General features: G+C 44.3%; 2 protein-coding genes, 3 long non-coding RNA genes and 1 pseudogene across 29 annotated transcripts; 3 read left to right on the forward strand and 3 right to left on the reverse strand.

The window, feature by feature from the left end:
• Positions 1–6,205: 6,205 nt before the first annotated feature.
• On the forward strand, positions 6,206–21,057 carry LOC127488499 (zinc finger protein 266). 20 transcript variants are annotated; one of them, XM_070059182.1, is made up of 8 exons: positions 6,207–6,301; positions 6,496–6,847; positions 11,998–12,150; positions 12,607–12,695; positions 13,909–14,035; positions 15,413–15,499; positions 17,609–17,691; positions 18,762–21,057. In XM_070059182.1, the coding sequence occupies exons 3-8, from the start codon at positions 12,126–12,128 to the stop codon at positions 20,193–20,195; spliced, it is 1,845 nt and encodes a 614-aa protein (XP_069915283.1). In that variant the 5' UTR covers positions 6,207–6,301; positions 6,496–6,847; positions 11,998–12,125; the 3' UTR covers positions 20,196–21,057. The 20 variants fall into 20 exon arrangements, with proteins under 20 accessions (XP_051694012.1, XP_069915283.1, XP_069915289.1 ...); XM_070059188.1 differs by having other exon boundaries at positions 6,496–6,569; positions 13,854–14,035; XM_051838056.2 differs by having other exon boundaries at positions 6,496–6,569.
• Positions 21,058–24,055: 2,998 nt separating this feature from the next.
• LOC127488503 (uncharacterized) lies at positions 24,056–62,367 on the forward strand. The gene is made up of 3 exons (XR_011382903.1): positions 24,056–24,193; positions 54,600–54,718; positions 62,241–62,367. It is a non-coding gene; the product is annotated as an uncharacterized lncRNA (long non-coding RNA).
• On the reverse strand, positions 37,484–37,892 carry LOC100349457 (complex III assembly factor LYRM7 pseudogene; annotated as a pseudogene).
• Positions 57,118–58,843, reverse strand: LOC138845723 (uncharacterized). Its single transcript, XR_011382905.1, has 3 exons — positions 58,714–58,843; positions 57,732–57,808; positions 57,118–57,248 (listed from the first exon to the last, which is right to left on the reverse strand). It is a non-coding gene; the product is annotated as an uncharacterized lncRNA (long non-coding RNA).
• Positions 62,368–65,577: 3,210 nt separating the features above from the next.
• Positions 65,578–91,201, reverse strand: LOC138845721 (uncharacterized). The gene is made up of 4 exons (XR_011382904.1): positions 91,106–91,201; positions 80,661–80,733; positions 68,587–68,690; positions 65,578–65,712 (listed from the first exon to the last, which is right to left on the reverse strand). It is a non-coding gene; the product is annotated as an uncharacterized lncRNA (long non-coding RNA).
• A 7,124-nt stretch (positions 91,202–98,325) lies between these two features.
• On the forward strand, positions 98,326–117,908 carry ZNF699 (zinc finger protein 699). 6 transcript variants are annotated; one of them, XM_008250765.4, is made up of 6 exons: positions 98,326–98,405; positions 102,557–102,616; positions 105,279–105,405; positions 110,071–110,178; positions 110,916–111,099; positions 111,422–117,908. In XM_008250765.4, exons 2-6 carry the CDS (start codon positions 102,569–102,571, stop codon positions 112,866–112,868), a joined length of 1,914 nt encoding a protein of 637 aa, XP_008248987.2. In that variant the 5' UTR covers positions 98,326–98,405; positions 102,557–102,568; the 3' UTR covers positions 112,869–117,908. The 6 variants fall into 6 exon arrangements, with proteins under 6 accessions (XP_008248987.2, XP_051694008.2, XP_017194267.2 ...); XM_051838048.2 differs by having other exon boundaries at positions 98,335–98,405; positions 105,321–105,405; positions 111,422–115,472; XM_017338778.3 differs by having other exon boundaries at positions 98,345–100,036.
• Positions 117,909–131,245: the final 13,337 nt, after the last annotated feature.

Consider the following 131,245-nt stretch of genomic DNA (forward strand, 5'->3'; position numbering starts at 1 on the left):
ATCTGCGAAGAATGTCTTTGGTATCTTGATTGGGATTGCATTGAATCTATAAATTGCTTTTGGGAGAATGGACATTTTGATGATATTGATTCTTCCAATCCATGAGCATGGAAGATTTTTCCATTTTTTGGTATCCTCTTCTATTTCTTTCTTTAAGGTTTTGTAATTTTCATCGTAGAGATCTTTAACGTCCTTGGTTAAGTTTATTCCAAGGTATTTGATTGTTTTTGTAGCTATTGTGAACGGGATTGATCTTAGCAGTTCTTTCTCAGTCATGGCATTGCTTGTATATACAAAGGCTGTTGATTTTTGTGCATTGATTTTATATCCTGCCACTTTGCCAAACTCCTCTATGAGTTCCAATAGTGTCTTAGTAGAGTTCTTTGGATCCTCTAAGTACAGAATCATATCGTCTGCAAAGAGGGATAGTTTGACTTCTTCCTTCTTGATTTGTATTCCTTTGATTTCTTTTTCTTGTCTGATGGCTCTGGCTAAAACTTCCAGAACTATGTTAAATAGCAGTGGTGAGAGTGGGCATCCCTGCCTGGTGCCAGATTTCAGTGGAAATGCTTCCAACTTTTCCCCATTCAATAGGATGCTGGCTGTGGGTTTTTTATTTTTTTTTTATTTTTTATTTTTTTGGACAGGCAGAGTGGACAGTGAGAGAGAGAGACAGAGAGAAAGGTCTTCCTTTTGCCGTTGGTTCACCCTCCAATGGCCGCCGCGGTCGGCGCGCTGCGGCCGGCGCACCGCGCTGATCCGATGGCAGGAGCCAGGAGCCAGGTGCTTTTCCTGGTCTCCCATGGGGTGCAGGGCCCAAGCACCTGGGCCATCCTCCACTGCACTCCCTGGCCACAGCAGAGGGCTGGCCTGGAAGAGGGGCAACCGGGACAGAATCCGGCGCCCCGACCGGGACTAGAACCCGGTGTGCCGGCGCCGCTAGGCGGAGGATTAGCCTAGTGAGCCGCGGCGCCGGCCGTGTGGGTTTTTTATAAATTGCTTTGATTATATTGAGGAATGTTCCTTCTATACCCAATTTGCTTAGAGTTTTCATCATGAATGGGTGTTGAATTTTATCAAATGCTTTCTCTGCATCAATTGAGATAATCATATGGTTTTTCTTCTGCAGTCTGTTAATGTGGTGAATCACATTGATTGATTTGCGAATGTTGAACCATCCCTGCATACCAGGGATGAATCCCACTTGGTCTGGGTGGATGATTTTCCTGATGTGTTGTTGTACTCTATTGGCCAGAATTTTATTGAGGATTGAATCCAAAAAAACATTACAAAAAATCAGCCAAGCGAGAAGCTGGTTTTTTGAAAAAATAAACAAAATTGACACCCCATTGGCCCAACTAACTAAAAAAAGAAGAGAAAAGACCCAAATCAATAAAATCAGAGATGTAAAAGGAAACGTAACAACAGACACCACAGAAATAAAAAGAATCATCAGAAATTACTACAAGGACCTGTATGCCAGCAAACAGGAAAACCTATCAGAAATGGATAGATTCCTGGACACATGCAATCTACCAAAATTGAACCATGAAGAGATCGAAAACCTAAATAGACCCATAACTGAAACAGAAATTGAAACAGTAATAAAGGCCCTCCCAACAAAGAAAAGCCCAGGACCAGATGGATTCACTGCTGAATTCTACCAGACATTTAAAGAAGAACTAATCCCATTTCTTCTCAAACTATTCAGAACAATCGAAAAAGAGGGAATCCTGACTGTTTCTTTTGCAGTACAGAAACTTCTCAATTGGATGTAATCCCAATTGTTAATTCTGGCTTTGACTGCCTGTGCCTCTGGGGTCTTTTCCAAGAAGTCTTTCCTTTGCCTATATCTTGCAGGGTTTCTCCGATGTTCTCTAATAATTTGATGGTATCAGGTCATAGATTTAAATCTTTAATCCATGTTGAGTGGATTTTTGTGTAAGGTGTAAGGTAGGGGTCTTGCTTCATGCTTCTGCATGTGGAAATCCAGTTTTCCCAGCACCATTTATTGAGTAGACTGTCCTTGCTCCAGGAATTTGTTTTAGCTCCTTGATCAAAGTTGGCTGTAGATGTTTGGATTGATTTCTGGTGTTTCTATTCTGTTCCACTGGTCTATCCATCTGTTTCTGTACCAGTACCATGCTGTTTTGATTATAACTTCCCTGTAGTATATTCTGAAATCTGGTACTGTGATGCCTCCGGCTTTGTTTTTGTTGTACAAGATTGCTTTAGCTATTCAAGGTCTCCTGTGCCTCCATATGAATTTCAGCATCATTTTTTCCAGATCTGAGAACAATGTCTTTGGTATTTTTTTAAAGTAATTTTTCCACTTCCTCTTTTTTAAAATTTTTATTTATTTATTTTTATTTGAAAGGTAGAGTTAGAAAATGAGAGAGAAGACAGAAAGAAAGACCTTCCTTCTGTTGGTTCACCCCCTAAATGGCTGCCATGGCTGGCGCTGGGCTGATCTGAAGCCAGGAGCCAGGTGATCCTGGTCTCCCATGCAGGTGCAGGGCTCAAGCACTTGGGCCATCCTCCACTGCTCTCCTGGTCCACAGCAGAGAGCTGGACTGGAAGAGGAGTAACTGGGACCAGAACCCGGTGCCCAAATGGGATGCCATCTCCGCAGGTGGAGGATTAGCCAAGTGAGCCACGGTGCCAGCCCCGTATTTTGATTGGTATTGCATTGAATCTATAAATTGCTTCTGGGAGAATGGACATTTTGATGATATTGATTCTTCCAATCCATGAGCATGGATTTTTCCATTTTTGGTATCCTCTTCTATTTCTTTAAGATTTGTAATTCTCATTGTAGAGATCTTTGACATCCTTGGTTAAGTTTATTCCAAGGTATTTGATTGTTTTTGTAGCTATTGTGAATGGGATTGATCTTAGCAGTTCTTTCTCAGCCATGGCATTGCCTGTGTATACAAAGGCTGTTGATTTTTGTGTATTGATTTTATATCCTGCTACTTTGCCAAATTCTTCTATGAGTTCCAATAGTCTCTTAGTAGAATTCTTTGGATCCCCTAATTAAAGAATCATGTCGTCTACAAAGAGGGATACTTTGACTTCTTCCTTCCCAATTTGGATCGGAAGTGGAGCAGCCAGGACTTGAACTGGCTCCCGAGTGGGATGTGGGCACTGCAGGCACCAGCTCCACACTCCACATCACTACTCTGCCCCCCAAGAGGTTCTTTTGGGGTGATGAATAGCTTCAAAAATCATGATGGCTGCTCAACATTGCGAAATGTACCAAAATAGATTGAATTGTAAATTATTAATTTTTTTTTTTGGACAGGCAGAGTGAACAGTGTGAGAGAGAGACAGAGGAAAAGGTCTTCCTTTGCCATTGGTTCACTCTCCAATGGCCGCCGCGGCTGGCGCACTGCGGCCGGCGCACCGGGCTGATCTGAAGCCAGGAGCCAGGTACTTATCCTGGTCTCCCATGGGGTGCAGGGCCCAAGCACTTGGGCCATCCTCCACTGCACTCCCTGGCCACAGCAGAGAGCTGGCCTGGAAGAGGGGCAACCGGGACAGAATCTGGCACCCTGACTGGGACTAGAACCCGGGGTGCCGGTGCCGCTAGGCAGAGGATTAGCCTATTGAACCGCGGTGCCGGGGAATTGTATAGTTTTTAATGGGTGAATTGTGTAGTATGTGAGTTATATCTCAAAGCTGGTTAAAAAAACGCAAAAATCTTGGTAGTTGCTACATTATTGGGAGCATGAACATTTAACATCTATTTTTTTTAGCATTTTTTTTTTTGACAGGCAGAGTGGACAGTGAGAGAGAGAGAGACAGAGAGAAAGGTCTTCCTTTTTCTATTGGTTCACCCTCCAATGGCTGCTGTGGCTGGCGCACCACGCTGATCCAAAGCCAGGAGCCAGGTGCTTTCCCTGGTCTCCCATGCGGGTGCAGTGCCCAAGGACTTGGGCCATCCTCCACTGCACTCCTGGGCCATAGCTGAGAGCTGGACTGGAAGAGGAGCAACCGGGACAGAATCCAGCGCCCCGACTGGGACTAGAACCTGGTGTGCCGGCGCCACAGGCAGAGGATTAGCCTAGTGAGCCGTGGCGCCAGCCTAACATCTATTATATGTAGTAATATACAACAAACAGCTACCATCATATTTTTAATACTATGTATTAACAGCTGATATGAAACCACTGGAGTGGAAAGATTTTGATATTTGTGCTGGTATAAATATTATATATAGAGAAAACAGGTTTATAAATAGGAACTCATTTAATAAACATGAAATTCTGGTAAGTTACATACTATAAATAAAGAAATGGTAATTACTGCAATAACTAGCAATCTTTCTGGAGGAAAAAAACTGGGGGTGGGCACTTGACCCAGTGGATAAGAGTCCACTTGGAATGCCCACATCCCATATCACAGTATCTGTGTTCAAGTACTGCCTCTGCTCCTGATTCCAGCTTTGCACTAATGCACACCCTGGGAGGCAGTGGAAATTGTTCAACTGGTTGGGTCCCTGCTAACAAAATGGGAAACCTGGAATGAATTCCTGGTTTCCACCTTTGGGCTGGCCCAGCCCCGGCTATTTCCGGCTTTTGAGGAGTAAAGTAGTGGATCGGAACTCTCTCTGTCTAGCTCTCTGCCTGCCTCTCAAATAAATTAAAAAAAAAATTGAATCCAGTACCCAATGCCACATGCGAAAATGCATTTCAGAAGTGTGAAAGATTTAAATGTTTTTAAAAGTAATGATATACAGCAGAGAAAAATTAAGCAATCTGTTTGTAATCTATAGTCTATGAAGACTTTAGCCAAGACACTCAAAAATTATTTTTGACAAAATTCATTTGGCTACATAAAAAATATTTCGTGCAGCAAGACGAATACCAAAATAGTTAACAACAGATTCATAAAATCCATATGATATTGTACATGAACAAATCTTGACATAGTATTTTGATAAATAGTGTTAATAACTTCATTAACTCCACAAAGATCCCCCCGACCAAAAAAACCACAGCAGAAATCATTACTGGAAATCTTCAGCCTCATTCTTCTGTAGGTGAAGAGAGCTGAAGTGTAAAGTATTATTTACAACATAATCTGTGTTATATATTAATGTTAGCTGTCGCAAAGCACACCGGACACCGGAATAAGGGAAAGGGTTTACTGGGGAACACCCTATACACCGGAGTGAAGGGGCAGCGAAGGAAAAAGAGAGAAGGAGACTGTAAGAGAGACAGAGGAGGGAGAAGAGAGATGAGAGAAGCCAAGAGAGGCCAAGAGAGCTCAGGAGAGAAGGACCGAGAGAGCACCTGTGCAGGAACAGGCCCTTTTAAAACTTTGCCTGAGGGCGGGCAGGGAAGCAGGAGCAGTGAATCCAATTAGGATGGGGGGGTGGAGCCTGGCTCAGGTAGCTGGGCCATGCGGCCACCTGGCTACAACTGTGCCAGTTTCCTAACAGTCTGGAGTCCCTGGAAGGTATGGTAAGATTTGAGAAACAAAAACCCATAGGGGCCAGTGCTGTGGCGCAGCGGGCTAACGCCCTGGCCTGAAGCGCGGGTTTCCCACTTGGGAGTCGGTTCGAGACCCGGCTGCTCCACTTCCAATCCAGCTCTCTGCTGTGGCCTGGGAAAGCAGTAGAAGATGGCCCAAGTCCTTGGGCCCTGCACCTACGTGGGAGACCGGGCGGAAGCTCCAGGCTCCTGGCTTCGGATCAGCACAACTCCAGCAGTTGCAGTCAATTGGAGGGTGAACCATCGGATGGAAGACCTCTCTCTCTGCCTCTCCTCTGTGTAACTCTTTCAAATAAATATTTTTTAAAAAACTATGTATTCGAAGAAAAAATCTGAAGATTTACAAACAGTAGTACATTGAGAATAAAAGTCATCAAGTACTAAGAGTGTGCCACGGCATCCAGATAAATAAAAGCAAAGAAGAGGCAGTGACGGGGTAGAGGTTGGGTTGACAGACTGGCAGGTTCTCCAGCACCCAGACCGCAGGGGCTCCGGGAAGGTGGGCGTCCGCTTAGTCCAGCAAGGTCACCGCCCGCGGGCTCACGGCCGTCCTGGTCACCCGGGCCTCCCCAGCCCCCCAGCTCCCCAGCCCGGTTCACGTCGGAAGAAACTAGAACCTCCGCGCCCGCAGGTGCCCGGCCAGGGAGCCGCGGGAGCCCCGCAGCCGCGCTCTTCCGGGCTGGAGGCCGCGAGCGGAAGTGACGTCACGGGCCGCCGCCGTCTCTTCCGGAGCCGGCGGTGCGCGGCCAAGTTCAGTTGTTGCTTGGTGGTCTTCCGTCTGAACCTGGCCGTGGCGAGCCTGGGTGAGGGAGGAGCCGGTGACCGAGCAGTGGGGAGGCAGCAATGCGGCCGGGGCCCGCGGGGCGGCTCGGGCCGGCGGCGCTCGCGCGTGCGGCGCCCTCAGGAGCCAGGTCGGGATGTGCCCTGAGGAACACGGCCCCTTGCTCCTTCAGAAACCTCTATTTTCTGTGTGACTTTTTTATTTTTTTTCCCCCAGAAGGGAAGGGATTTGCCTCATTTCCGTCGCGCTGGCTGCGGTCGTCGGAGCGGGCGGTGCCGGCGGGAAAGTAGGTGCGGGGCTGGGCGGGGGCGGCTGCCTTGCGCTTGTGCGAACACCACTTCCCTGGGAATCATTGCTTGTCTCTGCGCGGCCTGCGTTCCGTTCTGCTAGCAAGACCAAGCCACCTCTTTTCTTATGGCGCCTGTGGCGCCTGCACGTTTCTGTGAGCAGAAAGCAAACGTGTGGAGACCGCACGGCGTCCTACATAAAACAAGAATTTTCCTGCACTCTCCAGGCCCGCGTCTCCCCGCAGAGCTGCAGGACAGGGGCCCCGGGAAGAAGCGATGAGGTTTTGTTGCACCGCTACTATTGTATTTGCATGTATCCTTGGCTCTGGCCCAGAAAAATGAAATGCATTTTTTTGTGTGAACTGTTTGAAAGAAAATAGGAAATTTGATGCCTGACACTTGAACTTTAAAAGCTTGGCAGTACATCTGCTATAGATCAAGACATTGTCCTGTTAAAACCACAATACTGTTATTTGAACCAAGAAAAAAGTTAAATATTATTAATAGCTGCTATGTGTTAAAAGGCAAAATCCGCCGGCGCCGTGGCTCACCAGGCTAATCCTCCGCCTAGCGGCGCCTGCACACCGGGTTCTAGTCCCAGTCGGGGCGCCAGATTCTGTCCTGGTTGCCCCTCTTCCAGGCCAGCCCTCTGCTGTGGCCAGGGAGTGCAGTGGAGGATGGCCCAAGTGCTTGGGCCCTGCACCCCATGGGAGACCAGGAGAAGCACCTGGCTCCTGGCTCCTGGCTCCTGCCATCGGATCAGCGCGGTGCGCCGGCCGCGGCGGCCATTGGAGGGTGAACCAACGGCAAAGGAAGACCTTTCTCTCTCTCTCTCTCTCTCACTGTCCACTCTGCCTGTCAAAAAAAAAAAAAAAAAAAAAAAAAAAAAAAAAAAAAAAAAAAAAAGGCAAAATCCTCCACATTGTTTTCCAAGATGTGATTTTGGTTGTTTTAGATCTAACGTGTTTTATACATTGTCCTGTGTCTTTCAGTCTCTTGTTTCTTTTTCCTGTTGTCTTTCTGGAGACTCTCATGTTTGTTCAGAAGGTCACACATTTTAATACTTCTAATTGCATTCTTTTGATGTGTTTAAATGTTTTCTCCATTTCTTATAGTTCCTGTAAACTGATGCAGACCTGAATGGTTGATTAAGGCACAGAGCAAAAAAATTCACTCTAGGGCTATTCTTTTTTTTTTTTTTTTTTTAAGGGAAATGTTTATTGTTGGGTGGGGGAAGCCCGATGGGCACCAGGGAGAGGGCAAGAGAGAGATAAATCAGTAGAGAGTCTTTAGGGCTTTTCTTAGGGTGCTTATAAACTAATGGAGCAGGCTGGCATGTAATTAAGCAAATAAATGCATTATCACAAATAGGTGAGAGTCTGGAAGTAAACTGCAGTGTTGTTTTCTCTTTGAGAGTAGGATCAGGTGTATTCTTACAAAGTATAAGTTGTATTTTTTAGCCATGTTGAAAAGGAAATTGAGTAGGAAAAGCATTTTTGTTTCTTAACTGCTTAGGAAAGTGAGTATGAAATGGAGAAAGTGTTTGTTTGGTTTTGGTTTTTAAAAGATTTACTTATTTGAGAAGCAGAGTTACAGACTGAGAGAGGGAGAGACAGGGGGAGAAATCTTCCATCTGCTGATTCACTCCCCAAATGGCCGCAAAGGCTGGAGCTGGGCCAATCTAAAGCCAGGGGCCAGGAGCTTCTTCCCGGTCTCTCAGTGGGTGCAGGGGTCCAAGCACTTGGGCCATCCTCCCTCTGCTTTCCCAGGTGCATTAGCAGGGAGCTGGATCAGAAGAGAAGCAGCCAGGAGACAATCCAGGGCCCCTATGGGATGCCCGCTATGTCACTGCGGTGGCCCCCTGTTTTGTGTCTTAACCTCTATGCAAAACACCTGCTCTGGAGGTATTTTTTTTTTCCGAGTGAGTATCCACTGAAGGTGATATGGCCCTCCAGGTTGTACTCCAACAAAGCACTCGGACCACTAGGAGTAGTAGAAAGACTGGTAGTTAATAGAGTGATGTGTTCCTGTACCTGATGGGATTTTGTGTGTGTACATTGGGTGTTCTGTTGCTAGATGTTTAGGTTCATATTGATCCCATTTGAGGTGAGGAGCAACTTGGCCTGTGGGACAGATCTATGGTTAGTGAGTTCCAGGGGAGTATGCTCCCTGCATTGGGCCTTATGGGAGCAGGGCAAGATTGAAAAGTTAGGAACAAAACCAAAAGATAGCTCAAGGCCTGTGTCATGATAGAGATTTATTTGTTGGATTAGAAATTGAAAAATAGTTGTTTGAGGACATCATTATGTCTTTCAGTAAAACCAGTTATGTGGGACCTGTTAGGGAAATCGTTCCTTTCCTAGGGTTTGGCATTGTATATTTTAAGAAGTGAAATAAGTGTGTTGGCTACTACAAGTTGAGAATTCACGAATCAGAAATCCAGAATCTAAAATGGTCTGAATCTTTTTTTTTTTTTTTTTTAATTTGAAAGGGAGAGAGAGACAGACACAGACAGACAACACTTCTACCCGTTGGTTTACTTCCTAAATGCCTGTGACAGCCACAGGCTGAAGTGAGGAGCTGAAAACTGAATTCCTGACTCCTACATGAGTGGCAGGGACCCCAGGACTTGAGCCATCACCTGCTGCCTCCCAGGGTGTAATTATTAAGAAGTTGGAGTCAGGAGCAGAGCCTGCCAGGCACACCGCATTTGAGATGTTGGCATCATAAGTGGCATCTTCCTGTGCCAGATGCCTGCCTCTGAAATCAGAAACTTTTTTTTATTTGTTTTTCTTTGGAAATCAAACTTTTTGAGCACTGACATGACACTCAAAAACATTCAGATTTGGAAGCGTTTGAGATTTCAGGTTAGGGGTGGTCAACCAGTAAAGTCTATACTAATAATCCAAGGTTCCCCCACACCCACCCCCAAATTGAGAAAATGGGAACGTTTATGGTCCCAAGTATTCTGGATACAGGATACTCAACTTGTACTAATAATGTCTAATTGACGGGAATACGGAATGTTGTAGGAAGGCTTTGTTTTGTGGAGCTGTGTGATTCTGTTTTATATTTTGGGCATTGTTCAGGCAAGAGATTCCCCAGGTTTTTATTTTCACCTTGACAGAGAAAATTTTTAGGTAATGGGCCATTAAGTCTAGAATAGTCATGGAGATGGGGCAGTGTATTGAGCAGGGCATCCAGTGCTAATGTGAGTGCCTGAAGGTTGGCCATGTGTGGCCGTGGTGGCCATTCTTTCTGGCTGAGGGATGGAGAGCCGCAGCTCTCCTCTGAGCTCTATCATGTATGATGGTAAATACTACCCCTTACTTGTGGTGTGAACGCCTATTCCTGTTCCTGCTGTTAGCCCCAAGGGGTTTGGGGTAGACATCTGCTGGCACCCTGGCATCTGGCAAGGGACTGAGGATGGGGTGAGCTACCACCTCTTGAAGGTGAAATACACCAGGCTGCCCATGTTTGCTGAGGCCCTAGTAGTCCTGTGATGCTTGTGGGATGCTGTTAGGATGCCCTAAAGCACAGTGGGAGCTAGATTTGGAGGGTCACAGGCCCTGGGTCTGTGGGACCCTGTCTAGGAGAGTCCGATATGTGGCCATTTTTTAAAAAATTAATTTATTTGAAAGGCAGAGTTACAGAGAGGCAGAGACAGAGTGTGAGAGACGTTGAAATTCCATCCGTTGGTTCATTCCCCAAATGGCCGCAATGGCTGGAGCTGTGCTGATCCAAAGCCAGGAGCCAGGAGCTTCTTCCAGGTCTCCCACGTGGGTGCAGGGATCCAAGGACTTGGGTTATCCTTCACTGCTTTCCCAGGCCATTAGTAGGGAGCTAGATTGGAAGTGGAGCAGCCAGGACCTGAACTGGCACCCGGCCCCTCTAAATGTTTGTGAAATAGGTAATCAGCCCCTTTATTCCCCTTTTGTTCTCTTTTAAGTAAAGTATTTGGAATGGCTTGGATCTCTAGGTGCCTAAAGTATTTTTTCCTTTACCTTTGGACGTTCACCTCACAAGCTCCTGGTGGTTCTGAGTGGCGTCCATTTGTGATTCTTATGGGGTAGTGTCGTAGGGCAGCACACGCAAGGGGAGGCAGCAACACAGTGACAGTAGATTCTGGCCACATTGCTGTCAGTAAGATGACTGTCATCCTCCCGGTGAAGGCTGGGAACTCTGGTGACCTCCGTAGGTACTCTCCCCAGCTCCGTGGACCATCAGAATGCAGGCTCGTCCTCATCTATGCCTTTGACCCTTAGTGAAGGCTTCACAGTGTGATCTGTGTCCCTGTGACCAGCGTGGGAAGTGGTAGCAGCTTGGCTGTCGCCCTTCTTGCCCTGTTCAGGCTGGCAGTTGGCGGGCCCTGAGAGCGCTTGGGTTTCCCGAGTTAGGGAGGGGCGTTTCGTAACACTGGACAGTTACACCAGGCTGCAGTGCCCAGCAGTGTGGAAGGACTCGGCAGCCATCGATCCTTCCCCAGTGGTGTCGACCGCAGGGGCGGGCCAAGTGGTAAACCCAGAGCACTCCAGAGGGGTTTTATTGGTCCTTGTGGCTATAACCACACAACTGCTTGCTGTGCCAATTCTGTGACCCTGTTTCAGTCTGGATTTTCCATCTTGTAGTTCACTCCCCAAATGGCTGTAATGGCCAGGGCTGGGCCAGGCTGAAGCCAGAGGCCAGGAACTTCTTCTGTGTCTCCCAAGTGGGTGGCAGGGACTCGAAAACTTAGGCCATCTTTTACTGCTTGCCCGGGCACAATAGCAGGAAGCTGCTTTGGAAGTAAAGCAGCTGTATCTTGAACTGGCGCTCATACGGGAGGCTAGGACTGCAGGCAGTGGCTTAACCCTCTGTGCCACAGTGCCAGCCCCTAGATTGAACTTTGATCATGTTGAGAGGTACAGGTTAAGTATTCCTAATCTGAAAATCTGAAAATTTTTGAGCACTGACATCAAGCTTAAAAAAGTTTTAGATTTCTGAGCATTCCAAATTTTGGAGTTTTAGATTAGGGGTGCTGAAGTGGTAAAGTCTGTGCCAATATTCCAAAATCAAGAAAACTCCAAAATCTGAAACATTTCTAGGCGCAAACCTTTTGGAGAAGGGTTCTTCAACCTGTGACAACAAGCTGTGAGGCGTTAGAGACAAACTTCACTGCATTCAAGACCTCATTCCCACTCCCTAAACTGAATAATGTTGGGCTAATTATGAGTGTTCTCTTAATCTAGTTGTTTTTTCAGTGTTAAATAGAAATAATGGAATCTACTGTGAAGGGTTGTTATAATTAAATGAGCTTATGTACTATCTCTTAAACCTGACATACACTGGTTGTCAGTAAATAGCAGTTGGCGTTGCTAATACTGTTACAGAGAGTACAGTTTTCAGTGTCTTTTACATAGATTATTGATAAGTAATACTTGTTGATTGATAGAAACAGGTCTCCATTAACCCTGAACAAAGAGGAATGGAGGTTGCCACTTCCTTTGTGGATTCCTAAGCTGTCCGGAGATCTTGTAATCAAGGAAGAGACTGGGCACGTTGCACCATCACCCTCACAGGATGGCGGCTGTTGATTTGACTCATGGTAAGTCCTGCTGATGCCCCCTTTCAGAGACTCTGCTTTAGGTTTTCTGTGTACAGTAAGGGGCCCAGTGGGTGACCCTGCGCAGCCACGCTGCCCTTTCACTTAGCAGGCCAGGGAAGGCCATGGTCTCATTCACCCCCCTGGCATCTGTGCTTTGGGAAGAGGTGCTGCCTAATCTTTGTGAGTTTTATCCTCATAGGCAAATAGTTACATTTCCTTACCTGTATGATGAAACTGATCTTTTTCTTGATGGGCAGCATGACTCAAAACCCCTTTCCCGGCTGTAGGTGAGCTAGAATGGCTCTGGCAGCATATGGCAGTGTGTGTGTGTGAGAGTTTTCATGAGTGTGCAGGATTCTGTGGGAATTTCAAACATGGATGGAATGATTACTAGGCATGTGCATGTAGAATTTATGGGCAGCTCTGGATTCTCATGCCTGCTTTCTTTTCCATGAGGTCTTCTTTACAGGGACCCAGTGAGCCTTCTTGAACAAGAGAGAGCAGCAGAACGGATGTTGGCTGACTGCTTCACAGATTGTTACCAGGTATGCAGAAACTGTCATTCTACAAAATGACCTACTTGCATCCAGCAGGAAGACACATTTCCATCTAGGCAGATTTGTTTCCAGAGCTGCTCCTTCCTTTTAAAATAATTAGTATTGTCTATATATGTGAGAGGCAGACACAGACCAACAGAGCTCGCATAGACTGGTTCACTCTCCAAATACCTGAGATAGCTGTAGCTGAAGCCCAGAGCTGGGATTGCAATCCAGGTCCCCAAATGAGTGGTAGGAACCCAATTACCTGAGTCATCACTGATGCCTGCCAGGGTCTGTATTAGCAGGAAGCTGGAGCCAGAGACTAGAGCTGGGACGCAGACCTCTGACACTGATGTGAAACACAGATATCTCAACTGCTAGGCCAAATACCTGCTCTGACAGCAAAAACGCCTCATGCAGGGACTGAATCCCCAGTTGAATTTCCCTAGAGAATGGGACCCCTCATACTGTTGGGGCATTACCTTGAAATCATCCAAGGTTTTCATGTTTACTAATTACTCTTCCCTTATGGTGCTGACTGTATGTTTCTATGTTTTTTTTTTAAAGATTTATTTATTAATTTGAAAGGTAGAGTTATGGAGAGGCAGAAGCAGAGAGAGAGAGAGAGAGAGAGAGAGAGGTCTTCCATCCACTAGTTCACTCCAAAGATGGCCACAACAGCCGCAGCTGTGCTGATCTGAAGTCAGGAGCCAGGAGCTTCTTCCAGGTCTCCCATGTGGGTGCAGGGACCCAGGGACTTGGTCCATCTTCTACTGTTTTTCCAGGCCACAGAGTGCTGGATCAGAAGTGGAGCAGCCGGGACCTGAACCGGCGCCCATATGGATTGCTGGCACTGTAGGTGGCGGCTTTACTTGCTGTGCCACAGTGCCAGCCCCCGACTGTATATTTCTTATTTTGCTGGGTGCCCTGGCAGATGGTAGGGCAAATAAACTGTCTTTTGTTTCATGAACTTACTCATCAGCATTTATCAAGCATTTGTGGTGTGCTCACGAGTGTCCTGTGATGGAAGGAAGTAAGATGAGAGATGCCCAGTGAGTGGGTGTGGATAGAAAAAGGGATACACAGGACTTTTAAACCCTGGGATAGACAATGGGAGGCCCCAGTACCCTGTAGAGGCAACAGTCTCCCTTCCTCATTCTCCAGTGAACACTGGTGGAGATATTACTTGGCTCAAACCAGCATGTGTGTGATGGTTTAGGAGTCAGTGACCTTTGATGATGTGGCTGTGGACTTCACCCAGGAAGAGTGGACTTTACTGGACCCAGTTCAGAGAAATCTGTACAAAGATGTGATGCTGGAAAATTATGAGAATCTGGCCACTGTAGGTAAGATCAACATCATTCCATGTAGCCTGTTAGGAACAAATTATATTATAAATAAGGTATCTGCAGAAAGTTCCTGGAAAATGCATGTTATGAAAAGATTATTCACAGATTTCAAAATTTTTGTTTACCAAAATAAACTTTTTTTTTTATTTGACAGAGTTAGACAGTGAGAGAGAGACAGAGAGAAAGGTCTTCCTTCCATTGGTTCACCCCCCAAATGGCTGCTACGGCTGGTGCTGTGCCGATCCGAGGCCAGGAGCCAGGTGCTTTTTCCTGGTCTCCCATGCGGGTGCAGGCACCCAAGCACCTGGGCCATCTTCCACTGCCCTCCGTGGCCACAGCAGAGAGCTGGACTGGAGGAGGAGCAACCGGGACTAGAACCTGGCGCCCATATAGGATGCCGGCACCACAGGCGGAGGATTGACCAAGTGAGCCACGGCGCCGGCCCCAAATTAAGCTTATCTTTTAATTCCACTTTTGCTGTGAAGATGTTTTTTTAAAGATTTATGTTATTTATTTAAAAGGCAGAGTGAGAGGGAGAGAAAAAAAAGAAATCTTCCATTTGCTGGTTTACTCTGCAAGTGGCTGGAATGGCCAGAGCTGGGCCAGGCCAAAGCCAGGAGCCTGGAACTCCATCTGGGTCTCCTATCGGGGTGACAGAGGCCCATTCACTTGGACCATCTTCCACTGCTTTCCCAGGTGCATTGGCAGGTACCTGGATCAGAAGTAGATCAGCCTGGATTTGAACCAGCGCCCTGATATGGGATGCTGGTGTCACAAGTCATAGCTTAACCCGCTGCACCACAGTGTCATCCCCTCCACAAAGTTTTTGAAGTTCCCTCTTACTGTGTTGCAGAATTGGTGGTGTCACCTCCAGAAACAGTGCAAGATAACAGACGTAGCCCTTCCCTAATAGCGTTTAATCATCATGACGTTTCCCAGAACGTGGTCTGAAGTCAAGAGCATCACTCTCACTGTCTCCATCTTTGACAGACTCGGTCAGAATGTCTGTGACTGGGGCCCTGTCATCTGCATTTGACGAGCTCTCCAGATGATATGATGCACTGTAATGTTTAGGAGTCAGAGATGCAGTTACTTCTCCTATGAGAATGAAGATCTCTTCATTTCACTTTCTTTATTTTCTACTCGATTAAAAGCTTTAGTGCTTTGAAAAATGTGAATGTAAACCTAAATTTGGGTCTTGGGGGCTTGGAGATAACCAGCTGTTTAGGAGCACAGACAGAGATGAGAATTTCACTTTTAGCCCTTTTGAAATAATTTCATCACTTTCATTGGAACTGTAGTTCTTGAGCCGTTGGGAGGTGTGCCATATCTTGAATGAGCCTCTTCCGTAAGTGTACCTTTCCCTGCACACAGGATGTCAGCTCATGAAACCCAGGCTGATTTCTTGGTTGGAACAAGAAGAGTCAAAGACAGTGCAAAGAGGTCAAAGAGGTCTCCAAGGTCAGTGCTTCTGAAGACTGATCCTGATTAATAAGTTCAGTATGTTTGTAAGTATAATGAGGAAACGTACAATGTTTATTTTTCACTTACTTGAAGCGCAGAGTGACAGAGAGAAAGTTCTTGTATTGTTTACTGCAGGAACAGCCAGGACGAGGCCAAGCCAGAGTCAGGAACTTGTAACCCTCTGGGTCTTCAGTGGCAGAGGCAGAAGTACTTGAGCCAGCACCTGCTGCTCCTGGGGAAGCTTCAGAAGGAAGCTGTATTGGAAGCAGAGTAGCTTGAGCTCAAACTGGTACTTCAGTATGGGATATGGGCATCCCAGATGGCAACTTAACCTACTGTGCCACAACACCTGTATTTTATCAGACGTATTTCTATCTCAGATGATTGAGATAAGTTTTCTCAGAAGTTAATGTTCCCGGGGCTGGTGCTGTGCTATAGTGGGCTAAGGCCCTGCCTGTGGCTCCGGCTTCCCATATGGGCACTGGTTTGTGTCCCAGCTGCTCCTCTTCTAATATGGCTCTCTGCTATGGCCTGGGAAAGCAGTAGAAGATGGCCCAAGTGCTTGGGTCCTTGCACCTGTGTGGGAGACCTGGAAGAAGTTCCTGGCTCCTGGTTTCAGATTAGCTCTGCTCTGGCTGTTGTGGCCATTTGGGGAGTGAACTAATAGGTGGAAGACCTTTCTCTGTCTTTCCCTCTCTTTCTCTAGCTCTACTTCTCAAATAAATAAGTAAAAATCTTTAGAAAAAAATGAAACTTTAAAAAAAGGAAAAAAAAGTTAATGTTACCCCAAATTAAGAAAAAGGAAAAAAATAGGCCAATGTTGTGGGGCAGCGGATTATTGGAGCACCAGTTTGAGTCCTAGCTGCTCCATTTCCAGTCAGCTTCCTGCTAATGTACTTGGGAAGACAATTGAGCCTGGCCTGTTACAGCCATTTGGGGAATAAGCCAGCCAATGGACGATCTCTTTGTCTCTGTCTCTTTTCTCTGTCACTCTGCCTTTCAAATAAAATAAACCTTTTTAAAAAAAGAGCAATCAGAGGGATATTCTCTAAGATATTCTCTAATGTCCCTGATGATATTCCTTTGGGACTAGCAAGGCATTGCAGTGAGCTACATGTATTATGGTAAAATGTGTGTTCAAAGACATTGAGGCAAGGGGAAGAATGTAAAGGCAAAAATAGGAGGACTACATCAGATATTTTGAAATACTAGTATTTGGCCACAATAATTAATAACCAGGGTGACATCAGTTAAGGTGACAGACAGTTGCTAGGCATATGTCCTTGTAGAAGTTCTTTAAAGTATTTGTTTATTGGAAATACAGTGTTGTGGAGGAGAAGATGACGAGATTTTATCCCCAAATGCCTGTAGCAGCCACAGATGAACCAACCTGAGCCAGGAGTAAGAAACTCCATCTGGGTGTCCCATATGGGTGGCAGGAACCAAAATACTTGAGCTGTCATCTGTTGCCTCCCAGGCATGTTGGCAGGAAAGTGAGGTGTGAAGTATCTAGGATATAGCCAGACACTACAATATGGGATGTGGGGTTCGCAAACTGTGGCTTAACCCCATGTAGCACAGCCCCCACCCCTGAAGTACTTTTTGTGTAAGGTTATGGTGGCTTCTTTGTAATGTGGTTCTTGCAGTCTTTTATGATAGTTATTCCCAAGCAATCATGTGTGAGAATCTTCCTTATTTTTTCACAAGTGACTCCTTTCTGCTTCTGACAACTTTGTATTAGGATATCTTCAGCTTCCCTTTGTCCATCTACTCAGGCTTTCCTCTGATCTCACAGTATAACCTGTTAGGCTTAAGTTCATTGTTTTGATGTGTTCTGCTTGCCTTGTACTTTCTACGTTCCTTCTGTGCCAATAGTTGAATTCATCTTCAGTTTTAGATTTCATAGAATCAAGCTGTAATAAACTACCTAAAATTTTGACATCCATATCCTTAACTTTGCCAAATTGTCAACATAATCAATATTGTCAAAGCTGTCTTTTCTGGGCCATATTTAATTTGAAAACAATTAAAAATCATCCTGTGATTTTCAGCTCCTTCTGCCTTCCATTTTGGTTTCTAAGCCCTTGTATTTCTTTTCAACTTCAGAATGGAAAGTGCAGCTTAATGCTGGAGGGTTGGCACACCAGGAGGCTACACTGAAGGGACACACCCCCAGTGGGATGCAAGTGGTAAGATTACCTAGCAGTATTTCTTATTTTCCATTTTTATGAAAGATTTTGAATTCCATTATATAAAATGAGTGGAATGAGAGATAATTGAGAGAAGTAGCATTGACCCAGGAGAGCTGTGTCTCTGGAGAGGTACTTTGAATATGATGGATTTGGGGATGCCTCAAACCTATAGTGATAGTTATTGCTTCAGAGTTCCCACAGGTATGCATTTTCATAATATAACTAGATAGTAGAGATTTTCCATCTGCTGGTTCATTCCTAGTTAGCCACAGTGACTGGGGCTGGGCTAGGCCAAAGCTAGAGCCTGAAAATTTGTCCAGATTTCCCACATTGGTGGCAGGGGACAAAGCAGTTGGGCTATCTTCTACTTTTCCAGGTACATTACAGTGAACTGGACTGGAAGTGAAGCAGCTGGGACTCGAACCAGCAATGCATATAGGATGCTGGCATCACAATTGGCAGCTTAGCCTCTGTGCCACATTGCTAGCTCTGATAGTAAATCTTAAAACAGTTTAATGAAACTATAGAATTTTTAAAAAGATTTTTTTTTTTATTTGATAGATTGAGAGAAGGATAGAGAATGAGCAAGCTAGCACACGAGATAGAGATAGATACCTTCCATATGCTGGTTCACTCCCCAGATGGCTGCAACAACCAGGACTGGGCCAGGCCAAAGCCAGGAGCCTGGAACTCCGTATGGGTCTCCAACGTGGGTGGCAGGGGTCCAAGTACCTGGGCCATCTTCTGCTGTCTTCACAGGAACACTAGCAGGAAGCTGACTTGGAAGTGGATATGGACTGCTGGCATCACATGTGGTGGCTTAACCTGCTGCACCACAATGCTAACCTTGAGAAGTATTTTTAAGATTAGAGTAGTTGGCAGAGCATTCCATTAGAAGCCCCTTACCATTTTACTTTAAAGAAATCAACAAGGTAGGAGCTGTGTGCATGTGATTAGAAGGGCAGAATGGAGGTGATCATCATATTAATGTTTCTATATTCAGATGCATGTAGTCTATTAATGAGTCTGGATTATGCTTTAATCATCAATCCTCCCTTTATCAACAGACAAGAAACCACAGTGGAGGAGAACTCTGTGACCCTAAGCAGTGTGGGAAATTCTGCAATGAACACTCTGGACTTGAGACACACATGAGAATGCAGTGTACAGGGAACACTTCTGAATGTGATCAGTGTGGAATAGACTTCCTTCCTCTACACAGGAAAACCTCTTCTCAAGAGGTTTTGAATCCATGTGGAGAAACCCTCAGCCTAACCCCAAATCTCACATACCAGAAAATATGTACTCAGGACAAACCCTTCGAGTGCAACGACTGTGGGAAAGCCTTTGTGAGCCTGTCACACCTTCAGGCACACAGCAGAACTCACAGTGGAGAAAACCTCTATGAATGGAAGCACTGTGGAAAAGATTTCATTCACTCCACAGCCCTTGCTGCGCGTTTACAAACTCCCAATGCCGAAAAGCCCTTCCAGTGTAAGGAATGTGGGAAAGGCTTCAGATACTCTGCATACCTTAACATCCACCTGGGAAGCCACACTGGAGGCAACCCCTATGAGTGTGAGGAGTGTGGGCAAACCTTCACTAGGTCTTGTCAGCTGACTCAGCATAGAAAATCTCATACTGGAGAGAAACCTTACAAATGTAAGGAATGTGGCAAAGCTTTCACTGTGTCCTCATGCTTGAGCCAACATTTGAAAGCTCACACTGGAGATAAGCCCTGTGAATGCAAAGAATGTGGCACAGGCTTCCCTAGATCTCAACTTACTGAACACCTACAAACTCACACCACAGAGAAGCCTTTTGAATGTGAAGTCTGTGGAAAATCCTTTAGAAATTCCTCTTGCCTGAATGATCACTTTCGAATTCACACTGGAATAAAACCCTACAAATGTAAGGACTGTGGGAAAGCCTTCATTCAGAACTCAGACTTGACAAAGCATGTACGAATCCACAGTGGAGAGAAGCCATATGAGTGTAAGGATTGTGGGAAAGCCTTTGCGAGGTCCTCTCGCCTTAGTGAACATGTGAGAACTCACACTGGAGAAAAGCCCTTTGAATGTGTCAAGTGTGGGAAAGCCTTTGCAATTTCCTCAAATCTGAGTGGACATTTGAGAATTCACACTGGAGAGAAGCCCTTTGAGTGCAAGGAATGTGGGAAGGCATTCACACATTCCTCCAGTCTGAATAATCACATGCGGACTCACAGTGCCAAAAAGCCATACACATGTTTGGAATGTGGGAAGGCCTTCAAGTTTCCCACGTGTGTTAACCTTCACATGCGAATTCACACAGGGGAAAAACCCTATGAATGTAAACAATGTGGGAAAGCCTTTAGATATTCTAATTCATTTCAGTTGCATGAAAGAACTCACACTGGGGAGAAACCTTATGAATGTAAAGAGTGCGGTAAAGCATTCAGTTCTCCAAGTTCCTTTCAAAATCACGAAAGAAGGCATGCAGAAGAGAAACTGTCAATATAAGGAAAAGCCTAAAGGTGTTGTGTCCTCATTCACTTTGGAAGATATGAAATAAGTCAGTGGGGGAGAAATCTGATCAATGTTAAGGAATGTGTAACCATCTTCATCACTAATCTCAGGGCTTAATGAGCACGTAAGAGTTTACTGTGAAGATGATCATATATCAGTAGAGAATGTGAAAAGATTTCACAAAATCCTCAATACTTACATGTCAGAAATCTCACTGTAGAGAAGTCCTATGAATGTAGAGAAAGTGGGAAATCTTGAATCAGACATTAATGTGCATATCAGGATACTTCAGAAGTTCATGGAAAAAATGAAATTAAAAGATAAGTATATTTTGGTGCAGATTATTTTGGAAATCTATGCAGAGTTTTTTCGTAATATGTGTTTCCCATGAACTTTTGAAGATACCTTGTATGTGAATTCCCTTTGGAGAGAAAATCTTATAATTTGAAAGACCTTCCCCTGCCTTCTTCACCAGCATTAATTTTTTGAAACCTTAATGTCTAGGTCCTCACAATATAACTGCATTTGGAATAAGATATTTAAAAATGTGATCAGCTTTAAGTGAGGAGATTAGGGTCAATCCCTAAGTCAACACCATTTGTGTCTCTGATAGACACATGGAAAAAAACCTGTAAGGTCACTGGAAGATGACCATCTGCAAACCAAGGACAGAGGCCTGTAGTAGATCCGTCTATGAGGGTAGTTCAGAAAGTTCATGGAAAATGGAATTAGAAGGTAAGATGATTCCATGCATACCCATGTTATGGCCTCCAGGGAAACCAGCCCTAACCACACCTTGATAATGGGCTTTCAGCGTTCAAAATTTTGAGACAATAAATTTTTCTTGCTTAAGCCATTCAGTCTGGTATTTTGTTATGATGATACTAGGAAACTAATAAGGCATGTGGGAATAACTTTAGATATTTCACAAGCCATACTCTTTATTTATGAACCCAGTATACAGGGAAACCTTATGAATAGCGTGTGAGAAAGCCTCCATTAAGTTTTCAAAACTTTTTTCTTAAAGAAGACTTACTGGAAAGGCGTCATCTGCTGGTTCGCTCCGCAAATGGTCATACCCAGGATGCAGGAACTCCCAGCTGGGTCTCGCACTTGGGTAGCAGGGGCCCAGATACTTGACCATCTTCTCTCCCAGGTACATTAGCAGGGAGCTGGATTAGAAGTGGAATAGCCAGGACTGGAATGGACACCTATGTGGGACACTGGTGTCATGGGTCTGACTTAATTCCCTGAGCTGTCATCCCAGCCCCAGTTTTCAACCTTTTTGGAACATTTTTTATAAACCATGCAGGGGAGTGGTTCCCTGAAGGTAAGACATGTGAAAAATTGTTTTAATTTAATGTTCATTGCAACTCTTGTGGGTGATAGGCCCTGTGAAAATAGAGAAAGACTGTAAAGAAGGATTTCTAACGTGAAACTAAGAAATGTGATCTGTACCTTTAGGAACTTACACTGAAGCCCCATTATGAAGAATCTGAAAGGGCTGTCATTAAATTTTTGTACTTTACAAAAGCTATGTAAACTCACATTGTGGGGAGGCATCATGGCATAGAGGGTTGAGCTGCTGCCAGCGATGCCAGCATCCCATCTGGGTGCTAGTTTGGGTCCAGGCAGCTATGCTTCCAATCCAGCTCCCCCTGCTAATGCACCAGAAAAAGCAGTGGAAGATGACCCAAGTGCTTGGGCCCTGCACTCACGTGGGAGAACTAGAAGAAGTTCCTGGCTCCTGGCTTTGGCCTTTGCTCTTATAAAATTCCACTTCATGTTTCAGAGCAGGTTTAGGTTTACAGCAAGATTGTGTGGAAGGTACGAAGACTTCCCTATACTTGCATGTCTGCTGCCACTACAAGCAGGCTGTTGTCACCACTGTGGTGTGGAGTGGCTCATTTGATAGAATTGATGTGTATGCTGACACATGATTATCACTGAGTCTTAGAGTTTATATTAGGGTTCACTCCTGCCCTAAAAAATCATCCATGCTCTCTACCTAGTTGATTGTCCCCTTTAACCTCTGGCTGCCACCGGTCTGTCTTTGTATCTTGGTAGTTCATAGTGTTTTTTTTTTTTTTTTTTTTTTTAATTTTATTTATGAGGCCTGTGCTGTGGCTAAGCCTCCACCTGCAATGTCAGCATCCCATGTGGGCACAGGTTCGAATCCTGGCTGCTCTTATTTATTTATTATTTTTTGACAGGCAGAGTGGACAGTGAGAGAGAGCGAGCGAGAGACAGACAGAAAGGTCTTCCTTTGCCGTTGGTTCACCCTCCAATGGCCGCCGTGGCGCCGCACTGCGCTGATCCGATGGCAGGAGCCAGGTACTTCTCCTGGTCTCCCATGGGGTGCAGGGCCCAAGCACCTGGGCCATCCTCCACTGCACTCCCTGGCCACAGCAGAGAGCTGGCCTGGAAGAGGGGCAACCGGGACAGAATCCGGAGCCCTGACCAGGAATAGAACCCGGTGTGCCGGCGCCGCAAGGGGGAGGATTAGCCTAGTGAGCTGCGGCACCGGCCTGCTCTTCTTTCAATCTGGCTCTCTGCTATGGCCTGGGAAAGCAGTGAAAGATGGCCCAAAAGAAGCTCTTAGCTCCTGGCTTCAGACCGGCCCAGCTCTGGCCGTTGTGGCCATTTAGGGGAGTGAACACCTTTCTGTCTGTCTCTCTCTAACTCTATCTCGCAAATAAATAAAATCTTAAAAAAAAAGTATTAAGATTTGTTATTTGAAGGGGAGGGGAGGGAGGGAGAGAACAAGCTTCCATCCGCTGGTTCACTCCTCAAATGGTCGCAATGGCTGGAGCTGCGCTAATCCGAAGCCAGGACAGGTGCCTCCTCCGGGTCTCCCACAATATCCAGGACTGAGCCAGGCTAAAGCCAGGAGCCAGGAAGTCTCTTCTAGTTGCCTACATGGGGGGCAGGGACTGAGGTACCTGGGCCATCACCCACTGCCTTTTCAGGCGCATTTTCAGGAAGCGGGAGCAGAGGCAGAGCAGCCGGGACCTGAACCGGCTCATCCCGGATGCGATGCCAGCATCGGGGGCAGCAGCAGAAGTCGCTGCCAAGAGAGGAACCAGCGTCTGCAGGAGCCGTAGCTGACCTACCGAGTCCTTTGCAGCTCCACGGTGCCGCCCAGCACACGTGCACATCCACGGCTCACTCCTGAGATGAGCACATGCTGCTATACACCCAGAGACCAGCCCAGCCAGGTCAGGAGGGAGACCCGAGATGGAAGGGGCCTTGTTTGGATGTCAAAGCTCAGTACACACAGCCCCGGAGAACAGTGATTCCGTGCCCTTCTGCTCCCGGGTCGGTGGTCATCCCAGCCCCTGCAGGAGCGCGGAGGACGTCAAGCGGCCCTGTGGTCAGAGCCCCCTTCTTACTTCACTCTTATAATCTGGCCGCTACAACGTCAGCTACGCGTCTGTTCCCCACCCACAGGGTGGGCAAAATACAGGCGCCATTTCCATGAGGCAGAGGCAGCGCCCTGCGGGGCCTTCCCCTGGGCGTCTCCCTCGTCCCCCGTGTGCTCCCTGACACCGGCCATTTCCCCGCCGGCTTCCGTCTCCCCTGGCTTCCAGCCTCGCACTCTTGCCCGCCTGCAGCCGGAAGCGGAAGTGCCGGCCGGAGTCCGCGTGCGCCGGGTCTTCCGGCCTGCGCAGGCGCGCGTCGCGCTCTGGAGGAGGGGCGGGGTCCGAGGGCGGCCGCGGCGCCGCCTCAGGCTGGGGATGTGGCGCCGCCGCCCGGTTTCTGGGTTCTCCCGGGACCCGCGCCTGGGCGCCCCGAGACGAGGGCGGGCGGGCAGGGCGCTCGGCGGGGCCTCTGCCGTCTGCTGGGCTCCCGCAGCCTCGTGAACCTGCGTCTTCCTCAGGACGGAGAGCTCCCCTCGTGTGCGGTCCTGGCCACGCTGTCCCGCTGGGGTCGCCGTGGGAGTCCCGCGATGCTGTCCCGCTGGGGTCGCCGTGGGAGTCCCGCCAGGTTGGGTGAGCGCTGGCTGAGTTTGTCCCTGTTTGGGGTGCGAGTGGCCCAGGTTCGGCACATGATATTCGGGGGAAAGATGGGTCGCCTGCTCAGGGAGGGCGCAGGTGCATCTGGTACCGCTAAGTGCAGGTGGGAGTGCGGACAAATGCGGAATTCACAGGTAGGCAAGAGCTCTGCGCGCATCGGCCCTGCCTCACCGCCTGCAGGGCCTAAAGATACTCAGAGCTGGACAGTGGGAGTGGCTCCAGGGAGAAGGAGAATAAGGTGGTGAACCCAGAATTCTTCATCAGCGTTAACTTACAATGGAGATGAGAACTAAATAATCCTCGAGCAGACAGAGCCATTAGGCCTGGAAAAAAACCTTAATTCCGTTAAATTGCAAATAAGAACAAAGCTTGGGTAATTTCTTGTCAGTGCTTGTATTAGAGAAAATCAGAGTTCAACCAGTCAGCAGCAGCCAACCAGCGTAGAACTAAGCATTTTCCCATGGGATGGACCAAATAAGATCACTTTGTGACCAATACAATGTTTTCTCTGTATAACTCTCGGCCTTCACTGGGTAGAAGCCTGTCCGTTGCTCGTTCAGTGGAGTCTCCAACTTCTAATTTGTGAATTTTGTTTGTTCAAAAAAAGTCTTGAAAAAAGCTTTTTGTGCCACAATTTACATTATCATCATTAAAGTTTCATTTTTCCTTTGTAGTCAGTAAGTAGAAGATTGAGGTTTTAGCAACTAGGAAATATATTAGTTAACATCTTAAAATTTTTCCTGAGTTATTTCCTTTTGTAAAAAACATTTTATTGGCCAGCGCCGCGGCTCAATAGGCAGCGCCAGCACACCAGGTTCTAGTCCCTGTCGGGGCGCTGGATTCTGTCCCGGTTGCTCCTCTTCCAGTCCAGCTGTGTGCTGTGGCCTGGGAAGGCAGTGGAGGATGGCCCAAGTGCTTGGGCCCTGCACCCGCGTGGGAGACCAGGAGGAAGCACCTGGCTCCTGCCTTCGGATCAGCGCGGTGCGCCGGCGGCAGTGGCCATTGGGGGGTGAACGAGCGGAAAAAAGGAAGACCTTTCTCTGTTTCTCTCTCTCACTGTCCACTCTGCCTGTCGAAAACAAAAACAAAAACATTTTATTGAAATACAGTATACATATGCCAAGAAATATACTTAAGTGTACAGATAAATTGTCATCTAATCAGATTCATAACACCCAAATTAAGAACAAAGCATTACTAGATCCCGAGATTCCCCACTGTTCCCTCCCTACTTAATTTTTTTAACATGTGAAATGAATATATTTTCATTTACATAGCATAATATAGTTAAGCATTATTTATGACTATATGATATGCCACCCACAGAGTTTTTATTCTCTTTGTAAATTAACTAGCACAAATAAGAACACATGTGGTATCTGTCTTTTTAGGGCTGGCTTATTTCACTTATAATAATGATCTCCAGTTGCATCCATTTTGTTGCAAATGTCAGGATTTCATTCTTTTTATGGCTAAGTAATATTCCATGTATATATATGTCCCATTTTCTTTATTGAATCATCAGCTGATGGATGTCTAGGTTGGTTCCCTGTCTTATCTATTACATGTGAGCTGCTATGCTATAGGAGTGCTGATAACTCTTTCATATACTGACTTCATTTCTTTCAGATATATAACCAGGAGTGGATGGCTGAGTCATACCTGCCTCACCACAATGCTGGCCCCAGTTTTTTAGTTTTCTGAGGAATCTCCATATTCTCTTCTCTAATGGTTATATCACTATGTATTTCCACCAACAATGTATTGAGGTACCCTTTTCTCTACATTCTCACTAGCATTTGTTGTATTTTTATTTTTAGATGATAGCTACTCTTGGTGATATCTCACTTTGCCAAACTCTGCTATGAGTTATAATAGTCTCTTATCAGAGTCTTTTGAAATCATGTCATCTGCTAATGAGGATACTTTGACTTCTTCCTTCTCAATTTGTATCCCTTTGATTTCTTTTTTTTTCCCTGATGGCTCTGGCTAAAACTTCCTGGACTGTATTGAATAGCACTGGTGAAAGTGGACATCTTTGTCTGGTTCCAGATCTCAGTGGGAATGCTTCCAACTTTTCCCAGTTTGATAGTACACTGGTCGTGGGTTTGTTGTAAATTGCCTTGATTTTATTGAGGAATGATCCTTCTATATCCAGTTTGCTTAGAGTTTTCATCATGAAAGTGTATTGTATTTTATCAAATGCTTTCTCTGCATCTATTGAGATAATCATGGTTTTTGTTTTTTCAGTTTATTAATGTGATATATCACACTGATTGACTTGGAAATGTTGAACCATCCCTGCATATCAGGGATAAATGTCACTTAGTCTGAGTGAATGATCTTTCTGATGTGTTGTTGGATTTGATTGACTAGAATTTTGTTGAGAATTTTTGCATCTATGTTCATCAGGGAAATTGGTCTATAGTTCTCTTTCTCTGTTGTATCTTATTCAGGTTTAGTAATTATGGTGATATTGGCTTCATAGAATTTGGGAGGATTCTCTCCCTTTCAATTGTTTTGAATAGCTTGAGAAGAATTGGAGTTAGTTCTTTAAATGTCTGGTAGAATTCAGCAGTGAAGCCATCTGGTTCTGGGCTTTTATTTGCTGGGAGGGTATTTGTTACTAATTCAGTTTCCATCCTGGTTATGGGTCTGTTTAGGTTTACTATGTCTTCATGGCTCAATTTAGGTACGTTGTATGTGTCCAGGAATCTATCCATTTCTTCTAGGTTTCCCAGTTTGTTGGCATAGAGATCTTTGTAGTAATTTCTGATGATTCTTTTTATTTCTGTGGTGTCTGTTATATTTTCATTTTCATCTCTAATTTTATTAATTTGGGCCTTCTCCCTCCTTTTTTGGTTAGTTGAACCAGGGTGTATTAATTTTTTATATTTATTTAAAAAACAGCTCTTCATTTTGTTAATCTTTTGTATATTCTGCTTCAATTTTGTTTCTTTTCTAAGTTTAATTATTTCTCTTTTCCTACTAATTTTGGGTTTGGTTTGCTGTAGTTTTTCTAGATCCTTGAAATGCATTGATAGTTAACTTATTTGGTGCCTTTCCAATTTCTTGATGTAGGCACCAATTGTTACAAAATTTACTCTTAACACTGTTTTTGCTATATCCCAGAAGTTTTGATTTATTTTATTGTCTTAATTTGTTTCCAGAAATTTTTTGACTTCTTTTGATTTCTTCAATGACCCACTGTTTATTCAGGTGCATGTTGTTCAGTCTCCATGTGTTTGCATATGTTCTAGAGATTCCTGAGTTGCTGATTCCCAGCTTTATTCCATTGTGGTCTGAGAAGATACATGGTATGATTTTATTTATTTTTTTTGATTTTGCTGAGACTTGCTTCATCTCCTAGCATGTGGTCAATCCTAGAGAAAGTTCCATGCACTGATGAGAAAAATGTGTATTCTGCAACTATAGGATAGAAAGCTCTATAGATATCTGTTAGGTCCATTTGGTCTATAGTGTTGATTAACTCTGTTGTGTCCTTGCTGATTTTCTGTCTGGTTGATTTGTCCATTGCTGAAAGTGGGATGTTGAAGTCCCCCATTATTATTGTATTATTGTATTGGTGGCTGTGTCTCCCTTTAAATCCCTTAACATTTCCTTTAAATTTCAGATGGCCAAATATATATATCTATTTTAAAGCTTTTATTTAATGAACGCATTTTTCATAGGTACAACTTTAGGAAAATAGTGGTTCTTTCCCCCATACCCGCCCTCCCACCCTGACTTCTGTCCCACCTCCTACTCCTTCTCCCATCCCCTTCTTCAATTTCATTAATTTTTGGTTTAACTTTATATACAGTTTATGCTATATACAGATTTCAACAGTTTGTAGGTATATATACATTTATAATGGTCACATCTTCCTGTTGAATTGATCCCTTAATCATTACATAGTGCCTTTTTTTGTCTCTTTGAACAGTTTTTGTGTTAAAGTCTATTTTGTCTGATATTAAGATGGCTACACCAGCTCTTTTTTGGTTTCTGACAGCATGGGGTATCTTTTTCCATCCTTTCACTTTCAGTCTGTATGTATCATTGTTGATGAGATGTGTTTCTTGTAGGCAGCATATAGATGGGTTTTGTTTTTTAATCCATTCAGCTAGTCTATATCTTTTAACTGGAGAGTAGAGGTCATTTACATTGAAAGTGACTATTGATAAGTAAGACTTTGCCCTCCCAACAACGTTCCTGTTGTTTACTTTGTATTTTTGTACTTTTACTGGGAGATTTTCTGCCTTCACCTCTTTTTGTACTAATTACCATGTTTGTGTGTTTCTGTGTGTAGCACATCCTTAAGCTGCTTTTGTATGGCTGGACTGGTGGTGACAAATTCTTTCACTTTTTAAAAAAATTTCTTAGATTGCTCACAGAATTTTTTTTAAAAAGATTTATTTATTTATTTGAAAATCAGAGTTAATGGGCCATCAAAGAAGGAGGTATTTTTCTCTGAAGGGAGGAGAGAACTTCCATTTTGATTAAGGCCTTGTCTAAATAATGACAGAGTTTGTGAACTCAAGAGGCTTCCATGGCCTTGGCAGCTCATGACAAGAGCCTCATGTGATCACTGATGTCATAAATAAGAATGTCAATTGTTAAATCAACAACAGGAGTCACTGTGCACTTACTACCCATGTAGGATCTCTGTCCTTAATGTGTTGTACTATGAGAATTAATGGTAAAAATAGTCTTCAAACAGTTCTTTATACTTTGTGTGTCTGTGAGTACAAACTGTTGAAATCTTTACTTAGTATATACTGCGTTGATCTTCTGTATATAAAGATAAGTAAAAATGAATCTTAATGAAGAATGGGATGGGAGAGGGAGTAGGAGATGGGATGGTTTGTGGGTGGGAGGGTAGTTATGGTGGGGGGGAACCGCTATAATCCAAAAGTTGTACTTTGGAAATTTATACTTATTAAATAAAAGTTTTCTAAAAAAGAAAAAGAAATTCATAGTTATACAGAGAGAGGAGAGGCAGAGAGAGAGAGAGGTCTTCCATCCAATGGTTTACTCGCCAATTGGCTGCAGTGGCCAGAGCCGCACCGATCTGAAGCCAGGGCCAGGAGCTTCTTCTGGGTCTCCCATACTGGTGCAGGGGCCCAAGGACTTGGGCCATCCTCTGCCGCTTTCCCAGGGCATAGCATAACACTGGATTGGAAGAGGAACAGCCGGGACTAGAACCAGCGTCCATATGGGATGCCAGTGCCACAGGTGGAGGATTAACCTACTGCGCCACAGTGATGCCCCCCCCTTACTTTTTTAAAAAATTTGTATCTTTTTCTAAATCTTGAGTCCTACTATTTCTAATTACCTGTATCCTACAATATACGCATACAGTGAGTTTTACGGTTTTAACATTACTTGATTCCACATTTATTTTCAGTTCTTTTGTACTTGAGAATGTGAAGGTATTTGAGAGAAACAGAATTAAAGTGTAAGTTTGTTTTGTTGCTGGAAATCTTGAAATTACTTTTTAGATGTGTTTCCATGAAGTTGTTGAGGTCCTTTGTATATTCCATTGTGTATGTAAAGTGTAAAGTACTTTGCTCAAAAAATACTGATTCATTCTTCTGTGTGGGTGTGGTACCAATTTGATTAACAGTTAAACGTGTTGATTTTGTGTTCAATTTTAGAATTTGTGAGATTCTTCTCCCTTTTTGAGCTAGTTTAATTTTGAAATTATAAAATGTTCATGTGGTTCAGAAGTCAAAACTATAAAAAGGCATCCTGAGGTGTTTGCAGCATTCACATCTCTTGCGCTGCATTGACATCTGCTGTGGTGTGGAAGCTTTGTATCCCTTCCAGAATTGACGTGGAAGGCTGGAAGAACTGCAGCCTTGTGGAAGTGGTTATTGCCGGAGACCAGCTCCAGCCAGTTCAGGGGCCCCAAGGTGTGAGAGGTGTCGGTGCTTGAAGAAATGAGACACTCACAGCAAGGCTGATGGCATGGCTCTGGCTTTTGAGCACCAGACTTCAATCACAGACAGGTGTAAGATAACAGGCTGCCCACACAAGCCAAGGCCTCGAGTGCTGCTGAACTATGCAGAAATTGGCTACATAGGCTAGAATAATACCTTCCTAATCTAATCTTTACTAGAAGCCCCACGTTCAAAGCAGATCCTTTTAAAAATGTATCCCCTCTTTGCAATTTTTTCTGTAATTCTTTAATTTCTTTATTGCACTTATTTAAAGGTTTACTTAGATCTATTCTACAGTTTTGACATCCTAACCATTGTAGTATTTGTAGCATATAGTGAATTAAAGCTTTATTAACATCTATCTTTATTCTAGTGGGAAGTATATACCAGAGAGCCTGTTGCCTTTTAATTCTTTTCTACAAGCAGCTCAACCTTGCATAAGGCATTAACCCTTTCTTCTACACTAACATTCTGCTTGATTAAAATTCTACAAGGCAATGGACATTTTGGAGATTTATGAGACTAAGTGCTCTTCCGTAAAATTCGGAATACAGCAGTCATTAGCAGGACCACCAGGAAGCTCTAGCTTGTAGTGTAGTTCCCATCAAACCTAAAACCACCAAGAGGACCGCAGCTGTCCTTCTCATGCCTTGCTGAGACAGACCTTCTGCTGTGACCTTGTCAGCCAGCTGAAGTTGCCTTGGCCTCGTCAGGTTATATTGTGGGGCAGAGACCTCACAAGTGGTGGGTTAGTTACCCTCCCACATTCTGCCACTGTGTGGACACAGCCCTGTCATCCTCCAGATGTGGTGTGTGTGGCATCATCTTGGAGGCAAACACCGATCCCTAACCTGACACTGACCTTCCTGCAGCTTGATCTTGGCCCCCCCCCCCAGCCTCCAGAATGGTGAGAAGTAAATTTCTGTTTATAAATTACCTAGTCCTTAGTATTTTGGTATAGCAGTAGAGATAAACACAGTACATTTGTTTTTTTAATGAAAGATTTAGTTTTATTATATGAAAGGTAGAGTTAGAGTGACAGACAAATGGGTATATTTTATCCAGTGGTTCACACTCCCTGTAGTGGAATGAGGTGAAAAGTTCATGCCAAGATGGCCACTGAGGTGAACAGGTCATGCCAAGATGGCCGCTGACAACAGAAACTGCCTGGCAACTGGCCGTGATTGGATGGCTTAGAAAACCACATGACAACAGAAGAAACCACATGACAACAGAACCTGACTGATGGCAGGCCGTGATTGGATGGTTTCAGAAACTGCCTGGCGACAAGAGCCTGACTGGCAACAGGCTGTGATTGGATGGCTTTGGAAACTGCCTGGCAACAGGCTGTGATTGGTTGGGGCATAGACCGCCCCTTGACTGGATTGGCTGGTCTTGGCTATATAAGCTGTTGTACTAACTCACATAAACGAGTCTGCGGGCTGCTAGCCTCTGGCCTGCTTTCACCCGACTCCCGGGGTCTGTGTGGTGACTCTGCGCCTCTTGCCCCCACCATGCTCCTCCTCTCAGAAAGGAATCCACTGCAACATTGTTGAGAAATCAACTGCAACATCTACTGCAACAACTCCCCAGATGGATGCAGTAGCTGAAGCCAGGAGCCTGGAATTCCGTCTGGGTCTCCCACATGTGTTGCAGGAGTCTTGAGTACTTGGGGCAATTTTCCACTGCTTTCCCAGGTGCTCTAGTAGAGACCTATAACAGAAGTAGAGCAGCCAGTGGAACTGGCATTTGTATGGGATGCTGGCATTACAGGTGGTGGCTTAATCTGCTATACCACAATTCTGGCCCCAACAATGTCTTGGAAGTGTTTTCTTCTGTGTCTTTGAAAGGGACTGAGAGATTGAGAGAGAGAGATGGAGTGATTTCCTTCCACTGGTTCACTCCCCAAATGCCTGCAACAATGGGGCTTGGCCAGGCCAGGAACTGGGAACTGAAACTGGTTCTCCCCCCTGGAAGACCGGGAACCGACTTCTGTGCCATCATGTCTCCCTCCCAGGATGTGCATTAACAGGAAGTCGGGAATGGAAGCAGCAACAGAACTTGAACCTAGTAATTCTAACATGGGTTGCGGATGTCCCAAGCGGTATCTTTTTTTTTTTTTTTAAATTTTTGACAGGCAGAGTGGACAGTGAGAGAGAGAGACAGAGAGAGAAAGGTCTTCCTTTTGCCGTTGGTTCACCCTCCAATGGCCGCCGCTGCAGCCGGCGCACCGCGCTGATCCGATGGCAGGAGCCAGGATCCAGGTGCTTTTCCTGGTCTCCCATGGGGTGCAGGGCCCAAGCACCTGGGCCATCCTCCACTGCACTCCCTGGCCATAGCAGAGAGCTGGCCTGGAAGAGGGGCAACCGGGACAGAATCCGGCGCCCCGACCGGGACTAGAACCCGGTGTGCCGGCGCCGCAAGGTGGAGGATTAGCCTATTGAGCCACGGCGCCGGCCCAAGCGGTATCTTAACTGCTGCCCCAAATGCTTACACCACTAGGCTTTTTTTTTTTTTTAATGAGAACAAGGCATTGTGTGTTCTGATACACATTTTTATGTATTATTCCAGCCCTAGAATCATTATACACTTGTATCAAGGAGGATGGAAAATGCCCTTTCCATTTGGTCTCATAAGCTGCTCTGTGTTGGCCTTGGCATCAGTGAAAGAAGTGTTCAGGCAAATTTCACCATCAGTGTCTCTCATATCTTGGAGTAACCTTACAATCATTCTTTTTAATTAATTCTCAGGCATTTCATCAGCCTCCCTTTCTTCACAGTCCAATATTCATTTATTATTGTTTTCCTTTTGGAGAGTCATATTGCTTTGCTTTTCCTATTTTTTTTTTGTGTTGCTATATGAGTTTTGAACATCTGGGGGAATCATTTGTTTCTGTCACTTTTAGAGGATGGGTTTTCTTGATTGAAGGCTTTTTATTTCTGGAGCTGTGCCTCTGGGTGCTGGTTTGGTAAAGTGCTTTAGCTTTAGTTCTGGTTAGATTTGCAGTAGAGTCTTCCTGTGCCTTTATTTGCTATCGTTGATGGTAGTTGTAGTGGGGATCTGGGCTGTTCCCACGGCTCAGTGTGCTCACTGAGATTCCTGTTACACAGGTCTCCAGCCATCTCCCAAGGCAGGGGCTGGTGTGATGAGATTTTCAGGTGTTCCTGGGAAGGGAAAGAGTCTAGAGGGACAGCTGATATGGGGGTGGTGTAGCACCTCTGGCTACCTGGCTGCTTTCATTGGGGGTCCAAGGATGCTGGAGTAAGCTGGTGAGTTTGGCCTCACAGGGCTTCACTGTGCCAGAGAGAGTGCACAATGCACTTCACTCACCCAGAAGTGTGCACTACTCAGAGCACCAGCACACTTGTATTGTGCCCTTCGACCCTACTGTGAGATGTGTCCCTAGTGTGCATGGAACTCTGAGCCTCCATCAGCAGATGGGCCAGTGCATGGGACCTCAGCTGGAACCTGCAAGTTTTCAAGTGGCTGGGGAGAGGTGACGGTGGAGGAGAGGATGGACCCTAATACTGTTGGGGCTGGCCCTCTTATTTCCAGAGTCCGAGGGGCTGTCGATGCCAGCTGCCGTGCTCCCACTGCTGCTGTACAGAGCGGTGTGTGGATTAGGGCTCTGGGGTTGCCACTACCCTGCCAGGCGCATTGGACTGTGGGGCTCAGTCTGCCTTGCTAGAATGCAGGAATGTATTTGGGGTCCCTGGGAAGGAGATAGGCAAATGCACAGTCTGGATTCTGACAGCAACTCCCCCCTCAAGATGGCAGCCCCCCACCACAGTCCCTGCTCTGAGGGGTGGGGAAGGGAACTGGGCTTGACTTCTCCAAAGTTGAGGAGCGGTGAGTTTCCAGGGAGTGCTGCTGAGCTGCTCTGTGGCGGCTGCATTCCTCTCTGAGGAGGATCACACAGGTGAGCGGTTTGTGCAGAGGGGCACCACTTACACCTTTCTGCTCGCCCTGTCCCCTGAGCACGGGGCCGGGGCTTCAGACACGCCGCTTTGACTTTCTGTGTCCTCCTCTCTCTGTGTGCTATGCCTGTCTGACCGTGTTCCCATCATCCTCTGCTGCATCAAGTGCTCTTCCTCAGGCACTTACCTCTAGAGGTAGCTGTTTGGGTTTCCTCAATGGAGGACGCAAATGCTGGACTTCTCTATGGCCATCTTGAAACTCTGCCACGTGCACCTTTTGTTATATCCTCTAAACAACTGCTAAATGGAAGAGTGTTACCCTGAGTTCTGTGAGCTGCTTTAGCAAGCTAATTGAACCAGAAGTAGTCTTGGGAACCGCAATTTATAGACGATGGGTCAGATGTATAGGTGACAGCCTATTACTTTTTTAGCATTGATAGTTGGTAGGGCCATCTGTGGGACTGAGCCCTCACTCTGTGGAATCTGATACTAACTCATGGTAGAGTAGATAGCATCAGAATTGTGTGAAGTTGTAAGTAACCATTCAGTGTCCTCTTGGTGGTGGAAAGGTCCTTACACATCTGGTATCAGAAATGTTGGAGCTGGTGTTGTGATGCCGTGGGTTAAGCCTCCAGTATTATGTATGAACACTGGTTTGAGTCTCGACTGCTCTCCTGATCCAGCTCTCTACTAATATACCTGGGAAAGCAGTCAAAGATAGAAAGATGGCCCAAGTGCTTGGCCCCCTGCCACCCACGTGCAAGGCTTGGATGTAGCTGCAGGCTCCTGGCTTCAGCCTGTAACAGACCTGATAGTCTGGGGGAGTGAACCAACAGGTGGAAGATCTGTCCCTCTTTCTCTCTCTGTAATTTTGCCTCTCAAAAAAAATAAAATTAAAGTTCTTTTATTAATATGAAGAGAACAGATTTTATGTATTCCATAGGGACAGTTCCAAGAAGACAGCCACACTTTCCTCACTCTCCTGCTCTCCCATCACACTCCCTCCCTCCCCTCTCATCATCAGTTTTCATACGGACATAATTTTAATCCACTCTATATTCACAGGCTTAATTCACCACTAATTACAGTATTCAACAAGTAAAAAGTAGTAAGACCACAGTTCTACAGGAAAATAAACAAGGGCAAAAAATGACAATTATCCCAAAGTGACAATTTTGAATAAAATATAGTTTTTGGTTTTCTATATTAACTGTCACATATGAAAGAAAACATGATATTTGTCTTTTCCAGACTGGTCTATTTCAGTAAGCATAATGGTTTCAGTTGCATCTATTTAGTTGCAAAAGATAGGACTTCATTCTTTTTTGTGGCTGAGAAGTATTCCATAGTGTGTATATACCACATTTTCTTTTTCTTCTTTGTTTTTATACAACATTTTATTTATCCAGTCATATGTTGGACATCTGGGTTGAGTCCACATCTTAGCTATTGTGAACTGAGCTGCAATAAACAATGGGGTACAAATAACTTTCATATGCTGATTTCATTTTGTTTAGGTAAAGTACCAAGAATGGGATGGTTGGGTCATACAGTAGATATATTTTCAAATCTCTGAGGAATCTCCATACTGTCTTCCATAATGGTTGTACTAGTTCATGTTCCCATCAACAGTGGATTAGGGTACCTTTCCCCCCACATTCTAACCAGCATTTATTGTTTCTGACTTTTGGATGATATCTATTTTAACTGGGATGAAGTGATATTTCATTGTGGGTTTTTTTTTAAAGATTTATTTATTTGAGAGGCAGAGTTACAGAGAGAGGGAGAGACACAGAGGGAGGTTTTCCAGTGGCTGGAGTGAGGCCTATCTGGAGCCAGGAGCTGTTTCTGGGTATCCTGTGCACTTGGGCCTTGCTCTGCTGCTTTGCCAGGCCATTAGCAGAGAGCTGGATTGGAAGTGGAGCAGCTGAGACTTGAACTTATGCCCATATGGGATGTCAGCATTGCAAGTGGAGGCTTAACCTACAAAGCCACAGCACCGGCCCCAGTCAAGTCTCATTGTGGTTTTGATTTGCATTTTCCTGACAGCTAGTGATCCTGAACATTTCTGCATCTGTCTGTTTCAATTTGTATTTCATCCTTTGAAAATTGAATGTCCTTTGTCCATTTCTTTTTTTTTTTTGGTGCATAACACAATTTATTTACATTTTAAAACTTCAAAAATATAATTAAAAGTATATATACATTTGATAAAAGTATTAAGAATGGAATATCAAGGAATTATCCTTGGAGAGGAGAGAGAAAGTAGGGGTGAAAGGAAGGTAGGACTTTAGATTTTGTGACTTAACAGACCTGACACAAAATGGAACATCTGTCAAGTGTGGGAAATTGGTTCATGAGCGTATGTTATATAGTTAGTAATATTTGGAATAGTTCACAATTAATTTTAAACTAAAGAACACTAGTAGTGGGGCTGGCACTGTGGCGTAGCAGGCTGGGCCCCTGCTGGTAGCACCAGCATCCCATATGGATTTCAGTTCCAGTCCTGGTGACTCCTCTTCTGATCCACCTCTCTGCTATGGCCTGGGAAAGCAGTAGAAGATAGCCCAAGTTCCCAGGCCCCACACCCACGCTGGAGACATGGAAGACTTTGCTCCTGACTCTTGGCTCTGGATTGGCCCAGCTCCAGCCATTGTGGCCATCTGGGGAGTGATCCAGCAGACGGAAGAGCTCTCTCTGTCTATAACTCTACCTCTCAAATAAATAAATAAAATCTTAAATAAAGAGATTTTGTTACAAAAAGCTTTGAAATCCATGAAATAGTCTCTTCATAATATGTATTTCCCATAAACTTTATGAAAACCCCTGATATGCATGGATTTAAAAATTTTTTCATCAAAATAATTTTTAAATTTTGTTTCCAGAACTTTTTGAAGTACCTTGTATGTGATTTGCAAATACTTTCTCCAGTTTTTCAAAGTCAAGTCATATTAATTTACATCTACCCATTTTTTCCTTAGAAAATACAGGATATTTTCTAAAGATTTATTTATTTATTTGAAAGTCAGAGCTACACACAGAAAAGGAGAGGCAGAGAGAGAGAGAGAGAGAGAGAGACTGAGAGACTGACTGACTTCCATCTGCTGGTTCACTCCCCAGTTGACCGCAATGGCTGGAGCTGTGCCGATCTGAAGCCAGGAGCCAGCAGCTTCTTCTGGGTCTCCCATGTGGGTGCAGAGGCTCAGACTTGGGCCATCTTCGACTGCTTTCCCAGGCCACAGCAGAGAGCTGGATCGGAAGTGGGGCAGCCGGGTCTCAAACCGGCACCCATATGGGATGCCTGCACTGCTGGTGGTGGCTTTACCCTCTATGCCACAGCTCTGGCCCCAGCAATGTCCTTTTAATGTGAAATTTAATTATGAAGCTGTTCTTTAATGCATCGGTTTTCAATATGTCAGTTGAGAGAAGAATGTACATCTAGCACTTTTGCCAGAGTTATATATCTTAAAAGGTACAAAGATTTGGTCTACCCTAGAAAATTCATTGCTTCTGAGTTGGTGCATTGCAATATGGCACATTTTCTAAAATAAGGTCTGTCCTAGGACCAATTTCAGTGTATTGCGGTCTGTGTGAGTACCTTGTATAATGGATGTTCTGAGCAACAGTTCTACATCGGAACCTATTTTCCTTAGCTCTTCTATTTTCTTGGAAGAGGTCTCCCTTTTATGACTTTTGAATTCTTCATTTAGCTTTATTCTGGCTGCTTCTAATGCTCTGGCATCATTTTAAAAAACTTGTTGTCTGGTCCTGTGCAATGTTTTAAAAAAGCTGCAAAACCTTTGCTACCTATCCCATGGCTCTTCTCACTGCTGTGCCACCTCTAGCGGTTCCCTTTGTCCATTTCTTTCGTTTTTTTTTTAAAAAAGATTTATTCATTCACTTGAAAGTCAGAGTTACACAGAGAGAAGAGAGGCAGACAGAGAGAGAGGTCTCCCCTCCGATGGTTCACTCCTCAGATGGCTGCAATGGCCGGAACTATGCCGATCTGAAGCCAGGAGCTTCCTCCAGGTCTGTGTGGGTGCCGTAGGGGCCCAAGGACCTGGGCCATCCTCCACTGCAGAGAGAAAGACTGGAAATGGAGCAGCCAGGATCCGAACTGGCGCCCACATGGGATGCTGGCACCACAGGTGGCAGCCTCACCCACTATGCCACAGTGCTGGCCCAACCCTTTGTCGATTTCTTAACTGGATTGTTTGTTTTGTTGTTGTTGAGTTTATTGAGCTCTTTATAGATCTTAGATATTAATCCTTTATCAGTTGCACAGTTTGAAAATATTTTCTCCCATTCTGTTGGTTGCCTGTTTGTTGGGTGTTTCCTTTGTAGTGTAGAAGCTTCTTAGCTTGATGTAATTCCATTTGTCTATTTTATCTTTATTGCCTGTGCTTCTGAGGCCTTTTCTGAGAAGTCTTTGCCTATGCCAGTGTCTTGCAGAGTTTCCCCAGTGTTTTTCCCTAGTAATTTGATGGTATCAGGTTGTAAATTTAGATCCTTGATCCACTGTGAGTTGATTTTTGTATAAGGTGTTAGGTAGGGGTCTTGTTTCATTCTTCTGTAAGTGTAGATCCAATTTTCCCTGTACCATTTGTTGAAGAGACTGTCCTTTCCCCAGGGATTGATTTCAGCTCATTTGTCAAAGATTAGTTGGTTGTAGATGTGTGATTACTTTTCGGGGTTTCTATTCCATTCCATTGGTCTACATTTCTATTTTTGTGCCAGGACCAGGCTGTTTTGATTATAACTGCCTTGTAGTATGTCTTGAAGTCTTACGTGATGCCTCTGGCTTTGTTTTTGTTGTTTAACATAGCTTTAGCTATCTGGAGTCTCTTGTGCTTCTATATGAATTCTAGCATCATTTTTCCCCCAAAGAAACCTTTTATTTAAGGAATACAAACTTCATGCATTTCATAAGTACAACTTTAGGAATATAGGATTCTTCCCACCATACCCACCCTCCCACACTTTCAACCCACCTCCTCCTCCCTCTCCCATTCCCAGTCCCATTCTCCACCAAGATCCACTGTGATTAACTTTATACACAGAAGACCAACTTGTATATTAAGTGAGGGGTTCAACAGTTTACATGGAAAAAAAACCTGTTCCTCAACAGTTGAGAAAAGGGCTGTTCAAAGTCACTGCATCTTGAAGTTAATTTCACTTTTTTTAAGAAACTTAATTAACTGTAAAGACGCACACAAGAATGATACATCTTTTGTGAGCACTTAGACATAATTATAATACAACTCTCTGAGGACAGAGGTTCTGCCTGGGAAGTTAGTGCACAGTGACTCCTGTTGTTAAATTAAAAAAAAAAAAGATTTATTTTATTTGACAGGCAGAGTTACAGAGAGAGGTAGAGACAGAGAGGTCTTCCATCCTCTGGTTCACTCCCCAGATGGCCACAACGGCCGGAGCTGTGCCAATCTGAAGCCAGGAGCCAGGAGCTTCTTCCGGGTCTCCCACGTGGGTGCAGGGGTCCAAGGACTTGGGCCATGCTCTACTGCTTTCCCAGGCCACAGCAGAGAGCTGGATCGGAAGAGGAGCAGCTGGGACTAGAAACGGTGCCCATATGGGATAAGGGCACTTTAGGGCTGGGGTGTTAACCTGCTGCGCCACAGCTCAGGTCCCTCCTGTTGTTAATTTAACAATTAACACTCTTATGTATGATGTCAGTGATCTACCAAGGCTCTTGGCATGAGCTTCCCAGGCTGTGGAAGCCTTTTGAATCCACATACTCTCGTCAGTATTTAGATAGGGCCATAAGCAAAGTGGAAGTTCTCTCTTCCCTTCAGAGAAAAGTACCTCTTTCTTTAATGACCACCTCTTTGCACTGGGGTCTCACCCACTGAGGTCCTTCATGTAGGACATTTTTTTTTGCCATAGTTTCTTGGCTTTCCATGCCTGAAATTCTCACATCATTTTTTCTAGATCTGAGAAGAATTCCCTTGGTATTTTTATTGGGATCACATTGCATCTGTAAATTTCTTTCAGTAGTATGGACATTTTGATGATAACAATTCTTCCAATCTACATTTTTTGGTCTTCTATTCTTTCTTTAATGTTTTGTAATTTTCATTGTAGAGATCTTTCCTGTCCTTGGTTAAATTTATTACAAGGTATTTAAGCTTTTTTTGGTAGTTATTGTGAATGGGACTGATCTTCCAAGTTCTCTCTTAGTTATGACATTGTGCACACAAAGGCTGTTTATTTTTGTGTGTTGCTTTTTAAAAAAGATTTATTTTATTTATTTGAAAGAGTTACAGAGAGAGGTAGAGACAGAGAGAGAGGTCTTCCATCCACTGGTTCACTCCCCAATTGGACGCAGTGGCTGGAGCTGTGCTGATCCGAAGCCAGGAGCCAGGAGCTTCTTCCAGGCCCGCCATGTGGGTGCAGGGGCCCAAGGACTTGAGCCATCTTCTGCTTTTCCAGGCCATAGATGAGAGCTGGATTGGAAAAGGAGCAGCCTGGACTAGAACCGGCACCCACATGGGATGATGGTGCTTTAGGCCAGGGCTTCAACCCACTGTGCCACAACACCGGCCCCTGTGTATTGCTTTTATTTCCTGCAACTTTGTTGAATTCTCTTGTGAGTTCCAGTAGTCTCTCGGTGGAATCTTTTGGTTCCTCTATATTGAGAATTATGTCATCTGCAAACAGGGATAATTTGTCTTCCTGCTTTCCTATTTGTATCCCCTTGATTTTCTATTTCTTGCCTAAAGGCTCTGGCTAAAACTCCCAGAATTATACTGAATAGCAATGGAGAAAGTGGGCTTCTGTGTCTGGTTCTGGATCTCAGTGGAAATGCTTTCAACTTTTCCCCATTCAATATGATGCGGACAGTGGGTTTGTCATATATTGCTTTGATTGTGTTAAGGAATGTTCTTTCTGTACCCAATTAGTTTAAGCTTTTTTTTTAATCATGAAAGAATGTTGCATTTTATCAAGTGCTTTCTCTGCATCTATTGAGATAATCACATGGTTTTTATTCTTTAGTTAATATATCACATTTATATATTTGCATATGTTGAGCTGCCCCTCCATACCAGGGATAAATCTCAGTTGGTCTAGGTGAATGATCTTTCTGATGTGTTATTGCATTTGATTGACTAGTATTTTGTTGAGGATTATTGTGTCTATGTTCATCAGGGAAATTGGTCTGTAGTTCTTTCTCTGTTGTATCTTTTTCAGAAAGAGTTTGGTAGGATTCCCTTCCTTTTAATTGTTTTGAGTAGTTTGAGTAGAATTGAAATTAGTTCTTCTTTAAAAGTCTGGTAGAACTCAGCAGTGAAGCCTCCCAGTCCTAGGCTTTTTCTTTGTTGGAGGGTCTTTATTGCTGATTCAATCTGTGTCTTGGTTATTGGTATGTTAGGTTTTTTATGTCTTCATGACTTAATTTTGGTAGATTGTGACCAGGAATCTATCCATTTCTTCTAGATTTTTCCAATTTGTTGGCAAATAGTAATTGTCATGTAGTAGTTGTCATGTAGTAATTCCTAGTGATTCTTTCTAGTTCTGTGCTTTTTTTAAAAAAGATTTATTTTATTTGGAAGGAAGAATTATAGAGAGGCAGAGGAGGTGGAAAAGAGAGAGGAGAGGGAGAGAGATGTCTTCCGTGGCCAGAAAGGCCAGAGCTGAGCTGATCCAGAGCAAGGAGCTTCTCCTGGTTCTCTCACGTGGGTGCAGGGGCCCAAGGACTTGGGCCATCTTCCACTTCTTTCTCAGGCCATAGCAGAGAGCTGGATCTTAAGTGGAGCAGCTGGGACTTGAACTGGCACCCACATGGATGCTGGCACTGCAGGCAGCGGATTTACTCACTGTGCCACAGTGCCAGCCCCCTGTGGTATGTTTTTACATCTCCTTTTTCATTTCTGATTTTGGGACTTCGCCATTTTTTTTTTGTTAGTTGGGTCAATGGTGTATCAATTTTTTGTTTACTTTTTTTCAAAAAAACAACTCTTCATTCACTCATCTTTTGTATCTTTTTTTGGCTTCAATTTTGTTCATTTCTTCTCTAATTTTAATTGTTTCTTTCCTCCTGCTAATTTTGAGTTTGGTTTTTCTTGTTTTTTTTGTATGACCTTGATATACACTGAAAGATAATTTAGTTGATGCCTTTCCAGTTTCTTGATTGTAGGCACTGGTTGCTATAAACTTCACACTTAACACTGCTTTTGCTATATCCCTTAAGTTTTGATATGTTGTATTTTGTTTCTTCATTTATTTCCAGGAATATTTTTTGATTTCTCTTTTGATTTTTCCTATGACCCATTGTTCATTCAGGGGTTTGTTGTTCAGTCTCCATGTGCTTGCATATTTTCTAAAGATTCTTAAGTGGTTAATTTCCAGTTTTGTTCCATTGTGGTCAGAAAAGATATGCTATGATTTCAGTTTTTTTGAATGTGCTGATACTTGATTTATGGCTTAGCAGATTGTCTATGCTAGAGAAAGTTCCATGCACTGATGAAAAGAATGTGTATTCTTCTGTAGGATGAAATGTTCTATAGATATTAGTCCATTTGGTCCATAGTGTAGATTATCTCTGTTGATTCTTTGTTGATTTTCTGTTTAGTTGATCTGTCCATTAATGAAAGTGGGGTATTGCAGTCCCCTATTATTAATGTATTGGGGTCTATGTCACCTTTAGATTCATTAACATGTATTTTTTTTAACTTTTATTTAATGAATATAAATTTCCAAAGTATGGCTTATGGATTACAATGGCTCCCCCCCCCATATCGTCTCTCCCACCCGCATCCCTCCCCTTTCCCACTCCCTCTCCCCTTCCATTCACATGAGGATTCATTTTCGATTCTCTTTATATACAGAAGATCAGTTTAGCATACATTCAGTAGAGATTTCAACAGTTTGCTCCCACACAAACATAAAGTGAAAAATAATAGATGATTTTTTAAATGATGATGAAATCAGATCAGACCTATTGTCATGTTTAATCCCAGTGAGAGTCAAGTTGGGAATTGATAATTTCTTCTTTTTTTTTTTTTTTACAGATCAGTTTAGTATACATTAAGTAAAGATTTCAACAGTTTGCACCCCCATAGAAACACAAAGCGAAATATACTGTTTGAGTACTCATTATAGCATTAAGTCTCAATGTACAGCACATTAAGGACAGAGATCCTACATGAGGAGTAAGTGCACAGTGACTCCTGTTGTTGACTTTACAAATTGACACTCCTGTTTATGGCATCAGTAATCTCCCTATGCACCAGTCATGATTTCCAAGGCTATGGAAGCCTTTTGAGTTCATCGACTCTTATCTTGTTAGACAAGGTCATATTCAAAGTGGAGGTTCTCTCCTCCCTTCAGAGAAAGGTACCTCCTTCTTTGAAGACCTGTTCTTTCCACTGGGATCTCACTCACAGAGATCTTTCATTTAGGGTGGTGTGTTTTTTTTTTTTTTTTTTTTTTTTTTTTTTTTTTTTTTTTTTGCCAGAGTGTCTTGGCTTTCCATGCCTGAAATACTCTCATGGGCTTTTCAGCCAGATCCGAATGCCTTTAGGGCTGATTCTGAGGCCAGAGTGCTGTTTAGGACATCCACCATTCTATGAGTCTGCTGAGTATCTCGCTTCCCATGTTGGATCACTCTCCCCTTTATTTATTCTATCAGTTAGTATTAGCAGGTACTAGACTTGTTTATGTGCTTCCTTTGTCTCTTAGTCCTTTCATTATGATCAATTGTGAACTGAAATTGATCACTTGGACTGGTGAGATGGCATTGGTACATGCCACCTTGATGGGATTAAATTGGAGTCCCCTGGTATGTTTCTAACTCTACCATTTGGGGCAAGTCAGCTTGAGCATGTCCAAAATTGTACATCTCTTCCCTCTCTTATTCCTACTCTTATGTTTAACAGGGATCACATTTCAGTTAATTTTCAACACTTAAGAATAACTGTGTGATAATTACAGAATTAAACCAGTCATATTAAGTAGAACAGACAAAAATACTACTAAGAGGGATAATGTATTAAGTTGTTCATTAACAGGGCTATGTTGATCAAGTCACCGTTTCTCATAGTGTCCATTTCACTTCAGGAGGTTTCCTTTTTGGTGTTCAGTCAGTTGTCACTGATCAGGGAGAACATATGGTATTTGTCCCTTTGGGACTGGCTTATTTCACTCAGCATAATGTGTTCCAGATTCCTCCATTTTGTTGCAAATGACTGGATTTCGTTGTTTCTTACTGCGGTATAGTATTCTAAAGAGTACATATCCCATAATTTCTTTATCCAGTCTACCGGTGATGGGCATTTAGGTTGGTTCCAGGTCTTAGCTATTGTGAATTGAGCTGCAATAAACATTAGGGTGCAGACCGCTTTTTTGTTTGCAAATTTAAATTCCTTTGGGTAAATTCCAAGGAGTGAGATGGCTGGGTCAAACGGTAGGGTTATCTTCAGGTTTCTGAGGAATCTCCAGACTGACTTCCATAGTGGCTTGACCAGTTTGCATTCCCACCAACAGTGGGTTAGTGTCCCTTTTTCCCCACATCCTCACCAGCATCTGTTGTTGGTAGATTTCTGCATGTGAGCCATTCTAACCGTGGTGAGGTGAAACCTCATTGTGCTTTTGATTTGCATTTCCCTGATTGCTGGTGATCTTGAACATTTTTTCATGTGCCTGTTGGCCATTTGGATTTCCTCTTTTGAAAAATGTCTATTGAGGTCCTTGGCCCATCTCTTAAGTGGGTTGTTTGTTTTGTTGTTGTGGAGTTTCTTGATCTCTTTGTAGATTCTGGTTATTAACCCTTTATCTGTTGCATAGTTTGCAAATATTTTTTCCCATTCTGTCGGTTGTCTCTTCACTCTCCTGACTGTTTCTTTTGCAGTACAGAAACTTCTCAATTTGATGCAATCCCAATAGTTGATTTTGGCTTTGACTGCCTGTGCCTCCCGGGTCTTTTCCAGAAATTCTTTGCCTGTGCCAATATCTTGAAGGGTTTCTCCAATGTTCTCTAGTAACTTGATGGTGTCAGGATGTAGATTTAGGTCTTTAATCCATGTTGAGTGGATTTTTGTGTAAGGTGTAAGGTAGGGGTCTTGCTTCATGATTCTGCATGTGGAAATCCAGTTTTCCCAGCACCATTTATTGAATAGACTGTCCTTGCTCCAGGAATTAGTTTTAGATTCTTGATCAAATATAAGTTGGCTGTAGATGTTTGGGTTGATTTCTGGTGTTTCAATTCTGTTCCATTGGTCTATCCACCTGTTTCTGTACCAGTACCATGCTGTTTTGATTACAACTGCCCTATAGTATGTCCTGAAATCTGGTATTGTGATGCCTCCAGCTTTGTTTTTGTTGTACAAGATTGCTTTAGCTATTCGAGGTCTCTTGTGCCTCCATATAAATTTCAGCACCATTTTTTCCAGATCTGAGAAGAAGGTCTTCGGTATCTTGATTGGTATTGCATTGAATCTATAAATTGCTTTTGGGAGAATGGACATTTTGATGATATTGATTCTTCCAATCCATGAGCATGGAAGATTTTTCCATTTCTTGGTATCCTCCTCTATTTCTTTCTTTAAGGTTTTGTAATTCTCATCGTAGAGATCTTTAACGTCCTTGGTTAAGTTTATTCCAAGGTATTTGATTGTTTTTGTAGCTATTGTGAATGGGATTGATCTTAGAAGTTCTTCCTCAGCCATGGCATTGTCTGTGTATACAAAGGCTGTTGATTTTTGTGCATTGATTTTATACCCTGCTACTTTGCCAAAATCTTCTATGAGTTCCAATAGTCTCTTAGTAGAGTTCTTTGGGTCCCCTAAATAAAGAATCATGTCATCTGCAAAGTGGGATAGTTTGAGTTCTTCCTTCCCAATTTGTATCCCTTTAATTTCTTTTTCTTGCCTAATAGCTCTGGCTAGAACCTCCAGAACTATATTGAATAGCATTGGTGAGAGTGGGCATCCCTGTCTGGTCCCAGATCTCAGTGGAAATGCTTCCAACTTTTCCCCATTCAATAGGATGTTGGCTGTGGGTTTTTCATAGATTGCTTTGATTGTATTGAGGAATGTTCCTTCCAAACCCAGTTTGCTTAGAGTTTTCATCATGAACGGGTGTTGTATTTTATCAAATGCTTTCTCGGCATCTATTGAGATAATCATATGGTTTTTCTTCTGCAGTCTGTTAATGTGGTGTATCACATTGATTGTCTTGCGCACATTAAACCATCCCTGCATACCAGGGATAAATCCCACTTGGTCTGGGTGGATGATCTTTCTGATGTGTTGTTGCATTCTATTGGCGAGAATTTTATTGAGGATTTTTGCATCTATGTTCATCAGGGATATTGGTCTGTAATTCTCTTTCAGTGCTGCATCTTTTTCCAGCTTAGGAATTAAGGTGATGCTGGCTTCATAGAAAGAATTTGGGAGGATTCCCTCTTCTTCGATTGTTCTGAATAGTTTGAGAAGAATTGGAGTTAGTTCTTCTTTAAATGTCTGGTAGAATTCAGCAGTGAATCCATCTGGTCCTGGGCTTTTCTTTGTTGGGAGGGCCTTTATTACTGTTTCAATTTCTGTCTCAGTTATGGGTCTGTTTAGGTTTTCGATGTCTTCCTGGTTCAATTTAGGTAGGTTGCATGTGTCCAGGAATCTATCCATTTCTGATAGGTTTCCCTGTTTGCTGGCATACAAGTCCTTGTAGTAATTTCTGATGATTCTTTTTATTTCTGTGGTGTCTGTTGTTACATTTCCTTTTTCATCTCTGATTTTATTGATTTGGGTCTTTTCTCTTCTTTTTTTAGTTAGTTGGGCCAATGGGGTGTCAATTTTGTTTATTTTTTCAAAAAACCAGCTCCTCGTTTCGCTGATTTTTTGTAATGTTTTTCTTGATTCAATCCTGTTGATTTCTTCTCTGATTTTAATTATTTCTCTTCTCCTACTAGATTTGGGTCTGGTTTGCTGTAGGTTTTCTAGATCGTTGAGGTGAATTGAAAGCTCATCTATTTGGTGCCTTTCCAATTTCTTGGAAATTTATTTATTTATTTATTTATTTGAAAGGCAGAATTAGAGATAAAGTGGTGGGGTGGGGGTTGGGTCTTTTATCCACCAGTCACTCCCCAGATGGTTGCAATGGCCAGAGCTGTGCTGATCTGAAGCCAGAAGCTTTTTTTCTTTTTCCAAATCATATCTTATTTATATAAAAAGGGCGTATTTAGCAAAAGACACACTGAGAAAAAGAGTGGCTATGGCCTATGAGACCAGGAGGAGATGCCAGGCCTTCAGGGGAGGTGGCAGCCGGGGGCAAGGAGAAAAGCTGAGAGAATCGGCAGTGGGGTCCTTGCTGGTGGCCGGTCATGTTGGGAGAGCTCTCAGTGACTCTGCTGTTCCCGCAGGGAAAGGGGGCCCAGGGCAGTGCTGCCGGCTGCAGTGAGAGCTGCCCCCTGGCCCCTGGTGGGCACCCACCGGGTCTTCCATGTGGGTGCAGGGGCCCAAGGACTTGGTCCATCTTCTCCTGCTTTCCTAGGCCACAGCAGAGAGCTGGATCAGAAGTGGAGCAGCCAGGACTTGAACCTGCTCCCATATGGGAAGCTGGTGCCACAGGTGGAGGCTTAGCCCAGTATGCCACAGCACCATCCCCTTCATTTTCACATTCTAATATTGAAGTGCTGTTGTGTTCCTTTCGGGGAGTCATATTATCTTCCTTGTTCTTATTTCTGTTTGTATTTTTTAGGCATTTGTGGAAACACTTCAAGGTTCTCTACTTGGATGGCTTTTATCTTTGAACCATACCTCTGTGGCTTAGTGCAGTGTCTGTTCCTTCAGTGGATATCCAGAAGCATGTTCTTGGAGGGGCCTTGGAGCTCTGATCAGTGCTCACATGTGGGGTGAGAGTCCAGGGTAACACCCAATTGGGTGTGGTAAATCTCTCCTGTCAGCAGGGGGAAGGTATGATCAAATCTGTTGGCATGATCACAGCCTCACCTCCTCTCTTCTGAGGTGATCAGTGCCCAGGGTTAGCCGTCGGTGGCTCGCTCTTTCTCATGTACATGTATCACACAGAAGATCTGTGCCATCCTCAGTGTGGGCATAGCACCCTCTGCAGTGACCCACCCCAGGCTATCAGGGAGCTCTGAGCCAGACACAATGATTGCCCAGAGACTCAGCCACACCCCACTCCCTATTGTGCAGTCACAGAATTCCCACAGTCACAGTGTTCAGGGGACCCACTCTGCCCCATGTTCCTTCCCCATCCATGGAGAGAGCAGAGGCATTCCTAGAGCCAGTTGCCTGTGGGTGCTGTACCTCGGCAGTTTGAGCCTTGGAGCCTGTGATAAGGTGGGAGGGATGGGAGAGCCTCACAGTCCTAAGTGGGTGCCCAACCCCCTGCCAGTCCTCCAGGCCAGACTCAAAGTCAGCAGGAAATGTGGATTTTCCCCTCTGATAACATCCCCTAGTTGCACAGGTGAGAGCCGCTGCAGCCTCTAGTGGTGTTAAGATGGCACTTTCTCCCCTGCTGGTCACTGGGCACCCTTGTGGGGGGATGGGGAGAAACCAATATGCTTTTCTTTCACGGTGCTCTGCTAGGACTCCAGACCAGACTTAAAGCCAGGTTCTCCCTCAGGCAATATCACCAGATACCACCAGATCACGAATCTGCCGTAGTCTGCCCTCACCTCACTCTCCAAAGCTGGTGTTTCCTCCAGCCCCCCGCTGCGTGAGTCGCAGGTGGTGTAGTTGCTTGCTGCCATTTGTACTGTCCACGCTGCTCCATGGTGTCTGTTCTTATGCATAATTTCCACTGCAAAGCTCTCTGCAACTCTCCCCTTGGAATGTACTTCTTCCATTTTTCTTTGGTTATCTTTCAAAATCGGCACATCTTTCCCCAATCAGCCTTCTTGGAATCCTCCCAATAATTTTTTTTTCTTTTTTTTTTGACAGGCAGAGTTAGAAAGGTCTTCCTTCTGTTGGTTTACCCCCCAAAATGGCCACTACAGCCAGCGTGCTGTGGCTGGCGCACTGCGCCGATTTGAAGCCAGGAGCCAGGTGCTTCTTCCTGGTCTCCCATGCGGGTGCAGGACCCAAGCACTTGGGCCATCCTCCACTGCTTTCCCAGGCCACAGCAGAGAGCTGGACTGGAAGAGGAGCAACCAGGACAGAATCTGGTGCCCCAACTGGGACTAGAACCCAGGGTGCCGGCGCCTGCAGGCGGAGGATTAGCCAAGTTTTTTTTTTTTTTTTTTTCTGACAGGCAGAGTGGACAGTGAGAGATAGAGACAGAGAGAAAGGTCTTCCTTTGCCGTTGGTTCACCCTCCAATGACCGCCATGGCCGGTGCACTGCGGCCGGCGCACTGCGCTGATCCGATGGCATGGCAGGAGCCAGGTACTTCTCCTTGTCTCCTATGGGGTGCAGGGCCCAAGGACTCGGGCCATCCTCCACTGCACTCCCGGGCCACAGCAGAGAGCTGGCCTGGAAGAGGGGCAACCGGGACAGAATCCCGTGCCCTGACCGGGACTAGAACCTGGTGTGCTGGTGCTGCTAGGTGGAGGATTAGCCTAGTGAGCCGCGGCGCCGGCTGGATTAGCCATGTTGAGCTGCGGCACTGGCCCCAATAAATTTCTTTCTAAAAGCGTGTTGAATAATATGGGAGGGTAGGAAACTCAAAAATGTTCTTAAACTTTGAGATGTGAGAATGAGAGCATGAGTGTGAGCTCCTGTGTGCTAATTCCCTCCCCAAATGTCCACAAATGCCAGGGCTGGACTGGGGCTACAGAATGAACAAAGAGGCAGAATCACAACCCAGGTCTCCCATGTGGGTGGCAGGAACCCAACTACTTGAGCCATCACTGCTGCCTCCCAGGGTCTGCATTAATAGGGAGCTGGAGTCAGGAGCAGAGCTAGGCATTTGTATGTGGAATGTGAGCATCTTCACTGCTAGGCTAAATGCCTGCTTTAAGAAAATTCTTTTTTCTTCAGATGGGGAAAAATATTTTGAAATAAAATTTCAGGAATTTTATTTCAAATTTTCTTCTGCCCCCTTTTCTCTTTCCAGATTGCTGTTGTGTGTATACTAGTATGCTTGATGGTATCTGACAAATCAAACTTCTGGTCACTTTTTTCTGCTTCCCAGAAAAGGTAATCTCAATGACCTATCTTTTTTTTTTTTTTGGTAGAGTTACAGACAGTGAAAGAGAGACAGACACACAGACAAAGGTCTTCCTTCCGTTGGTTCACTCCCCAAATGGCCGCTATGGCCAGCGCTGCACTGATCCGAAGCCAGGAGCCAGATGCTTCCTCCTGGTCTCAAATGCGGGTGCAGGGGCCCAAGCACTTGGGACATCCTCCACTGCCTTCCCGGGCCACAGCAGAGAGCTGGACTGGAAGAGGAGCAACCTAGACTAGAACCCGGCACTCATATGGGATGTTGGCACCACAGGTGGAGGATTAACCAAGTGAGCTATGGCGCCGGCCCCTCAATGACTTTTTTTTTTGACAGGCAGAGTGGACAGTGAGAGAGAGAGAGAAAGGTCTTCCTTTGCTGTTGGTTCACCCTCCAATGGCCACCGCGGCCAGCACATTGTGCTGATCTGAAGCCAGGAGCCAGGTGCTTCTCCTGGTCTCCCATGTGGGTGCAGGGCCCAAGGACTCGGGCCATCCTCCACTGCACTCCCGGGCCACAGCAGAGAGCTGGCCTGGAAGAGGGGCAACCGGGACAGAATCCGGCGCCCCGACCGGGACTAGAACCCGGTGTGCTGGTGCCACAGGCGAAGGATTAGCCTAGTGAGCCACGGTGCTGGCCTCAATGACCTATCTTTAAAAAATTTATTTGAAAGGCAGACAGACAAGGGGATCTCCCATCTGCTCATTCACTCTCCAACTACCTGCAACAGCTAGGTCGGGGCCAGGTCAAACCCAGGAGCCATGAACTCAGGCTGAATCTCCCATGTGGGTGGCAGGGACCCAACTACTTGAGCCATCACTGCTGCCTCCCAGGGTGCATTAGCAGGAACCTGGAATTGGGAGTGGAGAGTGGACTCAAACCCTGACACACCAATAGGGTGCAGGCTTCTCAAGCACCATTTTATTTTTATTTATTTTTTGACAGGCAGAGTGGACAGTGAGAGAGAGAGACAGAGAGAAAGGTCTTCCTTTGCCGTTGGTTTACCCTCCAATGGCCGCCGCGGTTGGCGCACTGCGGCTGGTGCACCGCGCTGATCCGATGGCAGGAGCCAGGTGCTTCTCCTGGTCTCCCATGGGGTGCAGGGCCCAAGGACTTGGGCCATCCTCCACTGCACTCCCTGGCCACAGCAGAGAGCTGGCCTGGAAGAGGGGCAACCAGGACAGAATCCGGCGCCCCGACCGGGACTAGAACCCGGTGTGCCGGCGCCGCAAGGTGGAGGATTAGCCTAGTAAGCCGCGGCGCCGGCTTCATTTTATTTTTCTTTTTAAAAATATTTATTTATTTATTTGAAAGAGTTACAAAGAGAGCTAGAGACAGAGTGAGAGAGGCCTTCCATCTGTTGGTTCACTCCCCAAGTGGCCGCAACAGCCAGAGCTGAGCTGATCCAAAGCCAGGAGCCAGGAGCTTCTTCCAGGTTTCCCATGCGGTGCAGGGGCCCAAGCACTTGGGCCATCTTCCACTGCTTTCCCAGGCCATAGCAGAGAGCTGGATCAGAATTAGAGCATCCGGGGGCCGGTGCTGCGGCTCACTAGGTTAATCCTCCGCCTGTGGCACCAGCACCCCAGGTTCTCTGCTGTGCCCCGGGAGTACAGTGGAGGATGGCCCAGGTCCTTGGGCCCTGTACCTGCATGGGAGACCAGGAGGAAGCACCTGGCTTCTGGCTTTGGATCGGCACAGCATGCTGGCTGCAGCGGCCACTTGGGGGATGGACCAACGGCAAGAGGAAGACCTTTCTAACTCTGCCTGTCAAAAAAAAAAAAAAATAGAGCATCTGGGACTCGAACCGGTGCCCATATGGGATGCCCATGGAGCAGGCCAGGGTTTTAACCCGCTGTGCCACAGCACCAGCCCCTCAAGCACCATTTTATTTTTTTTAATGGTTTTTATTTAATGAATACAAATTTTCATATGTACAGCTTTTAGGGATATAGTGTTTCTTCCCCCCATACTGCCCTCCCACCTGCACTCCCATCCCACCTCCCACTCCCTCTTCCATTCCATTAAGATTCATTTTTAATTGACTTTATATACAGAAGACCAATTCTTTACTAAATAGAGATTTCAACTATTTGCACCCACACAGACAAAGTATAAAGTACAATTTGAAAACAGGTCTTACCATTAATTATCATAGTTCAACCCATTAAGGATGGAGGTCAAGCTTGGGGAGCAAGTGCACAGTGACTCCTGTTGATTTAAAAATTGACACTCTTATTTATGACGTCAGTGATCACATAGCCTTGACATGAGCTGCTAAGGCTATGGAAGCCTTTTGCGTTCACAAACTCCACCAGTTTTTAGACAAGGCCATATGCAAAGTGGAAGTTCTCTCCTCCCTTCAGTGTAAAGTACATCCTTCTTTGATGGCCACTTCTTTCCACTGGGGTCTCATTCAGATTCTTCATGCAGAGCCATTTTTGCCACTATGTCTTGGCTTTCCATGCCTGAAATTCTCTCATGGTGTTTTCAGTCAGGCTTTAGAGGCGGATTCTGAGGTCAGAGTGCTGTTTAGGGTGTTTGTCATTCTATGAATCTGCTGTGTGGACTGCTTCCCATGTTGGAACATTCTCTCTTTTGTAATTCCATCTTTTGTTATTACCAGCACTTGGTCTTATTTATGTGATCCCTTTGACTGATGGTCCTATGTATATGATCAATTCCATACTTAATATGATCACTTTATCATATAAGATGGGATTAGTGCCACCCAGCTAAATGGGATTTGGAGTCCTATGGCAAGTTTTTAGCTTCACCCTTTGGGGGTAGGTCTGTGGGAATGTGTGCTCATCTGTACAGTTCCTCCCTCTCTCATTCCCACTGGGATCTATTTTCGATTGACTTAACATAGAATTAATCATAGATGTATTAAGTAAGGAGTTCAGCCAATGGTATTAAGTAGAGAGAAAAAAAATAAAAAAATAAAGTGAACTAAGAAAGTGTTCCTTAACAGTCAAGACAAGGGTCAAACACCATTTTAAATGTTGTACCAAATGCCTCCCCTGGACGAGTGTAGAATACTTGTTGATGAAATCTAGTCCTCTAAAGTGGATAGAGAAAATGGTCTAAAAAGAAACAGGACAGTTTCAGGATTGAACTATTCTGTGGGTCAACAGTCATCCAAGATCCAGACTCTCTGGTTTTCTACTTTATTCCAGGATATCTGTAGTTGCAAGATGGCTACAATAGCTACTGGCATCATGTTTGTCTCATTATGAAATGTTCCACTTTGTCTTAAAGTCCATTTATCAGATATTAATATACTTATACCAGCTTCCTTAAGAAGTGCATGGCAATTTTTTTTTATCATTTTAAGTGCCTCTGGAAACAACATTTTACACAATGATCTGTTGATTATCCAAGTCTTTCATTTGGGATTCTTTGCTCATTGATAATTTAATTATAGGTATGTTTGGGTTTAAAGCCACCATTTTGGTAATTGTTTATAGTTTCCTCCATCCATCTTGTTTTCTTTTGGATTAATCAAGTACTTTTTATTATTCGGTTTTCAAATTCTGGAGGTTTTTTCTTAATTTTTATTTATTTGACAGATTTAGACAGTGAGAGAGAGACAGAGAGAAAGGTCTTCCTTCCATTGGTTCACACCCCAAATGGCCGCCACGGCTAGTGTGTTGCGCACCGATCCGAAGCCAGGAGCTCCCTCCTGGTCTCCCATGCGGGTGCAGGTGCCCAAGCACTTGGGCCATTTCTGCTGCTTTCCCAGGCCATGAGCAGCCAGAACATGGACTGGTACCCATTTGGCATGCTGATGCCAAAGGCATAGGCTTAATTAACCTACTATGCCACAGCGTCAGCCCCTCTTTTTAAAAAATATGTATTTATTTATTTGAAAGTCAGATTTGGAGAGACAAAGATCTTCCATTCACTGGGCCAGGCCAAAGGCAGGAGCTTCATCCAGGTCTCCCACATGGGTGGCAGGGGTCCAAATACTTGGGCCATCAGCAGGGAGCTGGGTCAGAAGTGGAGCGGGGACGTGCTGGCATTGCAGGTGACAGCTTTTCCTGCTGTGCCATAAGGTTGGCCCCTGTGGGTCTATTTCTGTTGGCTCTTTTTTCCTCTTGATGGTCGGCAACATTGTTCTGCTGCTTCACAGTCATGTAATATAAACAACTTACGTGGCTATTATGTATAAAAGAATCATCAAAGTGGAAAGGTATTTTCACCTGGATGTGTGCTCCTTTTCCTTCCTCTGTCAAACAGTGCAGATGAGAGGTTCACAACTTTGATGCAATCAGGGGTTGAGATGAGACAATTAGGTTTTTTTTTTTGGGGGGGGTGGGGGGATTCTTTTTAATTCACCTCTGGTTTCAGACATCTTGAGAGATCTTTCCTATGTCTATTCCAGGAAGCAGTCTGGCAAGACACTGGAATCAAAACACTCCAAGACCACAGGAACTCTCCAGTTTTTCCAGCTTAGTGCCCAGCTTCCCCTGCTGCTGCACACTAAGCAAAACCACTGCCAGGGTAAGTAGCACTGGCGAGGGAGACCAGTGGTTAACAAGCTTTCAGATTCCAAGGTCACCAGCCCTCAGGGCCAGTTACTGCCTCACTGGTGCCTCTGCACTTCAGTCAGGTTCCTCTGCCCGCAGCAGACCTTGTTCTCCACCAACCTAGGAATGCTCCAGGGCCAAGAGGCCGCGCCCTGCACTCATATTTAATTCCTGTACCCTCTCCACAGATGTCCACTATCTGTGAAGATGTTACACTCTTCAGTTTGTGTTTTTCTAGTTGCTGCAGTGGATTCTGGAGTCTCCCTGTAGTCACTGCCTTTTTTTTTTTTAATCTGTTAAGATTTACTTATTTACAGAGAGGGAGAGAGCGTGTCCATCCTCTGGTCCTTTCCCCAGATGGCTACAGTGGCCAAGGTTGAGCCAAGAGCTTCATCCAGGTCTCCCATGAGGGTGGCAGAAGCCTGAGTACTTGGGCCATCTTCTGTTGCCTTTCCCAGGCCATTAGCAGAGATCTGGATCAGAAGTGGAGCAGCCAAGACATGAACCGGCACCCAGATTGGATGGCTGTATCGCAGGTGGCAGCTAAGTTGTACTTCAAAAAGGGGGAAATGAAATCAATGCTACATTTTGGTGGGAAAAAAAAGCATTTCCTATGAACTTTTTCAAGACCCCATGTACAACTTGGATTGGAACTTTTTGAATCTAAATCTTTCAACTAATGTCTACAGTTCTTTAAAATTTACCAAGACAGACAATATTGAAAACCTTTTAAAGTCTTATATAAGTTGATTTGTAGCTATTATAAATGATAGTGACATAAAATTATTTCTATTCATGATAAATTACAGATTGACCTTTATTAAGATAAAAAATTTGTATCTAGCAATTTTACTAAGTGTTTCCATTAATTGTAATAATTTCTATATAGGTCCTTTCAAATTTTCCATTTAGGTAATCATGTCACAAACAGTAACAGAGTTAGGTCTTAAGTGAATACTTATTATTTTAATGTAAAACCAACTTTGCATTGCTGGGTAAACTTAAGTTGGACAGAATGGATTCTAAAGAAGTTGGTTATTTTTTCTAAAATATTTATTTATGTGAAAGAGACAGATAGAAATCTCCCCCACCTGCTGGTTCACTTCCCCAGTGGCCACAACAGTCAGGTCTGGGCTAGGCTGAAGCCAGGAACTCCATCCTGCTCTCCCACATGTGTGGCAGGATCTTAAGAACTTGGACCATCTTCTGCATTCCCAGGTGCACTAGCAGGAAGCTGAATCAGAAGTGGCCATGACCGGCGCTGTGGTGTAGTGGGTTAAGCCACTACTTGCAGTGCTGGCATCCCATATGGGCACTGGTTCGAGGATCAGCTGCTCTACTTCCAATCCAGCTCTCTGCTATGGCCTGGGAAAGCAGAAGGTGGCCCAAGTCCTTGGGCTCCTGCACTGGTGTGGGAGACCTGGAGGAATCTCCAGCTGTTGCAGCTACTTTGCCACCTTAAACAAAACTAAGTTTTCTAAGTTTAAGGAATGAAGGGAGGGATATTGGAGGAGCTATCTGCCAGTTTCTAGCAATTTTCTGTTTGAATCTGTTGTACAGAATCTATATCTAGATTGCATTCTTTCCATAATGCAATGAAAGACAGCTAACATACATATAGGATCTGCATTAATAAAGAATCGTACAATATTTCATACCAAGTTATAGTACAGGAGTATGTCAAAAAGATCATGGCAAAGTAGAAACAAATGTACATTTTCCATGGACTTCTTGACATACCAAAACGTTTTGTGATGTAAGCCTAGTGGAGTTTAGTGGTATACAATACTTAGATTGCTCTTTAAAGTTTGTCCCAGTGTAATGTGAGTGAAGAGTTGTATCTCAATGGTTTTTCTCCAGTGTGGGTTGAGGAATGAGACAACAGATGTTTTCTTGCATTTGATTCAGGGTTTCTGCCCAGGATGTATGTGCTTGTGCTGAAGGCTTTTCCACACTGAGTACATGCATAGGGCTTCTCTCCAGTGTGAGACCTCGTGTGTTTCTTAAGGGAGGACTGACAAATGGAGGCTTTCCCACAGGCACTGTATCCATAGGGATCTTCTCACGTGTTAGTTCTGACACTTTTTGGAAGGGACGGAGGGGCAGTGAAAGCTTTCTTATGTTCATTACACTTCACGTTCTGCTCCACAGCGTGTATTTTTTGTGGGTGGCACTAAGGGAGGGCCTTTTTCTGTAGTCACTGCATTTACAGAGCTTCTTTCCAGCAGGTAACCTGCATTCTTCCTTCTCAGGATATGAGCAGATAAAGGATATACCATATTGATTGTACTCAAGTACTCTCAAAGGAGAAGTTTTCTAAGGGACGATTCTTGATTGAAACCTTTTTCAAGAGTTTTCTCTCTAGTGTGAGTACTCACATGATTCCTAAGAGTTGAGGGAAGGCTGGAGAATCTGCCATGTTCTGTGTATTTGTAGCATTTCTCGCCATTGCAATATCTTGTACAAGTAAGGGAAGAGTTCTTGCCGGGGTGGGGGTTTGGTACCTGTTGAATAAGAGTAAGTGGTGACTAAAGACTTTCTTACTTTCACCATTGACATGTTTGCCATTTTCAATATTATGTACAACGTTTCAAGCTGAATAAGCTCAATATCCTGCTAAGGCTCCACTGTATTAATAGTTACTCAAGCAAGTGAAGAATGAAGTAATCTAAGTAAATGCTTACCTATGGGTATTTTCTGCGAGGCAACAAATGTTGGGTTTACAGATTTCCCCAATTTCGTGAGAAACATAAACTCTCCTGAGACAGCATTCTGCACAGAAATTGCATCTTTTGACTTGAGTTTCAAATTAGCATAGGGAAAATTTTTATGATTACTGAAGAAAAGGTTGAGATGAAAGAAAAGTAGGTCCCATTCGTAAATAATACTGGAGGGAGAAAAGCTCATAAAGGACCTCAGCATGCTTTTCCATTCCAAATTACCAACCCTCACCAGCCAAGGCTGCTGCCCATAGTGCCCAGGCTCACCTGTACAGGCACTGTGGAGAATTCCTTTGTTCTCTCATCTCCCTTGGAGATCAGATTACGTTTACAGAGCTGATGCCCTGCGTGTGAGGAAGCATACGTGAAGGGGGAGACTGAGGGTGACAAGAAATCTTTCCACAAAACTGATTTCAACACTTTGTTTCGCTGCTCCTAAAGTTGCACTTGACAATCAGAACAGAGCTGTTCAACAAGGACCAAAAAGCAAATGCTCCATCCCCATATGGAATTGACTCTTAGTTAATTTGCAGTCTGATCTTTGGCAAGCATTCTAAGATTTTAGTGACACAGAAGATGAAACCAGTGCATTTTCAGAGGAAGCCATCAGACTGCCCCACAATGGGAGGAGTCATCTGTTTGGGGCTTTACCTAGTCCTCCCATTCTCTTTTTGGAACAGAGTATGTGCTTAAGAACTACTGTCTGGGGCAAGTATTTGGCCCAAGAGTTTACATGCATGTGTCTTAGACATCAGAGTACCTGGGTTTGCTACTCAGCTCGACTCTTGAGTCTAGCTAGCTTCCTGCTAATGCAGACCCTGGGAGGCAGCACTGCCTCAAATGACTGGGTTCCTGCCACTCATGTGGGAGACCTGGATTAAATTTAGACATTAGGGGATTGAACCAGCAGATGGGAGCTCTATCCAATTAAAAATAAATCTGTGGGGCCAGCACTGTGGTGTAGCAGGTAAAGCTGCTGCCTGCAGTGCCGGCATCCCATGTGGGCACCGTTTCAAGTCCTGGCTGCTCCACTTCTGATACAGCTCTCTGCTGTGGCCTGGGAAAGCAATAGAAGATGTCCCAGGATGTACCCGTGTGGGAGACCCAGAGGAGGCTTTTGATCAGCACAGCTCCAGGCAGCAGAGAAGACCTCTCTCCTTCTCTGTGTGTAACTCTTTCAAATAAATAAATCTTAAAAAAAAAAATCTACTTGCTGCAAGAGTAAATGAAGGAGTGAGGCCTGCCTTACCCTCTGAGGCCAGGTTCCTAAAGTTCTCCAGCATCACATCTCTGTAGAGATTTCTCTGAGCAGGGGTCCAGCAATGCCCACTCCTCCTGGGAAAAGTCCACTGCCACTTCCTGGAAGGTCACCGAGTTCTAGAACGTCACAGACATATTCTGGCTCAGTCAATGAATGTCTTCAACAATGCATCAGAAGGGTGGCAGGTGCCAACCGGACTGGGAAAGGAGACCCCAGGCAAAAGCAGCTCAGACCAGCATCAGAGGCCTCGTATTTGCCCCAGTGCTCAGTTCTTAGAATTCGCCCCTTTCAACTTTATTTCCTGGGCCATTGTACTCAGGCGTTACCAGCTTTCCTAAGATATGGTTGTCCTCATTCAGATCCCGTGTTGACAGGGCATACTGCAGCAATGAGCGCGATGCATGGAAAATGACCTCCCTAGTGACAATCTCTCTTCCTAGTACCCAGCAGAGTGTAGAATTCATACTGCATCTGGAGGAGTATCCCAACAAGATTAACAAATATAACAGCAGCTTTTCCTAGGCCTTTCCTGTCATGAAGCCAGAGACCTGGGGAAAACTGAGGCTCATCACTTGGGCTGAAGCTACAGATCAAGGGCAAGAGAACTGCTCTTTGGGAACTTTTTTTTTTTTTTTTTTTTTTTTGGTATAAAATGATTTCCTGGGCTAGTGGATTAAGCTACAGTCTGTACCCCTTACGGGTGCCATCTGTTCAACTCCCAGCTGCTCCACTTCTGATCCAGCTCCCTCTAATGTACTTGGGAAAGCAGCGGAGGATGGCCCAAGTGCTTGGGTCCCTGCACCCACAGTAGGAGACTGCATGAAGCTCCTGGCTTCAGCCTGGCTATTGCAGGCATCTGAGAAGTGAAGCAGCAGAAGGAAGATCTCTGCCTCTCCCCTCCCCCCTCTCTGAAAACAAACCATGTCCTACATACCTGTGACCAGGGTGTCCCCACTTTTGCAGCCATTCTTACCCTGGGTGTTCCTTTCTGACTGGGCAGGACCTTGAGCAGACAGAGCTAGAAGATGAAGTTGTGAAGAGTCTAGACTAGCCAGGTATTCAACATCAGCAAGTCCGGAAGACTCCTCATAATAAAGAACAATCATACATGCATACAAACAAACAGGGTTTGTCTCTTAGTATATCCCTTAATTAGGACTAAAGTACTTTGTTGTTGTTGTTGTTAAACTTTTTCCTACACTAAACCACTGTAAAAAGACTTACAGCCAAACACAGCTCAGCAGCAAGGAGCTTCTGTAAGTGGCAAACTACCTTAAATGCCAGGTACCCATGACAGAAACCAGGACTTACTGGGCAAAGAGCCAAGTCCTGTATAGAATAGAAGCTTCAAGATGAGTCTGGAACATATTAAAGCCACACCCCTTGGGGCCGATACTGTGGCACAATAGGTTAAGTATCTGCCTGTGGTGCTGGCATCCCGTATCTTTGTAATTCTGCCTCTCAAGTAAATAAAATCAATCTTTTTCTTAAAAATTTATATTGTGTATCATTTCTTTATTTGCATGCATTTAATAAATACAACTTTGGGAATATAGTAATTCGTCCCACTGTACCTGGCTTCCCACCACTCTCCCTCTTCTCTGTCTTAGTAAAAAACCAAGATCTATTTTCATTTAACTTTCCACACAGAAGATTAACTCTAGGTAAAGAGTTTAACACTTTGTGAGAAAGAAAAGGAAAAAAACTCAACTGTTCAACAGTTTCCTCATCTTTTAAATGGGACCTCTTAGGGTTGGATTGAGAGTGAAATAATCTGCGTAAATTACTTAATAACTTCCAGTTCATAAGGACTTTATAAATCCTTATATTTTATATATTAGAAATTATCATTTGCCTATATTTCCATGCAGATGGCATATTTTTACTTTATACTAAAAGGACTATATTCCATGATAATATTTATTTATTTGAAAGGCAGAATTACAGAGAGAGGGGGAGGCAGAGATATCTTCCATTGGCTGATTCACTCCCCAAATGGACTCAACAGCCAGGGCTCCAGGAGTTCATTTGGGTTTCCCACATGGGTGCAGAGGCCTAAGCACTTGGGCCATCTTCAGCTGCTTTCCCAGGCACTTTAGCAGAGAACTGGATCAGAAATGCAGCAATCAAGACTTGAACAGGTGCCCATATGGGATGTCAGCGCCACAGGTGGTGGCTTAACCAGCTGTGCCACAGCACTGGCCCCATTGTCAAAAAAAATCTTTCAGTCAGTTTATTTGAAAGGCGGAGACAGAGAAGTGCTTTCTTGCACTGGTTTACTCACCAAGAACGAACCAAGCCTAGTGGTTAAGATGCTCACATCTCAAATCGGAGTGCCTGGCTTCGATTCTAGGCTTGAGCTCCTGACTCCAGGAGCTTTTTGCCAGTGCAGACCCTAGGAGGCAGCAATGACGACTCAAGTAGTTGGGTTCAGGGCACCCATATGGGAGAGCTGGACTGCGTTCCTGAATTCAGCCCTGGCCACTGGACATTTGGGGGGAATGAATCAGCAGATTGGAGCTGTTTTTTTTTTTTTTTTTCTCAAATAGGCAATAAGCAAGATGGACTATATCAAACTAAAAAGTTCTTGTGCTGCAAAGAATTGACAAGTAACCTTATGGAATGGGAAAACATATTTGCAAACCAAATATTCAATAAAGTTAATGTGAAAGGAACTCAATACAAGTCAAAACCTTTTAATGAGAAAAAAAAAAAGCCAAGGACCTGAATATATTTTTTCAAAAGAAAAAATAAAATGAGTAACAGTAAAAGTGTTCATCATCACTAATTATCAAGAAAATGCTATTCAACACTAGGTAGCTACTCACACACTAGTTATAATGGCTATTATCAAAAACTCAAAAGGTTACAAGTGTTGGCCAGGATATGGAAAAAAGGGAACCCTGATACACTACTGGTGGGAATGTAAATTAGTATAGCTGTTGTGAAGACACTATGGAGGTTCCTCAATATAACAAAAATAGACTACCGTATGATCCAGCAACTGAAGAACTCTGCACTCCTGTTTCCACTGTAGCATTATTCACAACAGCCACATACACAAAACCATAGCAGACATGAAATGGAAATAACCTCAGTGTGTGAATGAATAAAGATATGAGGGGGGATCTTCAAAAGTTCATGGACAGTGTATATTTTTAAAATTTTTACTTATTTGAGAGGCCAGCGCTGTGGCATAGCAGGTAAAGCCACTGCCTGTAGTGCCGGCATCCCATATGGGTGCCGGTTCAAATCCCGGCTGCTCCACTTCCAATTCAGGTCTCTGCTATGGCCTGGGAAAGTAGTACAAGATGGCCCAAGTCCTTGGGCCCCTGCACCCGCATGGGAGACCCAGAAACTTCTGGCTCCTGGCTTCAGCTCCGGCTGTTGCGGATGGGGGGGGGGGTGAGCCTTATCCTCAGGAAACAACATGAAAAGCTGTAACAAAGATCCACTTCTGCAATAAGAGAAGGAATTAGCTTCTAGTCTTAACAGAAACTCTTTTTTTTCCCCAGAGAGGAAATGAATAGAGAAATCTCTGAGGAAGAATTAAGCAAGCACTGGATGAGTGATAAATTATAACAAAGGAAAAACAAGTTGGAAGCTGGTCAAGCAACTGGAAGAGGAAATAAAATCTACAGCTGAAGAACTAAAACTCACAGAAGAAAAGTTGAAATGGAAAGAAGCTGAACTGGAGAATAATGATGCTCACACTTAGGTCGTCCTGCTTTGACATGGAAGAAGTAATGACACAGTGCAAAACCATGGAGATGTAACTGCTTAATTTGGAAGGTTTATAAAGCAATTAACACCTGGTGAGGTAGAAGATCTCAAGGCAAAGAACTTAATCACTACTGAAAAAAGTGGCTAAGGCCAAAAAATTGCTGAGGATGTTCAACACCAGATACTGGCAACTGAGACTGCAAATTATGAATATGCAAGGGGGCCGGTGCTGTGGCGTAGTAGGTTAATCCTCTGCCTGCGGTGCCAGCATCCCATATTGGCACTGGTTCTAGTCCTGGCTGTTCCTCTTCCAATCCAGCTCTCTGCTGTGGCCTGGGAAGGCAGTAAAAGATGGCCCAAGTCCTTGGGCTCCTGATTGGTGCAGCTCCGGCCATTGCGGCCATTTGAGGAGTGAACCATCGGAAGGGAGACCTTTCTCTTTGTCTCTCCCTCTTACTGTCTGTAACTCTACCTCTCCAATAAATAAATAAATAAAATCTTAAAAAAAAAGAATATGCAAGGTGGGGGCTGGTGCTGGAGAAGTCTCTGCCTGGGGTATTGGCATCCCATATGGGCACCAGTTCGAGTCCCAGCTGCTCCACTTCCCATCCTGCTCCCTGCTTATGTGCTTGGGAAAGCAGAAGATGGCCCAAGTCCTTGGGCCCCTGCTCTCACATGGGAGACCCAGAAGCTCTTGGCTCCTGGTTTTGGATTGGCCTAGCCCCAGTTACTGTGGCTATTTGGGGAGTGAACCAGTGGATGGAAGATTATCTCTGTCTCTCCTTCTCTCTGTGTGACTCTGCCTTTCAAATAAATAAACAAATAAATAAAATCTTAAAAGAAAAACCTCTGTGGTCAGCTTGCTAAAAACAAACAAAAAACAGACAAACAAAAAACAAAAATAAAACCCAAAACAACGTGAGACAAAGTTCAGGAGGAATTGAATAAAATTCTGGGTGTTAAACACTTTGATCCTTCAGATTTTTTTCATCATAGAAGTAAAAAGGCAATGCAAACTGCTACTGAGCTGGAATGCAGTGTCAAGACTCATGCAGGTAAATGTCTGAAAAGCTGGTTGAAGGTGATGATTGTTACCATTGTTGATGGTGTTATGTTCAGTGTTGTATTCACCTGCCTATCCTTAGATGTGTGAAAGGAAGCTCAACAGTTTTCCCAAAATTTCTGATATTTTCTGTTACAAGTACCTCCTCCTTAAGCCTCCCTTTCATCATCTCATTCTAATCTTCTACCTAGCTTTCCAGCTTACAAAGCATCTCATCAAATTGATTCCTTTAAAAATCACTATATTATTATTATTATTATTATTATTATTTTAAAGGTTTATTTATTTATTCAAAAGTCAGAGTTATACAGAGAGAGGTCTTCCATCTGCTGGTTCATTCCCCAATTGGATGCAACGGCCAGAGCTGCACCGATCTGAAGCCAGGAACTGCTTCTGGGTCTCCCATGCTGGTGCAGGGGCCCAAGGACTTGGGCCATCTTCTACTGCTTTCCCAGGCCATAGCAGAGAGCTGGATCAGAAGTGGAGCAGCTGAAACTCAAAACAGCGCCCATATGGGATGCTGGCACTGCAGGCTGTGGTCTTACCTGCTACGCCACAGTGCTGGCCCCATCTTATTATTATTCCCTTATTCTGTAGCCTTAGTTTCAAGATTCTAATGCCCCAACTGTTTCTAGCTTTATCCTGGGAGTTTTTTCTAATCTAAATCTTTTTAGCTAGGCTAAAACACCTTGGGGCTTGTTTTTGCCTCTACTTAGATTCTATTAATAGTAATTATTCTGTCCTACCCATGAATCATCCCTTGTCCAGTTCAAATAAGGCAAAAAGCTGGCATTGTAGTGTAGTACGCTAAGCTTCTGCCTTTGGTGCCGGCATTTCTTATGGGTGCTGGTTCGAGTCCCAGTGTTCCAATTCCAAACCAGCTCTCTGCTGATGGCCTGGGAAAGCAGTGAAAGATGGCCCTAGTGCTTGAGACCCTGCACTTACATGGAATACCCAGAGGACACTCCTGCCTCTGGCTTCCGATCAGCCCAGCCCTGATCATTGCAGCCATTTGGGGAGTACACCTGCAGATGGAAGACCTTTCTCTCTGTCTCTCCCTCTGTCTGTAACTCTTCCTCTCAAACAAATAACAATAAAATCTTAAAAAAAAATAAAGAACAAGCTTGACTCCATGGTAATTTTTTTATCAAAGTCAATGACTTGTTTTGCAATGTTTGATTGCTAGACTCTACCTCACTTCTACTAAATTAAAAATCTGTGGGTTGACCTATAAACCACATTTTAAACAAACTCTTTAGTTAATTCTTAGATACACTAAAATCTGAAAAACTCTACTCAGAAGCTTACTCTGTAAGCTATTTAGAGAATTTGTCATGGAGCCCGATTTGTGGCATTCCATATACATGCTGGTTCAAGCTCTAGCTGCTCTACTTCCTATCTAGCACCCGAGAGGAGATCAGCAGCAGATGGCCCAAGGTACCATGGTTGAGAAGTAGCCACAGCATGGGCAGCAGAGAAACAAAACAATCGCATTTGAGATACCATACTTTTAAAAACTTAACATTTGACAAGTTTAAAGAAACTATAAGAAACTTGGATAAATACAGAATGACATAAAAATGATCAAGCAGTTTTTAAAAAATTTTTTTTAGAAATGTGAAACCCATAGAAATGAAAAACTCAGTGCAAGGATTATTCGTCAGATTAGAACTTTTTGGCACCATTAAATGAGACACTAACTAAAACTTTTCCAGAACTAATAGCAGACACTAACCTTTGGGTCCAGGAAGAACAGTGTATTACAAGCCGAATAAATAAAATTCACATCTAGATTCATTGCTGGTTTTTTTCTTCCTTGGTGTTTGATTTCTTCTCACAACCTTAAAAAGCACACTGGAGAAAACGTAAGTCACTTAAAAAGGAAAACAGATGCCACTTCTCAATAGCGCTAATGGATGTTAGAAGCAAGCAGGACAGGGACTGCAGTTCTTAAATGGCATGCAGTCAAGCCACTGGTGGGGCTGCCTGCATCTCATAGAAAGAGTACCTGGGCTCAAGTCTGGCTCCAGCTCCAGCTTCCTACTAACGTGCACCCTGGGTGACAGCAGGTGATGGCTCCAGTGCTTGGGTCTCCACCACTCATGTGTCGCAGCTGGACTGAGTTTCCAGGTCCTGGCTTTGGCCTGGCCCAGGCAGGCCTTTGGGTAGTGAGCCAGCAAATGGAATATTTCTATCTCTGTCTTTCAAATAAAATGAAAATAAACAAAGTATTGTAACTTTATGTCAACCAGATTCAAAATTCTCAGGAATTCTTACAGAACCATAACTTATTCAAGCTATGTAAATAAACAGAAAAGTTGTGATTTTAAAAATTAACTACATGGGGGCCGGCACTGTGGCTCACTTGGTTAATCCTCCACCTGCGGTGCCGGCATCTCATATGAGCACTGGGTTCTAGCCCTGGTTGCTCCTCTTCCAGTCCAGCTCTCTGCTGTGGCCCGGGAAGGCAGTGGAGGATGGCCCAAGTGCTTGGGCCCTGCACCCGCATGGGAGACCAGGAGGAAGCACCTGGCTCCTGGCTTAGGATTGGCGCAGTGCCGGCTGTAGCGGCCATTTGGGGGGTGAACCAACGGAAGGAAGACCTTTCTCTCTGTCTTTCTCACTAACTCTATCTTTCAAATAAAAAAAAAAAGAACTACATGGTGATGATTGTGTGACACGGTAAATACAATTAATGCCACTGAACTGTACATTTAAAAATAATTAAAATAGCATATTTTGTTTTATGCATTTTACTACAAAAATATGTAAAAAAAAATTAGAATCTGGGCTACTGCTGATTTCTAGAGAAGCTCTGGTTCTTCCCAGCTCCAATAACTCATTACCCAAATTCCTTAAAAAGCAACAACAAAATCACCCAAATTAGAAGTTTAACTTTGCACAGAAAATCCCACAGATTCTGTGGTTTTGTGGTTCAGGTATGCCATTCAAAGATAACAAAATCCCAGCCTGACCCCTTCCGGAGATCAGACTCACTCAGGAAGATTCTGATTATATGATCAATGTAATTGGATACCAATGTTTGCATTATAATTTAAAATTTAGGTTATAATAACTTATCCAATCTGTAAGACAGGCTATTCAGAAAGTTTTAATTTGGCCTTTATGCAAAACCCCAGAATGATTCAAAATGTTGTATTTGCATAATGACTATGCCTTTATAGTAGCTTTCATACTATTACCACAGAGAATAAACATGATCACTTTTAAAATTTCACAAGACAATTTGACTAACAAGATTTTTTTTTTAAATATTTATTCAAAAGAAAGTGAGGGAGAGACAGAGATCTTTTATCTGCTAGTTCACTTCCCAAATGGCCTGGACTGGGCCAGCCCAAAGCCGGGGGCCAGGAACTTCCTCTGCGTCTCCCACATGGCTACAGGGGTCCCAAGGACTTCAGCCATGCTGGGCTGCTTTTCCAGACACACCAGCAGGGAGCTGGAAGAAGTGGAGCAGCAGGGATTTGAACTGGAACCCATATAGCATGTTGGCATTGCTGGTAGCTGCTTTACCTGCCATGCCACACTGCCAGCCCCCAGAAACATTTTAATTAAGAATAAATGGGGGAGGGGCAGTGTTGTGCCATAGTGAGTAAAGCCACCTCCTGTGGAGCTGATATTTCATACGGGTACCAGTTCATGTCCTGGTCACTTTGCTTCCAGTCCAGCTCCCTGCAATGACCTTGGAAAGAAGATGATGGAAGTACTTGGGTCCCTGCACCCGCCTGGGAGACTCCGATGAAGCTCCTGGCTCCTAGCTTCAGCCTGGCCCAGCCAGCCCCACTGTTACAACCATCTAGGGAGCAAATCAGTGGATGGAAGATCTCTCTCTGTCTCTCCCTCTCCCTAACACTGACTTTCAAATAATTTTTAAAAAGGATTTTATTTATTTGAGAGGTAGAGTTAGAGAGAGAGGGAGTGACAGAGAGACAGGTCCTCCATCCACTGGTGCACTCCCCAAATGGCCACTACAGCCAGAGCTTGGCTGCTGCGAAGCCAGGAGCCAGAAGCTTCCTCCATGTCTCCACCATGTGGTGCAGGGACCAAAGGACCATCTCCCGTTGCCTTTCCAAGTGCATTAGCAGGGAGCTGGATGGAAGTGGAACAGCCAGGACATGAACCAGTATCCACATGGGATGCCGGTGCTGCAGGTGGAGGCCTAGTTCACTATATCACAGTGCTGGCCCCAATGATTTTTTTTTTTTAGGGTATAATGGGAACAAGTGGGCAGGCATTTGGCACAGCAGTTAAGACATCAGCATCCCATATCAGAGTGCTAGGTTTAAGTCCTGGCTCCTCTGTGATCCAGCTTCCTGCTAATACACTCTGGAAGGCAGCAGGTGGTAGCTCAGGTATTTGGACCCTGTCACCTACTTGAGAGATCTGGATTGAGTTCCAGGCTCTCGGCTTCCACCTGACCCAGCCAGAGCTGTTACAGGCATTTGGGGTGTAAACTAACAGGTGGAAGATCTTTGTCTCTTTGCCTTTCAAACAAATAATATTTTACAAGAGAAGAATAATATTGTTTCAAACATGAAAAAAAAGCCATTATAAAAAAGCAAAATTACAGGCGAATTCCAATAAATGTAGATGCAAATATTCTAAGGAAAGTAAGTCTACAAAAATACACTAATAAGAAATACAACAGAATCAAGCTGGTTTACCACAATAATGCAACAGAAGTTTACTATTAAAAAGTCAGTATGTTTCACTAATAGATCAAAGTAAGAAAATCTGACCATCTCAATGATAAGAGGAAAGATGATAAAATCCAACATTGTGTCACAATGTAAAAAGCAGTTTTATTTCAATGGTCTGAAGTTCTTCCAGGCTGAATTTGATTCAGTCAACTGAATTTTGAAATGACAACTCATAAAATGGGCAAATGATCTGAATGAATAAAGAAAATACAAAAAGGGCAACAGCATATGAGAAGATGCACCAGGGAAATGCAAATGAAACCCATAGTAACGGATCATTTTATACCCACCAAGATGGCCATAATTAAAAGATAACAAGTGTTGTCGAAAGTACAGAAAAATTGGAAACCTTACTTTTAGTTGATGAGGAAGTTGAAAATCGTACAGCCACTTAGGAAAACATCCTGGCATTTCACCAAAAGGTTAAACAGGTATCTTGTGAACCAGCCATTCCTCTCCTAGGTATAGACCAAACAGAAATGAAAAATACACATCCGCACAAAAAACTGTAAATAAAAATTAAGAGACCTCAAAAAGTTCATGGAAAATGGAAAGTATAAGTTTATTTTGGTGCAAAATAATTTTGAAATCTATGGATAGCTTTTTTTTTTTTTTTGACAGAGTTAGACAGTGAGAGAGAGACAGAGAGAAAGGTCTTCCTTTGCCGTTGGTTCACCCCGACAAATGGCCGCTATGGCTGGCACGCTGCGCCCATCCAAAGCCAGGAGCCAGGTGCTTCCTCCTGGTCTCCCATGCGGGTGCAGGGCCCAAGCACTTGGGACATCCTCCACTGTCTTCCCGGGCCACAGCAGAGAGCTGGACTGGAAGAGGAGCAACCGGGACAGAATCCGGCGCCCTGACCAGGACTAGAACTGGGGTTGCTGGCACTTCAGGCAGAGGATTGGCCAAGTGAGCTGCGGCGCCGGCCTGGATAGCTCTTTCATAGCATGAATTTTCCATGAGCACTCTGAAGACCCTTTATATACATTGATTTAAAAATTTGCATTAAAATAAGCTTATTTTTAAATTCTGTTGTCCTTGAGCTTTTTGAATATTTTATATTTGTAGCGGTACTCATAATTGCCAATAAATAACATATAGTATGACAATAAAAAAATAAAGTACTGATGTAGGAACAAAATTTGAATCAGTTAAGCTAAGCAAAAGACGCCAGCAAAGGACTACGTATTTATGAATCTAGCTACATGAAATAGCACAGGCACATCCAGACACCAGTCTCTTGGTGGCTGCTGAAGCACAGAATGGAGTGGAATGGGGGAGTGACTGCTAATGAGTAGAGATTTGTTTCTGGGGTGATGGTTGCCCAACCCTGCATACACTAAAAACCATGAACTGATATTCTTGAAATGGATGAACAGGGGCTTGTGTTGTGGTATACCAAGTTAAACTGCCCCCTGCAATGCCAGCATCCCATATGGGCGCCAGTTCAAGTCCCAGCTGCTCTACTTCTGATCCAGCTCCCTGCTAATGCACCTGAGAAAGCAGCAGAAGATGGCCCAAGTGCTTGAGCTCCTGTACCCATGTAGGACACCTGGAAGAAGCTCCTGGCTTTGGCCTGGCCCAGTCCAGGCCATTGTGGTCATTTGTGGAGTGAAGCAGCAAATGGAAGATCTATTTTTCCCCCTCTCTCTTTTTAATAAAGAGAAATATTTTAAACAATGGATGAATGTATCTTTATTATATGTCAATAAAATTATTATAAAAACAATCTGTGGCTGGCGCTGTGGCATAGCAGGTAAAGCTGCCATCTGCAGTGCCGGCATCCCATGTGGGTGCTAGTTTGAGTCTCAGCTGCTCCACTTCTGATCCAGCTCTCTGCTATGGCCTGGGAAAGCAGTGGAGGATGGCCCAATTCCTTGGGCCCCTGCCCCCATGTGGGAGACCTGGAAGAAGCTCCTGGCTCCAGGCTTTGGATCAACTTGGTTCCAGCTGTTGTGGCCATCTGGGAAGTGAACCAGGGGATGGAAGACCTCTCTCTCTCTATCTGTAACTCTGACTTTCAAATAAATAAATAAATCTTAAAAAAAAAACTGCGGATGAGCAAAGGGAAGCAAGGAATAACAGGAAACATCCTTAGGCTCAAATTCTATCAAAAAATACACAGCAAAGATGTCAGGAAATGACAGTCTCACAGACCTCATTCCGAGACCCTGAGGAAGACCAGAACTGCTCATTCTAACGTTCTTAAGGTTGCAGGCAGTGCAGTGAATTTGTGGAATAGTGCAGACAGAATAGGTAGGATTATATTGGAAAACTAGACCTGTTATAATTTATAAATAATGACTGCATACAAACATCCAGAAAAATCCACAGGTAAACTGAAAACTAAGAGGTCTGCAGCTTGTTAGATACAAACTATACACCCAGTGGCACAAGTCCCATGGAGCGGGGACATGTGCTACTATCTAGGAATGAATGTTACAGTGCATTTATGCTTTGACCCAGCAACTTTACCTCTAAAAATCGACTTTGAAGAAAACACGCAGGAGCCCACTCAGTCGGGAAGAACTTGGGAGACAATCAGTCAACATAACAGGGGTCAGGGTCAGGGTGTGTGTGTGGGGGTCCCTGTGAATTGACACCGAGAATCCTGAGATGGGCCATCAGTGGAGGAACGTGAGGTGAGGTGTAGGCAGAGGGCACGTTCTTGAAGAAAAACTCTGACTTGGGGAACGATTTTTGAACGCAGCAGAGGCTACGAAAGAGGCCCTGTCTACGCACCCTGAACACAGAAGAGGCTAGGAAAGAGGCCCTGCCATGCACCCTGACCTCACTGACCCACCGTCTCCTCTTGGGTACCCACTCCTGGATAGTTGCCCAGATCCCAGCAGTGTTGGGCAGAACAAGCTGGGAAGAAAGGCGGGGACGGCCAGAAGCTGTAGGCATGGGGGCTGTGAACTTGGTCCTTAACCCTTTCCCTTCCCTACTGTGCCCACCTAGCGGGGCACACCTGGACCCGGCCCCGCGGGACATCCACAGATGCAAACACCCATCCCCAGCTGTGGGAGACAGCTCTGGAAGAGAAGGCGCAGTGGCACATGGGCGCTTCCGCTTCCAGCTGGGCCTGCTCCACCCTCGGCTCAGGGACCCCTGGTGCAGTGGTGCAGCCCGGTGGGGGTGGCAGGGAAGGGGCCGAAGGAGGAGGAAGGCAAGGCCCAAGGCGGGTCTGAGGACGTGGGAGGCTGCCTGTGCTGAGTTAGGATTTTGATTCATTTAAGGAAACAGCAAGACAAGTAACTTGCTCTTGGTTGCTTAATGGGTCCCCAGGTCCGGAGGCCCAGTCTTGGATTCCAGGCCGTCACCTCAAGGGAGGCAGCTAGGGTCTCCAGACCAGACAAAGAGGGTACAAGCCTCATATCAGGAGGAAGACCTACAGAACTCAGGGATTCCTTTGTCTGGACTCCAGTTTAAATGATTAAACCCAGGTTATTTTAAAAAAAGCCACGGCTGGCGCCACGGCTCACTAGGCTAATCCTCCGCCTTGCGGCGCCGGCACACCGGGTTCTAGTCCCGGTCGGGGCTCCGGATTCTGTCCCGGTTGCCTCTCTTCCAGGCTAGCTCTCTGCTGTGGCTAGGGAGTGCAGTGGAGGATGGCCCAAGTGCTTGGGCCCTGCACTCCATGGGAGACCAGGAGAAGTACCTGGCTCCTGCCATCAGATCAGTGCAGTGCGCCGGCCGCAGCGTGCTGGCCGCGGTGGCCATTGGAGGGTGAACCAACCGCAAAAAGGAAGACCTTTCTCTCTGTCTCTCTCTCACTGTCCACTCTGCCTGTCAAAAAAAAAAAAATAATAAAAATAAAAAAAATAAAAAAAGCCACAACTGTAGCTTTAAATTACCTGCAGAGACCAGATCCATAAAATACCTCCCCATTACTCATGTTATTTAAACATCAGGCGTGTGTGTTTAAAACAAAGATTTCACTCTCCAGCCAAAAGGAACGTTCAAGGCCTGAGGTTATTTCTGTTACCACCTAATGATTACAGCAAGGTACTGGTACTAGGTGAAGTGGGGAGTATCATACTTACTAAGGCTGCAAACTGCACTGGGTACAAAATGTACAGTTATGAGGCAGAAGTAAAATGATTAGCCCTCCTGCTCTCTACTGCACGGACATGCAAGCTACGCCACTACCTCTGCCTTCACCACGTGGATCCAATGCCCAGGCTAGACCCAGTGGTTCTTTCTTCTACAGGTGATGACAAGGCTGTACAAGGCTTTCTGTTCACTACAACACAGTTAGATCACAGATAAAAATGATCCCATTAAAACCAACCAACCTTTAGGTGTGCGGATGTGCAAAAGTACACCACACGTGGATTCAGATCTGACATCTTTGAATATAAAAGACCAGTAAGACTCAATCTGAGGGTTTTCAGGGTTCAAAATAAAAACCTTTAGCTTCATTAAATGCTTATGCATACCTTTAAAAATATTTATTATCTCTTGGCTCTTGCAATTGACAAGGAATAAAGGTTCCTCTTATCTGGACAATACCAATACTCTTTCATTTTCTTATAAGTCCTAAAAATCACCTTATACAACTGGGATAACTTGAAACTAAATAAACTGCTATTTATGAGTGTCAAAATGGTGGGGAAAAAATAAGCAACCATCCTCTGTATTTTTCCCTGAGTGTTTATGGTTCTGGATTTCAAGAATGATTACTAAGTGACAAAATGATTATAAAAAAGTTACTAAAATTCAGGTGCTTTAACCCAGACTTAATGGGTCTCTGGAGTCAGCAATAGGGCAGCTTTTGGGTTCAAAACAGGAACTTAGAGTAAGAGGCTTATCAACAAAACCCTGTGCTTTACTAATGCCTTATGTACATTCTGAAATACTTGATGGCTAATAAGAGTGCATATGATGTATGTGTCAAATCAGAAGGATACAGCTTTGTGTATAAATTCTAAAATCAGAGGGGTAAAGAAACAGGAAACATAAATTATTCATTTTAGGACCACAGTTGCAGAAGATGTGGATTTTCAGTCCTGGAAGAGCCCAGTCATGCAGCCAACTGGGGAGTCAACCAGCAGATGGAAGACCTCTCTCTCTCTGCCTCTCTTCTCTCTGTGTAACTCTGACTTTCAAGTAAATAAATACATCTTTAATAATAAAAAAAAGAGATCTTGGGCCCCTGCACCCGTAAGGGAGACCTGGAAGAAACTTCTGGCTCTTGGCTTCGTTCTGGTGCAGCTCCGGCCATTGCAGCCATCTGGGGAGTGAACCAGCGGATGGAAGATCTCTCTCTCTTTCTGCCTCTGCCTCTCTGTAACTCTGCCTTTCAAATAAATAAATGCATCTTTTAAAAAAACAAAAACAAAGTGAAACACGTGTGCCAGAATCCATCCAAGATGATGATGGATAACGCATGTCACATAAATTACAGAAGAGAACAGGAGCTCCCTCAGAAAGCTGTACAAAGGGCTGGTGCTGTGGTGTAGTGGGCAAAGCTGCTGCCTGAGATGTCAGCATCCCATATGGGCACCTGTTCGAGTCCTGGTTGCTCTACTTCCAAACCAGATCCCTGCTAATGTGTCTGGGAAAGCAGCAGAGGATGGCCCAGGTGCTTCGGCCCCTGCCCCCATGTGGGAGACCTAGAAGAAGCTCCTGGCTCCTGACCAGCTCAGCTCCGGCAGTTGTGGCCATTTTGGGAGTAAACCAGCAGATGGAAGATCTGTCTCTCCCTAACTCCAAGTTTCAAAAAAAAAATCTAAAAAGAAAGTTGTACAAGCTCCCTGGAAAGCTTGTAAGGCACTTTATGCCAGGTACATACAAAATCCCCTGGGAGCTCTCGCCAGCCCGTAGGACAGCTAGGACTATTACAAAATTTCCACAGGGGCCGGCGCTGTGGCTCAGCAGGTTAAAGCCCTGGCCTGCAGTGCTGGCATCCCATGTGGGCGCTGGTTCGAGTCCTGGCTGCTCCACTTCTGGTCCAGCTCTCTGTTATGGCCTAAGAAAGCACTAGAAGATGGCCCAAAGCTTTGGGCCCCTGCACCCGTGTGGGAAACCCTGAAGAAGCTCCTGGCTTTGGATCAGCTCAGCTCTGGCTGTTGCAGCCATTTGAGGAGTGACCAAGTGGATAGAAGATTCTCTCTCTCCCTGGCTCTACCTCTCTAATTCTTTAAAATAAATAAAATAAATCTTTTTTTTTTTAAAGAAAGTTTCCACTGACATTTAGTCACAAAACCACCAACATACTAATGATGTCATTTAACCAATGGGGAATGAGGCTTAGGAAATGCCCTGGACATTGAGCCCTGAAGCCAGGCCCGAGGAGCCGTATTGGGCTCCACCATCTGAGCCTCCAAGGCTGGAGCTCTGCTGGGGAAACGGCATCTCTAAAGGCTCTGCCTCTCTGGAGCACGCTGGGCCCCTGCAATCTTCCCAGCCAGACATTTAGACTTGAAGCAACTAATAACGAAAAAGAGGAAAAAGGGTGGCTCTGTTCATGTTAATTCTGCTAACCAACCACCCAGTTTCAGTGATCCAGAACGGCAATTCTCAAAAGCTGAGGGACCCAAGACACTTTCAGGGATCTGAGGTTAAAACTTTTTTTTTTTTTTTTACCATATTCATGTTTATTTTGATGGCACAGAAACAATGGTAAGAGAAAGCACTCGAGTCTTGGCAGAAATTAATACAGTGGCACCAAACTGCACAAATAGTCATTAAAGTCTTCACTGCCACACATCTCTAATGGAGAGGGCCTACGAGGCACCTCAAGATTCAAGACTTATGTGTACTCATAAGGTTCTATAAGACACCAAATTAAAGTTCCTTGAAGACTTAAGAAATGGCTCTAGGGTAAAAGGTATTCATAATAAAGTCTCCCAGTGAAGTAGGAATGAAAACTATTTTTTAAATTTAATGCAGGGGGCCAGTGCTGTGGTGCTGTGGGTTAACACCCTGGCCTGAAGCGCCGGCATCCCATATGGGTGCCAGTTCGACACCTGGCTGCTCCACTTCTGTTCCAGCTCTCTGCTATGGCCTGGGAAAGCAGTACAAGATGGCCCAAGTCCTTGGGCCCCTGCACCCACGTGGGAGACCTGGAAGAAGCTCCTGGCTTCGGATCAGCACAGCTATGGCCATTGCAGCTAATTGGGGAATGAACAATTGGATGGAAGACCTCTCTCTTTCTGCCTTTCCGCTCCCTGTGTAACTGACTTTCAAATAAATGAATCAATCTTTAAAAAAAAAAAAAAAACTTAATGCGGTCATCTTCAAAAATTCTACAGGTAACACTATATGTGATACTTCAAAGACTGAATGCTTTCTGCCTAACGTTGGGAATGAGGCAAGGATGTCTGTTTTCACCACTCTACTGAAGGTCCTGGGCCAGTGTAATGAGAAAATATGAAGAAGTAAAAGGCATGGTTATCAGAAAGAAAGCAAAACTGCCTTCATATCCAGAGGATATGCAAAGAAACGTTGGAAGTCCTCAAGTCAAGGGAGGTAGTATCAACATAAACATGGACAGACTTCGATGCATAAAGTGATTTTCAAGAATGGTACAAAGGGAATTAAGTGGAGAAGAAGCAGTCTTTTCAACAAATGGTACTTCAGTAACTAGAAACCAATGTGTGTGCACCTTGGGGTGATGACACTGATACCCCCCCCCCACCAAAACCCTTTTAAAAACCCCAAACCTTACCAAGCTTCATCCAAACCTGTGAAATAGACTTAACTGACAGTACATCATGTATTTGTACCCAAAGTACAGCATATTAATTATACATTAACATATCAAAACAAAATGCAAAAGGTAGTTTATAATCTGTTATACTACTATGCCACCTGTTAGATATGACAATAAACACTAATATATCTAACAGACATTTAGAATGTTAAAATGAAAACTCAAAATTAAGAAAAATTTTAAAATCAATATAAAAACACATAAAAGATTTAGACATTACTCCAAAAAATTATGAAAAGCCAGTAAGCATTTGAAAATATGTTAAACATCACTAGGTATTGGTTAATACAAATTAAAGCCATAGGCTACTACTATACACTAATAAGAATGGCCAAAATAATAGACCAGGGGCAGGTGTTTGGCACACCAACTCTTAATGGAGTGCCCAAAAAGGTCTGGCTCCTTTATTTACTTATTTGAGAGGCGGAGTTACCAAGAGAGTGAGGTCTTCCATTCACTAGTTCATTCCCTAAATGACCTCAATTGCTGGAGCTGGCCCGACCAAAGCCAAGAGCTTCTTCCAGGTCTCCTACCTGGGTTCAGGGGCCCAAGCACTTGAGCCATCCTCCACGGCTTTCCCAGGCTATCAGCAGGGAGCTAGAATGAAAGTGGAGCAGCCGGACCACGAACCAGCACCCATATGGGATGCCAGTGCTGCAGGCAGAGGCTTAGCTCCAGCCCCTCTTCTGCTTCCGATCCAGGTTTCTGCTAATGTGCATCCTGGGAGGCAGATGATGGCTCAAGTACTTGGCTGCCTATCACATATGTGGGAAACATACGTTTCAAGCCCTTGGCTTTGGCCTGGCCCAGCCCTGGCTGTTATAGTCATTTGGGGAGATGATCAAGCAGATGGAAGATCTCTGCCTTTAAAATCAAATGAAAGTAAAATGAAGAATAAAAAGACTGACTAATTGCTGACAAGGGTGTTGAGGAGCTGCAATTCTGATATACCACTAATGGGAATGGCAAATATTTCAACCACTTGTGAAAGTTCAGCAATATCTTTAAAAAAGTTAAATGTATACCAACATAGGATCTGATCATTCCACTTTTATTTTTCTAAAGAAATGAAAGCATATGTTAAAAGAACAATTTTAAAGATTTATTTATTTATTTGAAAGGAAGAGTTACAGAAAAGCAGAGGCAGAGAGAGGTTGGTCTTCCATCCACTAGTTCACTCCCCAGGTGGCCTCAATGGCCGGAGCTATGCCGATCTGAAGCCAGGAGCTAGGAGCTTCCTCCAGGTCTCCCACATGGGTCCAGGGGCCCAAGGACCTGGGCCATCTTCTACTGCTTTCCCAGACCACAGCAGAAAGCTGGATTGGAAGTAGAGCAACCAGGACTTGAACCAGCGCCCATATGGGATGCTGGCATTGTAGGCGGTGGCTTTATCTGCTATGCTACAGTGCTGTCCCCTAAAAGAACAATTTTTAAATGGCTAGTCACAGTACTTTTAATTGCTAAAACTCAAAAGTGGAACTAACGTCAATGGGTAAAGAAAATTTGTGACATAAGTAGAAAGAATTCTACAACATGGATGGAAGGCAACATAATTATCCTGAGTGGAGGATGCCACACTCTGTGATTCCATTTATGCAAATCTCTACATAATGCAAAGTATTTTACAGAAAGCAGACGAATGGAGCAGGGGAGTTAGGACCAAATAAAGGAGACAGACTGGAATGACAAAATGGCAGGAGCAAAACTGGGTTGATGGACCTGTTACTTTGAGTGTGGTTACGGTTTTATGGATGTTGTGTGTATGTGTGTTTCAAAAAAATGATACACTTAAGGGGCTAGCACTGTGGCACAGCAGATTAAGCTGCTGCTTGCGACACTGACCTTCCTAAATTGGAGTGCTATTAGCTCAAGTCCTGGCTACTTTGCTTCTGATCCAGCTTCCTGCTAATGTGCCTGGGAAGGCAGTAGAGGAGGTCCACATATTTGAGCCCTGCCATCCATGTGGGAGACCTGCATAGAGTTCCTGGCTCCTGGCTTCCGCCTGGCCCAGCATGGCTGCTGGGCCTTTTAGGGAATGAACCAGCAGACGGAAGATCTCTCTACACCTCATTTTCTGATGCCCTGCCTTTCAAATACATACATAATCTTTTAAACATTTTTACACTTGAAGCCAGCGCTGTGGCACAGGGGGTAAGACCGCTGCCTGCAGCCCCAGCATCCCATATGGGCGCAGTTTCAAGTCCTGGCTGCTCTACTTTTGATCCAGCTCTCTGCTATGGCCTGGGAAAGCAGTAGAAGATTGCTCAAGTCATTGGGCCCTTGCACCCAAGTGAGAGACCTAGAAGAGGCTCCTAGCTTCGGATTGGCCCAGTTCCAGCCGTTGTGGCCATTTATGGAGTGAACCAGTGGATGGAAGACCTTTCTCTCTCTGCCTCTCTGTAATTCTGGAAATAAATAATAAATAAATAAATTGCAAGTAAATAATAAATAAATCTTTAAAATATTTCAAATAAATCTTTAAAAAATTTTATACTTAAAAATATGTAGAATTTATGACCATATCAAAATCTTATTAAAAAACTTCAATATTCAAACCAGACTTTAATAGCAAAACAAAACCCCACACTTTTCCAAAAATATAGGAATGGCACATAAGCATATGAAAATACACCTCTTATTAGTCTTCAAAGACAGACGTATTTAAATAAACATTTATTTGATTTTCTCTGCCAGTATCAATTTTCTTAAATGCAATAAGTAAAAAGTGTATCCTAACACTCTCCTAAATTCCTGACTATTTCATCAGCCTGTAGGGTGCACTGAGAACTCACACTGGGGAACAGCCTCAAACGTCAGCAGTGTGGAAAAGCCTTTCCTTGATCTATGTATCTTATTAGGCATTTAAGAACTCTGTAACAGTGTGGAGGAGTCATATGGCCTCTCTCCAGTATGTGTTCTTTATGTTGATTAAGATGTGAAGAATATCTGAAGGTTTTCCCACATTCCTTACATCCAAAAGGTATTTCTATACTGTGACTTGCTAAATGTTGAAAACTGAGGACCAGATAAAGGATTTCCCACACTGCTTGCAGTCATAGGATCTGACACCAGTGTGAGTCTGCATGTGACTTTTTTTTTTTTGACAGGCAGAGTTAGACAGTGAGAGAGAGAGAGACAGAGAGAAAGTTCTTCCTTTTGTTGGTTCACCTGGCTGGCGTGCTGTGCCGATCTGAAGCAAGGAACCAGGTGCTTCCTCCTGGTCTCCCATGCAGGTGCAGGGCCCAAGCACTTGGGCCATCCTCCACTGCCCTCCTGAGCCACAGCAGAACTGGATTGGAAGAGGAGCAACCGGGACAGAACTGGTACACAACCTGGACTAGAACCTGGTGTGCCGGTGCCGCAGGCGGAGGATTAGCCTAGTACATGTGACTTTTAAACCAAGAAGAAGACTAAAGCTTCTTCACATTCCTTACACTGCTAGGGCTTCTCACCAGTGTGAGTTCTCATATGTACAGTAACATGTGAGGGGCTGGCAGCTGCTGTCCCACATTCCTTACACTCAGGTTTTTCTCCAGTGTGAGCTCTTCCGTGTTTTATCAGACCTGAAGAGTTAGCGAAGGTTTTCCCATATTACTAAACTCAGACGGTTTTTCTCCACTATGAACTTGCATGCTAATGTTAAGTTTTGAAAAACAAGTAAACTTTTTGCCATGTTCCTTATAAACAACATTCCTAGTAGAAAGTCCTCTATGTTTAGTGAGATCTGGGAAATAAGTAAAGGTTTTCCCAAATTTCTTACACTCCACAGGTATCAGTCTACCATGATTCCTTAAATGTCCAGTGAGGACTGTTAGGGAACCATTCACGGAGAAAGTAACTGTAGCGCAGTTTGAAAGAAAGTAACTATGCAGTAGAAAGGTAACCACGCTAGCTCCTAAGATTTGAAAAGAGACTGCCTACCTAGATGGCCTAACCACAAACCACAAACTGTCGTTGCCATGACTACGGGACCCTGGGAGGTCAGCGTGTGGGTGGGGCTAGCCTCTAGAAACTATATAAGAGGATCCTCAGATACTGTAAGCCAGAGGTTGCTCAGCCTCTCTCCCTGGTCCCTAGTGCCTAGTGCCTGCGGGGAGAAGCTCCTGGTCCGTAGTGCCTAGTGCCCGCAGGAGTTGGCTTGAGCGATCTCTTCTCCTAGTTGCCTAGAGTACCAATAAAGTGTGTTTAGCTTGACCTTCCTCAGTCTCCTTGACTCTTCCTTCGTGGCAACCTGGCCAGTTCCCGAAGGGGAGATCCTGACAAGGACCAAGTGAAGGCTTTCTCACACACTTTCCATTCATAGAGTTCTTCTCTACTCTGAGTTTGCATTGGTATAAGGTGGCCTATAAAATGAGACAGGGCTTTCCCATACCTTTTAAAAGCATAAGTAGAATGAAGGGACTATTCAGTCACAAAGTTCTGTTGTATTTTTAACTTTCAGAGGGGTTTAATAAAATTTAACCAATATTTGCCAAAGAGTGAATTATTTTTCAAAAACTTATTCTGAGCACTGGGAATGTTTGGTTGTGGGAACTCTGCAGATATTTAGAGTGTTTGCCAAATTCTCGATACTGAGTATCTGAGAGATAGTTTATTTTTTGGGTGAACAAACTAGTCTCAAGCATCATTCACAGTTATTGTGCTGTTTTTCTATTTTATGGCATTTCCATAGATAACAAATAAGACATTTAAACATTATCAAACTTACCCTTTCCATCGCATTATCTTCTCTTGCAATGTCCCCTGCAGAGGTTTTGATCATTTAGTATAATTCTCCCCATCTGAAATAAGATAAAAAATTAAATTCTTTGAGAAATAAAAGACAGAAGGAAGGTGTTAGAAACACAAGGTCAATAGTTATACACTTTCAGGGCCAGCACTGTGGTACAGCACATAAAGCCGCTGCCTGCAGTGCCCACATCCCATATGGGCACTGATTCGAGTCCTGGCTCCTCCACTTCTGATCCAGCTCCCTGTTATGGCCTGGAAAAGCAGTGCAAGATGGCCCAAATGCTTGGGCCCCTGCACCAGTGTGGGAGACCCAGAAGTTGTTCCTGGGTCCTGGCTTTGGATTGGTAGAGCTCCAGCTGGGGAGTGAACCAGCAGATGGAAGACCTCTCTCTTTCTCTTCTGCCTCTCTGTAACTCTGCCTTTCAAATAAATAAATAAAAATATTTTAAAAAATGTATATATTTTCAAACACTAACTTGAAATAGGTTTTTTTTAAAGATTTTGAAAGTCAAGAGTTACAGAAAGAGAGGGAGACACAGAGACAGAGAACCTTCCATCTGTTCATTCACTCTCCAGATGGCTGAAGTGGCCAGTGCTGGGCCAGTCTGCAGCCAAGAGCCAGGAGCTTCATCCAGGTCTCCCACCGTGGATGGCAGGGGCCCAAACACTTGGGCCATCTTCTGCTGCTTTTCCTAGGCCATTAGTGGGGAGCTGGATTGGAAGTGGAGCAGCTGGAACATCTACCAGTACTTATATGGGATGCGAACGTTGCAAGTGGCAGCTTTATCAGCTATAACACAATGTCAGCTCCGGTTTTTTTTTTAATAAAAAAATAAGTTTGGTTGTTTTAAGAGTGTAGCAATAATAAGGTCTTGTGGTCAAATTCATAAGTGATTTAGTAAAACATGATTCTGTTAAGTGTAATGTTAAGGTAGCTAGGTAGGTATTAGCTCATGTGTGTAAGAGGGGCTAAAGAAAAAAGGAAGAAAAGAATTTTTAAAGAAAATGAAATTTTGTGCAGTGTAAGGAGGAAACAAACCCTGAAGGCAGGCAGCAATTATACTTACAGTAATTGCTCTTGTTCTATAAACTTAGTATAGCAGGGCAGGCTATTAAGCCCAGTAATAACACTGTGCTGATAAGGTCTGGGAGGATTCTGGGAACTCCACATTCAGAAATCTCCCACCCACAATTTCCCAGAAGAAACTCTTGTCCATAAACCTCCTGTCTGACTGGGCTCTCAGCTTTACCCTGAGATGCCTGCCTGGCCTGTCAGGTGTATTTCAGCGCTGGGCTCTCAGTCCTTTCCTGAGATGTCTGCCTGGTCTATGTGGTGTACTTTTCTTTATTGTTTTCCTTCATCAAATTTTGCTACCTCACTTACCACTACTCTGTGTCTCACGACTGAATTCTCTCTTGCATGAAGACAAGAAACCCTGAGAAGCATCTTCTGAGAATGGCCACAACATTCTCAGAAACTGCATCTCCAAAAGCTTCCTACTTGACATTTCTGAATGGACTACATATTTGTCATAGTGTTTCATAAAAAAATCACATCTGCCTTTTCCTCACTTTGGAGCACTTTCTCCAGTGCCCTGAGCTCTTCTTTTTTATTCTACCTGAAAAGTCAGACCAGGTCTGCATGGCTGGTGCCCTAATTTCAGGGAAAGGATAATGATGTAAGAACAATGTGTGAGAGATAACAAACACTTCCATAAATGAGGGACCAAGATTCTGCTTGTAGGCACTCTGAACATTCTCAGATATAACTTGAGAATAAAAGGTTCAGACTAAAACCAAATGCAAAATGCAAACACTGTATCTTTTACTGGGCAAGAGGATTGGCCATATTTCCCCCCCAAATGCAGGCTTAGCCTTGTACACATACTTATGAAGCCCTAACTCTTTTATTCATAGAAAAAACAGTGATTACAAGGGACAGATCTATATTTTCACAAGGAAGTCATCTAAAAGTCTATAAGAGGGAGACAAAATTTGGCCTGCTTTCCATTGCATTGCCTTTATTTACTTAAAATTAATTTTTTAATAAATGCTTATTTACTTACTTTTCATCTACCCAAAAGACAGAGAGAAGAGAAAGAGACAGAGACAGGGACAGAGATCTTCCATGGTTTATTCTCCCAATGCTTACAAAAGCCAGGGCTGGGGTAGGTCGAAGCCTGCAAGACCATCCAGGTCTCCCACATGAGTGAAAGGAGCCCATCTGCTGCCTCCCAGGATACATCAGCAGGAAGCTAGATTACAAGTAGAGTACCTGGGACTCAAATTGACACTCTGAGATGCAAGTGTTCAAAGTGGTAGCTTAACCTGCAATGCCACAATGCCCATCCCATTGCTCTGTCTTTAACAAGTCCAGAGTCTAGTACAGTAAGAAATATTTGTTCGATGGCAGATGTCCTAAACAGCACTCTGGCCTCAGAATCAGCCCTTAAGGCATTCAGATCTGGCTGAAGAGCCCATGAAAGTATTTTAGGCATGGAAAGCCAAGACACTCTGGCAAAACAAACAACAAACAAACAAAATGTAAATGAAAGATCTATGCGAGTGAAATCCCAGTAGAAAGAACGGGCCATCAAAGAAAGAGGTACCTTTCTCTGAAGGGAGGAGAGAACTTCCACTTTGACCATGACCTTGTCTAAATAAAATGGATGACCGTGAACTCAAAAGGCTTCCATAGCCTTGGAAACTCATGACTGGAGCATAGGGAGATTACTGACACCATAAACAAGAGTGTCAATTTGTTAAGTCAACAACAGGAGTCACTGTGTTCTTACTCCTCATGTAGGATCTCTGTCCTTAATGTGCTGTACATTGTGAGTTAATGTTATAACTAGTACTCAAACAGTATTTTACACTTTATGTTCTGTGTGGGTGCAAACTGATGAAATCTTTACTTAATATATACTAAATTGATCTTCTATATATAAAGATAATTGAAATTGAATCTTGATGTGAATGGAATGGGAGAGGGAGCAGGAGATGGGAGGGTTGTGGGTGGGAGGGAAGTTATTGGGAGGGGAAAAGCCATTGTAATCCATAAACTGTACTTTGGAATTTATATTTACTAAATAAAAGTTAAAAAAAGAAATATTTATTTGAGAGAAAACTAACTGAAGGAACAGTACCCAGCCTTACCTACTGCAACCAGATTCTTACAGTTCATCTCTGTATGTTTCTTCAGGTTTGATTCAGCAAAGTCCAGTCCTCCTGGATAAAGTCCATGGCCATACCCTCAAAGGTTATCGAGTCCTGAACCATCACAAACACACTAGCATTAGGCAAGCACCTTCTCCATCATGTTCACTGGAGAATGAGGGACTCACAGCCTCCACAGTTCTCACTACTCTTCTCCTTTCTTTCTGTACATGTTCACTAGCAATTTCATCTAATCACATGGCTTTAAGGGCACTTTTTCCACCTAACTGAATGCATCTCATCACAGACTCTGATTTCTTCTGGCCTTATTTTTCCTCTATGGACACAACTAACACAGTTCTGAGCACATTACAGACACTGAATAAATGCTTCAATGAGAGTACAAATGCTCTGAGAAGCACATGTTTCTTCTCTCCCTTCCCTTTGTTTATCACAGCAAAATGAAAGCATACAGTTGGCACAGATGAGGGTCACACTGAATTAGTAAATACTGGAATAATGGGCTCATTTTCCTATGTGATCTGTTCACCACACAGGGGACACTGTGACCTGAGGAAATTTTTACCAGAGATTCAGTTCCTCAGAGGCTTTCTTTGCTTAAAGAAGCTCTGTTCCATTAGAAAAACTAACACACAACTACTAGGGAGCAAGAAGCATATGACCACATAGGAAAATCAACTTCCTATTTACCTGGGAATAATTTGTCAACCACCTAATCACTGTTCTTTCCTCTTCTGATTTTGCCACCTGAGGACAGAAAAGGTCTTGAAACAGAAGGTCCTGAGAAGAATAAAGAAAACCTGAGGGCTCAGGCTGCCTAGTTCCTCTACTCATAAGACTTGGAACCATGCCATACTAAGATTAATTCATTTTATATATATATATAAAAAAGTTAATTCAACAGGCCTGGGTTGCCCAAACCTTGTACTTTCCTGACAAAGATCTGTCTCCAGGACTGACCCTTGGCTCATGTGGGAGATGACCTCTGAGTCTATGAAATATCTTGCCTGATAAACGTGTTTTTGTATTCCTGAGGCTTTGGGCCACCCTGTACTAGTATATCAGAAGACCTTTCTCTCTGTCTCTCTCTCTCTCACTGTCTCTAACTCTACCTGTCAAATAAATAAGATCTTTAAAAAAAAAAAAGGCATGGCCTCTGGCCTCTCTAAAAAAAATAGCCTGGTACTGGCATAAAAATAGACATATGGACCAATGGGACACAATTGAAAATCCAGAAATTAATTCATTTATCTACAACCAAGCAATCTTTGACAAATGATCTAAAATCACTCCCTGGAGAAAGGACAACCTCTTCAACACATGGTATAGGGAAAGTTGGATCTCTGCACGTAGAAGTATGAAACAAGACCCTTACTGTATTACACCCTATACAAAAATCAACTCACAATGGATAAATGATCTAAATCTACCATATGATACCATCAAATTACTACAGGAAACACTGCAAGACATTGGCCTAAGCAGACTTCTCAGATAAGAGCCCAGAAGCATAGTCAATAAATACAAAAACAGACAAATGGGATTACATCAAACTAAGGAGCTTTCGCAAGCAAAGGAAACACTAAATAGAGTGAAGACACACTGACAGAATGGGAGAAAATATTTGCAAACTATGCATCTGATAAAGGATTCACATCCAGCATATATAAGGAGCTGAAGAAACTCAACAACAAAACAACAACTCAGTTAAAAAATGGATAAAGGATATGAACAGGCATTTTTCAAAGGATGAAATACAAATGGCCAACGGTCACATGAAGAGATCCTCAGGAGCACTAGCCATCAGGGAAATGCAAATAAATATCCAATGAGGTTTTACTTCACCTTACTTAGAATGGTTATCATTCAAAAAATCCAAAGATGACAAATGCTGGTGAGACTGTGGAGAAAAAGATACTCTGATCCACTGTTTATGGGAATGTAAACTAGCACAACCATTATAGAATACAGTATGGATTCCTCAGAAATCTGAAAATAGATCAACCATATGACCCAGCCAGCCCACTCCTGGGAATATACCCAAAGCAAATAAAAATCAGCGAATGAAAGAATTATCTGTATTCCCATGATTATAGCAGCTCAACTGACAATAGCTAAGATACTCAATCAACCCAGATGTCCATCAACTGATGACTAAAGAAAATTTGGTATACATACATGATGGAATACTATTCAGGCATAAAAACAAATGAAATACTGTCTTTGGCAACAAAATGGGTACCAGTGGAAACATTATGTTTAATGAAATAAGATACTCAAAAAGACAAATATCATGTGTTTCCTGATTTGTGGTAGCTAATATATATAGCACAAAAAACTCTTAACATATATGAGCAAAATTAACATCTTGTGATTAGTTTCTTGGTTATAACCTTATATTTCTGTGGAACGGTGGTCTCTCTACTTTTAACTTACAGAACTTTTTCTTAAGAGGGGAAGGGGGAGGGAGAAGGAGAAGAAAGGGGGAGGGGAGGAGTAGAGGGGTAGAAGGGAAGGGTAGAGGGAGGGGGAGAAGGAGAGGGAGGCGATGAGAGAGATCCTCCATCTGCTGGTTCACTCCCCAAATGGGTGTAACAGCCTGGGCTAGGCAAGGCCAAAGCCAGAAACCTGGAACTGCATCCATCTTCCTTGTGAGTACAGGGGCCCAGACATTTGAGCCATCTTCTGCTGCTTTCCCAGGCACATTAGCAGGGAACTGGGCTGGAAGTGCAGCACCTGAGACTCCAACCAGAGCCATATGGGATGCTAACATTGCAGGTGTGGACTTAACCTGCTGTACTACAAAGCCTGCCCCAATTTCTAAGACTATAGGTTAGTACAGAAGGAAAGTCAGTAAGAGTACAATGAACATGAACACTACATCAAATGGCCCTAACAAACACATACAGAACATTCCACCCAACAGCAGCACAATATACATTCTTCAGGATAGCTCATGTTAGCACACAAAACAAGCCTTAACAAACTTAAGATGACTGAATCTCATCAAGTTATTTATTCTAACCATACTAGCATTAACTAGAAATCAGTAAAAGGAGGAAAACAGGAAAGTTCACAAATATGTAGAAATTAAACCATTTGTTCCTAAACAATCATTGGCTCAAAAGAAATCAAAAGGGAAATAAAAAATATCAAGATAAATGAAAATGAAAACAAAACTACCAAAATTCATGGGATACAGCAAAAACAGTTCAAAGAGGGGCATGTGTAACAAAAAACGCTTACATCAAAAAAGAACGCCCAAATAAGCAACCCAATTTTACATTTCCAGCAACTAGAAAAAGAACTAAGTCCTAATTCAGATGAAGGAATACTGAAAATCAGAGCTGTGTCACAAGCATACAGCCTAGCAGTTAAGACACCCGCACTGGACACTGGAGTGCTTGGGTTCAATTTCAGGCTTTGGCTCCTGGAAAACAGCAATGACAGCTCAAATAAATGAGTTCTTGCCCCCTATGTGGGAGATTTGGAGCTCCTGGTTCCTGCTCCAGCCCCAGCCCAGCTCCAGCCCAGTCCCAGCCAAAATGCATATTTGGGGACTGAACCAGCAAATGGGTGCTGTTTTCTTTGTCTCTCAAATGAACAAATTCTAAAAAGATTAGAATAGAAATAAATTAAATGAAACCCAGAAATACAATAGAAAAGATCAAGGAAACTAGGAGACAGTTTTTAGAAAATTTAAAAATTAAAAAAAGGTAAAATTGAGAAAACTTGAGCTAAACTAAGAAAAAAAAGACAGATTCTGCATTATCAGAACATATCCCTATCCAAAATTTATTAATTATAAAGAGTGAAATAGTCACTTCACAGAGGGGAAAAGTGGAGGACAACTCTTGAAATATGAAAAACAAAGTAGGTAAGACCTCTTCAAGCTACACACAACACAGTATATATTATTCTTTTTTTTAACTTTTATTTAATAAATATAGATTTCCAAAGTACAGCTTATGGACTACATTGGCTTCCCCCCACCCCCCGATGACTTCCCTCCCACCCGCAAACCTCCCCTTTCCAGCTCTCTCTCCCCTTCCATTCATATCACGATTCATTTTCAATTTTCTATATATACAGAAGATCAGTTTAGTATACATTAAGTAAAGATTTCAACAGTTTGCACCCACATAGAAACACAAAGTGAAAAATACTGTTTGAGTACTCGTTATAGCATTAAATCTCAATGTGCAGCACATTAAGGACAGAGATCCTACATGAGGAGTCAGTGCACAGTGACTCCTGTTGTTGACTTTACAAATTGACACTCCTGTTTATGGCATCAGTAATCTCCCTATGCTCCAGTCATGAGTTTCCAAGGCTATGGAAGCCTTTTGAGTTCTCTGACTCTTATCTTGTTTAGACAAGGTCATAGTCAAAGTGGAAGTTCTCAAGGCCTTATCCACTGCAACCTTATCTAACAACCAGAGAGTTTAAGAAAGTAAAATGCAGTTCAACTGAGAAAGCAGAAATCTGTTGAGTCATTTATGAAGCTAGAATCACAAACTGTGAAAAACAGCTGTACAGTTTATTGCCAAACAGTTACCTCTCCCAAAGACACACAGTAGTTTTTTTTTTTTTTTTTTTTTTTTTTTTTACAGGCAGAATTAGATAGTGAGAGAGAGACAGAGAGAAAGATCTTCCTTCCATTGGTTCATCCCCTAAATGGCCGCTATGGTCGGCGCGCTGCACCCTCATGGGAGACCCAGGGGATGCTCCTGGCTCCTGGCTTTGGATTGGGCAGCTCCAGCCGTTGCGGCCATCTGAAGAGTGAACTAGCAGATGGAAGACCTCTTTCTCTCTCTGCCTCTCCTTCTCTGTGTACCTGTGTCCTTCTCTGTGACTTTCACATAAATAAATAAATCTTCATATATTCTAGATGTCCACCAAAATGCCCCCACACAATTATACCACCACAGCACTAGACCCATGTATCACAAAGACCTTGGCATTCAAAAGGAACCAGTCATTTTGGACAACTCACAAGAAAGTACAAAGGTGACTGGGAACTTATTCTGCCCTCAAAATAATATGGCCGTGTCAAAGGGACATAGGAACCAAATTAAAAGGACTACCTTTGGCCAAATTTGGAACACATTAAACATCAAAACAAATGGCAGCACAGTGAATGAAAAAAAAATTCCAAATTGGGCCGGCGCCGCGGCTCGCTAGGCTAATCCTCCGCCTAGCGGCGCCGGCACACTGGGTTCTAGTCCCGGTTGGGGCACCGGATTCTGTCCCGGTTGCCTCTCTTCCAGGCCAGCTCTCTGCTGTGGCCAGGGAGTGCAGTGGAGGATGGCCCAAGTCCTTGGGCCCTGCACCCCATGGGAGACCAGGAGAAGCACCTGGCTCCTGCCATCGGATCAGCGCCGGCTGCGGTCATTGGAGGGTGAACCAACGGCAAAGGGAGACCTTTCTCTCTGTCTCTCTCTCTCTCACTGTCCACTCTGCCTGTCAAAAAAAAAATTTAAAAAAAAATTCCAAATTGTAATACTCCTCAAAGAAAAAATGCATATGTGACAGCATGGGGGGGGGGGAGGGAAACTTCTCTTCTCGAAGACTGACAGCTAAAGACCAGAGAGGGAATAATAGAACAAGGGAAAGAACACATTTGTAACTTCCCAATGTGAAAACTGATTCAGACAAAGATCCAAGTGATGCCAAAACCACTGGATGAAAGGTTGCTGGGGACAGATTACTGCTCTGTTGTCAAAGTATAACTCACAGATTACAAAACCAACATGCGACTGCACAGAAAGAAGCACCTTGACAGATATCTGGCATCACCAACGAGAGATAATTAGCATTTTTATAACTCCTGATGAGATACAATACGAAGTACTCAACATCACCTAGGAAAGTTACGTCTCTACACCTGCACATTCTAACACACAAGCCACAGGCTGTGTGTGGCCACTGAGAACACCCAATAAGACTATCACAACTAAGGAACTGAATTCATTTTATATACGTTTAAGTTTAAAGATAAAAAATTCAGTTATTGAAATCTTTAAGTATGTTGAGAACAACCAGGGTTTGTAAATCTTTTTCAACAGTAAATATTTCACTGGTAATTGTATACTGATAAATGCTACATTGTGTTAAATGATATAGTACTGACAATGAAAATAATTCTACGTGTACATTTTCAACTATTGAATTTGGCTCGTAAATTTTTAAGATTGCATTTGTGCCTTGTGTTATATTTGAACCATCTGCTCTAAACCCAGTGGCACTTCATACAGGCTACAGATAAAAATTAAAATCATGGGAAAGCATTGTCACATGAAAATGCCAACATTCTCCAAAATAATGCTTCTGGACCCCTCAAGAGACACGATTCCATTTTTAAAAAACTTCAAGCAAAAATGTTCCAGGAAAAATGGATAAACGAGATTTAAAAACGAAGTGCAATGTGCAAATCTGGTTTGGACCCTAGTTCCAAAAAAAAAAAAAAAAAAAAAAACAAACCCGGCCAACTATAACAGATCATTTTGAACAACTGGAAACATCTGATTTTCTTGAGGGCAGATAATGAAACGTTGTTGTTTGCTGTTCGGGAGAACCGCACTCGTTCTGAGGAGGTAAAATGGTTAAGATCAAGGTGAAGTTAACGTCTATCAGGAAGCACTGAGCGGTCCATCACCGACAAGCGACGCAGGTATGAACACTCAGTGGATCCAGGCTAAGGGTGAACAGACGCCGCCAACTTCCTTCCCCGGAGATCCTGGAGAGGTCACCTGGGGGGAACGCAGCTGGGACATCTGCCTTCTGACACATTCAGGCGTGCTCCCCCCGGGTGCCCACATCCCCCAGCTCTGCGGCACGGTCAGGGCTCTGAGGAGAGGCAGAGGGGATGATGAGGGCAAGGCTGAGCCGTGCTGTGCTGCCCTCACGCGTGCACCTCACGGAGCCCACGTGCTTCTAGGCCTTTCCACTTCCAGAAGCGACGCCCGCCGGGCCGAGAACCGGGAGCGTACCAGGGCGGGACCACCGCGACCCGGACGGCCAGAAACAGGGGCGCGAAGGCTGCCTGAGAGGCCCCGGACACGGGCCCAGAGCACGGGGAGGCCGCGCGGACCCGGGCCGTCCCGGCGAGGCCGCGGCAGACCGAGCTGGCCGGCGCTCCCGCAGGTGGTGCCAGCGCCCCGCGCTGGACGGTCCGATCCGGACCCTCCCGCTCCCGCGCGGCCACACCTGGCCAGGGCCTGACGCCGAGTGACCAGCGTTTACCTCAGACACCCGGCGCAAGCCTGCACGGAACACGGCCCGCCGGCGAAGCGTGCGCACGCGCCAGACGCAGCCGGGTACTTCCCTTACGGGGGGCGGGGCCGCGGGTGGGCGGGGCCTCGGGGATGGGGTGGCTGCCGCAATTTCCTGCTTGAAGGAGTGACGTAGACCTGTCGCTCAAACGCAATTTCGCTTGGCCAGGAGGGCGAGGCTTTGGTTTCTCACACCCATGGACCAGAATGTCCTTGGCACTTGGGAGTTAAAAATTGGTCCCCGGATAAAAGCAGAGGGACCCCCAAGGATCCTACTTGGAACCCTGATCCTGCTGTCAGATTCCAACCTGTGGCAAAGATTCTTTGCCCAAACTTCAGACCCTTGAACCTTTTTAGGCCTATGTGTACACCTCTTGGTAAAATCCAGTTTTAGTGGAACCTGGCTAATTCAGTTAATCTGATCACCCCTAGGAATATCTAATCAAATTCCTCATCTTCCAGCCGTCTCCAGGTGATGTGTGATCACCGTAGCACTATGATAAGGGATGCTGACCTCACACGACACGTGGTATCCTAACTGCCACACCAAACACCTGCCCCCAAAGTGATGCTTTGACCACTGTCCTGGTTGTGAATTTATTGGATCTGCTACCAATTTGTTCTTTCTGCCTGCCCTGTGATAACAGAGATGGGCTTCATAAATATTTCTTCTTTATTGGTGCAGGGTGCGAGAAGATAAGGGAGGAAGAAGTTCCCTTCTAAGTGCCAGTGTCCTCACTGGCCAGACTCTGGGAGGGTGCTTCCCTCTTTACCCCCTCTGGATTCTCCAATGCGAGGCTCCTTGAGGGTGTGGCATCTGGAGTTGTTGCAAGCTTTGTACCGCTGTCAGCTTCCATAGTGGTGATGTAGCCCAGGGCCCATAACAGGTGGACCACACTCTAGTCCAGACTGTTCTATCTCACACCATCTCCTCAGAAATGGGGGAGGGCTGCCCCTTAGGTGAGCTGCTTACCTGAAATCCTACTGCTGAAGCCAGGGGCAAAAGTGAGCGAGCTGAATTCCTCCACTAAACAGTCCATTCTGTTCTCCAGGAGCTGGAACCATCAGACACTGCTGAAGGGAATCCAAAATGACGTAAGCCCTTTGAAAATCTCATCGAAGGGTAAGCAGTCGGCTCAGCACTTAAGTCCAGGCTTTGGATACCCTGCATCGCATTGAGTGCCTGGGTCCAAGTCCTGGCTTTGGTTCTGATCAGCTTGCTACTGATGTCCCTCCTAGGAGGCAGAAGGTGATGGCTCAAGTAGCTGGATCCCTGCCACCATGTGGGAGATGCAGACAAAAGTCCATGCTTCTGGCTCTGATGGGGCCTCGCCTGGACTGTTGTGGACATTTGGGGAATGAACCAGAGGATGGAAGGTCCCTATCTGCTGTCTTTGTTTGCCTTTCAAGTAAAGAACAACTTAAAAAGAAAAACACATTTCTTCTAATTTAAATACATTCATATGGCATGATACAGTGATCCTACTCATGGATACACAAGAAAAATGAAAATTTAGTTCACATTAAAAAAAAAAACACCTGTGCATGAGCCTTATTCACAATAGCTAAAAGCAGAAAGCAATGGGGCCAGTGTTGTGACATAACAGGTAAAGCTGCCACCTGTGACGCCGGCATCCCATGTGGGCGCCGCTTTGAGCCTGGCTGCTCTGCTTCCCTGCTAATACACCTGGGAAAACAGCAAGGATGGCTCAAGTGCTTGGGCCCCTACACCCGTGTTGGTGACCTCGAAGAATTTCCTGGCTTCAGCCTGACCCAACCTTGGGCACTGTAACAATTTCAGGAATGAACCAGCCAATGGAAGATCCTCGCCCTCGCCCTCCCTGCCCTCCCCCCTCCGCCCTCCCCCTCCCTCCCCTCCCTCCCCCTCTCCCTCCCTCCCCCTCCTCCTCCTCCCTCTCCCCCCTTCCTCTCTCCTCTTCTCTCCTCCCCTCTCTCCTCTCCCATCCCCCCCATAACGCTGCTTTTCAAATAAGTAAAATACATATTTAAAAAAGGTGAAAGCAAGCCAGGTGTCCATTCACAGATGAATGTATCAAAAACGTAGCATTAAATATTACTTAGCCTTAAAAAGAAGGAAATTCTGATGTAAGCTACAATATGGGTGGGCCTTGAGGACACTCTTCTAAGTGTAAAAATCCAGTCACAAAAGCACAAACATGATATGATTCCTCTTACACTCCTGTGAGCCTCCTGGAGTGTCAAGTCTATAAAGGAAAAAAGCAGAATGGCGAGTGTCACGGGCTGAGGGAAGAGGGGACAGAGACTCATTGTTTAACAGGGACAGTCTGCAGTTTGGGAAGATGAAAGAACCCTGGGGATGGATCCAGGTGATGGTTACACAATGTAAATTTACTTAATGGCACTGAGTGGGTATTTCAATGGTACATTTTATGTTATATACATATTTTATCACCACTAAAGCCCTGTGTATGAATCTTTACAGTAGTTTCACTCACAAAAATTGGAAACAACTCAGATGTCCTTAACCTGATGGTAAGTTTATACAATGGAACAGTACACAGCAGTGAAAAGTAGACCATTGACACATCTCTTTTTTTTTTTTTTTGGACATGAGGAATCTCAAATGAATTATGATGAAGGGAAGGAGCCAGACTGAAAAAGCTACACATTACGTGATAAGACACTTTTGAGGGGGAAAAAAAAACTATAGTGAAAATCTCCAGGGATTCACAATGAGAGGAAGTTTGACTAAAAGGGGGCAGTACTAGGGAAGAGAGTTAAAGTTCATATAACTGTACATTCCAAAATTGAATTACTATTTTTTAAGATTTGTTTAAGATATATATATATAATATGTATTATATATATATGTGTGTATGTATATGTATGTGTGTATATATATATATATATATATATATATATATATATATATATATATAAATCTATCTGCTGGTTCACTCCCCAAATGCCTGAAACACTTAAGTCTGAGCCAGGCCAAAGACAGGATCCAGGATCCAGGATCCAGTATCTCCATCCTCGTCTTCTACATGGTGGCACCCCAAGTACTTGAGCCATCACTGCTGCCTTCCCAGGAATGTCAGCAGGAAACTGGATTAGAAGAAAAATAGCGGGGCTGGCGCCGTGGCTCGCTTGGTTAATCCTCTGTCTGTGGCGCCGGCATCCCAAATGGGCGCCAGGATCTAGTCCTGGCTGTTCCTGTTCCAGTCCAGCTCTCTGCTGTGGCCCGGGAGGGAGACCTGGAAGAAGCACCTGACTCCTGGCTTTGGATTGGCGCAGTTCTGGTCATAGTGCCATTTAGGGGGTGAACCCAAAGGAAGAAAGACCTTTCTCTCTGTCTCTTTTACTGTCTATAACCTGTCAAATTAAAAAAAAAAAAAGAAGAAAAATGGCTGGGACTCCAACTTGCACATAACTTGGAATGCCAGCATTGCAAGTGGCGGCTTATTCTGCCACACCACAACACTGTCTACTGCATTACTATTCTTTAATTCATAGTATCAATAATTCTCTATCAATTATTATAGCAATGATTATATAAAAATCATACCTAATCTCTTTTTCAGAGGAGAATCTCTGCTAACATTCTATATGCACCATGTATACAGGCAAATTTGTCCACATTTGTAAAATCTGAAACATTCATACTTTTTAAGTGATTTATAACCTGCCAGCATCACAGCCATGCTACTTTATAGCCTGTGTTGTGCTATGGTTGCCTCTCCCATGATCCTTTTTTTTCTGAAGAAATTCATTTAGTGCCTAGACTCTACTGTGACAGGTGACCAGACATTTATTTGATAGCGCCCTTCCTGGTGGACACAGTCACTCTTTCCAATCTGCTATGTCATTACTTACCATTACTATCAACACACACTGTCACTGTGGGATTTCTACCAGATGATTCTGGAAGGAGCCACACCATTGTTTCCTAGGTCCCTTCTATGAGAACTTAGGGGAGCACCTTCCAGCTCAGCACAGGGCACAGAGAAGCTCTAAACCTCCAAAACACCAGGTCCCAAGGGTGCCTTACCTGGGAGTCCCTGGCTGGGCTTCCATCTTGTCCAGGCCCTTCAATGGGAGGGAGGGCATCCCAGGTGGAGCAGCAGTCACCAGTCCAACTCTGTCCAGCAATTGTAGCTTCAAATGTCTTCTGAACTTGAGACAACTATGAACACAGGCCACATAGTCAGCTCGTGTGGGCTCTCCCCTGTCTCGGATCTCCAAGTTCAATGTTCTTTCATTACACGCAAACTCTGCTTTTCACATCACCATTTGAGGAACAGGCACTTTTGTCAGATGTTGGGAATTTGGATTAAAACTTTTTTTTAAACAGATGTATTTCTCTATTTGAAAAGGCAGAGAGAGTGAGAGTGAGGGAGAAGGAGAAGGAGAGGGAGAGGTAGGGAAAGACACAGAGAAAGATCGACCATGTGCTGGTTCACTCTCTAAATGGTCACAATGGCCAGGGCTGGACCAGGCCAATGCCAGGTCTTCTATATAGGAGGCAGGGGTCTAAGTACTTGGGCCATCCCAGGCACACTAGCAGGGAGCCAGACTGGAAGCAGAGCAGCTGGGACTTGAACCAGTGCTCCAACAAGGGATGCTGACGTCACAACGTGGGTCTCCTGGATCAAAACTTTCTATGTGGTTTCTTTATCAATAAAGCCAGATCACCACAGTCATTGTGGAGGATATGCGAAATGCAATGCAGAAAGCGTTCACCCAACATCACGATAGAGTACAACCCAGATTCTATTAAAAACCTTGCCTTGTGCGCGGAGAGGGCTGAAAGGATGTACGAGGGCTCCACTTCTGATTCCAGCTTTCTGCTAATGTGCACCCTGGGAGGCAGCTCAAGTACTTGGTCCCCACCATCCATGTGGGAGACCCAGATGGAGTTCTGGGCTCCTGGCTTTGGCCTGGCCCAACCCTGGCTGTTGCAGGTATTTGGAAAGAGAACCAGCAGATGGAAGATACTGCTCTCCTTCCCTTTTCTTTCTCTCTCTCTCTCTCTGTCTCTTTTTCAAATAAAATGAAAATAAACCCTCCAGTTTTCAAAATCTTAAGTTGAAACACTGTAAGTCAGGGACCACGTGTACAGAAAATACACAGTGGTGGGATTCTGAGTGATGTTTGTTTTTTCCTTATACTTTTCCTTTAAAATCTGATTTTCTATGAAGAGAACATACTGCTTCATAATCTGAAAAATCATGACTTAAAGACAGATGATGCAAAGAAAACAAACTTCAAAACATCCATGGTTCAATAAGATTTTGCGATGAAGACAATTTTTCTATAACAGAACAAATGTGCAAACTCTATATCAAAATTCAGGTGCTAGAATTCAAAGAGTACTTAGAGCAATGAATGTTAATTACTCTAATGTTTATTTCAGACCATACAATATGGAATTTAATGTACATGGGGATAAGGGATGGGTGAATTCCATATTTCTAACTTCTATTTGATTTCTCTTTCAGTGTGAATTCAAGATGCCTGTGTCCCACATGGGAATGCCTGGGTTTGGTACCTGGTTCTAGCATCTGATTCCAGTTCCCTGCAAATGCAGACCCTGGGGTTCGGGAGTGGGGGGTGGGGTGGTAGCAGTGATGGCTCAAGTAGCTGGGTCCCAGCCACTCACATGGGAGATCTGGATGGAGTTCCCAAGTTCCCCTCTCTTTTCCTCCCTCTCTTCCACTCTCTCTCTCCCTGCCTCTCAAAAAACAAACAAGCACATAAAACACCTCACTTTAGCTTCAACGTCCTTGAATGGACTCATAGTTTACTATGGCATTCCCATTACCATGCTATTCTGTTTCCAAATAAATGTCATTATTCTTTGGAGAATTTCTCTGTGTTTGTTATTCGGGTTGATAGGACCAATACACAGAGGCCATCTGTGGCTTATTTACATACAGATTTTTATGCCACACCATACCAAAATATACTTTCCCAGGAATAAAGATTTTAATGACGAAGTTTGGAAGAAAAATTAGGAAAATATTCTTATACTCTAAAGTTTCGGAAGACTTTGACAAGTAAAATAGGAAGCCCAGAAGCCATTTTTAAAAACTGTACATTTACTAGGATGTATAAAACAAATACTTTATTCAACTAAGTTAAAGAAACAAAATTATTTTATCAACTCAATAATTGCATAAATATTACTCCTCAAACATTATTCATAAAATATCTTTGTAAACCAGGTTTGAAATGAGACTTTATCAATTTGATAAGGGAAGCGTTCCACAAAAAACGAAAAATAAGTGAGGCCAGTGCTGTGGCACAGTGGGTTAAGCCTGCGATGCTGGCATCCCATATGGGCATTGGCTTCAGTCCTGGCTACTCCACTTGTGATCCAGCTCCCTGCTAATGCATATGGGAAAGCAGTGGAAGATGGCCCAAGTGCTTGGGCCCCTGCACCCACGTGGGAGACCTGGAAATAGTTCCAGGTTCCTGGTTTCCACTGTAGCCATCTGGGGAGTGAACCAGCAGATGCAAGATCTTTTTCTCTGTAACTCTGCCTTTCAAATAAATAAATAAATCTTAAAAAAATAAACGCGCTATATGTTAGAGCACAAGAAAACCACACAGAGAAAATACTGTTTCTATTTCAAGCTCAAAATAATTAACGGGCAGCATTTAGAGTACAGCAAGGTTTCTGGGTAAAAAGACTATTTAAATACAATAATTATCAATGGCTTTCCTCTACATGAATAGTGAAACAATGAAAAGGAAAAATAAAGGCCTACAAAAGAGTTGAATGAGTGGGAACGAGAGATTATCGCACAGGGAGGTTGGGTGGCAAGCACGCATGTTCTATGTACAGGGAAAATAGGTGTAAATGCAACTGACTTGCATCCTAAGAGCATTCCGTGGTCCATTACTGGACATCAGACCCTAACCTCAGCCCCTGCCCCCAGGCCCAGGCTCCTAAGCCCTGCCCCAAGACCCCAGCCTCAACCACGCCCTGTCAGTCTTCCCTAGCTCCGCCCTTTAGAATATTAGCAAGCCACATCCTCAGCCTCGCCCACTGTTCTAATTCTTTCCCCTCAGCCCCTGCGAAAACTAGCATTTCTCATCTACCTGCGGCTACAGCTGTTCACCCCCGCCCACTCCCGGCTGCTGCTGTCAGTCATCCCAAGTCCCCACCTCCCGAGGCTCCGCCCCTTACGCCGCTCCCGGCGCCGACACCAGGGTCAGAGGTGGGCGTCTGCGCATGCGCGAGCCGGCCGCCATGTCACCCTGCGCCTGTGTTGGGGCTGGAGGTAAATTTTTGCCTCGGGCGGTGTCTTACCTGGGCTCGGCCCCGCCCGCCTCCGTGTCTGGGTAGCTGGAGGCCGAGGACTGGGCCTGGCGGGGCGCAATCTGCATTTCCTCTCGCAGACCCGGGCCCGGGGCTTCCCCTGAGGGCCCCGTCAGCTCCGCCGCTGCCGGTTCCCAAGTTCCCGAACCGGGACATCTGGGCTGGGGCCGGCAGACGGGGCGACTCCCGGGCAGGGCGGAGGTGCAGAAACCCCGTCAGCATCGTTCTGGGCGCTGGTGCGTGGATCCCCGCAGGTCTGGGTGAGCAGCGGGGGGCCCGGGCGCCCGGGGTCCCCACCTCTCCACCCCCCACGCCCCCCGCGGGCACCGTGGGCTACGTGGCGTCCAGGTGCACGCAGGCGAGCTGGATGTAAATACACTGTTCCCCGGCCTCGCTGCCTCACACCCCCTGACACGTTTTCATCATTTGTGTAAAGACGCCTTAAATTGCACACGGATACTGTGGTCGTCGGCCACGTGCAACTTTTTCCATTTTTTTTTTTAGTTCTTTGCACATTCCTTTTCTTGTTTCTTTGCTACCCTTGCCAAGACCTCCAGTTTCAAGTAGAATAGCTTATAACTTGCATCCTTGCCCGCTTCCTGATCCGAGAGGGAACAACTGTCTTTCGTCATTAAATAGGTGTTTGCTGTGGGTTTTGATTTTTTTGGGGGGAGGGAGGAGAAGGGTAATAAAAAACCTTTTTTTTTTAATTTTATTTTTTATTTTTTTAAATTTTTTTTTAAGCCCTGCTGGGCTAACTCTTCATCACCAGTAGAGACTGAAGTAGATTAGTCACTGTTTTGAGTCAAGGGCCTGAGTCACATCATCTTTTTCTATTATTGTCTTGGATCATTTCAATCAGTGATTTGATTTTTAGTCATCTTTCATTTCCAGGATGAAACGGACTTGGTGATTTATTCTCATTACTCAACTCCCAGCGATACTAATTTTACTTTGCACCCCTGTGCATGAGAGCGCTCATATTTTTTGAGTTGTACCCTTCTGGCATTGGAACTACTCGAGAAAACACCCCCCCCCCCCATTTATTTGTTGAACTTGCCTGTAAAAACACCTTGCAACTTCAGTTTTCTTTGTGGGGGTGTTTTTAAACTACTGCTTTTTCTATAATAACTGGATGTATTCAGATTTTGTATTTTAGACCATTGCTAGAAGTTTTACTACTTGTAGAGATTCATTATTTGTAATTTTCATATCTATTCCTTTGATTTTTTTTATTTCCTCAACAATATTTGTAAATTGTGACTCACTTTTATTTCTAACATTTTTATCTGTGCTCCTCAGCTCTTAAAATTGCTGACTTTGCCAATTTAATTAGATTTTCAAAGGATGGATACATTTTTGACTTTTCTGATTTAATTTTATCCTACTTTCTTTTTTGTTTCTAAATCTTCAGGCTGTTCTTTTCCCAATCTCATACCTCTGTGATTAACCCCTTTTTACTGATTTATTTTCTCTGGGAATTGATGATGCTTATAAATATGTATATACTAAACCAGTTGTGGATTTCCATGTTTTCTCAAAGACTTAATTTTCTGCTTCTGCCCTGCCACATAACCAGTCCTGACTAACAAGGTGAATACAAATATCTGTGTTTTTCCTTATCCCTATAATGTGTGGCATTTTAAAAATACTTATTTGATAGAGAGCTGGTCAGGTAAGGAGAGAAAGTTGCCATCCACTGGTTCACTCCAGACATGCCTGCGATGGCCTGGATTGGGCCGACCCAAAGTCAGTAGCTGGGAACTCCACCCGAGTCTCTTGCTGGTGGCAGGGACCTAATTACTTGGGCCATCACTGGGTCTGCAGTAGAGGAAGCTGGAGTCAGGAGCCAGAGCGGGGTGTGAGATGCAGGCACTGTGATGTAAGACAAGGCATCTTAACTGGTGGTTATACTTCAGACTTTTTCTGTTTTGTTCTGTATTTTATCCTCTCTGACTGCACATAGCCGAGTGTGGGGAAATACTGCCTATATAAATATAAAATGAAGGAGCAGGAAGTAAGGGCCTTGAAGGAAATAGTGTTGCCTGAAACATAGGGTATAATCAGGAGAAGGAGCTAAATGATCCCCCTTTAAATAAAACATTTCACTTTTCCGCTCTTAATAGTGCTCAAAATGGCTGTAGGCTAAATTCTGACAATTTAGGACATAAAGGGCCTAATAACAGCCAAGTTATAAATATGTGTTCAGAAACATTCACTGGGAGTTTAGGGTTTGATGACAAATAGATTTGCATTCATATCCTCTTCAGCAGCTTTCTAATTGAGTGACATTGAATGTGTGGCTAATTGCCTCTAGGATTTCCTGTCAAACTGGTTATTATGACATCTGGTTTTCAAAGCTTAATGAGGAATGAACAATCTAAGGTATACAGTTACTCTTACATCATGGTTACTCCTTACAGTAAATAGTGGCATAATTGGGGCCTGTGTTGTGGTACAGCAGCTTAAGCTGCCGCCTGTGATGCTGGCATCCCATATCCAAGTTCTGGCTACTCTGTTTCCCATCTAGCTCCCTGCTAAAGCACCTGTGGAGGTAGCAGATGATGGCCCAAATGCTTGGGCCCCTGCCACCCACATGGGAGACCTGAATGGAATTCCTGTCTCCTGACTTCAGCCTGGCCCAGCCCCAGCTGTTGCAGCCATCTGGGGGAGTGAAGCGGTGTGTGGAATATCTATCTCTCCACCCTTATCACTTTTCAAATAAATCAACCTTTTTTTAAATGGCATAATTAAAACATTTATTTTCATTTTATTTTAAAGGCAGACAGAGATCTTTTGTCTGCTGGTTCATTCCCTAAGAATGTAAAATCTGGAGCTGGGCCATTCCAGGGCCAGGCCAGAGCCAGGAGCCTGGAACTCAATGCAGGTCTCCCACAAGGGTGGCAGGGACCCAAGCATCTGAGCCATCGTCTGCTGCCTCCCAGGGTGCATATTAGCAGAAAATGGTGTTGGGACTCACACCCAGTCACTCTGATATGGGCTACTCCAAATGGCCACACGATTTTTTTTTTTTTTTAATCAACTTTCATATATGCTTCTTGTTGCACTGCAGTGGGGGGGAAGTGTTGACTTTTTGTTGTTTGAAATTTGTGAGACAGCGCTGCAGATATCACTGTCAGGGATGATGCGGGTTGAGTGTTCTGCCACTGCTGTACCATATGCATTTAGCACTTGGATCACAGCATAGCATAGCGGACTTCTCTGCCTGATGCATTTGTAATTCAACAGACCGATGATTTACTTAAAAAACTAGGGAGCCCTGCAGCTGCACTGACAGAGGTGGAAGTCAGAGACTGAGCAGTGATGCTTTTTAGCCTGCCTAGAGGTGCAAGAAGTTAAGAAATGTTGGTTGGGAGTAGAGCCCTCAGAAGCCTGGTGCATAAATTTGACATAGCAATTGTATATTGTGGTTTAATACATTTTATGCCTTTTGTTAGCGTGGGCAAACTGGGACCAGACTTTCTCAGGCTTTAGTTAACTTAGTTACAAAATGTCACTCTTAACCACTTCTTTAAGATCAGCAGTGGGGTAACTTTGTGGCATTGTGGCACAGCTGGTTAAGTGGCTGCCTGCAATGCTGGCATCCCACATGAGCATTTGTTCCCATCCCAGCTGTTCCCACTTCCAATCCAGATCCCTGTTAATGCACCTGGGAAAGCAGTAGCAGATAACCCAAGTGCTTGGGCCCCTGCACCCACATAGGAAACCTGGGTGGAGTTCCAGGCTTTGGCGTGGCTTAGCTTCGGCTATTGTGGCCATTGGGGGAGTGAACCAGGGGATGGAAAATCTGTCTCTGTCTCTCTCCATTTCTCTGTAACTCTGCCTTTCAAATAAATAAATCTTAAAAAACTCAGATCAGTAAGAACTGCAGCCCTGTTTCCTAGCTTTAGAAGAAAAGGTTGCGACACCTGCGTACAAGATCAGTGTGTGTTTGCTTGAGCGTCCTGGAGTGTATGGGTTGTGCTGAGGGGAGCTGTCACTCTTAGCTGATTTGCAGCATCTAGGCTCAAGAGAATGGGAAGGGGAGGGGCAATCTGGATTCTTATGTCGTTGGCTTTACCTTTAACTTTCTAATATCTTGCTTCTCTTTAGGAAAGATAAAACATGGAGGGAGACAGAGTAGCTGATGAGTTACAGAAAAATATGATACAGGTAAGTAAGAGGTAATAATCCTGCAAAAGATGATTTCCATCTCTGCAGCTCTCCTTCTGGGTGCTCCTCCTCCTAACTGTTTCTAATTTGGGCCCATGGTGAATGTTTTAAGCTTTCTAGGGCATACAGTTTCCATTGCAACTCACAGCTGTCATTGTAATGCAAAAGCAACTGTGGATGGTACAGAAACAATTGCTTGCTTGTTTTCCAATAAGATCTTATTCACACAAACAGCTGGCAGGCTCCATTTAGCCTGTGCACCATCGTTTGCCAACCCCTGGCCTAGAATGCGAGAAAGTACAGCCAGGTTTGTGGTGGCTTCTGAGCCTCTCAGGTTTGTGAGGGGGGAAAAAAAGGGAAAAGTTCCCATTCCATGTGTGTGTGTCTGTGTATGAATGTGAATATTTTTTTATTTTTTATTCTAGAGGCAGAGAGAGCTCACATCTGTTGGTTTATTCTCCCCAAATTTTTATGATGTCTAAGATTGGGTGCAGGGCTGGAGCCAGCAACTGATAACTCAATCCAGATCTCCCACATGTATGGCAGGATCCCACCTGCTGCCTCCCTGGCTCTGGGTTGGCAGGAAGCTGAGGTGGGAGCGAAAGCTGGGAATCAAATTTCGGCATCTTGATAGGATTATGGATATCTTAACTACTGGCCCAGATGCTTCCCAGCCCTTCCCTCTGCAAGAGTGATTTTATTCATCAAAACTTCATTTAGATTTGATCCTGTGTTTCCTATTATGCTGACTGCTCTAAAGGGAATAAGATAGCTGGTAAAATTGTTTCTAAAACAAAGAACTGAGGTATCAATAGGGGAGTTATTTCATTTCTAGAGTCTTTCTCTCAGAAGTATAGGTGACAATGTACTGTTTGCAATATTTGTCTGAAGTGGGAAGTACTTTGTGGGACCTGACTCTATTGCCAGCTAGACAGGATCAGAAGCTGAATTGCATTGGAGGATACCTAGCTGATGAGAATGTCTGTGTTGTGGCTATCCACCCTACCCAATCCACTACACACACATCTGGCATTAGAAATATCCTGGGCCGGCGCTGCGGCTCACTAGGCTAATCCTCCGCCTTGCAGCACCGGCACACCGGGTTCTAGTCCCGGTCGGGGCGCCGGATTCTGTCCCGGTTGTCCCTCTTCCAGGCCAGCTCTCTGCTGTGGCCAGGGAGTGCAGTGGAGGATGGCCCAAGTGCTTGGGCCCTGCACCCCATGGGAGACCAGGATAAGCACCTGGCTCCTGCCATCAGATCAGCGCGGTACACCGGCCGCGGCGACCATTGGAGGGTGAACCAACGGCAAAAGGAAGACCTTTCTCTCTGTCTCTCTGTCCACTCTGCCTGTCAAAAATAAAAATAGAAATATCCTGTGTCGGTGCTGGCATTGTGCCACAATGGGTTAAGCTTGCTGCTTGCAATGCTGGCATCCCACGTGAGTGCTGGTTCAGGTCCCAGCTGCACCTGGGAAAGCAGCAGAAGATGGCCCAAGTGCTTGGGCCCCAGCCACCTATACTGGAGACCTCGACAGTGATCCAGGCTTCTGGATTAGGTCTGGCCCAGCTATGGCTGTTGTGGCCATTTGGGGAGTGAACCAGTGCATGGAAGACCCCCCTCCCTATGCTCCCCATCTTTCACTGTAACAGCCTTTCAAATAAACAAATCTTAAAAAAAAAAGAAGTGTTCTGTGTTAGAACAGGCATTTGGTGTAGTGGTTAAGATGCTACTTGGGATTCCTGCATCCCATATCAAAGTGCTTGGGTTGAAGTCCCAGCTTTGCTTCCAGTACCGGCTTTCTGCTAATGTGCACCTTAGGAAGCAGCAGCGATGTCTCGTGTACTTGGGTCCCTGTCACCCACACAGGAGACCTAGATTGAATTCTGGGCTCCTGGTTTCAACCTGGCCAGCCATTGTGATTAGGAGGGGAGCAAATTAGTAGATGGGAGATCTCCTTTTCTCTCTGTCTCTGTTTCCTTCCTGTCAGATTTCTTTAATGAGGAAAAAAGTGTTCTTTGCTGTATTGTCTGTGCAAGAGTAGAAAAAAACCAAGTGAATGCACGTGTGGGAAAAACACCTTGGTTTTTCCTATCTCATTACCATCAAACCACAGAGAAAATTTTAGTATTTTAGAGTGTTGAATCTGAAGTGAACAGTGTTTAAGTTGCCAATTGGGGTGCTACCACCTTTGCCAGTGCTTGGGATCAAGTTCTGCCTCTGCTGCAGATCCAACTTCCTGCTAATGCACCTGGGGGCAACAGATGATGTCCCAAGTACTTGGGTTCCTGCCATCCACATGGGAGAACCACATAGAGTTCTGATTCCTGGTCTTGGCCTGACCCAGCCATGACTGTCATGGGCATTTGGGGAGTGAACCAGTGGATGGAAGGTTTGTTTCCCTCTGTCACTCTGCCTTTTGAAATGAATGAATGAATAAAACTTAAAAAGTTTAAAAATCTGAGACAGGATTGGCTCACCTGGAAGTATGTGTGAACAGAAAGGGAAAGGGATCTGACAGCTGAGTCTCAGAGTAGATGCATGGAGACTCTAGAATCTTCTACAAATTGATGCTCAGTTCCCCAGTGTTGTCAACCTCACCCATCCTTTTGTACACGTGAGAGGAACTGCACTTTTCTTAGTCTATTTTGTGGGATGTTTCAGGACTGTGTGGTCTTTGAGGATGTGGCTGTGTACTTTACCCAGGAGGAGTGGGCTTTGCTGGACCTTGCTCAGAGGACCCTCTACCGAGATGTGATGCTGGAAAACTTCCAGAACCTGGCCTCACTAGGTAAGAATAGCAGCATTTTTCTCATGTAACTGTTTAGAAAGTCATGTTGTCCTAAGTACTTCGCCTTGTTCTAGAAGGATTTGGGTTACAGAATGGGAATACATTGGTAAATGATACCAACATGCTCACTGGTCCCAAAGAGCTTGCAGTCTAGTGACTTCACCGTGAAAATAAACATCTGTGTATTGAACTGGCCTTTCTTTTTTCTTGTGACTGAAAGCCTTGAGGCTTGTTAAGTGTGGAAAGTGTGGTGCAGACTCTAGGGACTGCTTTGGGGCATGTAGAGGAGGTTTGTGGTTTGAGGGCTTCTGAGGATTTTACTGCTGACAAGTGCCCTTTACCCAAAGACTAGCAGGAGCACATGTGCTTAACTAAATGGACTTGGAGATGGGATGCCAGCAATGCAAAGGGTGGGTGGCTTACCCTGCTATATCACAGTGCTGGTTCCCCCTGCTATCTCCTAGTTTTCTAGGTTTGTGTATGATGTTCAGGTATGTGGCTCATTTTGAGTTAATTTTTGTGAAGGCTGTAGGCTCATTTTCATTCTGTGGATGCCCAGTTGGTCCAGCACCATTTGTGAAAATTGACTGTCCTTTATTCATTGTATTGCTGTTGCTCCCTTGCCAAAGATCAGCTGAGTCTATAGTCATCCCTTGGTATCCATGGGGATTAGTTCTAGGACCCCCTGTGAATGCCGAACTCTGGCTGCTCAAATCCTATAGGTAAAACGGTGTAGTATTTGCATAGAATATATCATCCAATATACTTTAAATCACCCCTACATTATTTATAATTCCTAATCCAACATAAATAAATAGTTGTAAATAGTTGTTGTATTGTTTAGGGAATAAAGGCAGAGACAATGGTCTGTAAATGTTCAGTATAGATAGAGTATTTTTCCTGGATATTTTCTATCCACAGTTGGTTGAATCCATGAATGTGAAACCCATGGTTATTTTTATTTATTTGAAAGGCAGAGTGACAGAGGTAGGTAGGTAGGTAGATATAGTCCATCCCCTGGTTTACTTCCCAAATGTCCACAACAGCTTGGGTTGGGGCAGGCCAAAGCCAAGAGCCCAGAACTCCATCTAGTTCCCCCATATGGATAGTAGGAATCCAAGTACTTGGCCATCTTCTACTGCCTCTTTATTTTATTTTTTATTTTTTTGACAGGCAGAGAAGACAGTGAGAGAGTAAGAGAGTGAGAGTGAGAGAGAGAGAGAGAAAGGTCTTCCTTTTTCCGTTGGTTCACCTCCCAAGTGGCCGCTACGGCTGGTGTGTTGCGGCCATGCTGTGTTGATCCAAAGCCAGGAGCCAGGTGCTTCTCCTGGTCTCCCATGTGGGTGGAGGGCCCAAGTACTTGAGCCATCCTCCACTGCCCTCCCTAGCGACAGCAGAGATCTGGACTGGAAGAGGAGCAACTGGGACAGAATCCGGTGCCCCAACTGGGACTAGAACCCGGAGTACCGGTGCCTCAGGTGGAGGATTAGCCTAGTGAGCCACGGCGCCGGCCCTACTGCCTCTTTTTTTTTTTTTTTTTTTTTTTTTTTATCTTTTATTTAATGAATATAAATTTCCAAAGTACGTCTCATGGGTTACAATGGCTTTCCCCCCCATACCGTCCCTCCCACCCACGACCCTCCCCTTTCCCACTCCCTCTCCCCTTCCATTCACATCAAGATTCATTTTCCTACTGCCTCTTAAGAAGCTGGGTTGTAAATGGATATTACACTGAAACCCAGGAACTCTGATATAGATAGGAGCGTCTTCAGTGCAGCTTAACCCACTGTGCCACACATGCAGTCACCTTAGATGTTGAACAGAAAGTGGAGGCAGTTCTATTATTGAGTATTTTTTGGGTGGCATAGTACCTTTTGTTTGGTCTGTCCTTAAACAAAAAGTCACAAAGTGGCCTTGTTCTGTTATATTTTATTGTGATCTCGGAGCCCCTTTGTTCCAAGTTGGCATTCCATGAGGTTGTCTATGTTTGGTGGGAGAACAAATATCAAATTAGCTGGTAATATTGAAATTTAGTTATGAATGTCAGATCAGTTTTGGATGTCAGAGGCTACTTCTGCCCACCCCGGGACACATGCTTTTTCTTTTTAAAACAAATTTGAAATTTCACTGCTATTTGTGGGGAGCAATTCGGACTAGACTAAGTTACTGGAATTAAGACTTATTCTGTGCATCTGCTCTCCCACAATATGGCGCTGGGAGAGAAGAAAACAGCTTTTACACAGCTGCCTCCAGTTCAGTCAATAAACTGTAGGACTTGCTCCTGATTGGTGGAGAGCAGCGTACTCGGCGTGTGGGCAGCCGAGTTGGGATTGGCAGAGGAGGACTATAAAGGAGGAGAGAGACGGCATGCACCGGGAACATCTAAGGGGAACATCTAAGGGGAACATCTAAGGGGAACACCTGTGCAGCCCCCAAGAGAGCCGGCCGGCGGTGTGCCGCTCCCCTGCGGAAGTGGGGAATGTGGCCAGGGGGAACTGCCCTTCCACGGAGGTGGAAGGGATAGTAGCCAGCCCGGGAGGAACCAGCAGCGAGCCCGGGGAGGGCTGAGCAGACGGGAGAACAGCGCAGGGTCCTGTGTCGTTCCTCCGCAAGGAGGGGGAGCGACATAATGGTGCCGTGACTCGGATAGGAAACCTAGGACGGATAGGAAACTTAGGAGGGAAGAAACGGGAAGATCTGGGAAAATACCGGAGAGAGAGACTAGCAAACGGCCTAGGGAAAAGCCGGACGAAAAAGGTGCCGGAAGGAGCTATTGAAAGCCTAGGCATAGACTCAGATACGGACTACGGGGGGAAGCTGGGAGAAATCTCTAAGGTCGAGAGCGAAAGTGAAAGCTAGAACAAACAGACTCAGATACGGACTGTGGGGAGAAGCCAGGAGAAATGAGGGAGGAGTATTGTTGGAGGAAAGCTTGGGGAAACATACCGGGTAGAGAAAAATGTTAGGGAAATTGAAGCCGCGGGGGGCAGGCCGAGGCGGAGACGAAAGCCACTTTGGGATTCTCAAGTTAGCCCGGGAATAGGGGGCGAAAAGTTAAAACCAGAAGCGGAAACGTAAGCCCGGTTGGGATCCGTCTGATTAGCCCGGGGAGCAAAGGACGGGAAGCCAAATCGTGGGGCGGAGACGTGAGCTGGGTTGAATTCGCCAGGCTAGCCCGGGGAACTTAGATTGAATGCTAATGGCGGAGACGTAAGCTACGCTGTGTGACTCGCGGAGGCTGCCGTGCGCAGAGAGAGCGTGCGGGGCACAAGTAGATAGGGAACGCTGGGCTAAGTGCGAGACCGCGGAGTGTGCGCGCAAAGCCGAGCCGCGCAGATGAGAGAGACGCGGGCTGAAGCGGCTCAGCCGGAAAGCCGCCGAGAAATAGCCTTGGGGCGGGCGCCGGGAAGCCGCAGGGATAAGAGAAACAGAAATTTAGAAGTAAAATGAGAGAAATAGGAATGCTGGAAGATAGAAGTAAAATGGGAGAAATAGGAATGCCCAGAGATAGAGAAATAGAGAAATAGAAAGGCCTCCCTACAATACTGCAATGAGAAGGCTTGGATTCGGTCTGCCCGATTAGTGAGGCGATGAGCACCTGCGGGCGGCTAGCAGCTTATGCGCCGCAGGTCACCGAAGACAGGCACGAATTAACATCAATAAGGCCTCCCCACAACACTGCAATGTGAGAGCTTGGATTCGGTCTGCCTGATTAAGTGAGGCGATGAGCACCTGCGGGCGGCTAGCAGCTTATGCGCCGCAGGTCACCGAAGACAGGCACGAATTAACATCAGTAAGGCCTCCCCACAATACAGCAATTAGAAGGCTTGGATTCGGTTTGCCTGATTGTTAGGGCTTGTAAGCCCCTGCAGGCAGAGCAGAGCATGCGCTGCAGGGCACCGAACACAGGCACGCATCAGCGCCTAAAAACCTCCTCACAACATGGCGAAGAGAGGACCCGGATTCGGTTTGCCTGATTGATAGGACTTGTAAGAACCTGTGGCAACTCTAGCAAGCAGAGCAGAGTGTGTGCTGCGGGACACCGAAGACAGGCGCGTATCAACGCCAAAAATAAAAAGAAAGGGGGATCTGTGGGGAGCAATTCGGACTAGACTAAGTTACTGGAATTAAGACTTATTCTGTGCATCTGCTCTCCCACAATATGGCGCTGGGAGAGAAGAAAACAGCTTTTACACAGCTGCCTCCAGTTCAGTCAATAAACTGTAGGACTTGCTCCTGATTGGTGGAGAGCAGCGTACTCGGCGTGTGGGCAGCCGAGTTGGGATTGGCAGAGGAGGACTATAAAGGAGGAGAGAGACGGCATGCACCGGGAACATCTAAGGGGAACATCTAAGGGGAACACCTGTGCAGCCCCCAAGAGAGCCGGCCGGCGGTGTGCCGCTCCCCTGCGGAAGTGGGGAATGTGGCCAGGGGGAACTGCCCTTCCACGGAGGTGGAAGGGATAGTAGCCAGCCCGGGAGGAACCAGCAGCGAGCCCGGGGAGGGCCGAGCAGACGGGAGAACAGCGCAGGGTCCTGTGTCGTTCCTCCGCGAGGAGGGGGAGCGACACTATTAAACTCACATCTGTCATCTTTGGGATACCAGAAAATCCATTTTGGTCCTGTCTTATGGAAATGTTTGTGGTTCTGTGTTATTCTCCCTCAGGATACCTGCTGCACACACCTCACCTCATTTCCCAGTGGGAACAAGAGGACCTGCAGACAGCAAAGGGAGGACTTACCCAGGACATCTGTACGGCAGAGTACCAGGAAGGCAAGAATCCTTGGGATAGATGGTCCTTATTACGGGCAAAAATAAAAATAAAATTAAAATCAAATAAAAACAAAAACACAACCTTGTTTTATCTAAGGAGGCTGATCTTCCACAGATGACTGTCTTCCTTGTTCTTGGCAAAGGCCTCCCATATCCCGTATTTCCTTTTTGTAAGTTAGTATTTAGCCATGTGCATTTAACCTAATTCTTTTCTGTTTTTTTCTTCTAAGACTAGTCTACTTGTTTTTCCATCTGTCTCAATCTTCATAAAATTATTTCTTAATTACATTTTTAAATACTTATTTCATTTTTAATTTATCTCAAAGGCAGAGAGAGAGAGAGAGAGAGAGAGAGAGAGAGATCAATTGATTTTCTGTATGCTGGTTCACTTTCCAAAGGCCAGGACTGGACCAGGCCAAAGGCAACAGCCTGGAACTCCATCCAGATCTCCCACCTGGATGGCAGGAACCCTAGCCCTTGGGCCATCACTGCTGTCTCCTAGCATGTGCATTAACAGGAAGCTGGAATGAGGAGCAGAGCTGGGACTCGAACATAGGCACTCTGATATGAGATATGGGTGTCCCAAACCATAGCTTAACTGCTGTGCCAACTGCTGCTCCTATTTCTCAGTTAAATGCTTACCATTTTGACCCTCGTGCCTGTTGACACCAAAATCTTGAGATAGCCACACTGCTCAAAGTCCTTGGCCCACAGATGCCTTCACTTTTTTGTTTCAGGTTTTGAGACCAAATCTAAAACTAATGAACCAATTGCTCCGCAAGACATTAATGGAGAAAAAGTATCTCATAAACAGAAAATTCTAAGATTCAAAAGGAATGATTCCTGGTCCTCCATTTTATGTGCAAACTTGGAATACCATGACACTGATCAACAGAGCAAAAGCCATGAGAGACATTTGAGGTGAGTGATACTCAAATAAGAGAAAGTAGTATCTCAGGAGAGAATCTTAAAATATCATAAGATTTAAGAAACATTGTGATTTCACAGAGAATTTTGCCAAGGTGGTTTCTCCCACAAATGAGACTGAGTTATTGGATACTTGACATACACTTCAGGTGTAAACAATTATCAGAAAAATCCCGTAAGTCCAAAACTCAGTGACAGTATTGGCTACGGTAGGGCGTTCTCTGAGAACTTTCAGCTTATAACTAGATAGGGCAGACAACAGATTCACCGAGAATGGTACCAACTTATTACTAATAGGGTGCTTTTTGTTTTTAAGTCCTGTGGTGGAGAACATCTCTGAACGTAATGAAGAAAGCCAGTGTGGACACACCTTGAGCCACATTCCAAACCTCAAGAGAACTACTGAGGTGAAACCCTGTGAACGCCGTGAGTGTGGAAGGGCCTTTGGGGACCAGCCATCGCTTAGGACGCACAGCAAGTCTGACACCGGAAGCAAACCCTATGAGTGTAAGGCGTGTGGGAAAGCCTTCCATTTTCTTGCCTGTTTTAGGAAGCACATGAGAACTCCCAATGAAGAGAAGCCCTACGAATGTGAGGAATGCACCAAAGCCTTCAGCTGCTCCTCGCTCTTCAGGGCACACATGAAGCTTCACACTGGAAAGACCAACCATGAATGCCAGGACTGCGGGAAAGCTTTTAGCTGTGCCTCTTCCCTCACAGAACACAAAAGAACTCACAGCGGAGATAAGCCCTACGAGTGCAAGGACTGTGGGAAGGCCTTCACTTGTTCCTCTTCTCTCTCCAAACACAAAAGAATTCACAGTGGCGATAAGCCCTACGAGTGCAAGGACTGTGGGAAGGCCTTCAGTTCCTCCTCGCACCTCATCATACACCTCCGAATCCACACAGGAGAGAAGCCGTACGAGTGTAAAGAGTGTGGGAAGGCCTTCAGCGAGTCCTCTAAACTCACCGTCCACCTGAGAACACACACCGGGGAGAAACCCTATAAGTGTAAGGAGTGCGGGAAAGCTTACAACTGCCCCTCCTCCCTAAGTATCCACATGAGGAAACACACCGGAGAGAAACCCTACGAGTGTCTAGAATGTGGGAAAGCCTTCTACCTCCCCACTTCCCTTAACACACATGTGAAAAATCAAAGCAGAGAGAAGCCCTATGAGTGCAAGGCTTGTGGGAGGGCCTTCAGCTGTCCTTCGGCCTTCAGAGTGCACGTGCGTGATCACGCTGGGAAGAGCCAGTATGAATGTAAGGAGTGCGGGAAGACCTTCAATCGCTCCTCTTCCCTCACCGAACACCTGAGAACGCACAGTGGCGAGAAGCCTTATGAATGCAAGGAATGCGGGAAAGCCTTCATCAGCTCCTCCCACCTTACGGTGCATATAAGGACGCACACTGGAGAGAAACCTTACGCGTGTAAGAAATGTGGGAAAGCCTTTATTTACCCCTCAGCCCTTAGGATCCACATGAGAACGCACACTGGGGAAAAGCCCTACGAATGTAAGCACTGCGGGAAGGCCTTCCGTCACTCTTCGTACCTCACGGTGCACGCAAGGATGCACACTGGAGAGAAGCCCTTTGAATGCCTGGAGTGTGGGAAGGCCTTCAGTTGTCCCTCCTCCTTCCGAAGACATGTGAGAAGCCACACTGGAGAGAAGCCGTACGAATGCAAGGAGTGTGGCAAAGCCTTTGTGTGCCCGGCCTACTTTCGGAGACATGTGAAAACTCACGCTAGAGAAAACACATGAATGTAAGGAACACAGGAACCTGCAAGGCTTCTTCAGATCCTGGGCAGATTCCCTGCAAATGTGTGAATACAGGAGATTGTCTTTTGTGAAGACCCGAGGACATCTGAAAGAAACTTCTGTGTGGTGAAGCCTGTGTGGATATCACTTCTGTGTATAAGAAAATTCACAAGAGAAATGAAGATCAATGCCTCATCATTAACATGAACTGCTGGGCCTTTGATTTCTGATACTTTGATGGGAACATTTAAGGTGATGCACTTAGCCATATGTTTTTTAGTATGCAGTACATTTATTTTGGTTCAGATAGAAATATTTCCATTTCAAAGTCTTTTTGATCCACGGGGTATTTGAAGTATATGTATTTTTTCATGTGCACACACACGAGTAATCTTTTTTAGACAGACTTATCTCTAATGAATGCCCTTTGGTCTCTAAGTGTCTAGTCATTATGGTATTGATACTTTAGTTTCTGTTGTTGTTTTGGTATAGCAAGGCAGATACTGGAAAGTGCTCCATATTTTTCCATTTCTTTTTTGTAACTAACAGAAACTAAAAATTTTGAGAATATAAGTTTTTACCATTAAGAGTTCAATTCTAGTAAATAATCCCAACAGCAATTAATAATAGGTAGATCTTGAAAGAGAATGATCTTATGTGATATACTATTTTTATATTTTGTACTTTGCTTTTGCTCATGGCTAGGATTTGGACCCAACGTTTTGAGTTTAAAAACTGTATTAACTTGGATATGGCTAGGAACTACATTTCTCAGAATTCTTTTTCTGGTTCCAGGTTAGAATTGTCTAAAACAAGAATTTGCATGAGATTTGGAAGGCATAAAAGAAGCCATTATTTTCCACTTAGTGGGCCAGACAGACAGATGCACAGGGACCCTGTGGACTCCAATTTTCAGCTCATTTTCCTGATTATTAAACTGATCGATACTTGATCAAAACTCTATATAAAGTGATTGACTTCAGTTTCCTCAGCTGCGTAGAAAATCCGTAAGCTCCTCTGTTGAAGTCACACACTGCTTCTTGGCCTTTGTGACAAGTTCTGGTGTCATTTTGCTGATGTTGCAGCCTTGATTTGTGTTGGTCTTGGTTTGGAGCAGTATTGTTATGTCCACAGTTCAGTCCTGTTATGTCTCTGTACTCATGGAAAAAATACACATCTACCAAAGCTACTGTGATCTCAAAGGCGAGAGGTCTGGCTACCTACAGGTAGCTGGGATAAGCATCAGGCAGGATGTCATTCCATGTTAATGGAGAAAGATTTATATTTGACATCTTCAAGCAGGGAATAGTTTTTTGATTTTTAATCTGAGAAGATAAACAGTATGAATTATTTCAGGTACATTTGACCACTTTTTTGTGTGTCTATTGTATCCTCTTTTTATCTTTAAAAGTATATGATACTTCCCCTTAGTCACATTTTACTGTTTTTTTTTTTGTTTGTTTGTTTGTTTGTTTTTATTTGAACCAGCACCCATATGGGATGCTGGCATTGCAGGTGGAGGCTTAACCTAGCCACAGTGCTGACCCCTAATAGGCATGAAGTATGCTAATCTTCAGTGTAAAGCTTGCTGGAATTTCACATAGATATACACCCTGGTAAACCCATTTCTAAGGCTGCAGAAAGTTCATTCATTCCCCCTCTCAATAATTAGTCCACAGAGACAACCATAGTTTTGAGTTATTACAACTGATTAGGTTTGCTTATTCTTGATTTTTAAAAATGTTAGACTATAACAGTTTTGTACTTGTCTTTTGTTCAACAAAATGTCAAAGCGTGGTTTGCTTTTTTAAAAAATTTGAAAGGCAGAGTTAGACATAGGGAAATAGAGTGTGATCTTCCATTTGCTTGTTCACTCCCCAAATCGATGCAACACCAGGCTGGACCAGACTGAAGCCAGGAGCCTGGAACTCCATCAGGGTCTCCCACATGAGTGGCAGGGGCCCAAGCTAATGGTTGCTTTCCCAGATGCATTAGCAGGTTAGAAGTGGAGTAGCCAGGACTCAGTACTGGTGCTCTTTTGGGATGCCAGTATTGGGTGGCAGCTTAACCTGCTGTGCCACAGTGCTGACACCTAGTTTGCTTTTTAAATGTCCTGTTGGTAGAATTCTGACACTTCTCTCAGTATATGCTGTATAGAAGGAATGAAGTTAATGACTCATAAGGGTTGACTTTATGCTTAGTTTCGATAGGTATTCTAGTTTTTCAAATTGTTGATTCCACCAAAGATTCTCAAAACAGTGCATGAATTTTTTAGTTGTTCTACACTTTCTAATTTTGACTATTTAGCAGAGAGTATAGTGATATTTTCCTTGCTTTTAATTTGCAGTGATATGTAATGATTTTGTAAGCTTCTTGACTATTAGGATGTCTGCTTTTATGAGGGTACCTATTAACCACTTCATCCATTTTTCATATCCTTTTCTTTAATTGAAGGGTTTCCTTCTGGTCACTTATCCTTTATTGGATATATGAGTATCTGTATATCTAGATACATATGCATATATAAAAATCTATATTATATATAAAGTATAATTCGTATATTATATATAAAATATAATTTGTATATTACATATATATTATAGATAACTTTTCACAGTCTTTGACTTGTCTTTTCAATATTTTTATAAGCCATAGGGGACCGTATTGGTTTGATCACTAAATAGCCCTTGGCTTTTTTAATTAGCTTCAGGTATGTCTGGATCCTAGGGTTGAAAAGATTCCTTGGATGAGCTCTGCCCCCATATTTTGACTATGCAGGAGGCTGCATTAGTCTTTCTTTTTTAAAGATTTATTTACTTGAAAGAGTTATAGAGAAAGAGAAGCAGAGGGGGGGGGAGAGAGAGAGAGGAAGAGAGAATGAAAATGAATGAATCTTTTATCTACTGGTTCACTTTCTAAATGGCAGCAACAGCCAGGGCTGGACCAGGCCAAAGCCTGGAACAACGTCCTGGTCTCCTACATAGGAGGAAGGGGCCCAAGTACTTGGGTCATCTTCCACTGCTTTTCCCAGGCCATTCCTAGGGAGCTGGATCAGAATTGGAGCAGCCAGGACTTTAACTGGCTCCCATATAGTTTGCCAGTGTTGCAGGTAGTGGCTTAACCTGCTGTACCACAATGCCAGCCTCATGCATTAGCTCTTCTTCCAGGCAGTCTGAGTGTTTGTAGTGGGCCTCAAAAGTTCTAGGCTACTTTCTTCCCAGGTTAAAGTCTCAGGACAAAAGACTATTATTTAAGATTTATTTATTTGAAAGGCAGAGTGACACATACACACACACAGATCCTTCCATCTGCTGGTTCACTCCCCAAATGCCCACAATTATCCCCAGCTGGGGCTGGACCTCAGCATCAGAATCTCAATCCGAGTTTCCCACATGGATAGCAGGGACCCAGCCACCTGAGCCACCATTGCTGCCACCCAGAATGTGGTAGGCAGGAAGCTGGAGTCAGGAATGGAGCTAGTATTGAACCAGGCACTGCTTTATGGGACATGGATATCTTAACTGGCATCCTGACTGCTAGGCCAGACACCCACCTTGAATAGTTTTTTGTAGGATGTGAGGGTTAAAGTGTGTATATATATGGATTTATTAGATAATCTCTGCCTCTTGGTTCATTTGTCTTTCCTTGCACCAACCCTATACTCTCAATTTTTGTTACTTTGTAGTATTTTTTGGAAATCTGGTGTTGATAGCCAATTTCAAAAAACCTAGGGGCTGGCGCTGGGGCACAGTAGGTAGAACCACTACCTGCAGTGCTGGCATCCCATATGGGCGCCAGTTTGAGTCCCAGCTGCTCCACTTCCGATCCAGCTCTCTGCTGTGGCCTGGGAAAGCAGTGGAAGATGGCCCAAGTCCTTCAGCTCCTGCACCCATGTGGGAGACCTAGAGGAAGCTCCTGGCTCCTGGCTTTGGATTGGCACAGCTCTGGCCATTGCAGCCATTTGGGGAGTGAACCAGCAGATGGAAGACCTCTCTCTCTCTGCCTCTCCTTCTCTCTGTGTAACTCTGACTTTCAAATAAATTGTTTAAAAAATAAATTAACCTTTAAAAATATAATACATTAAATTATATATATTTACAGGGACCATATGATTCTTGATACATATATGTAATAGTTGATTTTATCCTGATTCAAACATTGTTTTTAATCTTTAAGATTATCCTATCTTCTCTACTGTTTTGTTTTGGAATTTTTTTTTTTTTTGACAGGCAGAGTTAGTGAGACAGACAGAGATAGGTCTTCCTTCTGTTGGTTCACCCCTCAAGTGGCTGCTGCGGCTGGCGCACTGTGCCGATCTGAAGCCAGGAGCCAGGTGCTTCCTCCTGGTCTCCCATGTGGGTTCAGGGCCCAAGCACTTGGGCCATCCTCCACTGCCTTCCCGGGCTACAGCAGAGAGCTGGACTGGAAGAGGAGCAACCGGGACAGAATCCGGTGCCCCAACCAGGACTAGAATCTGGGGTGCTGGCACCTCAGGCAGAGGATTAGCCTAGTGAGCCACAGCGCCAGCCTGGAGTCTTTATTTTTAGAAATAAATCTTTAGGGACTGTGCTTAGAATTGTTTTAACTTTATACAGTACCTTGAGGAAAATCAACATCTTTACAATATTGAGTCTTGCAATTGATGCAGATAGTACAATCTTCTGTTTACCTACATCTTTAACTTTTTGCAACCATGTTTTATAGTTATAATTTTAGAGATTTGAATACCTTTCATTTATTTCTGGATATATGGTATATTTTGCTACATATTTTTTCATTTTTGGTGTTAATATGTAAATTGCAGTATCTTTATACATTACCCTTACATCCAGTGACATTTATAAATTCAACTATTTATTCAACTTGTGGGTTATTTTGGATTTTCTATATATATATAGTCTTGTCAATACCAATAAGAGAGTCTTACCTACTTTGTAAACTTTTATCTTATATTTATTTTTCTTGCTTTATTTCTTTACAGTAAGGAATGATAAAGATGAACATCTTTGCTTTGTTCTGGATTAAACCATTTCTGACATTCTAGCCTGTTAGTCTTTTCATTTTTGCTAGATTCAGTGTGCTACTTAAAAAATTATTTCTGGGGTAGTCATTTGGCCTAGAGATTAAGACACTTGCTCCCCATCCAAGTGCCTGGTCAGTACTTGGCTATGGGTCCTGACTCCAGCTTCTGGCTCATGCAGACATGGGGAGACTGCAAATGACAGCTCAAGTGATTTGGCTTCCATCAGTCATGTAGGAGACTCGGGTTGATGTCCTGGCTCTGACTTCAGCCTCCTAGCCATTGTCGGTCTTTGAAGTGAACCAACAGATGGAAGATCTGTTTCCCAGTCCCTCTGTTTCTCAAAGAAATAAATGCAAAGATAATGAGATTTGAACAACAAAAAGAATGAATACTCTTACACTGTCTCCAGTCTTTCTGTAGTAAAGAGTGCTAGAAACATCCTGATCACTCCCCTTTGTCTCTTCCCCCATTATTTCCTTGAATACTTGGAAGTAGAATTGTTGGGTCAATGGAAGGGATTAGAACATCTCTGCTAATATAAATATGGTAGAACTTGTGTGCAGGTCTGTGGGAAGGTATGAGATCATGCGTGTCAGGGCTGGGGCTGTGATGCAGTGGGTTAAAACCCTGCTTGTGATGCCAGCACATCACTTTCACGGTCTCTCCCTCACTCTGTCATTCTGCCTTTTTTTTTTTTTTTAAAGATTTATTTACCTAAAAGGAAAAAAAGGGCTATGTGGGGTTTACTAGCCCCCATGGGATGCCCAACTTCTGGTCCAAATTCCAAAGGAATAGAAGAGATTTATTTTTATTTTTTTAAGATTTATTTTATTTGAAAGAGTTCCAGAGAGAGGTAGAGACAGAGAAGTCTTCCATCCACTGGTTCACTCCCCAGATGGCCACAATGGCCAGAGCTGAGCTGAGCTGATCTGATGCCAGGAGCCAGGAGCTTCTTCTAGGTCTCCCACGTGGGTGCATGGGCCCAATGACTTGGGCCATCTCTACTGCTTTCCCAGGCCACATCAGAGAGCTGGATCGGAAGAGGAGCAGCCAGGTCTTGAACCGGTGCCCATATTGGATGCCAGCGCTTCAGGTCAGGGCATTAACCAGCTGCACCACAAAGGCCAGGGCTTTAACCAGCTGTGCCACAGCGCTGGTCCCAGAAGATATTTAAATTAGTGCCTCTCAAACATGTATGCTGTCACAGAACCTGGAACTCTTTTTAGATCTGTTTTTTTTTTTTCTAGTTTAGTTTTTGTAAGGTGTCAAACATAATGGAAAATTGGGAAAAATTAGGCTAATGGGTAGACGTGTCCATATATAGAACATAATGAAATGAGGAAAATTTTAATGTACTCCAGAAGCCATGAAATGCATCACAAACAAATGGAAAGACTTTTTTTTTTTTTTAATTAGGCAGAGTTAGTGAGAGAGAGAGAGAAAGGTCTTCCTTCTATTGGTTCACCCCCAAAATGGCCACGGCCGGCATACTGCACTGATCCAAAGCCAGGAACCAGGTGCTTCATTCTGGTCTCCCATGCGGGTACAGGGCCCAATCACTTGGGTCATCCTCCACTGCACTCCCGGGCCACAGCAGAGAGCTGGACTGGAAGAGGAGCAACTGGGATGAGAACCCGGCGCCCATATGGGATGCCGGCACTGCAGGCGGAGGATTAACCAAGTGAGCCACGGTGCCGGCCTTGAAAGTCTGTTTTTAAGAGGAAAATTCAACATAAAGAAGTCAGTTCAACATAATTTATAATGTAATCTCAGCTATAAAAAATTAAACACACTGAATTTGGAATAGAAAACTTAAAGATCCAGATGGCATAAGAGTGTGATAATCATAACAGATGTTTTAAAAACATAAAGCTTGGGGCCAGCACTGTGGTGCAGTGGGCTAAAGCCCCGGCCTACAGCACTGGCATCCCATGTGGGCGCTGGTTCAAGTCCTGGCTGTTCCTCTTCCGATCTAGTTCTCTGCTATGGCCTGGGAAAGCAGTAGAAGATGGCCCTAGTGCTTGGGCCCCTGCACCTATGTGGGAGACCCGGAGGAGGCTCCTGGCTCCTGGTTTCAGATTGGCACAGCTCCAGTTGTTGCAGCCAATTGGGGAGTGAACCAGTGGATGAAAGACCTCTCTCTCTCTCTCTCTCTCTCTCTCTCTCTCTGCTTCTCCCTTTCTCTCTGTGTAGCCCTTTCAAATAAAATGAATATTTTTAAAAAAAGCTTGTGCAACTGAAATGGCATTGAAGCATAAAATAACCAGGTGAGGATTCTTCAAGATGGCTTAATGGAGATGCCCAACATTTTTCTCCTTTTCCAGAGAAGAACCAAAATAGTGAGTAAATGACTGCAAGTTTAGGTGAGTGCCTATAGCACAGCATGGATGACACAGAAACACGCAGGACATGGAGACACAAGATGACAGCATAAAGAGAGGAACAAAGTGCACTGGCAACCAAGACTCCAGCCCCCATGCTGAGGAATGAGTGAATGGGAGAGCCCCAGCAGACCTCTTTTCCAAGGATGCTGGATGTAGACAATCCTAGAAATCATCACAGCCTTGGAGCCTAGCAGGGGAACTACCTGGAGCATCCATGGTTCCCTTTGCTTCAGGGAAGGAACTCATATCCTATCCCCTTACCCTCTGGAGATGGTATTACATCATATTTAAAAAATCTATTATGTAATGAAAAAGTAGAGAGACAGAGATCCTTTGTTTACTCTCCAAATGCCTGCAAAGCCAGGGCTGGATATGGCTGAAGCCAGGAGCCCAGAACTCAACCTGTGTCTTCTACATGGATGGCAGAAACCCAACTTGAGCCATCACTTGCTGATTGCAGGAAGCTGAAATCAGGAGTAGAACCAGGACTTGAACCCAGGTACTCTGATATGGGATGCAGGCGTTCCAAGTGGTGCCAAATGCCTGCCCCATGACACCATCTTGAGAAAGGAGCCACACTTGGAATCTGTACTGCTGTAGGAGATAGAAAACCCTTGTATATCCTCATCCCTGGGGATCCATAGTCACTCCACTGCACAGGCAAGAGGACTACAACCTTATAAACCTAGCTAGACCCAGCAGTGACAGTGACCAACATTTTAGCCTACGCAGTGTCCTGCACTACACTGGTCAGGTAGTTCAGCACAGCAAAGTGGGTCCTATTCCCAAAACCATAAGAAGGAGTGATCACCTCTGCGGATACAGGACCATCTCCCCTACTTCCTCAACCCCCACCAGGGCAGTGCAAGCTCTGGTTTTTGTGGGTGTGAGCAGTGCTGCATGTTTGTCCCATACTCCTGCCCAGCCCTACTGTGGATCCTTCTGAGCCTGCCCTGGCTTTGAGGGGACTTCAACACCCCACTTTTGTCAGCATACAGATCACTGGAAAACAAGCATCAGAATTAAACTATACTATAGACCAAATGAGTCTTATAAAAATGGAACATTCCGTCCAATGGCAGCAGGATATACCCTCTTTCCACCAGCACATAGAATAGTCTTTAGGATAGGCCATTGATTAGGCCACAAAACAAATCCCAGCAAATTCAAAAAAATCAAAATCCTATCACATTATCCTCTCTGACCACAATGGAGTAAAACTAGAAATGGTCAGCCAAAGAGAAAATAACTCTAGAAGTTATCCAAATACATGGAAATGGAACAACTTGCTTCTGAATGAAAAAGTTAATAGCAGTAAGCACCTACACACCCCCACCCTCCCACACACAGAGACATCAAATACACAACCTAACTGCATCCATCTTAAGGACCTAGAAAAGCAAGATACAACCAAGCCCAAAGTTAGGAGGAAAGAAATAAACATCAGAGCAGAAATAAATAAAATAGAAACTAAAATAGAAAAGATTAATGAAGTAAAAAATTTGGTTTTTTTGAAAAGGTAAAACATATATCTTTAGCTAGAGTAAAACCAGAAAGCAGACTTCAATAAATAAAAGCAGAGATGGAAAAGGAGACATTACAAATGACACCACAGAAGTATAAAGAGCCATTACAGACTATTATGAATGACTACACACCAACAAATTGGAAAACTTTGAAGAGGAGGACAAATTTCTACACCTGCAACTGACCAGGATTGAACAAAGAAAACCTGAAAGGGCCAATAAAAAGTAGTGAGATGGAAGTGTAACAAGAAGTCTCTGGACAAAGAAAAGCCCAGGACCAGATGGCTTCACTGCTGAATGCTAGCAAACTCTTAAGGAAGAACTAACACCAATTAATCTCAAAGTACTCCCAAGTAATAGAAAGGAAGGGAACCCTTCCAAATGCATTTTATGAGGCTAGCATTACCTTGATTTCAAAACCAGTCAAGACACAACAGAAAAAAACTCTAGGTCAATATCCCTGATGAACACAGATGCAAAAATTCTCAGCTGTATACTCGCAACTGGCATCCAATACACACATCAACAAAAGTCCTTTAATATGCTTAAGTATGAGTTCTATCAGGGATTCAGATATATTCAGCCTATGCAAGTCAATAAGTGTAATATATCACATCAACAGAAAAAAGGGCAAAATTCATATGATCACCTCAGTAGACGCAGAGCGCATTTGGTAATATTCAGCATCCACTCGTGACTGAAAACCTTAAATTTTTTTAAAGGTTTACTTATTTATTTGAAAGAGTTACAGAGAGGAGAGAGGCGAGACAGACAGAGAGAGGCAAGACAGACAGAGAGAGGCGAGACAGACAGAGAGAGGCGAGACAGAGAGAGAGGTCTTCCATCCGATGGTTCACCCCCCAGTTAGCAGGAACTGCTGGCTGGAGCTGTACCGATCTGAAACCAGGAGCCAGGATCCAGGAGGTTTTTCCGGGTCTCCCATGTGGGTGCAGGAGCCCAAGGACTTGAGCCATCTTCTACTGCTTTCCTAGGCAATAGCAGAGAGCTAGACTGGAAGTGGATCAGCCCATAGCAGAGAGCTGGATTGGAAGTGGAGCAGCTGGAACTCGAACCAGTGCCCATGTGGGATGCCGGCACTGCAGGCCAGGGTGTTAACCCACTGCACTACAGCGCCAGCCCTATCCTTAAATTAGTGTAGAAAGAATATACCTCAACACAGTAAAGGCCAGATGGGACAAACCCATAGCCAACATGATACTGGAAGGAGAAAATCTGAAACCATGTCCTCTAAGATCTGGAACCAGATAAGGCTGTCAAACTTCACTGCTCTTACTCAATATAGCTTCGGAAGTTCTAGCCAAAGCAGACAAATAGGAAAGGAAGAAATCAAATTGCCCCTGTTTGTAGATGACATGAGTTTGTATGGAAATAAACCTGAATACTTTCACCAGGAGACTAGTGGAACTGAAAAACAAGTTCAGTAAAGTTGCATGGTACAAATTCAGTGTGCAAAACTCAGTAGCATTTCTACACACCATAATGAACTGCACCAGAAAGAAGTAATTACAAAAAATTGTAATGCCTTGCAATAAATTTTTTTTTGACAGGCAGAGTGGACAGTGAGAGACAGAGAGAAAGGTCTTCCTTTTTGCTGTTGGTTCACCCTCCAATGGCCGCTGTGGCCAGCACACCGTGCTGATCCGAAGGCAGGAGCCAGGTGCTTATCCTGGTCTCCCATGGGGTGCAGGGCCCAAGCACTTGGGCCATCCTCCACTGCACTCCCTGGCCACAGCAGAGAGCTGGCTTGGAAGAGGGGCAATCGGGACAGAATCCCATGCCCAGACTGGGACTAGAACCCGGTGTGCTGGCACCGCAAGGCAGAGGATTACCCTAGTGAACCATGGCGTCGGCTTACCTTGCAATAAATTTAACCATGGGTATGAAAGATCTCTACCATCAAAATTACATAACACTACTGAAAGAGGTAAAGAAAACAAAAAAAGATTTGCAAGATATAATTAAAATGTCCATACTACCCGAAGAGATTTCCAGATTCAATGCAGTCTCCATGAAAATACAAATTATATTTTCACAAAACTATTAAAAATTTATAAAATTCAATCTTGAACAAAAACAGAGTGGGAGGCACCAGAATACTAGATTTCAGGACATTCTACAGAGCTATTTCAACTAAAACAGCATGGTACTTGTATAAAAATAGTCACATAGACCAAAGGAACTGATTGGAGATCAAAGAAGTGAATCCATGAATCTATAGTCAACTTTGACAAAGTTGCTGAAAACATGCATTGGAGTAAGCACAGTCTCTTCAATAACTGGCAAGAGAAACCTGTATATCCATATGCAGTTAATTGAACTAAGATGCTCCCCTCCTTCTATAAAAAATCTACTCAAAATGGATCAAAGATCTAAATGTAAGACCCAAAACTAACAAACTACTAGAAAAAAACAAGGGAAGCACTTCAATACATCATCACAGACGATGTTTTTGAATAAGATCCCAAAAGCACAGTAAGAAAAGCAAAAACAAATAGGATTGTATCAAAGAGAGAAACTTCTGCACAGTCAAGGAAGCAATCCGCAAAATGAAGAAACCACCAACATAATGTAAGAACATATTTAAACTATTCTTCTTACAAAGGATTAATATTCAGAATATATAAGGAACCCAGAAAACCTAATTAGAAAACAAAAAATCCCGTTACGGAATGGGCATAGAGTATGAATAGAGATTGTGCCCTTGGACTGGCCTTCAGGGAGAAACATACACATTTAGCCCAATTCCAGGTGTGCGTTTCTGGTTCCACATGCCTAAGGAGCTATTTGGAAGGCAAATGGGACTTCTAATGGCAGACAATAAAGAAACAACACATGGGGACTCTAATACTGAAGTTACTGGTGATAGTAAAGGGCCCACTGAAGTAGCAGTTATGTATTGTCAGGGGCACCAATCAGCCAGCAGATGAAGCAGCCAACATTTTCCTATAAAAATCTCCTATCTGTATATGACACTCATTCCAATTTTTAGCTTGTCTAAAAATTGTCCCTACTGATACTAATTCAGACACTCATTGAGGAGAATCATATGGGTTTCCATCAGTGTATAAAAGTTGGTATTATAATCCTGACAAACATGTTTTCTATACCTGACAATTGTGCCTTTCAAATTGCTGAGGCTACATGTGACCATACTCATTATGGAAAGGAATTGTATTTCAATGACTCTTAAACAATCTGACTGGATACAAGGAATCACCCAAAAGTGTATGTTGTGTGCAAACACCCACAACCACCCCAAAGAGATGGGAGTGGGACTGCCATTGTTGTGCAGAGGGTTAAGCCATTGCCAGCAATGCCATCATTCCATATTTGAGTTCCAGTTAGTGTTCTGGCTGCTCTGCTTCTAATCCAACTGCCTGTTAATACACCTGGGAAACAGTGGACGATGACTCAACTTTTGGGTTCCTGTACCCACGTGGGAGATCTGGAGGCAGTTCCAGTCTGGCCCAGCACCAGCTGTCGTGGGCACTTGGGGAGTGAACCAGTAGATAGTAAACCTCTCTCTTTCTCCCCTTCCCTCTGTCACTCTGCCTTTCAAATAAATCTTTTTTTTTAAAAACTTTTATTTAATGAATATAAATTTCCAAAGTACAGCTTATGGATTACAATGGCTTCCCCCCCATAACGTCCCTCCCACCCACAACCCTCCCCTTTCCCACTCCCTCTCCCCTTCCATTCGCATCAAGATTCATTTTTGATTCTCTTTATATACAGAAGATCAGTTTAGCATACATTAAGTAAAGATTTCAACAGTTTGCTCCCACACAGAAACATAAAGTGAAAAATACTGTTTGAGTACTAGTTATAGCATTAAATCTCAATGTACAACACACTAAGGAAAAAGATCCTACATGAGGAGTAAGTGCACAGTGACTCCTGTTGTTGACTTAACAAATTGACACTCTTGTTTATGGCCTCAGTAATCACCCTAGGCTCTTGTCATGAGCTGCCAAAGCTATGGAAGCCCCCTGAGTTCACCGACTCTGATCATATTTAGACAAGGCCATGCTCAAAGTGGAAGTTCTCTCCTCCCTTCAGAGAAAGGTACCTCCTTCTTTGATGACCCGTTCTGTCCACTGGGACCTCACTCGTGGAGATCTTTCATTTAGGTTTTTTTTTCCCCCCAGAGTGTCTTGGCTTTCCATGCCTGAAATACTCTCATGGGCTTTTCAGCCAGATCCGAATGGCTTTAGGGCTGATTCTGAGGCCAGAGTGCTGTTTAGGACATCTGCCATTCTATGGGTCTGCTGTGTATCTCACTTCCCATGTTGGATCATTCTCTCCCTTTTTGATTCTATCAGCTAGTATTTGCAGACACTAGTCTTGTTTATGTGATCCCTTTGGTTCTTAGTCCTATCATTATGATCAATTGTGAACAGAAATTGATCACTTGGACTAGTGAGATGGCATTGGTACATGCCACCTTGATGGGATTGAATTGGAATCCCCTGGTATGTTTCTAACTCTACCGTTTGAGGTAAGTCAGCTTGAGCCATGTCCTGAATTGCACATCTCTTCCCTCTCTTATTCCCACTCTTACATTTAACAGCGATCACTTTTCAGTTAAGTTTCAGCACTTAAGAAGAATTGTGTATTGATTACAGTATTCAACCAAAAGTATTAAGTAGAACAAACAAAAAAAAATACTAAGAGGGATAACATATCAAGTTGCTCATCAACAGTCAGGGTGAGGGCTGATCAAGTCACCGTTTCTCATAGTGTTCATTTCACTTTAACAGGTTTCCTTTTTGGTGCTCAGTTAGTTGTCACCTATCAAGGAGAACAAGTGGTATTTGTCCCTTTGGGATTGGCTTATTTCACTCAGCATAATGTTTTCCAAATTCCTAACAGGGATCACTTTTCAGTTAAAATTTAAACACCTAAGAATAATTGTGTGTTAATTACAGAGTTCAACCAATGGTACTAGAACAAAAAAAAAAACTAAAATGGATAAAGTTTACATTGTACATCAAACGTCAGGACAAGAGCTGATCAAGTCACTGTTTCTCATAGTGTTCATTTCATTTCAACAAGTTTCCCCTTTGGTGCTCAGTTAGTTGTCGCCTATCAGGGAGAACATATGATATTTGTCCCTTTGGGACTGGCTTAATTCACTCAGCATGATGTTTTCCAAATTCCTCCATCTTGTTGCAAATGACCAGGTTTTGTTCGGAAATAAATCTTTTTTTTAAAGCCCAAAACATAAGTGCCCCAAGTCCTAGGCTCACAGTTCTGGGGACGACTACCTGGGGGTCAGCAAACTGATTTGACTGTGATGTCGACAGCCCAGGGGACTTAAGTACTTGGTAAAGGGTGTGGATATTTTTACCAGTCAGCTGGAAGCATACTTGATTCAAACCAAAAAAGCTACAGAAGTCAGTAAAACATGACTTAACCACATCATCCCAAGGTTTGGCCTCATTGCAGGCGACCACTGGTCCGCATTATCTGCAGCCATCCAGCAAGTTAAGATCGCCTTAGAACTTTCTGCTGGCAGAAACAAGGGGAGTCTGTGTGACCCAACAGCCCTGCTGAGTTTGGGTAAACATGTCCAGCCATGAAGTGACCGACCAACTGGACAGCCAACAAGCGGGAGTAAGGACTGCTGAAACCTCATGCGACTGGTGGATGGAGTTCTCCAGCTTCTGCTGGCTTTGGCTGACTTACCCGTCTGCTTTCCTGTTCTTGTTTTCTGCTTATTTGGTCTCCGTCTTCTTCGTTTTCCAACCATTTTCGTTTGTAGCCAAGAAAGCGCGAGCTGGACCTCCTACTGCAAGACCTTTCGCCTCCATAGGAAACTGCTCCCCAGTCCTTAAACTTCATTTGCGTCCTAATTGAAGCCCTTTAGGTATCATGGCCCCAGTGAAGCAGGAAGTATCCAGATGACAGTGACATCGTTCCCCCTTTTGATTCCATCAGTTATAAACTGCAGGAGAGCTCAACACACCTCTTTGCCCCACAGAAGCAAAACAAGTAGCCTCGCATTGGCTAAATGCTTGCTGAGAATAGCCAGGTGTTCTTGCAAATAAAGGGGCGGGAAGGACCAGGGGGAGGCCGTTGATTGGATGCAGCCAAACTCAGTGGTTAACACATTTCATGCAGAAGAAGCTTGCAAGTCTGATTCAGCTGTGGCCGGTTTGTGGCACCTGTGCTGAAGCCGGGCTTGGCCCCTCACCATCACCTTCCTGATATGAAGCTAACCCCTCTCTTTATGTTAAATCTTCAACACCAGATGAACATGAAATAATGTAACACACATGACAACTTAGCAGGCATGTGTGCCTACTCCTTTCTGAAATGCATAACTCTGTCTGGAACTTCCCTAAACTTAATGAATATGTATAACTTCCTTATAAGGAAGCCCCAGGACCTGTAACTTCCAGCTCCTCTGGGAGCCTAGTAGTTAGTTACTGGCCTCGCGCCTGAATTGTGCAGATTTAAATATAATCTTTTCTACTCCGAGAGCAAGCATTGTGGGTATGTTTGATTGGCAAAGGCAGCTGACAAGAACCCATGGATTTTCTGCCTGGTTATAATACCACAAGGAAATAAGCTGATGGATAATTTAATTAGCCCCATTAAATTATTCCACCATGTATATATGCACAGAAACATTGCACTCTTCCCCACAAACATATAAATATAATTGTCAATTAAAATAAATTTAACTTAAAAAGGTTCCATGAATCTATCCATTTCTGATAGATTTTCCTGTTTCCTGGCATACAGGTCCTGCGCAGGCAGTCAAAGCCAAAATCAACTATTGGGATTGCATCAAATTGAGAAGTTTCTGTACTGCAAAAGAAACAGTCAGGAGAGTGAAGAGACAACTGACAGAATGGGAAAAAATATTTGCAAACTATGCAACAGATAAAGGGTTAATAACCAGAATCTACAAAGAGATCAAGAAACTCCACAACAACAAAACAAACAACCCACTTAAGAGATGGGCCAAGGACTTCAATAGACATTTTTCAAAAGAGGAAATCCTAATGGCCAACAGGCACATGAAAAAATGTTCAAGATCACTAGCAATCAGGGAAATGCAAATCAAAACCACAATGAGGTTTCACCTCACCCCGGTTAGAATGGCTCACATGCAGAAATCTACCAACAACAGATGCTGGTGAGGATGTGGGGAAAAAGGAACACTAACCCACTGTTGGTGGGAATGCAAACTGGTCAAGCCACTATGGAAGTCAGTCTGGAGATTCCTCAGAAACCTGAATATAACCCTACCATTAAACCCAGCCATCCCACTCCTTGGGAATTACCCAAAGGAATTTAAATTGGCAAACAAAAAAGAGGTCTGCACCCTAATGTTTATCGCAGCACAATTCACAATAGCCAAGACCTGGAACCAACCTAAATGCCCATCAACGGTAGACTGGATAAAGAAATTATGGGATATGTACTCTTTAGAATACTATACCGCAGTAAGAAACAATGAAATCCAGTCATTTGCAACAAAATGGAGGAATCTGGAACACATCATGCTGAGTGAAGTAAGCCAGTCCCAAAGGGACAAATACCATATGTTCTCCCTGATCGGTGACAACTGACTGAACACCAAAAAGGAAACCTGTTGAAGTGAAATGGACAGTATGAGAAACGGTGACTTGATCAGCATAGCCCTGACTGTTAATGAACAACTTAATACATTATCCCTCTTAGTATTTTTTTGGTCTGTTCTACTTAATATTGTGGGGACCAACTCGGACTAGACTGTTACTGGAATTAAGACTTATTCTATGCATCTGCTCTCCCACAATATGGCGCTGGGAGAGAAGAAAACAGCTTCTACACAGCTGCCTCCAGTTCAACCAATAAACTGTAGGACTTGCTCCTGATTGGAGGAGAGCAGCGTACTCGGCGTGTGGGCAGCCGAGTTGGGATTGGCAGAGGAGGACTATAAAGGAGGAGAGAGACGGCATGCACCAGGAACATCTAAGGGGAACATCTAAGGGGAACACCTGTGCAGCCCCCGAGAGAGCCGGCCGGTGGAGTGCCGCTCCCCTGCGGAAGTGGGGAATGTGGCAGGGGGAACCGCCCTTCCACGGAGGTGGAAGGGACAGTAGCCAACCCGGGAAGAACCAGCAGCAAACCCGGGGAGGGCCGAGCAGATGAAAGAACAGCGCAGGGTCCTGTGTCGTTCCTCCATGAAGAGGGGGAGCGACATAATGGTGCCGTGACTCGGATAGGAAACCTAGGACGGATTAGGAAACCTAGGAGGGAAGAAACGGGAAGATCTGGGAAAATACCGGAGAGAGAGACTAGCAAACAGCCTAGGGAAAAGCCGGACGAAAAAGGTGCCGGAAGAAGTTATTGAAAGCCTAGGCATAGACTCGGATACGGACTACGGGGGGAAGCTGGGAGAAATCTCTAAGGTCGAAAGCAAAAGTGAAAGCTAGAACAAACAGACTCGGATGCGGACTGTGGGGAGAGGCCAGGAGAAATGAGGGAGGAATATTGTTGGAAGAAAACTTAGGGAAGCATACCGGGTAGAGAAAAATGTTAGGGAAATTGAAGCCGCGGGGGGCAGGCCGAGGCGGAGACGAAAGCCACTTTGGGATTCTCAAGTTAGCCTGGGAATAAGGGGCGAAAAGTTGAAACCAGAAGCGGAAACGTAAGCCAGATTGGGATCCGTCTGATTAGCCCGGGGAGCAAAGGACGGGAAGCCAAATCGTGGGGCGGAGACGTGAGCTGGGTTGAATTCGCCAGGTTAGCCCGGGAAACTTAGATTGAATGCTAGTGGCGGAGACGTAAGCTACGCTGTGTGACTCGCGGAGGCTGCCGCGTGCAGACAGAGCGTGCGGGGCACAAGTAGATAGGGAACGCTGGGCTAAGTGCGAGACCGCGGAGTGTGCGCGCAAAGCCGAGCCGCGCAGATGAGAGAGGCGCGGGCTGAAGCGGCTCAGAGCCGGAAAGCCGCCGAGAAGCAGCCTCGGGGTGAGCGCCGGGAAGCCGCAGGGATAAGAGAAACAGAAGTTTAGAAGTAAAATGAGAGAAATAGGAATGTTGGCAGACAGAAGTAAAATGGGAGAAATAGGAATGCCCGGAGATAGAGAAATAGAGAAATAGAAAGGCCTCCCCACAATACTGCAATGAGAAGGCTTGGATTCGGTCTGCCTGATTAGTGAGGCGATGAGCACCTGCGGGCGGCTAGCAGCTTATGCGCCGCAGGTCACCGAAGACAGGCATGAATCAACACCAATAAGTCACCCCACAACATGGCAATGAGAGAGCTTGGATTCGGTCTGCCTGATTAGGGCGATAAGCACCAGCAGGCGGCTTGACCAGAGTATGAGCCGCAGGTCACCGAACACAGGCACGCATCAGCGCCTAAAAACCTCCTCACAACATGGCGAAGAGAGGACCCGGATTCGGTTTGCCTGATTGATAGGA

The sequence above is a fragment of the Oryctolagus cuniculus genome, chromosome 16 (assembly GCF_964237555.1).
Source record: "Oryctolagus cuniculus chromosome 16, mOryCun1.1, whole genome shotgun sequence".
NCBI lineage: Eukaryota > Metazoa > Chordata > Mammalia > Lagomorpha > Leporidae > Oryctolagus > Oryctolagus cuniculus.

Bases quoted from the DNA above. Each gene is read 5' to 3' on its own strand.
- LOC127488499 (XM_051838052.2), top strand. From the start codon at position 12,126: ATGGCGGCTGTTGATTTGACTCATG. The intron at 12,151-12,606 runs GTAAGTCCTGCT...CTTTTCCATGAG, and splicing joins GGCTGTTGATTTGACTCATG to GTCTTCTTTACAGGGACCCA. The intron at 15,500-17,608 runs GTCAGTGCTTCT...TTTCAACTTCAG, and splicing joins AGGTCAAAGAGGTCTCCAAG to AATGGAAAGTGCAGCTTAAT.
- ZNF699 (XM_008250765.4), top strand. From the start codon at position 102,569: ATGGAGGGAGACAGAGTAGCTGATGAGTTACAGAAAAATATGATACAG. The intron at 110,179-110,915 runs GCAAGAATCCTT...TTTTTGTTTCAG, and splicing joins TACGGCAGAGTACCAGGAAG to GTTTTGAGACCAAATCTAAA. The intron at 111,100-111,421 runs GTGAGTGATACT...TTTGTTTTTAAG, and splicing joins AGCCATGAGAGACATTTGAG to TCCTGTGGTGGAGAACATCT.